Source organism: Ctenopharyngodon idella, chromosome 15, assembly GCF_019924925.1.
Source record: "Ctenopharyngodon idella isolate HZGC_01 chromosome 15, HZGC01, whole genome shotgun sequence".
NCBI classification, from domain to species: Eukaryota; Metazoa; Chordata; class Actinopteri; order Cypriniformes; family Xenocyprididae; genus Ctenopharyngodon; species Ctenopharyngodon idella.
The window spans coordinates 23,998,374-24,119,428 of record NC_067234.1 but is presented as its reverse complement, the minus strand read 5'-3'; the positions used below and the strand labels follow the sequence as shown (position 1 = coordinate 24,119,428).

Here is a 121,055-nt window from a genome sequence, read left to right as displayed (position 1 = left end):
ATAAATAGTCGCACTGAAAAAGGACATTAACTTCTCGGTAATTCGACAGTATGGCAGATAACAGTGAGAAGTCTGCTACTCTACTGCACTATCACGATCCCGGAAGTGCATTTGGTAGCGTAAAAGACCGACCTTGAAAATCTAAATTAGCCTTCTGGGTCATCCTAAAATATCCTTTCTATTTTTGTCTCATTGAATAAAACAACATCCACATACTCCGAAGCTGACGGCCAATATCCTGAATTTAAAAAAAATATATATATAATATATATATATATATATATAAAGATTTTTTAGGAAACTCTTAATAAGACCATAGTGAAAATTACGTCAGCATAAAGCTCGATTAATTTTTGTGTAACTGATAAAATCGAAAATAGATAACAGCTTCGTCTTTTATTTTGAAAGTACTGCACTACTCTACAGCTGAGCATGAGTCATTTCCTGTGGCTGTTATTGTAGCTTATTGCTGCTGTCAGGACGGAAGAGTGGTTGCAGGTATGAACGTGTCCCTTCACTTTACCTCTGTTATGACACTTTTAACTCTTTTTAGCCTAAAAGTATGTAAACATCACTATGTACTCGTTGCCGAGTCTGAAATAAAATCTAAACAGCGGTAGTGGACTCAAAGCTAACCTAGACGGCTAATTCTTGCCGGTTCATCACCCACATGTGCTTTTTGAAATGAATATAATCTGTAAATGGAGTCTGAAAATGATATTTTGTTTATTTAGGATAACTATTAATTACCAAGCAAGAGCTAAAAAATTATCTATACTATAACCCCGCAGTTGTTGAATCTTTTAATATGAAGTTCTGGCTTAGTTAGGTTAGCTTAAGTGCTAGTTAAAGGTCCTAGTACAACCTACACAGGTGATCAGAGTCCTGTGGTGGAAATAAATGAATATACTGGTACTAGAATACATTATGTCCTTCTTTATTTGTCAATACTACTGACAGTTTGTGATCTTCAGATTATTTTATACATCAGCATTTATCACATTTATTCTCTTAAGATTAACAACTAAGCCACTCAAGGTTTTTTTTTTTTTTTTTTTTTTTGGAGATGACAAACCACCGTCATCACTTTCAAAGTTTGATTTGGGATGGTTGTCTGCCCTCAGCAAACTTGCCATGACCTCACTGAGTAATATTTTCACTGGTGGCATTACAAAGTTTGTTTTATGTGTACAGGTTTGAATTGTAAACAGTAGTGGGAGATGGCTGCAAATGGAGCAGAATGTGAACAGCCACAGAAAAGACTAGGACCTAAAGACAAGCAGAATGGCAGTTCTACAGGTTTGTTAAGCTGATGTAATCAATTACCTGCTGGCAGCCACCATGTAAGCCTCAGCTGAACTGATCAAGGGTCAGGACCAGAGATAAAAACGTCCTGTGGAGATAAACGGACCTGCCATCATCACTGATGCGTTCATCGTTGATCTTAAAGTCCACATCAAACAAAATTCTGTATCTAAATTTATGTTATGTTTTTCTTCCTGTTGTAATAATCAGTAATATTTGTGAACTCACTTTTATACCTGGAAAAATGTAAAGATGCATGTTGTTTTAAAATATAATAATTAAATCATATGTTAAAGGATTGTGGATTGTACCCACAGATTCATCTCTGAGAGAGAGAAAGCAGCAGGACAGGGAAGAGCGTCTCTCTTTAGTGTTGTGGAGGAGGCCTTTTATCACGCTACAGTATTTCTTCCTAGAAACCCTCGTTACCCTGAAAGAATGGACGTGGAAGTAAGCAATCAAACTTTTTTTGTACACTCATAATTACATTTTGAGTGTCTTTTAGGTAGTTTATGGGAGGTTTAACTAAAGTATTTACATCTGTCTTTGTATGGTGAAACTGAATTCATATCAGTGCTCAACAAGTGAAAAAAGTGATATTTACAAGTATCATTCAGATTCTTTGCTTAAAAACTAACTGAATGCAGTATACACTACTGTTAAAAAGAGTTAGTAAGACTTTTTTTTAACTTTATTCAGCAATGACGCATTAAATTGATCAAAAGCGACACTAAAGACATTTATAGTATTACAAACGATTTCTATTTCAATACTTTAGATTTTTCTATTCATCAAAGAATCTGGAAAAAGTGTTTTTTGTTTCCACAAAAAAAAATTAGCAGCACAACTGTTTTCAACATTGATAATAATAAAGAATGTTTCTTGAGCATCAAAGCAGCATATTAGAATGATTTCTGAAGGATCATGTGACACGAAGGCTGGAGTAATGATGCTGAAAATTGACCTTTGCCATCATATCAAAATATACAAAAAATTGTAGATTATACAATAATAATACATTATACAATATTACTGTTTTCGACTGTATTTTGATCAAATATATGCAGCTTTGATGAGCATAAGAGACTTCTTTAAAAACATTAAAATATTTTAACTTTTGAACGATGAGGTACTTCAAAATATGATTTATTGTGATTTTTAATTAATTTACTTATTATCAGGTCCATCTTTAATAATGCATATTACATCATTAATATTAATTATTAATTTTATTTATTTATTAATTTTTTTGCAGGCTTTGGCAGAGAAGAGGTGTGGTATTTTTGACCGTAGTCCTTTTTTCACTTTTCTCAATGGCTTACTCAATAGAAGGAGCACATCAGCAGGTGAGCTCAGTATTTGCCAGAATCATGATTTTGTTGCTTTTTTATGATCATTTTTCTTTTAAAAACTTCTGCAAGGTAGTAATTTAGTGATTATGTTTTGCTCACATGCTCTAATAGAGTAGTAACTACTCTGAAGCATCTTAGTTACTCTTTAATGTGTTGCGTAATATGTTTGCCATTGTTTGTAGTATGTACAGTATCTGGAGAAGAAGTTCCTGTGGTGTGCCTACTGGGTAGGCCTGGGTATTTTGTCTTCGGTTGGTCTCGGCACTGGATTGCACACGTTCCTCCTGTACTTGGTAAGAGTTCAAACAGTGAACTGAAATGTAGACTTAAAGGGATACTTCACCCAAAAAAAAAAATTCTGTCATCATTTACTCACCCTCAAGTTGTTCCAAACCTGTATGAGTTTATTTTTTTCTGTTGAACACAAAAGAAGATATTTTGAAGACTGATGGTAACCAGACAGTTGATGGGCCACATTGACTTCCATAGTAGGAAAAAAATACTATGGAAGTCAGTGGCTACTGTCAACTGTTTGGTTACCAACAGCCTTCAAAATATCTTCTTTTGTGTTCAACAGAAGAAAGAAACTCATACAGGTTTGGAACAACTTGAGGGTGAGTAAATGATGACAGAATTTAAATTTTTGGGTTAACTATCCCTTTAATTTCTCATTCTAGAGAGCATTTTCTGGATAAAAGTTTGTTCGATTTTCTCAGAAATGAAGTATACTTTTACTGTATATATTTGCAAAAACACACAACATATAGATCAGAGCTAATAAACATTGGGTCTTTGAATACAGTAGCATTGGGTATTCCCCTAGATTAACTGTCAGGGCCCCTCTGTCAAAAGGGAAGAGAATATGTGCTCGATGTTCCACTTAAGTTTATTAATAGTGTGACAGTGAGAGCATGTGCCTCTCTCTGCTTCTTTGCAGCAAATCTTGTAAGCAGAACCTTTCACCAGTTTCCACTGACTCAGATTGAACTGCTAGACAGTGGTCAGGAGTGTCCACTTCCACTGGCTGTGGTGAAGTCACACCCCTCCCTTGTCACCGGGGAATTCTTGTACTGTGTGCTCAGTGTGTGTGTCTATGGGCGGCATTGTGAAAGAACGGGATGTGAAAGTGCAAATACGCACAATGTTTCACCAACAGACTTTTGTATAAAAATGAGCATTTTTTGTCTTTTTAAATGTTTAAAGTAGAGAATCTTGTAAAAGGGCTGTTAAAGCAAAAGTAACTATAAAACTGTTTTAAATAAATTTAAATGGATTTTTTTTTTCTTTTTTCACCTTTTATACACCTAGCATTACTTAAGTAGTGGGTAGAAAAAAAAGATTACCCTTAATATGCAGATAATATTTTCTAGATAATATTTTAATAATGTACTTTGTCTTTAGTAGAATGACAATAATAGTGCAGTATTTAATTTTTCAGGCATCAATACTCCAGTCTTCAGTGTCACACGATCCTTCAGAAACCATTCTAATATGCTGATTTGCTGCTCAAGTAGCATTTCTTCTTAACAAAGTTGAGAACAGTTGTGCTGCTTAATATTTTTTAACTAGCACTATATGCACTTATGGAAGATTTTTTGGAGTCATTTTTGACCCGGCACTTAAATTTGATAAACAAATAAACAGTTGTAAAATCAGCATTTTTTCAGCTTAGGATGATTGCCAAAATCAAATCTTTTCTTTCATTTAGGGACTTGGAAGCCATTATCCATGCATTTATTTCATCAAGACTGGACTACTGTAACATATTGTATTTAGGGATCACTCAATCTTGATTATCTTGCCTCCAGTTGGTCCAAAATGCCGCAGCCAGTCTTTTAACACGGACTAGAAAGAGGGAAAGTATTACTCCTGTTTTGGCTAGTTTGCACTGGCTTCCCACTGAGTATAGAATCCAGTTTAAGGTATTATTGGAAGTCCCTGGTAGGTTCAGCACCAAACTACTTATCTGATCTTCTCTCTTACCATCAGACCAACAGGCCACTAATGTCATTGAATCCGCTTGTAAAGTCGTGACGTAAGGAACGCCGTTTCTGGGTCCAAGCCCCGGCTCGCTTCACTTGAGAATGCCATCTCGACGGCCATTTATGAGCACTATTTATTCATATTAAACATTTAAACATTTTAAAAAGTTAAACATTTAAAATACTTAGTCTACACAACAATCTCCGTGCTCATAGCGTCACAGACATTAAAGGGGACCTATTATGCCCCCTTTTACAAGATGTAAAATAAGTCTCTGATGTCCCCAGAGTGTGTATGTAAAGTTTTAGCTCAAAATACCACACAGATAATTTTTTATAGCATGTTAAAATTGCCACTTTTTGGGGTTGAGCAAAAATGTGCCATTTCAGTGTGTGCCCTTTAAATGCAAATGAGCTGCTGCGTTCGGCCTAAGAGGGCGGAGCTTCAAGAGCTTGTTCTCCGTTGTCAGGAGTCAGTCAGGACGCACTATAATGTCAGAAACTCTGAATATATGCTGCATGGAGATAGAACAGGTATAGTTTAGTTTAATTACAGTTATAACTTATATTGTCTTCTTTTTTTTTAATCCATTATATTAGTACAAGCCTGTTCACCGATGAGTTTTATGATGTTTATTGTACTTCACACAAAAGATGAAGCGTCTGTTTTCACTCTAGAAAATCACTATAAGAGCTTAAAACACGGTGCAAGTGTGCATTAAAATATTATCCATAAACTCTCTCTCTCTCTCTTGCATTATCATAAACATACATAGCGAATTACACAGAAACACTCGTTACAACTAACAGTAAACAATTATATAAAGACCTTATGCCTTTTCGGGTGGTGCTTAATAAACTGGTAAACTTTATATCCGTAAATCAATTTCGATGAACTGTAATAAAGTGCTCTCACCTTCATTACTGCTGTATCCAGTATCATTCTGGAGACTGTAAGCTGGATCACGAACAGTTTGTACTGATCTATCCTCGAGTAACAAATTTTTAACACAACCTCTATTTTGTGTTTTGTATTGTCCCTTTGTATTGACATTCGTTCACAAAGCAGTCCGATGTGAAATGATTCGTGCAGACATAAACGAATTTCGGTAGAGTTGAGGGAGCATTTTCTTCAAAAACAAAATTAATCCACCTCGTCTTCAGCGGCTCAGATTTCGGGAGTAAATGGAGAGAGCTATGTGGATTAATCCATCCAGCTACAGAACACCTAAAACGCTTGGGCGACATTTTCGTCAGTGCAGCAATGGCGGACTGTGTACAACTCGCCGTGAACTTGCTCAGGGCGGTTCTATGTTAAAACGGCAGTGTCTGTCATCATTCGTGGGCGGGGCCTGTGGCTAACGTGACGTCACATTGCCAGGAACCTGCAAACGGCTTGTTCTGAGACACTGATTATGATTTATGGGGATTAAAAAAAAAAAGGAGTGGTTGGATTTTTATCACTATAGGGTGGTTGTGTACACACACTGCCAACACACATTTATAGCCAAACACCATGCAAAAGTGAATTTTGCATAATAGGTCTCCTTTAATATATTAACGATTTGTAAGATGAATCACTGTCTGGCCATCTGGGATTTTGGTATGAAGATAAAGGTTATGATTATAATTTTTTGGTAGTATTACACCACATCTTATGTGTATATTAGCACCGTTTGTTGTTTTCTTGTGGTATGAGAGAGAGCGTTTGGACCTGGAAGCGCTGCTGCGTGACGTCAGACTTAACAACCGAATACTTTGTTGCTGTCAGTACCTAAGATACGCTTAACTTAAGGGGGATCATGTATTTTCGGTGGCACCCGGTTGTGGAATAACTTGCCTTTGTACTTAAAGGGATAGTTCACCCAAAAATAAAAAAATCTGTCATCAGGTACTCACCCTGATGTTGTTCCAAACCTGTGTGTTTCTTTCTTCTGTTGAACACAAAAGAAGATATTTTGAAGGCTGTTGGTAACCAGACAGTTGATGGTAGCCATTGACTTCCATAGTATTTTTTTTCCTACTGGTTACCAACAGCCTTCAAAATATATACTTCTTTTGTGTTCAACAAAACATGGAAACCATTATATAGTTTTTTTTCAGAATTATTTGATCCTGAAAAGAATCCCTTAAAGTTCAAAAGAACAGCATTTATTTGAAATAGATTTTTGTTTTTCATCAAACCCCCCCCCAATGTAGCAAAAACACCTAATATAAGGGTTTTTTTTTTGTTTTGTTTTTTTTAAATCAAAACTACTTCTCATCTGATTGAGTTTGGGAAGTGGTCTGCGTCAGGTTTCAGTGCCTGGGAAATAAACTCAATTGCACTGAGTAACCCGATAAAACGGTTGCCGTATCAGGCTTTTTGCCATGACACCGTCGTGAGCTCATTCCTCTGAATGTGACTAACCAATGGTGGTCCTGATTGGCTGACATCGCCTCTGTCTGTAAAGATCCCAACAGTCAGCAAAGTAACCTAAGACCACATCAATATTTAGACTGGGTTTGGGTTTAACAGGCTTTTTAGTGCAGATCTTGGATATCTCCTTGCATTCTGTTCATTATAAAACAATGTTTGATGTGACAAAATAAAGGTTTCCATTTCATTTGTTGCATCTGTATAGTATTTCCTATTGGATTATGGTTGATTTGGATGGAGCCATCCACTAAATGGTACCACCTGAGTCATTTAGGCCTCCTTCGGTTAAGAAAGGTTAATCAGAGGTTAAAAATGCTAGACATGGCATATTGTCCAATCTCCTCTCCCACGTATATTCTCCCACAAATTGACCGACTGTGGGAAGGAATGACATCAATGCCTGTTTTCACTTAGCAAATGAATTGTCATTTTGTAAATTTTGTGGTTTTTCCATCGCACTACATTGAGGTCACAAGCTTTTTGCAGTTGCATCGACGGACACGTACATTTGTGGTAGTCTTACGTACTTGGTCAGCAAACAATTGTTTATTTTATCGTGAGATACTATTCTTAGAAACGCATTGAGCTGTGCATGTGACAGCGCTCATGGGCAAGAAATGTTCATGCTCACGTGAAGTATTATTTCAGTCTGTAAACATGTGATTGCATCACTTCCTCCAGGGTCCACACATAGCTTCTGTCACCCTGGCTGCATATGAATGTGGCTCAGTGAACTTCCCTGAGCCGCCCTACCCAGCTCAGATAGTGTGTCCGGAGGAGGAGGTCCTACAGGAGAGCATCTCATTGTGGACCATCATGTCAAAGGTTCGGCTGGAGGCCTGCATGTGGGTGAGTGCTTTCACAGTGCAGTCTTGCCCCTTTAAGTACTAAAGCTGCCCAGTCCTGCTCTTAGTTTCACCACACTTGAACCAGTTAATTGAGCTGTTTGGTTTCAGTAGAGCAGGGTTTGAACTCCTGAACCTCCTGGAATAGGACTCAGCAGACCTAAAAAATATATTCCAGACAGTACGATATCACTTCTTTAAAGAACGACAACCAAAAAAACATAGGATGTGGGTGTGTGTGTGTATATTATATATAATATAATTATTATATTATTAATATTAAATGTTACAATAACTTTTTATACATTTAAAATATATATTTATGTATTCTAGTTTATTTTAATTCTAGTTATTTTAATATTTCATATATTAATATTAAATAATAAAATGATAAAATATTTGTGTATGTGTGTGTGTGTGTATATATATATATATATATATATATATATATATATATATATATATATATATATATATATATATATATATATATATATATATATAATATATATATATACATACATACACAAACACACACATAAATACATGTAATTATTTTATTATATTAATATTATTAATATTAAATATTACAATAACTTTTTGTAAATGTAAATAACAAATGTATGTATTATAATATATATAATACATTGTAGTAGATAAGTTTATATAAGTTTTATATAAGTAATATATATAATTTTTTTGTAGTAGATTTATAATTTTTATTTATATATATATATATATATATATATATATATATATATATATATATATATATATATATATATATATATATATATATGTGTGTGTATGTATTAGAGATGCACCGATGTATCGGCCAACAATCGGTATCGGCCGATAAAAGCTATTATTATCACTATCGGCCATCGGCCGATTGTTTAAAAACGGCCGATGATCATGGCCGATTATATCCTGTCAATCAAAAGGGTGCGGAAAAACGTGTTCAGACTGCAACTCATACATACTGTGTGTGAAGAAAATCACTCTTGTGTTCAATTTCTTCTTCTTCTTCTTCTTGGCGGTTGGCAAACCAGCTTTTGTGTTGAATTTTAACGCATTAACAGTTTAAAAATAGTGACGCTAAAGCAGGCTCTTTTTGACCCTATGAATCACCCGTAGTTCAAGCCAGGGTTGCCAGGTCTGCTTTTTTATTTGTATTTTTTGCTACATCAAATATTATTTGTAGCGCCTCCCGTCTAATAATCGCAAAAGGCTTTGTGCTTTGTTACTTCTGATAAGAATAAAAGTTTCATTTTTCAAATTCTGTCCATTTTATAATAAAATTCAAACAATAATTGGCGTTTTGACGCTCTTAAATGTGTCGTGTCAGATCGCTGTAATGCCTCAGTTCAGGAGGCAGCTCGGAGCGCGAGTCTTTTCTTCTTCTTCAATACAAGTTATATCTCGAAAAACATGCATGAATATCTAAGGTATGTTGAAAGATATAGCCTAGTACAACTTACCAGAATGTATCACGTCTCATGTAATCACTTTATTTGTGCTTCAACCGCGGAAAGACGTCAATAAAACAGCTTGTGAACAATGTCACATCATGTCAAATTTACCTCTGGAATGTTTTCCGATGTTCACAGTTCTTTAGCTATCTATGTATAAAAAAAAACACTAGAGAGGAGCTTATTTACTGTTAATTATGTTTGTGTACATTTGCCATGAAGACAACAAGTGCTTATGAAAACTACATTATGTGATACTAAGTTTAATACAAAGGTTTCAGTTTTTATTTGTGTAATTGTTATATCTGAAAATAAACAGCAGCTGAATATAAAACTTCTGTTGTTAATTTTAACCTCTAATATTGTAGTGTACCAAATGAGAGGTTCCTTGTATAGTTTGCAACATTATTTGGGAGAGATTTTTTTTTCCTTAAGAAAAACCAAACTATCGGTATCGGCATTGGCCGATATCATTCTGAATAATCGGGTATCGGCAGAGAAATTTAGTATCGGTGCACCTCTAATATATATAAATTATTATTATATTATTATAAATATTAAATGTTACAATAACTTTTTATACATTTAAAATATAAATGTAAATGTATAAATAACAATATATAATAACATTTATAAACATATAATATAAATTTATAAGTGTTATTTTAATATTTACCATTATATATACACACACACACAGAAATACATGTAATTATTTTATTATATTAATATTATAAAAATGAAATGTTACAATAACTTTTTTAAAAATTTAAAATAATATAAATTTATGTATTATTTATGTTTTTATATATGTATATGAAATCAAAATGGGAAGATCCTCCATGTTTGATCTTCAGAAGTCAGTCTGTGATGCTATGACGAACATCTTTTTGGCATATAAATTCACATTCCAATTTCCAAGCCTGAACTATGATAAGAAGTGAAATTCTTCTGCATGTATGCGTGTGTTCTCAAAAAACCTAGTGTGACCATCCCAATGTAATGATGTTTTGTTTGTGAAGACTTGCAGAACTCAAAGCTGTTGTGTATGATAAATCACACTTTGTCTTCTTGAGGCTCATAATGTATGACTGTGTTTCCAGGGTGCGGGCACGGCCATTGGAGAGCTGCCGCCTTACTTCATGGCACGGGCGGCACGGCTGTCTGGAGCAGATCCTGATGATGAAGATTATGAGGAATTTGAGGAGATGCTGGAGCAGGCACAGAGTGCACAGGTCTGGATTTCATCTCGAAAGCTCATGTCATATACCGGACCCATGTGTCCAAACTAACGCTTCACCTTCATACAGACAGCAGCTCCTTTTGATCATCATCAGGAGCACCAGTAGATGTTCAAAGCTTAACTAACTATTTCCTTCCAGTGGTCATGCCTTTATGAAGCTGACAGTGATGGCCCCCCATGATGCAGCAGCATACTGTATCCTGTTGGTGGGAGGGGTCCCTGTATCCTATTCCCATGAGTCCCCACTATTGTGGTTCACTTATGCGGGTCACATGATTTCTTGGAAGGGCTCTCCCCTGACTTCCAGTAAACCCTTTGAGCGGCGGGTGACTCAGAGGCAGCGCTTCCCTTTAATCACAACCTCTTAGTGTCTGAGTGGGACCCCACATGGTCTGTGCCTTCACACAAGACTTTTAATTGGTCATCTTTAATAATGCTGTATTGGACCTCAAGGTCTGGTGATTAATGCCACCCTTTTTTGATATCAGTTTTTTGCACAGTTGTGGCAAAGTAATTATTTTATATGACTTTTTTTTTTTTTTTAGGCATAATGTTGAAAATGTTTTCGTTGTCTTTGCATTAATTTTGTAGAGTAACTGAAAGCTGATTCCAGAAATAGTTCTACTAAAATAATGTAAAATAGTTAATTTTTTTGTAAAATGCTTTTTTGAGTAAATGTATTACATTATTTTTTGTATTATAATATTTTAAATTCTTTTAAATTATTTAATATAATATTTTGTTATATATAAGCAAAAACATTTTTCTAAAAAACATTTTTCTATAAAATCCATTTTACAGTATATAACAGTATAAAAAGTTGTACAGATTGTTCATTCCTTGCAGACTAAGATCAGTTTTCCATGTCAAGCTTACATTTTTAAATTGTCTATTTTCTTACAGGATTTTGCATCAAGAGCCAAGCTTGCAGTGCAAAACATGGTGCAGAAAGTGGGATTTTTTGGAATTCTGGCTTGTGCCTCTGTAAGTTTCTTCTTTTTCAAATTTTTTTTTTTCTTTATCATTGCTTGTTTTGTAATTGCAGAATTTAAATGGTTCACAGCAGGGGGGTAACTCCTCCACCAAATAACCAAAACTAGCAAGTATACCCCCCATATATACAATGGTTAATGGAAACATAGAATTATTAATAAATTAAATAGGCTACATCGCACGTTCAGAGCTTTTATATGTGGCAAGTTCACGTCTGAACTGGACAGACCAATTATGAGCACATTATGACTGAAGCCCGGTTTATTTACATGAGTGGTGTGCGAATCACCGTATACTGTGCGCACTCCAAAAGTGTGATAAGATTTGCGTGAGTCGCTCCTATCGTGATGCCGATGATAGAAATGCGAGACCCATTTGAATTCTGTTGAGAATTTACTAATTTAAAATGCTGTGGAGAAAGTCAAACATGACCTGAAACAGCCACATAAACAAAAAGACTGATGAAAAGGGGAGAAAACATCATCCTGCACCATCATACATTAGAAAGCTTTTTAAACCACTCATGACCACCCTTACTAGAATTTTATTGTAGCTATTTATTGTTAAATTTTGACTAACTTGTAGAATTTATAATGGATAATCTAAGTGAATAGATTTTTCACTAAAGATTTATATTACAAATGTGAGCTATGAGGAGCTAACATTGGTACGTTGATAACATTACATACCTGTAATTATAGCCTTAATGTAACAAATGTGACAGTTACTAGAAATTAGGGATGCACCGATACCATTTTTTAAGGACTGAGTACGAGTACTGATACTTTTTTTTTCTGGTACTCGCCGATACCGATACGGATGCCTATACATTTATTAATTTCTCTCTTTTTTTTTTAATTTCTAGTTTTTGGTGATGTTGCAGTTTTCCAAGCACAACACAGTGGACAGCTTCTTTATTATTACTCTAATGAAAAAAGTAATAATTTTTATGTGCTTGTCACAAACTTAAAGAACAAAAATTTCACAGTGTCCAATAACCTTCAAAGGGCATAATTACCAATATATACAATTGTTGTTATATAAAAAGAAATTTACAAATTACAAACAATACAACAAATACTATAAAGATACAAATTAAATAAACTTTTTTTCAGATACAGTAGGTTTATTTATCATGTATACATTTATTTAACATCTTTTGTTGTTTTATTAACATTAATGACAAATATTTAATTAGGCTACGGTCCCTTTAAGACCGAATCCATGGATGCTGAGAGAACTGGGATCGCACGCGAGAGAGAGCGCTTCTGGTCTGTCATTCAGCGCGACTCTGCCTATCCTGCCTTCACTAATCGATAACAAATTGTGATTGAAAGCATGCAGTTCGCAATATGTGGGTTGTCATCATTGATTTTGAAGTATTTCCACACCACTGAGGCTGACGTTGTTTCTCCTGCTGCTGTCGGTGTCTCCGTGCACGGAAAATTCTGTCAGTTACGTCACGTGAGGTATCGGTCTTTGGTATTGGGGGTATTTTTACGATTACAAGTACAAGTACATGAGCTTGGTATCGGTGCATCCCTACTAGAAATGATACTTTTTTTTTTTTCTTTTTTTTTAAATATGGGCAAGTGCAACATAGAATCAAGAGCTTTAAAAACTGGACCTTCGTGAAATGTTGACCAAACAATCAGTTTTCCCCATATGTAAAATGTGTTCGGTTCTAATGATGACTGATGTTAAGAAAAACCTAGCTTTCAGAAATTCTAAGAGACGACAAACTCATTAAGAGCCTGATTACTGTTAAGTAGTAGGAAATAAAATATTTCAATATAAGAAAATGTTAAGGAACATAAAATAATATGTAAATTATTAATTATATATAAATTATAATTATTTATATTAAATAATATAAAACACATCATATATTATGTAAACAAGTAATTGTTAACTAGACTATTACTTTTTTTTTTGCAGTTTATCAACCACAAAAGACCGTTTTGCAAAAATAAATAAACAAATTAATAAATACCCGCTAACACGGGTCGCACGTCAACTCCACCAATGTTCAAACCAAAACTACGCCCTTGGTTCACAGTAGCTTATATAATAAATGTGTTATATAGTTGATGCTCAGGATAGATAAGAATAGTTCTTTGAAACAGAAAGAGTTTCAAATGTATTTGTCAGTATATTGTCTTTTGGTGCTCACCAATACTTATGCATGTCTGTTTCACAGATCCCAAATCCCTTGTTTGACCTGGCTGGAATCACCTGTGGTCATTTCCTGATTCCATTTTGGACCTTCTTTGGAGCGACTCTCATTGGAAAGGCTGTTATTAAGATGCACATTCAGGTATACCGAGAGTAAGAAAACAAATGTTAAACATTTGTTCAACACTTTTTTGAGTGTGTCATTCCTAAAGTGATGATTCCCTTTATTCAGTTGATTGGTGCCATTAGATCATCAAAGTCAGACCTTTGCATGTGCCTCTTTTGAGTTTTGAATGTTGACTCAGCAGCTTCTAGACAGCGGTGCATCTGATGTCTACAGAACTGCTCATATCATCCAAATGATCAAATCATGAGCGGGAGCGAGTCAGTGATCTCACCGAGTGTCACGTCTCTTCACTTCTCACTGTCTCCTGAAGACACTATCTGCCCCCCACAAACAAATCTGCTGCACTCGCCGCCTTGAGGAACATTCCGTTGATTCATTGTCTGATAATGTGTATCCACTTTTTTGTTTCTCTACAGAAACTATTTGTTATCATAACATTCAGCAAGCACATAGTGGAGCAGATGGTCTCCCTGATCGGGTGAGTAATGACACAACCATGAGGTGAATATAGACACCCTGTGTAAACAATGGTAAACATTATAGCGAAAAAAACAAGAACTACATTAATCAAGAACACCTGAAATTATAGTATTTGTGCATTGATAAGTGGCAATTCAAAATGCTTTTTAGACATACAAGAAATGTTTGCATGTGAATTAAGAATATGAGTGAAATTATCTATACACTGCTTGTTTTGGTGTCAGTAAGATTTTTTTTCTTAAATTAATACTTTTATTCATCAAGGATTCATTAAAGTGACAGTAAAGACATTTATAATATTACAAAAAAAATGATATTACAGTTTCCACAAAAATATTAAGCAGCATAACTATTTTCAACATTGATAATAATGAGAAATGTTTCTTGAGCAGCAAATCAGCAAATTAGAATGATTTCTTAAGGATCATGTGACTCTGAAGACTGGAGTAATGATGCTGCAAATTCAGCTTTGCCATCATAGAAATAAATTACATTTTTAAATATATTAAAATAGAAGTGTTATGCTTAATTTCAATAACATTTTTGCAATATTACTGTTTTACTGTATTACTTTGATCAAATAAATGCAGCCTTGTTGCATACGGTTAAATAAAAATCTTACCGACCCCAAACTTTTGAATGGTTGTGCAAATATAAAGCAATTGTATAGATAAATAAAGAGTAGTTTCTTTGCCAGTAAGAAACAAATGTCATTGTAACATGCAAATGCACAAGAGGAAACTAAAAAAGGATCTAGCAGAGTTTATTGAACTCTTTCATGAACTGTGGACAGCTCATTTTAATGCTTGCATGCAAATGCAAGCATAGTCAGATGCTTACTATTGTTTAGCCTGAATCATCTAAAGAATCGCATATAGTTTCTGTTCCTCTATACAGCTGTATAGGAATGGCTAAATATGTCCAAGTCACATTTCATTCCAAAATAAAGAAAGAAGATCTGTTGCTTTATCATTTAATTTATCTTATTTTAAGACCATTAAGATTTTTTTTTTTCTTCTATTGTGACATTATTTTTGACATTTAACTACATTATAGCTCAAAAGTAAATCGTTCCCTGCCATTGACAAAATTTTCCGTCATGTAGTTTTTAGGGGTTTTTTTAGTGACGTGAAGGCCAAGTATGGTAACCCATACTCGGAATTTGTCCTGTGCATTTAACCCATCTAAGTTAGTGCACACACAGTAGTGAGTCAGTACTCAGTAGTGAGTAGTGAGTAGTGAACACACGCACACACACCCAGAGCAGTGGGCAGCCATTTTGTGCCTTGCTCAAGGGCACCTCAGTCATTTCCTGCTGGTATTGACAATCGAACCTGCAACCTTCGGGTCTGACTCTCTAACCATTAGGCCACGACTGCCCATTACCCATTTATGGGTAACCATTAAGCCACGACTGACTCTCTAACCATTAGGCCACGACTGCCCATTACCCATTTATGGGTAACATTTATGCACATATATTACACAACTCTGCACCGCCATTGATGGAATTTTCCATCAATCCATGTTTTCACTGTTATACGGTAGGGGGCGCTATTACGCATCTTCTGAAAGAGTACAGAATCTCCCAATCAAAACAGAGGTGAAGAAGAAGCAGAAACGAGCGACAGAAGCATTGCTTACACACATGTAAAATAATGTGGTGATCAAACATTAAACGGCATATAAATCAAAACTGCCTAACATTGCCAATGAAATGTTGACCCAGGAGGAGGAACAACTGTGAAGATTTGGGGGGTGTTGATGTACTTGATCTAATCAATCTATGTTTTAAATGTAATTCTGAATCTGACCCGGACGTAGTCTTTGACAAAAGCATGATTATATATTATAACAGAGGCTCTGTTCCTTCTTTTGGTATATTGCATGTTCAGATATTCATACAACAAAATATTCTGGCGGGCCACGAAAGTTTTGTGAAAATGGGGGGAAAAAAACGCTGGCGGGGAAAGAGTTAATTGTCAATAAAATAATGTCAAAACCTATTATTAAGACTTTATTGCATTATAAGGAATTAAATGTCCTTATTCACTGTAATATTTTTAGTTTGATTTTAGGGTGAAATGTGATTCAATGAGATTTTTTTATACCACATACTGAGGCCACTTACTAGTAAGCCTGAGAAATCTTCACCATTTATGGTGATGTCTGCGCAGATAGAGTTTAGATGATGTAGCAGAGTGACTCAAAAGTAGAGATGCAGTCTCCATGTTGGGACTTTGAACAGCACTCAAAAGTACAAATGAAATTACTGTTCATCTTTGAATGAGGCACAACAATTGTAGCTTTATAATGAAGCCACATGGAAAGCACTTCATAATCACGATTTTAGAATGTGGTCAGCATGTTTCGTCACATGGTGTTGGCAAGATCCTTTGAATTTGATGTGCTGCTCAAACTTGAGGTTCTTAATCATCAGCCTGTTTGTGGTGAGGTCATGTGATTGAGACCAGTAACATTCAGAATTTGTATTGTGGTTCCTTTCAGTAGAATTTCTTTGCTTTTTGATGCAATAAAGACATGATAATTGCACCTTGAACTACAAAGATGTGTGGTGCAGAAATATTATAAGTGATCCTACATGATGGTTCGGTTTCACTGACATTCAAACCCACCCAAAACTGGGCGGTTCTTCCTACATTGCAGTGATGACACAATATTGAGTCACTTCCTCATTAATTGGTTTAGAAACAGTTCCTACAGAAGCCTCTCTGCTATAAGTGAGGGTTCAGAGATCTTGTGCCTCATTGTTCTGGAGGCTTCACTGAAGGAAAGCTGTTGTACGCTTTGGGAGATCTAGTGGACTTCCTCTCTTGGTAAGACTTTGCTAATCATATCTTAATTTTTTTGGACAGTATTATCCCTGGAGTTGGAGCATCTCTTCAGAAACCTTTTAGGGAGTACTTGGAAGCCCAGAGAGCCAAGCTTCATAATCCAGCTGGTGAAGGAACAGCAGCGGTAAAAAAACAACAATCTTTTTTTTATTTTTTTATTTAATAAATATAGAAATAACATTTTTACTATTCTCACTCAGTTTATTTCTGCATTTTATTTTTTTAGTTTTTTTATATTCTTTTTTATTTTAACAAGAATGCACAGAAATATTTTTTATATATATATATATATATATATATATATATATATATATATATATATATATATATATATATATATATATATATATATATATGACCCTGGACCACAACATTTTTTGAAATTGAGATTTATACATCAAATAAGCTTTCTATTGATGTATGGTTTGTTAGGATAGGACAGTTATTTGGCTGAGATACAACTATTTGAAAATCTAGAATCTGAGGGTACAAAAAAAATCAAAATATTGAGAAAATCGCCTTTGAATTTCTCCAAATGAAGTCCTTAGCAATGCATATCCACTTACAAAAATACATTTTTTATATATTTACGGTAGGAAATGTACAAAATATCTTCATGGAACATGATCTTTACTTAATATCCTAATGATTTTTGGCATAAAAGAAAAATCGATAATTTTTACCCATAAAATGTTTTGTTGGCTATTGCTACAAATACACCCTTGCGACTTATGACTGGTTTTGTGGTCCAGGGTCACACACACACACACATATATATATATATATATATATATATATATATATATATATATATATATATATATATATATATATATATATATATATATATATATATATATATATATTTTTTTTTTTTTTTAACATTAACTAGAAGCACATTTATTTAAAAAAAAAAATAAAAAAAAAATAAAAAATGTATATATTCGCCGAGAGAGAGCTGGCTCTCATTAAATTATTTAAATTGAATTTAATTTTTAATTATTTAATTTCTCATTCAATTTCTGCATATTTTTTTTTTTTTTTTTTTTTTAATCTTTATTTTATTTTTTAATACAATATAGTTTTAACATTGACTAGAGGCACAGAAATATTTTTTCCTTGATTAAGACAAATTTAATTTGGCCTCAAAATCTTCCTTAAGTAATTCACATTTTTTTGTAAATATTATTTTATTTTTATATACTTTTTTTTTTTTTCCCCCCTCTGTGCAGGGTGAAAGCTGGCTCTCGTGGGTATTTGAGAAAGTGGTGCTGGTCATGGTGTGCTATTTTATTCTGTCCATCATTAACTCCATGGCACAGAGCTACGCCAAGCGTCTCCAGCAGAAGAAGTACTCAGAGGAGAAAACAAAATGACGGACTCACAGAAAAACATCTCACGCTCCTGTTTTGGAACCTACAAAATATTTAAGCTAAAACTGCTACATGAGCACTGATTTATGTGCGCTTCTGTATGTTAATATTCATTCAGATCCCTTTAGTTACGTGAAGTCCCTCTTCATTTGTCTGTAGTGTGCTCGACTATTTAAAATCAGATTTAACATTTAGAGATTTTTGTCTTAACAGAACCAAGGCAGTCTAGCTAACAGGCTGTGTGGAGTCGTATTTGTTGCAATGCCTTATGCAACATTTGGAGGTCATGCTTCCATTGAAGTGAATACAGTTCTTAATCAATAGATTGACTTATTTAATTTCTAACATACAGGTATGGATGGGCAGGGTCTGTTTTGCGAGGTTTTGTGATTGGAATTTTCAGGGATAGTTTTTTTTAATCAATATTGATGTCATTTTGTATTTCTTTAACTGTTTAAAGAGGATAGCAATATCAACTCAGATCATTGTGGTTTCTAAATAGTTTGCACATCTTGTAAATAATGTTTTGACTATACGCACATGATGTTTATTCTCCGGAGATCTTAAACCAAAATGTCACAAAATAGTGGATGTAACTTTTAACCCAAGAAACAGAAGATGTGATATTTGCATTTGTTTGTGCATTTCAACCTTTGACATTTGAACTAAAACCATAAGGTGATCCATACTTTCCTCTTTTCTTATTTTGGGCTGAAATATTTGTGTGGCTAACTATAATTTCTCTCAGAAGTAACATTAAATTGATTAATACATCTGCTGTGTTACATGTGCGTTTTACGTCAATCTGTGAATTATTCCCCCCCCCCAAAAAAAACCTATGAAAATTTATTTCTTTGGGTTCAGACCAATGGATGACAAGTTGTAGGATGCAGCCCAAAAGAAGGTATGTGAAAGGCAATGAATCTATCTATCTATCTATCTATCTATCTGTTTGCCATTCTATCTATCATTCTGTCTGTCGTTCTATCTCTCTCTGACAGCTTATGTACTCACTTGTACAGAAGTAGCATGTTTCAGTATGTTGTCCCATTCTGTCAGGTAGCTTATCAGACTGGTGTTGGCTGTAAGTCATATGGCAACAGCAGTCTAATAGGCTGTCTGAAATTTTGGGTTTAGTCACCATCCACGTTTTCAGGGCTGAATTTTGTGCCGGGAATGTTGAACTGAAGAATATTTACTACCTGATGAATGTGTTCTCTCCAGTGTGCGATGGGTCTGGGCATTTAATGGATTATTTCCTGGTTTGTGGAGGCAGATTGATTGTATGTGAATATTTAAGTACAACAAAGATGTAGCTTTTTATTGTAAACCAACTATAAATTGATCTTACCTTTAATCACTGCTTCAGCATTCAGCTATTTATTTAAGAGAAAGAAATAATGTCAAGACCAGTTATATATTTTGCAGAAAATGTTTTCAGTTTGTCATAGTTTGCTGCTATAAAATTTACGCTGCTATAAAATTTACACTGCTATACATTTCACAATATCACAATAAAAAGCATTTTGTCCTCAAGTTTAAGTGTTTCCCCCACTGATTAAAAAGCAGTCTATATGTGTTATTATTGTTACTTTAGAGTTATTAAGAGAGATTTAGTTTAGCAACAAAGCATGACAGTTGGGTGGGGGCCATTTTTGAACACTTTTTCAAATTTAAACGTGTCAGTGTATTGATGGTTTTTCTGGGGCTCTTTTGTTGTTTGTTATGGGTCATTGTTGTAAGATGAATTGTCCATCTTTTTCCACTGCACTTGCAGATTCCTTCAGGATTTTTCTGTATTTGGGTTCATCCATCTATCCAGCCTCCAGCTAAGTTTTCCCGCTGTACAGTAGGGGAGACGATTGTAACAAATTTTGGTCATGTCGTCATTACTCAAAAACCTTTTGAAATATTTGGATACAATTTTTATGTCAGTAACTTGTATCTGTGTTCTACTTGTTAACAGTCACCAAATGTTTTTACAAGCAATGTTAGAGTCACAATATTGATTGAAACATTAGAAGTCAAAAGTTACATCTGCCCCCACATGCAGGGGCAATTGTAACAACACGTAATACCTTCATATAAATACCAATGAATAAACTCCAAAGAATATAGATATAGTTAAAACTATTCAATATCCCCTACATTCATATTATTCAGAATAATTAACTCACTCCCCTTGCTGTTTTCCTTGGTCTGAACCTAGGCATGCTGTGAACAGAGAGTTAACAGGGCCTATTCAGTAAAATGGATCCCCAGATTGAGAGGAAAAAACACTTTTCTTAAATTATTGGAAAAAAATTTATCTATTTTGATGTCCTTATTAAGCTAGACACTATTTTGATGGTGTTGGGGGCAATTGTAACGCAATGTTACAATTGCCCCCGACTATACCACCCCGTGACAAGCTACCCTTCTAACTAGAAACAACGAAGCTAATGTTTGACAATGTTAGACAACAGAATGGTCATCAAAACAAGACAGATTTAAATTCATAGACATTAATGGTTAAGACAGTATGAGGAAAATACTGTAGATGAAACCAATTACTTCTATACCTCAAAAAATGAGTCTTTGTAGAAAAACTTTACCAAGTATGATTTAGAAGCTTGTTATTTGGCATGCAGAGAGGGATCTCCACAGAGCACATGCAAAATGAGTTTAATGGTTCTGTCTCATTTCTGATTGGTGTAATTTGAGATGTTACAATTGCCCCCGGTCTCCCCTAGTATCGATAAATTGTGATGCAGATACACCATCCTTGTCTGATTATTATGTAGGTGAGGTTTAAGATTTAAAAGCTTATAATTTTTACATTTAGATTTATAATCTTCTGTCGTCTTCAAAAAGTAGCGTTTATTAAACACGGCAGGCTAGATGAGGTTTTTATAGAAGCCTTATCAGCAGAGCTGGGTAGTAACGGATTACATGTAATCTCTGGATTACGTAATCGGATTCCAAAAATCAAGTACTTGTAATTAGAGTAAACTACCTTTTAAAATACTTGTAATCAGACTACAGTTACTTTTTAATGGATTACATAATTACATATTATTTACACAATGGCAGTAAGTTGTTCATAATTCATTGATTCTCCTAGTTTTCATTTTTTTAACGTTTATTTTTTTCATAATAAACCTTCCGCTTATATACGTTTGTGATTCTTCGAGTTTTTTCCGGCGGTGAGGGGGAGGGGTGTGGAATCGTGCACAGAAATCAGCAACAACAAGAATATTTGTTTTTGTAATGTTGCTGTTTTCTAAATTTACTTAATTTTAAGTAAATATGTTTTAAGATCATAAGATGTGATTTTGTTTTATTCAGTGTTACTATCAGCAAACACTAACAGGTACATTAGTGTTAGTATTCACAAGTATTAACTGTCCATACATTGTACTTTAAAAAGAATCTGTTCAGGCTCTTGTTGGTGAATAGAATGTATTTTTTGGAATATATTTTTTTCTTTGTATCTGTCAAAATAGTACAAGATTATCATACAATTATTGTGACATCAAAAAAGGGTTAGCACAAAAGTAATCTAAATGTAATCCAAAAGTAGTCAGATTACATCACCAAAAATGTGTAATCTAAGAGATTATATTACTGATTACAAATTTTGTCATGTAATTTGTAATCAGTAACCGATTACAATTCATAAGTAATTACCCAGCTCTGCACACACACACACACACACACACACACACACACACATACATATATACTTATTTAAATAGGAGACAACAATTGTATTATACATTTTACATCTCAAGCCCAGATCAGTAGAGATAGCTGATTTTACAATTCTACACTATTTTGCATAAATGAGTAAATAAAAACACTAAAAACAACAATCAACATAAATACATATTAAAGATGGCGACGTCCAAAAAAGTATTATCACTTTCGACATGACGAGACTAATTGAACGGCGAGTTCATCCATTCAAACTTTATTTTGACCTTTAGCCTTATCATTAGAGCGTCCAGCTCCCACGCCGGAGACCCAGGTTCGAGGCCCGCGCAAAGCGGGGTGAGTAGGACCTGGGTAGATTGGTTACATCTCCAAATGTTGTTTCAGAATGTTACAAATTGTGGAGGAATTACAATGAGGAAAAGAAAACCAGGTGACACGTGAGTGGATTTTCAAACCTGTCCCGTCCCACTCCCACAAAAAAAAAAAAAATCCCGTCCCATCCCAATCCCACGGAAAAACGGGGGGAAAATCCCGTCCCAATCCCAGAAAATTGACTCCCATTCCCGTTTTGTGTGTGTGTGTTTTTTTTTTTTTTTGGCGATCTCTCTTCTGTATTTAGAAATATTTTTTGTGTGTATTTGATCGTTTGGACGTGCACCCGAAGCCCAAAGTGTAATTGATCTGTGATCCGTTTTGGAGTGCGCACACACAATTTAGCCTGGGAAACAGCGTCTCTTGAGCGGATTATTGTGCTTTCAACGTTTTAAAACATTGATAATAATTATCAGACATGTCCCGCAATTTAGCAACAGTAAAGACAGCATTTTACAACAATCACCGGTTGAGCTGATTCTGACGTTAAGTTTGGGTTTATAAAGGAACGAATGCGACTGCTGTGAGGGAAGGAAGTTGTGCTAGACGAAATGCGACTAGTTTAATAGTTTTATCACAATTATCTTCTTTCTGATGATCCTTGGAAGCCGAAATCAAAAATAAAATTAGCTTAATATCACAGGCCTAAAGTGTAAGCAGACGTTTGAATGTTTAGTTCTCTCCCCCATCGTCACAATTAAACGGGGCTCAGAGATTTACTCACTATTCAATATCCAACTTATTCAATTTCTATATACAAACAATTAAATATGTAAGAGACAGAAAAAGCAATAAACCAAAAACAATTGGGTAATACTAAAAAAAAAGGCAATTGTAATTGGTACAGTAATCAGTATTTTGTATTACATAGCCTATACAAAATAAATAAAAATTAAACAATTCAAGTGAAATACCAAAAAAAAAAAAAAAAAAAAAAAATAGAATCAGAAACACTAAAAACCACACAATCATTAATTCTATAATAGGTAATAAATATCAGAGACAAAAAAAAAAAAAAATTGGCAATACTTATAAATTGCAAGCAATCTGTAATCGTAAGCGGTAAGGTAATCAGTAAACAAAAATATCAGGGACAGAGAGACCACCTGGCAATTTATCATCATAGTAATAATAATAATAATAAAATAATAAATATTCTAAAAATTCAACACTATTTTTTCAGGTCTTCTAAATTTGTGACATTGATCATGTGACGGCCAGATGTTTGTGCTTCCATTGAAGCTCAAGATGCTCTTTGAATCATTCTCAAATCATGCTGGAGAAGAGAGAGAAAAAAAAAAAAAAAAAACACAGGGAAAACTAAGACATTTTGAAGGTCTTGTTATTTTTCCAGTTCAACTTTCTTGCAGAATGGGTATTCATAAAATGGCTCGAAAAAAGTGAATAAGCATCATAATTAAACACTGCTTTTATCTCATTAAAATTGTTTCAAATTATTTAAATACTTATAAATTATCCATTGTATAGTTAGAGCTTTAAAAGGCAGAAATAAATATTTTTACATCACAAAATGATGAATTTAACAGCCCTATTTTAACAAATATACTTCTCCAGAGGCCAGTAAATCTAATATGCAATCATATGAAATCAGTATTGTCAAATCTTTATGATGAGCCGTCTATGAGGGTTAATCAGAGGTGTGTGTAGCTGGAGATGATCTGCTCTACTGCAGTAAAACTGTCCAGAAAATCCTCCTCAGAGATTCCAAACTTTGTGTACTGATGAACATAAGCCCTACAGGAAGAAAAAAAATAGTATTTTTTAAAAAGACACTACAGAAATTTGGCCAGTATTTATGCTATTGTATTTCTCACCTTGAGGCAAACATGTTCCAAGCCTTCCTGACTATATTGTCCAGTGGTTTTAAAAGGGACTGATTGTTGCTGACCAAAGTGGCTGACTTTTCATATCCATTGAAGGCTACAGGGGAGTTCCAAGTGCTGAAACTATTTTCTGTTTTAAGCCATGGCACATATAATGCAGGATCCTTAAAACCATCTGTTGATTGAAGTATTTTTCATGTTAGTTTCCCATCTACTTTAGAAGTAAGCTGTTTTCTGTGTGAGACTTCCGATTCATTAGCTACTATGGGGAAATAATGAGAAGAATGACTGCAGTAAACAGTAAAACAGTTTGTGCTACAAACCAGTGTTTATAATTAAAGGGTTAGTTCACCCAAAAATGAAAATTATGTCATTTATTACTCACCCTCATGTCGTTCTACACCCCAAAGTCCTTCGTTCATCTTTGGAACACAAATTAAGATATTTTTGATGAAATCCGGCTCAGTGAGGCCTTCATTGCCAGCAAGATAATTAAAACTTTCAGATGTCCAAAAAGGTACTAAAAACATATTTAAAACAGTTCATGTGAGTACAGTGGTTCAACCTTAATATTATAAAGTGACGAGAATACTTTTTGTGCGCCAGAAAAACTAAACAACGACTTTTGAACAATATCTAGTAATGGCCGATTTCAAAACACTGCTTCATGAAGCTTCGAAGCTTTACGAATCCTTTGCTTCGAATCAGTGGTTCAGAGCATGAAAGTCACGTGATTTCAGTAAGCGAGGCTTGTTACGTCATAAGCGTTTCAAAATTTCAATAGTTCACGTGACTTTGACAGTTTGATACGCAATCCGAACCACTGATTCGAAACAAAAGATTCGTAAAGCTTTGAAGCAGTGTGTTGAAATCGCTCATAACTAGATATTGTTGAAAAGTTATTTTGTTTTTTTGGCACACAAAAAGTATTTTCGTTGCTTTATAATATTAAGGTAGAACCACTGTACTCACATGAACTGTTTTTAGTACCTTTTTGGACATCTGAAAGTGTTAATTATCTTGTTGGCAATAGAGGCCCTCACTGAGCCATCGTAATTCATCAAAAATATCTTAATTTGTGTTCTGAAGATGAACAAAGGTCTTATGGGTGTGGAACGACATGAGGGTGAGTAATAAATGACAGAATTTTCATTTTTGGGTGAACTAACCCTTTAAGACAATACATTAAAATAATATGATAAAAAATACCAGTTTGCAGTGTCAAGCATCATAACGAGCTGCTTTGTACAGCTTCAAATAACTGGAAGCGAATGATACTGGAAGCCAGACACATTCGATTTACAAATGGCCGTGCCCACTTTCACGTTAAAAATAATGTGAATATTTACCTTAAAGGGATATTCCACACAAAAAATGACAATCTAATACTTATGGCATATGAAGAATGTTGGTAACCAAACAGTTCCGGTTCCCATTAACTTTTATTGTATGTAGAGAAAAAAAGGATATCAATGGGAACATTGCACGTTTTTCCATTTAAATTTTTTTTTCAGTTTTTATAATTTTGAAATTTTAGAATTAGAATAAAATTATTTGGTAGTCAGAGGTGGGCGGCACTGGACGCTAGTACTGTCAAATGATTAATCGCATCCAAAAGTTTGTGTTTACGTAGCTAATATATGTGTGTGTACTGTGTATATATAAATACACACACATGCATGTATATTAGGGGTGTAAATCGGACAGTTCATCACGATTCGATACAATATCGATTGTCATAGCCAGCGATACGATATTTTCCGATACCTCACAAAGTTCTGCTATACGATTACGATACGATTCAGGGGTATATCGATCAATATTTCGATATTATGTGCCTATTTTACACTACCAGTTACATTTTTTATTAACTCACAACTGCAACCAAAATATATAACAAACAATTATTTCAAAATTTCACATCCTGCACCCTGATTCGGACATCCACAAATAATAATTTACTGTGTGTGAAGAACGATTCATAGCGCTCTATTCTCCAGCGCCGTGATCTAACAGACACTGTTAGAGATGTGTGCGCGCTGCTTTTTGCAAGGCTTTATACACGAGCAATTTATAAACTTTCATGAAGATTCAGCACTGTCTCGATCGGGACAGTGACAGTTCCATCTACTGTCCCGAGCGTCTTTCACAAGTTCTGAAAGGTAGTTTAAACCAGAATGCACACGTTGGCGATAACGCACAGACTGACATTGTGTGAAAATATGGAGAGTGTTAAAACGAAGGTGCCTTTTAAATACATAAATAGCCGCAGGTATCTATTTTATACATGTTGCATCGATGCATCGTATCGTTTGACATTAGATCGATGTATTGTTACACCCCTAATGTATATACACATACATGTAAATATTTCTTAAATATATACATGCATGTGTGTGTATTTATAATACTTAATATGTGTGTGTGTGCTGTGTATATTTATTATGTGAACACAAACTTTTATTTTGGAATGCAATTAATCGTTTGACAGCACTAGGTGGCAGATTTTCTTAAAGGTTTAAAGGGAGGGGGCGTGACCAAAATAGTTTGAGAACTAGGTAGTGAATAAAGATGGCGGTGCGCACAGACGCAGTGGCTTCCTGCTCCCCACATAAGTGCTGTTCTATGTTAATGCACTTTGGGGTTGGCACAAGATAAATTTCGTTGTGTTACACAATGACAATAAAATACTTGAACTTGAGAACCACTGTCACTGATTCACTATGGTAAGCCTATTATATATATATATATATATATATATATATATATATATATTTTTTTTTTTTTTTTGACAGGACAGTTTTCATGCAAAAGTGTTTACATTCGTCACTCGTCCGTGAATATCCTCGTCCATAAATAGAGAAAAGTTGCCACGGCTACTTTGATGTGTGTATGGTGTGGGAGTGGCATAGGTTAGCTGTCACAATAAGAGAGAAAGGTTGACATGGAGCAGCTAAATCTTGAACCTTGAATGGGAAATCACTGTTTTAAACAAACGGCGAACAGAGTAGAGTCTGCTGGCAAAAAGAGAACGTGACAGTCAAAAAACTCAAGAATCAACATTGGGTTGGGTAATAATGGGTAAAGCTACAGTAACATCTTCAGCTAGTCAGCTTGAGATCCTTTCCATCTAGACTGTTTATATCTCTTAAGGCCAGTAGTGAATGTTTTATGAGCAGTAGAATAACCATATTCATCTGCACAGTCACACAGAGCCGAAGCACAACCAAAACAATGTTCTTCTGCAACAAAATGCATACAGTTCTGTTTTTTTAACCACTAGAGGGCCAAAAGTTACATAGTGTACCTTTAAAAAATGCATGATAATGGATGGAAGTACATTTAAGGGCTACTTGCCTGTAACCGCAGTAGAGACGTCTTTCCCCCGCAGTATTAGAAGATTAGCAAGTGACGAATTGAAACTTTTATGCCTGCTGTTTGTCGCACTCTCTCCTCCTGATGTGACACTTACTGTCCAGTCAATTCCTTTAAAAACAAAAAGCATTTTAGTTCCACAAAACCATTATGTAGACAATCAATGAAGTAATATTTGCATTTCTTCTGTTATGTGTCACCTTCTTCCATCCTAGCGCTGGCGATGAGCATTTGACGTAAATGTTTGAGCAGGCCAGGCCAGTTAAACACACTATAGGCCAGAGACGTGCTGGACATGTGAGGAATGTTACACAAGCTGAGCAGTTTGTACTCGGGGTGACACACCAGAGAACTCAGTAATTCCCCTGTAGACAGCAGATAAACACTGGTAAAGGAATGTAATTTTTCCTGATGACTCTCTGAAATTGGATGTGAATTGTAAGCCATTTGTACCTATGGGATTTCTGCTGTAATGGCAGGGTGAATCAGCAGTATAAGCGGGCTGAAGCACGCTGCCCAGCTGGTGAGCGATCACCTTATTAACGTCACTGATGGAGATGTGTTTGATGTTCATCAGCTGGCTGCAGATTTTGTGCACGGTGTCATTCTCGTGAACCAGAATAGCATCAGAGAGCTGGTAGAGACGTGAAAGTGTGAGCACAGAGTTGTAGTTTTGCACAATCACCTGGAAAGGGAAAAAAATAAAATTAAAAACAATTTAAAAAAAAAAAAAAAATCACAAAAACAATTTGGAGATTAGAATAAGGATCAATGCCAAATAAGAGTGTCCAATGTAAAGAAAGGGAAAAAAATCTAGTTTAAAACACGTGCCAAGTTCTCAGAAACGTACTGTTTTAATTCATGTTGGTTTAATATGGTTTTGATGGCAAATCAAATCATGTTTTACTTATATAGCACAATAAAAACAACAGTAGTGGACCATTGCGCTGTACAGAAAAAGAAACAAAAAATATCAATGATACATTAAAATACTAAAAGCTTACTACCTCACCAGCTCCATAGGGCCATGTCACTTGATTTAGGATGAAGGACTGGGGGTATATGTCCCTCAAACGCTGAGTGACATAGGTACCCACACCAGAACCGGTGCCACCTGCAACACTCATCATGGTGAAAATCCCTGCAAGACGATCACATCGCTCGATCTCCATCCGCACCAGATCCTCCACAGCCTCTTCATGACGTGGTCCATGAACACAGAACCTTCAGAAGAACATAAACTGAACTCACACATGACAAACACATTAAAAGCTCAAACTAAGAGCTCATCTTCTTACCCATTTGCCCAGTTGTTTCCAGAGCCCTGCTTCTGGGAGAAATGTGCTTTGTCTCCGTACCTCCATCTTCCAGATTTTGAAGCCTTGGCTATTGCTTGAGAGATAACCTTGGGCTCCATATCAACAAGTACTGACCGCGCCACAAGTTCTGTGAGACATAAACATTGGGAACCTAATAAATATCAAATATTACAGAGGTATTAGCAAACATTATTGAGCTGAACCTACCTCCAGTTGAGGTTTCATAAAAGAATCTCTCATCACTGCATTGCTTGTACTTCTTTCTGTTTGGTCCATTTGAATCATCGCTTATGACACTGAAGAGCTCGTGTCCGATCTGATTCCCACACTGACCCAATTGTAAGCTTACAACCGACATATCTACGGGCTCTATCTTTCGATATTACCCATTAAACGATACGACAACCGTCTCGCGCGCTCTCGTGGCAGCATTATGTGAATACACAACTACCGAAAGTGTAGCTATAGCAACGTTTACCTTCTAAGTCAATGAGACAAATTTCTTGGACGTCAGTTTACTGTACGGAGAGTCAAAACAAAGCTATGGAATACACAATATCAAGTAGCATTAAGTCACTACTTTAAAAAAAAAGTTTACAAAGTAAAAGTAGAGTTGTGCCTACAGTCAAAGAGTATAGAAGCCAGTATAAGTTCTTTGCTACAGTTGAAGGCGGGTGCAGGTTTGCAAGTGTCGAAAGTGATGCATGATGGGACTGGGAGCTAGAGTGAAATACATCTATACAACCATTAGGTGGCGCACAATACATACTTTCTGTTGGCTCCAGTGTTCTGCTTACGTACTAGGTCATATTTCACCCCCAAAATCAAATTGAAAATTAGAGAAATAATATTTTTTGCATAAAGCGCAAGATTTATTTATATTTTTACAATATTTTCGTGCCAGTTAAGGACTTTTTTTTCTCAAATTCTTTTTACCTTTATAATTCAATATTAATTTTATATTCTAAATTTATTCGTAGCGGTGACTCCCTTAGGTTCTCATTACTGCAGTAGACTTTATTCTTTAATATAAATTAAATATAATGCAACAAATAATACCATTATGTATAAATACTTTACAATTTAATTACTTTTTTTTTTGTTTCATATTGCATTACAATAATAAAAATGAATTTATTTGTTTTAATTAATGTATTTATTTATTTGTATTATAGCGAATTTGAGGTTTTTTTTTCTTCTTTTTTGATTCAGGGTTAAAATATGATAAAGTTTGACAGTAAAAGTAACAAGATTTACACCAATAAAGCTTATTCTATTTGTTTTAATTAAATAAGTAATTATTTAGGCTAACTAAATGTGTGATTTTGTAAAGCATACAAGTAAATAATTACAACACAACAACACATTTTTTTGCTAACACTTTACAATAAGGTTCATTTGTTAACATTAGTTAATGTATTAACTAACATGAACTAACAATGAGCAATTAATTTGTTACAGTAGCCTTTATTTATTAATTAATGTTAGTTAATAAAAATACAGTTCATTGTTTGTTGATATTAGTTCACAGTGCATTACCTAATGTTAACAAATACAACTTTTGATTTTAATAATGTATTAGTAAATGTTGAAATTAACATTAACTACGATTAATAAATGATGCAGAAGTATTGTTTGTTCTTTATTCATGTTAACTAAATTTATTAACTAATCAAACTTTATTGTAAAGTGTTACCAATTTTTTGACAGCTACACACATTAAAACACTTTGAAGTCCAGCGTGAGTATTTTCCCGCATTCCTCCGCGTGGGGGTGTCAGTTCGCGTCCATGCCGGTCATGGCGACTGTGCGTTCATGTCCATGAGGCGGGAAGCGCGAGCTCCTCACGCGGTTTGAAGTGATTCCAGACGGCGAACTCAACGATGGCTGGCGTTTTCGACATCGATCTGGACCAGCCGGAGGAAAATGTCTCCGATGATGAGCTGGAGGAGGTAATGGACGGACGGTTTTGAAGTAAACGGCACGCGGGAGCGTTCCACCCTGAGCCGAGTGCAGGCCTGAGGCCCGAGGAATAAGCGTCAGGCTGCTTTATGTTATGCTAACAGGCTAACACGATACCCGTACAGTGTGTTTTATGTATTGCATAACTTTGATATTATGCCTGTCAGCACATGTGTCAGAGATATCGGAGTTTTACTACCCGAAATGTGTTTTATATATACTAGTCGAAAATAGAAGCTGGAGATAATAGGGTTGTATGTAAGCTTACTACTTGACAGTACAGTACAGTTACGGCAATTTAAAGGGCTGCACGTATGGGTTGCCTTTCACATGGGATGTTGCAGTGCAGCATTCTTTACATACATATATATGTATATGTATGCATGCATGCTTGTGCTTTAAATTATTTACTGACTTTAATAAGTATTTTTACGAGGATCAGTCAATTAGTAGTTGCAACGCCATAGATGGTGCATGTCACCTTATGGGATCTCTAGGAATAGTATTGCGAAATACGACCCCTTACGTTTTCATGTTCAGACTAGAAGTGCTGCCAACTGTTGCCTCGTAACGTTATCTCTTCGTGTACTGATCATCTCTCCACCCAGCATAACGCTGTTCGCTATTGCAGTGAATTGAGCTTTTATTGATCATGCTTTTAATACTTCTCCTCTGCAGGCTCAGATCAATGACCTTATGGATCAGTGCAGTGGCTTTGAATTGTGAGTATATCTAGTGGTTGCAGAATGTTTTTATTTTTGAATATTTGAATAAAAAGTACTAAATAAAGTTGCATAGACAGATTCTTAAAAAAGAATATACTTGAAAAAAAAGTTGATAAGTGGAATAATGCACATTATCATTTGTCATTTTTGGTTTGTTCTTATAGTAACATGGACGACTGTGAGAAGATTGAGATATCAGAAGACAACGTGAACCAAGGCACTGAGAACATCCGTCCAGAGTGCTTTGAGCTTCTCCGTGTGTTAGGGAAAGGTGGTTATGGAAAGGTAATTTTTTTTTTTTAATGTATCTTTTTTTGTAATATCAAGTACATAGTGCAACCGGGTTATTATATGCCAACTAAAACAAATTTGTCCAATCTTACAAACCAATCACAGTTTGTTGACGTAAAAAGTTGCCCTCGACGTGCATGTAAACAGTATACAGAGGATGCTTTTGCACCACATTCTGCTTTGTAACTTCGCAAAATATAAGTAAACCATAGTAAATCACACATCTTTATTTAGAGCAGGTTGTCTCGTTTCAAACAAGCCCACAAACAACATAACATGATGCGTAGATCTTGAGAAAATCCTCACGGAGTGACATGACATGCTGCTTGGCTAAAGCTATAGGATCTTGTCGCGATCATGACGCAGTGTTTTCCAACGTCATTTGAAAATTCAACAAATGGAAACTGGATCTTGGGTTATAATGGACAGGGATGATGTGTTGAGAGACCAATCGGACACTTTTTACAGCTGAAGCATGCTTCGATTGGATCGATCGCTCAGATTGACAGGTCTTAATTTACTGCGCGCCATAGAATAGAACGCTGGAAGATCATCACTTATCAACCAGTATCTTGTTACTTATTCTATGTAATTGTAAATTTTTTTTTTTTATGCTTTCTGGTGTTTACACATGTAATTAGTTTTTATGTTTAGTAAAACACTCAGATCACTTGTTTGGACAGGTTTGTGGACTTTTGATAAAAAGGCTACTGTGGTTCCAAATGCCATAACTTTTGATTGCTTTGAGATATCAACACAAAATTTGGCACAGATGCCGCTGACATGATTGTAAACGAGCTTGATTTTATGACCTGTCATGTATACTTTCTAATAGTCATCATGTCAAGCATGAATAATAACAGAATAAATCAATAAATTCCCTTTTTTTTTTTTTTTTTTTCCAGCAGTGTTGTTGTAATATAAGAACTTCCAAACACGATCAAAATCCTGTTTTCTTCAAAATCCAAAGGGTTTTCTATCAAATGAGACCATGTACTTGATGATACCTTTTTTTGTAGCGTTATAAGCCATTAATTTTAAGTATGCCACTTGAAATCATGTGAAATCATTAAAAATGACTTCAAGGCATAAGGAGTTAACATTGATGTTCAACAGAGAGCTTACATATCACTTACATATAGCGCTTAAATGATCAGGATCGGTATCGGCCGATCATGATGACAAGAAATCTAGTCTATGTCGGCTGCAAAAATTCTGATCAGAGCATCCCTAGTTTTGTTAATTAAAATAAAGCTGAAATAAAATAAAATAGAGATGAATTAACCAAATATTTGAAATGTTGCCTGAAATAAGTTTGTTGAAACACTAAAATAAAAATAAATTGAACCTAAATATTAATATTTAAAAAGAACGAAAACTAATAAAATGACAGAAGCACATTACAAAATTACTAAAAATTAATTAAAATGAATATAAAAATATATTCTTGAAAATAATATTAATTAATTGCAATATTAATAAAGATAACACAATTTTAACTTTTTCTGTGTTTTTTTTTTTAATAGGTTTTCCAGGTTCGGAAAGTATCCGGTGCAGCATCAGGAAAAATATTTGCAATGAAAGTCTTAAAAAAGGTTAAGCAAATACCTTCCATTTGAATGCAATAATTTACATTTGTTGCAATGTCTCAATGTCGCCTTATTCTGCTTCTTGTAGGCTATGATTGTACGTAATGCCAAGGACACAGCGCATACTAAAGCAGAACGGAACATCTTAGAGGAAGTCAAGCATCCTTTCATCGTTGATCTAATCTATGCCTTTCAGACGGGCGGCAAGCTTTACCTCATCCTTGAATACCTAAGTGGTTCGTGAATCAAGAACAACCTTTGTCTCTTAGAGATAGATAACTTCTCATTCTTTCCACTCCCCTCCTGTTGCTGTGGAGTTGCTAAGGAATATATTCTGCCATTAGTGGCATTCCTTCTTTGAATGTCTTGCTTTTTTTGCATAGAGGGAATTTGTTTAAATTTGTGCGCTGAAATGTTAAATATGTTAATGCAAAACAGTACTTTTGCAGTGCGATCTTGTTTTGAAATCTGATGTGGTAAAGCTTTACTATCGGTCCATCTCAGTGTTTGCTCTTAAAACTAATGTTTGTGGTAAAAACATTTTTCTTTTGCAGGTGGGGAGCTTTTTATGCAGCTTGAGCGAGAAGGGATTTTCATGGAGGACACAGCCTGGTAAGAGAGGCCGATTTGTTTAGTTTTGTGACTTTTAAAGAATATGTGTATATATATATATATATATATATGTGTGTGTGTTTGATTCAAGTGACAATTTTTTAAACAATTTTTAAGGACACATGCATATAGAAAGCTTTAAATTCAACATGATGAAATGAACAAAGATAATCAGAATGATGCTCTGGGCTTTTTACATGCAGCTTTTACTTGGCTGAAATCTCTATGGCTCTCGGACACCTGCATCAGAAAGGCATCATCTACAGAGATCTCAAACCTGAGAACATTATGCTCAATAACCAAGGTTTTTGCGGCTTCATTTTGTAATTTAGAAAGGCTTAAATTGTCAGTGGAAGAACTGAAAATTGTTATTTTAATTCTTTAATATTTTTCTGTCTTATTACAGGACATGTAAAACTGACTGATTTCGGGCTGTGTAAGGAGTCGATTCATGACGGCACAGTGACCCATACTTTTTGCGGCACTATTGAGTACATGTGAGAGACGTTTAAAGAAGTCCTTAACATCCCTGTAGTGTCCGAGTTGCTAATTTCCTGTTTTGCAAATGTCTCTGTTCATTGTCTGACATGCCTGTGTGACATGCATTTAGAAGAATTCTACAGTAGCGTGAGAAGTTCCTTTTATTTCAGGGCTCCAGAGATCCTCATGAGAAGCGGACACAATCGGGCTGTTGACTGGTGGAGTCTGGGGGCTTTGATGTATGACATGTTAACAGGAGCAGTGAGTATATGTGTCTTGTGACTGTGTCTTAGTGCGGTGCACTAGCTTGCAATAGTTGTTTTTCGTATTTACATTCTGGAATTTATGTTCCAGAAGTAATTTCAACAATCAATTAGTGAGCTTGACTAATTAAAAAAAAAATCTAATTTGAATTTTTTTTTTTTTCGTAATGCAAGCACTTTTTTTTATTTTTTTTATAGCAGTTTACTAAAAAGTGATGATAATTACATTTATTTTATTTTTATTTTTTTACAAAATGTTTTTCAGGCTGTCAAAGTTAATGTGTTGCTTTTCAGATATTAATGAAATATGTTAATTGTTTTCTGTTTACAATCACGAAATGTAATTATATTTAATTCTGCTTTCTAAAGGCTGCTCAGAAATACATTAATTGTGATTTTTTTTTTTTTTTTTTTTTTTTTTTAATTATTTTTATTTATTTAATTAATTAATTAATTTATTTTTCTCGGTTTGTTCTTTTACTAAATATTTGGATAATATTTTTGTAAAAAAAAAAAAAAAAAAAAAATCATACATTTAATATTTCCTTGCACAGTATAAATGGATTTTTACCCCCCAAAATATACAGTTGCCTTTATATTTATCAGTGGGGTTTCTTACAAGGGCATTGTCATATTAGGGGTCCTTAGCAATAAAGTTTGAAAATCCTAGATCTAGTCAATTTTTTGAACATCCCTACTTTAAATGGATGTTTCTTTTTGACATCGATGTTTTTTTTTTTTTTTTTTGCCATTCTAGCCCCCCTTTACAGGAGAGAACCGGAAGAAAACCATTGACAAAATTCTTAAATGCAAACTGAACCTCCCACCCTACCTCACACAAGAAGCCAGGGACCTTCTCAAAAGGGTAGGCTAACATTTATTTTATTTTTTTCAGTAGAAAGAAAGATGTTTTGGTCATTTTGTAATAATAATTTTGTTCCATTTGTGTTCAGCTACTGAAAAGAAGTGCCTCATCTCGGCTTGGGGCTGGACCTGGAGATGCAACAGAAGTACAGGTCTGTTTACAGCTCTCATGTCTAACAATATCAATGTTAGATTCAACATCAAATCTTTACCCTTTAAAGCCTGACATATGAAATAATGTACACCATGTCTGACAGCAACTGAACAGGTTTTAATCGAACAGATCATCAAACCATTAGACATACTATTTAAAAAATCAAAAAAAGTTTGCATATGTGTTTTTTGTTGAGTATCATATTTGATACATCAAGGGTTTTATGACTCAAATAGTATGGTATAAGAGAATATGAAGTTCACACTTGAGGAGGAAGAAAACAGCTCAATTTTATTCAGATGCCCAAACTGAGCAAACTGCCATCTGGTGCAGTTCCTGATATTTATATGGCCAAAAAGTAAGATCAAATTCTGATAGCCTATAATGTAAATCAATGAGATTTTATAGCAGACTACTTGCATAAAATGCATATAAATTTCAGTTGCCATTATATATATCTCTCAATAATATTTCTTAGTTGATATTTAAATGCTTAGTTTTATGATCAAGGCTCTGTCATTTTTATTGTGAGGGGCAAAATATATAATGCAGTGCATCACGATGATTGAGAGATGTACAAATAAATATTCCTCAAAAGCCTGATGTGTCATTTGATACTCACTTTTTAACATGATTTTTCTAAAATTTGCTTCAGTTCAGTAAGTGTTCAATTTGAAATACTAATAATATAAAAATATTCTTACACTAAAAATCAGATAATTATACTGAAAAGGACTTTTATTTGCAAAAGTATAAACTATCAGTCAGAGGACAGAAGGCATGTAGAAGATTGCGTACAATGATTTTTAACAAAGTTTTGATCGTGTTGATAATTTAGTGGCCTTAGAAATTTGCATATCAAATATGATACAGTAGAATTTATAGGGTTAGTTTAAACTGTTTAGTTTCTGCTGTTTTTAACTGTGATTTTAATTTGCTTCAATTTGTTTCCTAGACTCATCCCTTCTTCCGACATGTTAATTGGGACGACCTTCTCGCGCGTAAAGTAGAACCACCATTCAAGCCTTTCTTGGTAACTACCGCCACTTTTTGTGGTGCATTCTGGCATCTTAAGGGTTAATTGAGTATATATGAATTACATAATCTGATGTCTCATTTTGACAGCAATCTGCTGAGGATGTGAGCCAGTTTGATTCAAAGTTCACCAGCCAGACTCCCGTTGACAGTCCTGATGACTCCACACTGAGCGAAAGTGCAAATCAGGTCTTTTTGGTAAGGCAGCTAATCATGATTTTACTGTCCTCTATGGAAGCCTGTTTCTGCCACGGAATAAAAAAAATGTTAATTGTGTCTTTATAACAATTCTGACTTTTTTTTTTCACAAGTTTATTTCTTATATAAACTGTAATTGGGAGTTCACAATTCGCAATGTTTCTGCCATGGAATAAAATGGTGTTTGTGACTTTTTATCTTGCAAATATGTAGTTTGTATCTCAGATTTGAGGATATTCTTTTTTTTTTTTTTCCTCAGAATTGCAAAAACTGTGAGAGGAAAAAGTCGCAATTACCTTTAGTTTTTATTCTGTGGCGGAAATAAGCTTCCATAGTCGGTTTCGAAAAAATTCTGTGCTTTTCTTATCTGCTTTTAATTCTTACAGGGTTTTACCTATGTAGCTCCATCTGTGTTGGAAAATTTAAAGGAGAAGTTCTCATTTGAGCCAAAAATTCGTTCACCTCGTCGGTTTTTGGGAAGCCCTCGAACGCCTGTCAGGTAATCAGATTTTTTTTTTTTACTTATAAATGTAACATATTTTTAAAAATCGAATTCAATTTTAACCTCGCTGTCTTCCATCTTTCAGCCCGATTAAGTTCTCAGGAGATTGTTGGCCACGAGGTCCTACCTTACCCGAACCCTCCTCCCTCCAGTCCCCCACAGAGCTCGCTATGGAGGTCTCCACCATGGATCAGATGGATGTCCAGGCTAGTGCCGAGGCCACCGCCCCTCTTCCCATCAGGCAACCTGCTGGCTCCAACGTGGGCCAGTTTAAGCAGCAGGCCTACCCCGTCATCTCCAAAAGGCCAGAGCATCTACGTATGAACCTATGACCATTAGTCCAACTTAGGTTTCTTTTGCTTTCTCTATTTCTTTTATATGGACACTTGGGGAGAAGAAAGGTCCCCACCATCACTTCCATCTGCTATATACTGTCCTTCACATCTGATGAGCATGTGTCTTTCACTGAGTTTGAGAAACTGCTACAGTTCCTCGCATCCCAAAAACAAAGAACTCATTCTTAGATGATTCCTGCCATTACATATCAAATGGATTATCAGGTTCGGGCCTTCTTTTGGATTATCAACTTTTTTACATGATTTTACCATAAAAGGAACAAAACAAACAAAAAAAAAACTATCACAAAACAAGACACTATTTGCAAATGTGCAGATAAGTAGATGGTCCCATCAAGATGATCAAGTGATTGGAATTGCTTCCAATGGGATGCTTTGAGTATTTACAGTATTTCCGAGGAAAGTTGAATTGCTTTCCAGCTGTTAATGAATTGTACAAATCATTGTGGATTGCAAAATAAGATGCATTTGTGGGAGTTTCACCCAGTGTAGGTTCTCAACCTGACTCTGAAGTCTTACACGTTTTTAAATGAGTGTATCCCACAGTGCTGTATAGATGATGGATAAATACACGAGCCTCAATAAAAACAAATACGTTGACTTTTGAAACTTTATTACATGCTGGGGTGTCAAATTAGTTGAATTGGAGAGTTTGTAAGATCTCTGCAGCTGGCAACAGTGGAAGTGATGTGCATTACAGGATCCTGCATTCATACACCTTATTGGGTGATAAATTTTTTTTTTTTTTTAAAAGTCTCATGCTCAGCAAGGCTGAATTTATTTGATCAAATACAGTAAAAACAGTAATATTGTGAAATATTAATTTTTAAAGGGTTAGTTCACCCAAAAATGAAAGTTCTGTCGTTCCACACCCGTAAGACCTTTCGGAACACAAATTAAGATATTTTTGATAAAATCCGATGGCTCAGTAAGGCTTCCATTGCCAGCAAGACAATAAACACTTTCAGATGCCCAGAAAGCTACTAAAGACATATTTAAAACAGTTTGTGTGACTACAGTGGTTCAACCTTAATGTTATGAAGTGACGAGAATACTTTTTTTGCCCCCCCAAAAAAAACAAAATAACGACTTTATTCAACAGTATCTAGTGATGGGTGATTTCAAAACACTGCTTCATGAAGCTTCGAAGTTTTGCAAATCTTTTGTTTCGAATAAGTGGTTCGGAGCGTGTATCAAACTGCCAAAATCACGCCCCCCGGTGGTGAACCATTGAAATTCGAAACACTTATGTAACAAAGCCTCATTTACTGAAATCACCTGACTTTGGCAGTTTGACACATGCTCCAAACCACTGATTCGAAACAAAAGATTCGTAAAGCTTCGAAGCTTCATGAAGCAGTGTTTTGAAATCGCCCATCACTAGATGTTGTTGAATAGAGTTGTTTTTTTGCTTTTTGGCGCACAAAAAGTATTATCGTCGCTTCATAACATTAAGGTTGAACCACTGTAGTCACATGAGCTGTTTTAAATATGTCTTTAGCAGCTTTCTGGGCATTGAAAGTGTTAATTATCTTGCTGGCAATGGAGGCCTCACCGAGCCATCGGATTTTATGAAAAATATCTTAATTTGTGTTCCGAAGATGAACGAAGGTCTTATGGGTGTGGAACAACATGAGGGTAAGTAATAAATGACAGAATTTTCATTTTTGGGTGAACTAACCCATAACTGTTTCTGTTTTAATGATTTAATTTATTCCTGTGATGCAAGCTGAATTTTCAGCATCATTACTCCAGTCTTCATTGTCATATGATCCTTCAGGAATAATTCTAATATGCTGATTTCTGCTCAAGAAAGCATATATTACCAATGCTAAAAAATAGAAAGTAAAAAAAAAAAATTATTTGAAATGGAAATCTTTTGTAACATTACCACAAATTAGTTTACTGTCATTTTTGATCAATGTAATGCTTCCTCACTGAATCAATTTGTTTCAAAACAAACAAACATGGGGGGGATGCAAAATATGGACATTTCAGAAGTTTTTTTTTCCTAACACTTTACTATACGATTCAATCGGAAACATCAGTGCATTAGTTATCATGAACTAACAATGACAAATGCTTTAATCTAGATTAATAAATGCTTACATTTCTACATCTTAAAGTTTAATAAATTTGATATTTTAACAGTTAAATGCATTATGAACTAACATGGACAATAATATTTTTATAAATAAAAATTAACCTAGATTAATGTAAAACTGTTCATGTTTAGTTCATGATGCCTAATGAGTTTATTGTAGTGTGACAGAAGTTTATATAGAAAGGTTTTTTGTAGATCTGAGGTTCTCAACCTTTTTGACTTCAAAGCTCCCTATTGTCCACAACACTTTTCCAGTTTTTCATTATTAATTACATAAGGATTTTTAAAAGACAATTTGAACCTTATAAAATATTTTAGAGCTTGACAAAACTAGAAAAAAATGTTTAATATAAAATTGGAGATTATTAATTTACCAGACTTTTCCAGGTCTAGAAATCTCTCTTTTTTCAAAATAAGGCTTTCTCATATATTCAGATTTTCCAAGACCTTAGGAATCTTGGTTCTTTAAAGAAAAAGGGTGTGAATTACATTTTTTTTTTAGTTGTTTTGGCTTGTTTTAATGCTTGTTTAGTCTTATTTGAAATAATTTTAAGACAACTTGATTCTTCATTCTTAAAAATAAAGGATCCAAAAGGGTGTTTTTGCAGCGATGGCATAGAAGAACCATTTTTTGTTCCCCAAAGAACCTTTTATTGAACAATTCTTAAAAGAACCATTACTCTGGTTTAATGTGTAGAACATTTTAAAAAACTTAAGAACCATTTTTCTCTATGAAGAAGTTTCATGGAACCATTAATGCCAATAAAGAACCTTTTATTTTTAAGAGTCTTGAGGCCCTCTGGTTGAGAACCACTGGTGTAAATTATTCCGATCCTCCCAGCAGCACACACTTTGTGTACAACCGGGTTCTGCCTTTTTGGACACAAATGAGCAATGACTGATCATAATGACATGTAGTTGGTGTAAATCATTTGGAAATGAACACTCATGCATATGGAGTTACGCTTAAACATTTTTTTCCCTCAGGATGCAGCTCTTGCGCAATATGTCTATGAATTGTCCATAAGGGAGAACTCAAATACTGCTTTTATAGTGCAATATAATGCTCGGAAAAACTCTTTTGGATAAGTCAACAGAGAGGACACACTTCAAAATATATTTTACCTGGTGGAAACGGTCTCTAATAGCCATGTCTGTGTGTTTGGAGGGGTGTACTGAGGAATTTGCACATAGGCCTACTGTACATCACTTCTGTGCTCTTGTTAGTATGAGCAGGTTGTCTGAGCCAATCAGAATAATCTACACTATGGGTCACTGTCCAGCTGGACATGATTCAAATGGACTGGCTGGATCAATGAGTTCTGAAAGAAAAGTGGTCCAGTTTACCTGAGTTCACCCTATTTATCTGGCCATGTTCAGCGAAATGTGTGCTTTTTCAGCAACAGCTGTGTTGTTGCTTTAAACGCTTTCTTCAAGAGTCATGTGATGGCTGTAGAGGAGAATTATTGGTTCTGTACACAAAATGTGTATTTAAATCTTGTCTGTTGTTTGCACAGTCTATTAGAGGAAGTGCAATCTGGGGAGAACAATAATGGTATTTGCATATGACAAACAATATGGATATCTCATCTGCGTTTTGTTAGGGGATTCCCTAAAATTTACAGCATAACGGAAATAACTGTCTGTTTGTCAGTTGTAGAAGGACTAACAGTTTTAACAGCACTGGATGATTCATCCATGTTTAAATAAGCAGCTGGAGCTGTTTTAACTCCAGTTGCTTCCAAACTTATGATGGGGGACTTCAGCTCAAGGTTGACTTAGTTGTTTTTATTATGTTCACTGACATTTTGTTCAACTATTTAATTTATATATATGCAAAAGAGACTTCTTTCAAAAGCATTAAATCTTAAGTATTCCAAATTTTTGACTATATCACCCTAATGTCATGGAGTTTCTAGAAATGTTAGTCAGAATGACCGTGTCCTGTTCAGTGTCATTGTGTGGGGAAAAAAAATGCAGAGAAAGTGAATGGTGACTGAGGCTGTGTTGTGTAGCGGGGCGCTGCAGGGATCTGTATGACCTCTAGAGGGCGACAAAACGCTGAATGAATGGAGTACGCCATCTGAGGTGGAGATGACGAGGAAGAAGCTGTCAAAACACTGCAAGGCCGTACGAGTCGGCGTTTAAACATGAATTGGTTAGGCTCCAAATTTGCACCTTACATTTACCACCTATGGTAAGTTAATTTTGATTCAATAATGTTTCACCGTACCATATATTACATTTTTTTTATACATAAGTTCGAAACGCCAGCTTGATAGGCTACCCATCAAAACAAAGCAGCGACATTATATACAAATGAAGTCATGATGACAAGATCAGTAAAACGAATCTTTTATGTTGAGCTAGATCGTCTTTCAATAATATATCTACTATTTAAAGTTTTAAAGTATTTTTCTATCAAATCGCTGATCATTAGACGCCCCTTACAAACAATTGTCATGGTAACCATATTTAAAATCATGATAGATTATTTAATATTATATTAATATAAATATTATGTTATAAATTAACATTTAATGAGAGCCAAGTTACCTCAGTTTTATTGTAGTAACAGTAGAGACGTGTGACTCCCAATGTTAAAATTAAAAATACTGATAATTTTTTTTTTTCATCAACCGATTCTTAAAGAGACCTTTTTTTTTTTTTTTTTTTTACCTAAAAATGAAAATTCTGTCATCATTTACTCACCCTCATGTTGTTCCAAAACCCAATGACTTTCTTTCTTCTGTGGAACAAGAAAATATTTGAGAAATGCCTCCATGTTTTTTTGTTCATATAATGGAAGTCAGTGGTAGCCAAAACTGTAACAGCATTCTTCAAAATATATACTCTTTTAATGAAAGTAAGTCATACAGGTTTGGAACGACATGAGAGTAAGTAAATGATGACAGAATTTTTATTTTTGGGTGAACTATCCCTTTAAACATTTACATTTGGTCCCTCAAGTAATGAATATTTGACTACATACATAACAGTAATCATAGAATTTGTGTTATTTTGCTGGGTACTATGGTTATACTTTTGTAAAAACTTAAAAATGGTCTGTTTCTCAATTTTCCTTCACAGGAGCATGTAAATCTCTGCAATGTCTCCGCCTGAGCTTCTCCACCCGAGCCCCTGGGGCTTGTCTGAGTTTTTGGTCCAGAAGAGGCTTCTTGGTTTTGGGGCACTGCTGGCTTGGATGGTTTTGTTCCACCTGCTGGTCAACGTTTGGCTCCTCTGTGTCTTCACAAGCTTCTTAGTGGTCTTAGGTGGTTGGCTGGGTTCCAAGGCTGTCCTGGATTCGGACAGTGTTTTTCATCTGGAGCGTTTTTTTAAGCTGGAGGAGATCCCACATAGTGCCGAGAGTGAGCAACAACTGGAAGATGAAATCCAGAAGACAGTTGGCAAGATCATACGCGACTTTGTCACCTCATGGTACGTCACTGTTTCCAGAGAACAGGAGTTTGAGGATGAGGTGCACAATGCCATGATATCCATGGCAATGGAGCTCAAGGGTCGAGCGGCAAGGGTTGACAGAAAAGCTTTATCCCAGAGGGTGTTGGATCTATCTGGATGCCACCTTCAGTGCTATTTGAGTGCCAAGGTAGGACAAGAGGTGGACAAAGATAGAGATCTCTGGGAGGCGTACAGCAAACTCTGCCCACCTCATCCTGCTCTTCAGAGCTCTGCTGTTGAGGTGAATTATGTACGGGCCATTGTTGATCTCCTTCTGCATGCTCTTGTACCTCCTCCACATTTAGAAACCCGAACAGGTCGATTTGTGGTGGGCGAACTTATTACGTGCAACGTTCTTCTGCCTTTAATTACAAAACTATCTGACCCAGACTGGCTAAACATGTTAATTGTAAGCGTCTTCACTAAATCCAGCGAACCCACATCAAAACCAGAACCAGTAGAAGTTCAGGCTCCACCTCAAGTTGTATCTATTCAAGAAAACGCACCACAAGAACTTAAGGTTCCTTGCGTTCTGACCCTAAAAGTCACCCCAGAGATGCCTAAAGTAACTGAGGCCCCAACTCCAGAACTTGCAGCTTATGATGTCATTGATTCCATTGAACTTTATTCTCCACCCAACCTGGAGGAAGACGAACCAAGGCTGACAAAACCATTTCCATTGGGTTTCAGCCCTAGAGATTTTCTGCGACTCGGCAAGCCCAATCCGTTCTATCAAGAAACAGACTCTGATTTGGAATCTCCTCTGACAGACTTCAAGCGGAGCTCCCTGGAATCGCTGGTTCTGATTGGCACGGAGGAGACCCTTTCGGAAAGATTCACAGATTGCACAACTCCAGTTGACACTGTGTTAGATCTAGAGGATGAACTTCCAACTTACACCAATACAACAGAGAAGGAGCTATCGGTACATTCCGCCGGTGTGCCCGAGGAAGAGTCATCAAGCTTTTGCAATCTTCAGCCATTGGAGAAAAGTACTTCGAGTGCAGACCAGCCGGGCCTGGTGAACCCCAGTGAGCTGGCTTTGACTGCGCCCATCCAGGCCTCTTCACCAGCTGGGATGGCGTCCCTGACACCTTTCAACTTCGAGCCCCTAAACAGCCCAGAGGGTCCGGTCATTATCCAGAACCTCCGCATCACTGGCACCATCACTGCCAAGGAGCACAGAGGCACTGGCTCACATCCCTACACTCTCTACACTGTAAAGGTGAATTAGCACTTGCTTTACTCTTCCCTCACATTTCTGTTCCCTTTGCTGTCATCTAACGCTCACTCAAAGTTCATATTTTTTCGGCCATAACAGGAAAATAATTACTTGCCTATCGATATCACCTACAATTTTAATATTTTTTAATATAAAATGATAAAACTTTTACTAGTGTTGTCAATCAATTAAAAAAATACGAATTTTTAATTAAAAAAAAATGTATTAAAAAAACAAATCACAAATTTTTCTGTAATTAATTGCGATTAATTGCACCTAATATTAAAGTTCTTAATATATTTTTAGATTGTAATAATTTCACGTTTAATCTTCAAATTAAAGCTGCAGTCCATAACTTTTTTTTTTGGTTAAAAATGATCCAAAATCAGTATTTTAACAAGTACACAACCAGCCAGTGTTCAAAACTATCTCCTTACCTTAGTCCGATTCACAACGGTAAGCTTGTAATAATGTGTTCTAATCCGAGTACTGGTGGGTTTTTGCGGGAAATTTGAGCATGCCGCCATTCGTCTTTGCGCCATTGCATCACGTCATACATAAAGAACGAGTCCCAGCTAGTAGGCTATATCATGTATCATTTATAGCCTTTTCTCACAGCAGCTGGTATAATTAAACTTATCATTTTGATGGCGGATTGTATGGTATGACAAATTAACGTTAGAGATTAGACTGTACAGAAATTGAAATCTATAGGTAACACTGATACACACTGAATACATGTAGTTACACAATGCTGATGTTGTTAACATTAACAATTTGAGAACAAAGTATAACAATAATAATAAAATGCATGGTTTGATGTGATCCGAGCTAAGCGATCATTAGATTTAATCACCATTGGTAGCATGATTTATTGTAATGCTTTTTTTCTCAGTTGGTCAGAACAAAAGTGGCAGATTTGTTACTTGTTCAGATGACATTTTCTGGTGAAAATTCTTAATTTGGTCATACTTCCAAGACGTAGAATCTGTGATTCCGAAGTACAGCATCCACACCGGTGTGGTGACTGACAGCAGACATTAGATTCATCCACGCTGAGGAGCTGTGCTGATGCACAGCCCACGTAAAGATGATAATTCCGCAAATAACTGCAATTGCAGGTTTCAAACAGAGATGCTGACAAAGATGCAAAACTTACGGACTGCAGCTTTAATGTAGAAAACAATAAAGGCAGTATATTTTAAATATTTGAATAAAGTACATAAATTATACATTAAATATAGATTAATCCTTATTAAAGCTACAAAAGTCAGAGTAGTCAAGAGCAGTGAGTGATTTTCTCTTTTGTCTTTTGGTCTTTGATTAACATTAATGACAGACTTTGCAACAGGTTTATTAGGCTGCTGTCACTTTACGTTCTGACGCACATGACACGGATCTGACACACATCCGATGTCCTCACCACTCTTTATGGTCATTTTTTTTTAACTTGTTTAAGACTGTGCTTATGAGGATACTTGACAAAGCGGCATTTTGGCATACTTTTGTGTGGGTTTTGTCCGTTTAACGCTATTGTGAAGCAGCTTTCTGTGCGCATGAGCCATGTGTGTCTGTCACACAGACAGGAGATTCACAAACAGCGCACCAGTACAGATTTAAGTTATTTTTTGTGTCTTATCACACTTGAATGGTTTAATAGCACTTGAATGAATGATAGCATGATCATATTATGTAACGCTTGCTAAAGGTCGATGATGGGGAAAAAACAGATGCTTCGTTAATTGCATTAAATATTTTTAACACGTTAAACGGAAAAATGAATCGCATGCGTTAATGCGTTAATTTTGACACCATTAATTTTTACTTATTTTTACTTTTAATTTTTATATATTTTTTACAAAATAGTACAAAACATTTGTTTCTCGTGACATAAATATTTATCATATATCTGACAGAATTTTAATATCGGTCCATCTCTGGAGTGCCTTGATTTAATTTCAGTCTCTGCAGAAAGATAAGACAAGATATCCAATACATTTTTAGCACTTTTATGAGCACATTTTAGGGAAAATCACACTATTCATGAAAATCTCCAGTTCTATAAAGCAGTAGCCTACGGAACAGAGCTTAGCAAAAAGTCAATATAATATTTACTTGATAATGATGATGTGTTTGTCTTGCAGTATGAGACAGCCGTGGATTCAGAGAATCCAGAAAATTTGCAGCCTTTGGCCTATCACACTGTCAATCGACGATACAGTGAATTCCTCAACCTTCAGACCCGTTTGGAGGAGAAACCAGAATTGCGCAAAATTATTAAAAGTGAGCAGAGCACATTAGTCTTGTCGGTGGCAAAGTTTTCCAAAACAGTGTTTTGATTAGTTTTCTTGTTCTGCTAAATGTAGATGTGAAAGGACCAAAGAAAATCTTTCCTGAGCTTCCATTTGGAAACATGGACAGTGACAAAGTCGAGGCCAGGAAAAGTCTTTTGGAGACATTCCTTAGAGTATGTTCTTTGAATTTCTTTATTTTAATATAAATTACGTAATCCTGACAATGTTTACCTAGTATTCCATTCCACACAACTTCTTTTAAATGGCCATTCCTGTCTTCTTTTATTACAGCAACTTTGTGCCATTCCTGAAACGGCCAACAGTGAAGAAATGCAAGAATTTCTCGCTCTAAACACTGATGCAAGAATTGCCTTTGTGAAGAAACCTTTCATTGTTTCACGCATAGACAAGGTACTTTTCAAAATGCACATTGTATGCTTTGACTAAAACACTTCACAAAAATACCCTTTACGATTTGTATTCAATACATCACTTGGCAGTTTGTGGTGAATGCTATAGTGGACACCCTGAAGACGGCCTTCCCTCGCTCAGAACCACAGAGCCCTACTGATGACATGGATGCAGAGCCTGATGGGAAATTATCCACTGACAAGAAATCCAAGTATGGCAAAAGAGCTGTTTTTCTGAATGTTTATAGCTGTAAATAAGTTCCTTTATGACTAAAACACAATTCTCTCTTCATTTCTAGGTCTAGAATAAGGTTCTCTAGTAAAATTTCCCCTGCTCTCAACGTATCTGACATGAAACCCAAAGTGCTTTACTGCTGTGATGAAAGCAGCACTGTAAGTAGCAGTCATCATTAATTGTTCTTTTCCAATGCCCTTAAGAGCAGGAAGCGAACAAGAAATGGAAATACACAAAAACAACAGGAAATATGCATTGATTTGTCTTTGTTTTTGAAGATTTTCAATGGTTTCTCGTTGAATGGACTGGAGAGCTTCATCTCAGAGAAGGAGCGATTTGAGGTTAATGCTCCAGGGTTTGATGCTGATGCAGAAAGAAGCGGAGGCTCGGGACCCAGATGGGATATGAAACCCTGCACATGTGTCAGAGCACAGCTACAGAGTGAACCTGCCTTCTGTGACTCTGGTAATGACTCTTGTATAAGAGAAATAATTATAATTATTATAATAATACTCGAGGTCAACTCGATGTAATGATGCAATCACAGCTGTTCCTGTGTTAACAGCTTACTTGAGGGGAAGGTTTCTCAAACAAGTGCTTTAAAAATATAGTGTACATATCATATGGACCACTTATATGGTGTTTTTGCTTCTTTTTTTTGAATTCTTCTTTTCTGTTTGAAATAATAACGTCTTTAGGGTTATTAAATGGTTGACTTTTCCTTTAAGCCAGTGGATCTTAACGTTTAAGGACCCATGTTTTCCAACACAGTATTCAACTGTATTCCATTCACAGTATTCATCCCCCCCAAGCCCTCAATACTCCCAGAAATAATTATTTTGTGACTCCAGAAGTTTCAAGAACTGTATGTTTTCAATAAAAATGATTGAGACAAGAAAAATTTTATTTTAAATTTATTTTATATTTTGATTGCTTTTTTAGCATTTGAAATTAGATTAGGGTTAGATTGTTTTAATATACTACTAATAATTTATTAATTTAAATTAGTGTTGTCAAAAGTACTGACCACGATACCAAGTCGGTACTGAAATTTTAAAAATATGAGCGCTGTTGAGCACATTCGTAAACATCTCTGATTGGCCATTGTTTATGTGCTAATCAGATATGTCTGTGATTGGCTACAATGATCAACGCACGGGAGCATTTGAAGCACACGGAAGTGTTTGAATTTGAAAGCGTTTTGAAAGCAGGAGCGGGAACATTTGAAAGCAGGCGTCTATCAGCGGACGGTCCTCTGATAGATGCCTGCTTTCAAACGCTCCCGTGTGTATCTGTGTAAACGCTTGGTGAAGAGCATCATTGATGTCTATTTACAACGTGGTTTGGAAGCGTTGATCATTGTAGCCAATCACAGACATATCTGATGAACGTGTCAACAAAAAGGCCAATCAGAGGTCTTTACAAATCTGCTCAACAGCACGCAAAGCGTCATATTTTTAGAATTTCAGTACCAACTTGGTATTGCTGTCAATACTTTTGACAACACTAATTTAAATACTGCTCCCCCCCTTGGAAGTTTGTGAAGGGCCCCGGGCTCCTGGTGGAGAATCACTGCTTTAAGGACATTGGATAAGTAAAACCGATCTGTGATATTATCTATGGCAACTCTAGAGGGCAGCATTGTACTTTCATAATGTTGCTGAGTGTCCCTTGCATTGACAAAAACCTGACAAAAAGCTTTCATACTTCTGTTCAGGAAGTCATTTCATGTTTCATTTTATAAAAACATGTTAGTGATTGGATCTGTATGTGTTTATATTTTGCATTTCAGTTGTACTTGTGGACATGGAACATGCTGTGCTCGTATTCATTCATTCATTCTGGAAAAAAATTTAGAAACATATTTTTTTAAGATTTTGATTCTCTCATAGTCATTTCCAGCTGTAACTCATTCATTTTTATCATGTGTACTTGTGTGTTTGTGTACAGCTAGTGAGATGGCTCTATCTGACCAGGCCCTAAATATCCTGTGCGTGCTCTTGAAGGATCAATGGAGCTGGCTCTGCACAGAGAACATCCAGAGGACCATCAGACTGCTATTTGGGACCCTCATAGAAAGGTGGGTCCACCCCAATGATAGGAGCAGTTCCCTTTGTAATTAATCTTTGGTAGCTTTTTGAATTTAAACCAGATTCACAGATTTATTTTGCAGTCTTTAGATTAGACTTCAAAGCTGAACCAACTGCTTGGCTTTTCTTCAGTGCATTTTAAAGTACATGGTTGTCAGTTTCCTTCATTATGCAGAATAGATCAAACATGTTTTAACAACACCATTAGCACACAGAAATTTCATCACTGCTGAGAAAATTCAGCGCATTCATTTTTTTCTCCCCCTCTTTAATCAGTTGCTGAGAGATTTTGGAGACGTTGTCCTGTCCAACACATCTCTCATCTCAATGTGGAAAGAAGTGTTTTTTTAACTTAGTACATGTCATAAATCTGGACCACATCTATAATTTTAAGATGCATAATTGCATGAAGTGAAAACTTGCACATTTCCTGGACTTTTATTTGCCAGCTAGTCCATATAATGGCTGAAAGCTTGTCTATTTTATAGATCTTGTCCTACTGCAACATTTGTATCAAAACTGGGACATAATTTGCGACACTTTAGGCCATGATTGGCTCGAGGTGGGCCTTTCATTAAACCTTTAACTCCATAGACTGGAAACACAGGCATTTTGCTTTCTGCTGCGTTCAAAGGTAGTAGAAGTTTGACCTCTTGAGTTCAAAGAACACAAACTTCAAAGTTGCAGGTGTGCAGTGTTGCAGGAAAGTGGAGTAGATTGTACATTTTTAGTTTCGGATTTATTGATATATGTTTATGTTTTTAAAAAAGACATACAGAAGGCATTATTCTGTAGTAATTGTTTGGCAGTCCGATCAAATAATTAGTCAAGAAATAGATTTCATGTAGTATTCCATGCAGCGTTGTTTGTTATGTACTGCTCACTTTGATACATATAGTAGGTCATCCTTATATTTTATGCACATTTAATGTATACATACTGTGCATACTATACACTGCAGCAATAGTATGATAATTTGTTTTTCTAAAGATAGCCATCGAGGCTCAACAGGGCCTAAAGACAGACACGACCGACAGATGGATTGACTTAATGAGGTGTCACCTGAAGGCATCACTCATTCCGTCCCCAAACTGCTGTACAATTGTGTGATCATTCTTATTTTTAAACATGAATATAAATACTTTATTAAACAAGTTGTGTTGTGGGGACCGATGACAACTTGATGTAGGAAGTGAGAACTGTGTGTTTTAAAGCTGTCAACAGGTGGCTTTTCCCCATCCTTTGCTCCACTTCTCTTGGAGTTAATAACAGTCACGAGACATCCCACCGAGCCGCCTTCGGTTTCAGCTCGCTGTTGTAGCTTTCTTTCTTTGCTTTAATTAAAGTACTTGGTGTTTTTGCTACTCTGTTTAGCGATGACCGCATGTCTGTGGTGTGCAGATTTATCCTGTGGCATAGTAATGCCTTTCGAATGCAGAGAGGTTACTGAAACCTTGTGCTATAAAGGAGACATTTGTTTCTTAGTTTCTTTGAAACCATCCTGTCCATCCTCGAGGATTTAAGCTGAAAGGTCAGGCCTCACATTAAATCCCGCACGCAAGCCCTCAGGTCCGTACGCATCTGTTTTGCAGATCCTCATGGTGTGATGTCTAGCCATTTCAAATGACTCGTTTGTGCGGCGGTGTATTAAACACCTGCTAGCAGACCGGCTTCCTGCCATGTTTAGCTGATGGTGGAAAGCTGGAGTGAGACCTGTGCCTTTCCTAAACAGTTGGATAGAGCCAGTGTCTCAAAGGTGTGTCTTTTGTGGGCTCAAGCTGATCATTACAGTGGTTATTTGTTCTCTGTTTGAAATAAACTTATTTTTAACATAGAGCAGGCCATTTGTAACTTGAATATGCGAGGCTTCCACGTGTAAACAACCAGCCCAAAATGGCAAAAATCCACCCACTCTTTTTTTTTTTTTTTTATCATCTCCATAAATCATAAACTGTTTGTCCAAATGCGCAGTTCCAAATTTATCCTTCTGACTGGTGACGATCTGCCCTATTAGCAAAGATACTGCCCTGAGAAAGCCGCAGCAGTCCGCCATTTCTGTTTCGTCGCTGTAGCAGTATGTACGCTTGTACATAGTAGTATGTACAATGTCTAATGTATTATTTAATGTAATTGGATGTACCAATAAATGTAAGAGTCTCCATAGACTCCTGGTGTTCTGACGATTTGTGCTACCCACTTAGATTGGGCTTCCTCTTATTAAAACAGATAGGTTGCACAATTTGATAGCGAAAAATGCTACCTATCAGATTGTGCTACCAGCATCATATTCTTGTGGTTTGAGGATTTATTAACATCCATACCTACCCCTACTCTAAACCTACTTCTACAGTTGGTAGCACAATCTGATAGGTAGCATGTGCCAAAGAAAGTCGGTAAAGTGATATATATTTGCGAAAAATCATTTTATAGCAGTGTAACGATTTGTGCTACCCGCTCAGATTTTGCTACCTCCCATTAAAACAATCTGATAGGTAGCATTATTCATCAGAACACATGTTTGCTTCATAAATGAGGGTCAGTTCAACACTGGATTTACACAAAAGATTAGCACTGAGTTGAATCAACTTAACTCCACAACAACTACATAAATGTATCCACTAACTATTCAGAAATGTCCAGTTGCATTCTAAAAGTTGTAACTTCTTCCTGCGTGTCTCCAACCCCCGGTTTGAACATGTAAGGCTGACAATTTCTGACATTTTGGCTGTGTGAGATTCTCCAGTTTTGTTGTTATTCAATGTCTAAAGTGCGAGATGTTAAAAGCCCCGCCCTTTTCTGGAAAGGGGTCTGGGAGCAGCAGCTCATTTGCATTTAAAGGGACATACACAAAAACGGTGTGTTTTTGCTCACACTCAGAGAGGGGCAAATTTGACAAGCTATAACAAATGATCTGTGGGGTATTTTAAGCTGAAACTTTCTGCGGGACATTCTGGGGACACCAGAGACTTATATTGCATCTTGTGAAAAGGGCATAATAGGTCGCATTTAAGTTCTTGACAGGTGACTCTGTGATTGAGTTGACCAATTAAATCGGCTGCGGGGCGGGATTTGTACTTAACTGAACACACACAGCTCCAGTTCCAGATTGAATAACTTTTGATTTAATATTATATTTTTGTCAAAAGATTTTATTTTATTCACAAAAAAAGTTTTAGATCAAATAATAATTTGTGGACCCCCGGCAATGCCAGCACAGAACCACCTAGGAGTTACCACATGATATTGGTTTCTTCATTTTTTTTTGTTTACTTGCTATGGCTTTTGATTGACAGTGTAGTTATTTAGCTCAAAATGAACCACTTAGAAGACTGAGTGGGGCATTTTGATTGAACAGATGTTTTACTTTGTATTGCATTATTGAGTAATCATGGTGTCTTTGGAGGAGAGCCTCCCAGAATGTCTCCCACAATGTTTCAAACCACACAGTGGTGGTGTCTGGCCATGGTGTTTGTCTCTGCTACATAATCTTATTCTTCTTGCTGTCCTGCCTTCTGTAACCATTATTTCTACTGTTTGGATTGTGCCAATATCGAAACTGTTGTCATGTTAAGTTTTGTGGAGAGGTTCTTTGGATGAAATAGAGCTCTGTCTTGTTACAATCAGTTAAGTGTATAGTGGAAGTTTAGACAATGGCAATGCATATGCCAAAGATGAGCTTTTCTAGTTGGACGTTTCACTTTGCAGAGCTCTTTTTTTTTTTTTTTTATTATTATATCTAAACAAAGTAATTCTCAATTGTTACATTTATCAGATGAGAGCAGGTTTTGGACAGAGTACCATTTTTTTTTCTTTTTGAGGTGTGACTTGGTTTAGATATTGACCTTTTGAGTTAGATTTTGTTTTTAATAATTCGAAACTGTTCAGATCAGTTTAGAAAATCAATACTAATTCATCGTATGGCATCTGAAAAGGTTTGGTCCTGCAAGAATGTGTAGTTACTAACAAACTAGAGATGTAATTCTGTTGACCTTTAGTATGGAAACACAGTCCTCTTGTTGAGCTTATGAAGCCACATTTATGTAAAGATTTTGTTTTGTATTTGCTAAGATTAACACAGCTGCCAATTTGTGTCATCAAAATTCTGCACATCTGCATTGTGTTTACAGTCATTACTTGTTACACACATTACTTTCAAAAAGTAGAAAATTCTTGAGGAGTTCCCATTATTGTTTTTCCCAGAAGAATGTAAAAACATGTTTTTATTCTGTTGTTTGTATAGGAAAGAATTCATGGCACATGTCAGTGTATCCTTTATAGAGGAGCAATTTGAAATGTAGTAACACTGTGTCACATATAAATGTTTTTAATAATCCAGGAGAAATACATTGGAGAAAAACAAACAGGGCAACTACATTTTACCATAAACAATACTGGACGAAGAACTGAGGAAACACGGGCTTATAAACATGAGGAAACGTAATCAGGATGAAGCAGAACAGGTGTATGGGACTAATTAACAAACGAGGAAACTAAATAGGAAATCAGGCAAACAGGAACACACCAAACAGAGTGAAAATGGAGCTATAATAGGACATAACAGAACATTACTGTTACACACATAACATTGTTTTTTGTTAATAACCTGCAGAATTAATGGCCCAATTAAGCATAATTAATAGCGCTGTCGATTTAACACGTTAATTAGATTAATTAATCACAGTGAAAATTAACGTGATTAAATCATTAACGCATTTGATGCACTTGCCCCGCCCCCAGACCCACGTAGGTCATCTGACATTGCATACAGTTGATTGATGAAGAATATGGTGCAGGGCAACAACTCACAGCGTGATGGAGCCTATAGAATGTAATAAGAATTTATTCACAATAGAACATATATAACATAACAAATGTTTAAACTGAGAAATGTTACAATTTTATGCACAAAATGAGCTCATTTCAAATTTGATGCCTGCTACAGGTCTCAAAATAGTTGGGATGGGGGCATGTTTACCATGGTGTAGCATCTCCTCTTCTTTTCAAAACAGTTTGAAGATGTCTGGGCATTGAGGTTATGAGTTTCTGGAGTTTTGGTGTTGGAATTTGGTCCCATTCTTGCCTGATATAGGTTTCCAGCTGCTGAAGAGTTTGTGGTTGTCTTTGACGTATTTTTCATTTAATGTTGCTCTAAAACCTTTATATACCTTTCAGCATTCATAGTGCCTTCCAAAACATGCAAGCTGCCCATACCGTATGCACTTATGCACCCCCATACCATCAGAGATGCTGGCTTTTGAACTGAACACTGATGACACGCTGAAAGGCCTCCCTCCTCTTTAGCCCGGGGAACACGGCGTCTGTGATTTCCAACAAGAATGTCAAATTTGGACTCGTCTGACCATAGAACACTTTTCCACTTTGAAACAGTCCATTTTAAATGAGCCTTGGCCCACAGGACACAATGGCGCTTCTGGACCATGTTCACATATAGCTTCCTTTTTGCATGATAGAGCTTTAGTTGGCATCTGCAGATGGCACGGCGGATTGTGTTTACCGACAGTGGTTTCTGGAAGTATTCCTGGGCCCATTTAGTAATGTCATTGACACAATCATGCCGATGAGTGATGCAGTGTCGTCTGAGGGCCCGAAGACCACGGGCATTCAATAAAGTTCTTCGGCCTTGTCCCTTACGCACAGAGATTTTTCTAGTTTCTCTGATTCTTTTGATGATGTTATGCACTGTAGATGATGAGATTTGCAAAGCCTTTGCAATTTTATGTTGAGGAACATTGTTTTTAAAGTATTCCACAATCTTTTTACGCACTCTTTCACAGCTTTGCCCATCTTTACTTCTGAGAGACTCTGCCTCTCTAAGACATCCCTTTTATAGCTAATCATGTTACAGACCTGATATCAAGTAACTTAATTAGTTAGTAGATGTTCTCCCAGCTAAATCTTTTCAAAATTTCTTGCTTTTTCAGCCATTTGTTGCCCCCGTGCCAACTTTTTTGAGATCTGTAGCAGGCATTAAATTTGAAATGAGCTCATTTTGTGCATAAAATTGTAAAATTTCTCAGTTTAAACATTTGTTATGTTATCTATTTTCTATTGTGAATAAAATATTGGCTCATGTGATTTTGAAGTCTTTTAGTTTTCATTTTATTCAAATTTAAAAAACGTCCCAACTTTTCCGGAATTCGGATTGTACATGTAGTTAAGCTATATCACACGAGTAACAAGTGCAGTATCACACAAGTGCTGTTTTTCTGTCCAGAATAGCATGAGTGCAAATGTGATAGGCTACTGATTTTATACAACAGTTCAATAAATAAGAAGTTAATATTGTGTTATTTTAGACACAAAATTGTCTGTTTTTGTAAATTTTGCAAACGAAAATATAAAGACAAAGCAAAACTGTGCATCTCCGAGCAACACACAGCAGCATTTCATTTCTGAATCCGTGTTTTGAACAAATCGGGTGAACCTTGTTGGACTTGAAGCGGCGCTGCACAGACCAATCAAAGTACCGCGACAGCGATTCAGAAGCATACGGAGCCGTCTGCTCTCTAATCGCTCTTGTAGTACTTTGATGTCATACACCACAAATGCAAATCTCGTTTAAAATATATTAAAATAAAAGTAGAAACAAAGAAAATAGCTCATATCATCTTTAGTTTGACTTCATTAGATAGACAAGCATCGTTTTCTAAAGGTTAAGCACCTCCTTGTGACATTTGCTGGGAAAAAAATGACTTCATTTAAGTCAGGGTTGTCCAACTCTTCTCTTGGAGGGCCAATGTCCTGCAGTTTAGCTCCAACCTGTTCCAACACACTTGCCTGGAAGTTTCTAGTAATCCCGAAGACCGTGATTAGCTGCTTCAGCTGTGTTTAACTGGGATTGAAGCTAAACTCTGCTGGGCCCTCTAGCAGCAGGATTGGACAGTTTTGCTTAAAATCAGTCGATTAAGATATCACACCTGCCACGTGAATTAGCCCACACATTAGATGACAGATTGTGTGCAGTGGCGCTCTAAATAAAAACATGCCAGACAGGTCCTGTTGAAATGGCAGCGTGTGATTGTGTGGATACAAGTGAGACACGAGGGGGCCAGCTGCTGCTCGTGCCTCGGTGCAAATAGACACATCGGACATCATCTGAGGGAAAGAATTAGTTTACTTATCCGGCGTCTGCGGCTCTTCTAGCACTGAACCGGATGCCTTTGTCTGCCTAATTATCCAGAGGCGAGCAGTTTCCAAATGGAATTCTTCTACACAAACCTTAGGTGATGAAGGCAGCTGATATGCATTTTTACAAAGTGACCCAGAATGAAAGCAAAAGGACATAGATGAAATATTGTTGCTTTTATTAGCAATAGATCGATGATAATTTCTGGACAGTCAGACTTATTCTTATCGTGCAGCCACAATATGGTTGTGGTTATTATTTTTAAACATACGCCTGTGCCCTTGATAACAGCAGTGGAATGCTAACTATGATCAGAAATGACTGCGAAACCTGCAGTAACTTAAAGTAACTCCTGAGACAAACATGCAAACTGTCTATTCTTATATAACGGACTCCTGCTCCAGCACTAACACACCTGTCTGTAATTTTCGAGCGGACTTTTAAGACCTTGATTATCCGGCTAAGGTGTGTTTGATTAGAGTTAGATCTAAACTCTGCATGAAGGTAGATCTTCACAAGGGGAATTAAGCACCGTCTGCTTTACATCAGTGATTGTGTGTAAAACCACTTGGTGGCAGTATCTACTGTCAAATGCTGATTGAAGATGTTAATAAGTTGTACAAATGATGTTTCATGTTTTGATTGGCTGTTCTCAAATGTTCTTTTCTTGTTCATGTCTTCATATGGAGTCATATGTTGTGATATCATTTTTACAGGACATGTTCATGATAAATGAGATCAGTTGCTATTATTGATAATGGTATTACATGGAGGTTTTCCATAGTTAAAGGAATAGTTCACCCAAAAATGAAAATGCTTTCATTATATACACTGCTGTTCAAAAGTTTGGGGTTGGTAAGATTTTTTTAAATTAATACTTTTATTCAGCAACGACACATTCAGTTTATCACAAAAGTGACAGTAAAGACATTTATAATGTTACAAAATATTTATGTTACAAATAAATTTAGTTCTTGAAATACGTTGGGGTAATGTATTACAAGTAACGCGAGTTATGTAATCAGAGTACTAGTTACTACGCATTACTTTTATTCATTTCACTTTTGGTGTGAAAGGGCCTTTACATTTACCAAAAATAGAACAAACAAACATCCCGTCCTAGATGAGAAAACATAATGCAAAAGTAGCATAACTCACTTTCCATAAAATGTAACTAAGTAACACAATAAGTTACTTTTTTAGGGAGTAACACAATATTGTAATGCATTACTTTTAAAAGTAACTTTCCCCAACACTGTTGTTTTGTCATTATATGGACAAAAACATTCTTCAAAATATCTTTATTAGTGTTCTGCAAAAGAAACCATTTCATTTTTGAACGAATTATCCCTTTAAATCTTTCTTTCATAGTGTTCCCTTAAATAAATAGTTCACTCAAAAATAAAATTATTTACTTCAAATTTTTTCACATACTTCAAACCTATTTGACTTACCTTCTTCTGTTGTATAAACTACTTTTATGGGGCTTTTTCGTGCTGTGAAAAAGTGTGCGAAAAGTCTTGCTCATGATGGTGCTGAAGATGCTATGATAGATTGTTCTGCTGTGCTTGCCAATATTTCTTTCATAAACAGGATGTTTGGAAAAGGTTTGAGGTAAGAAAGGCCTGCCAACCATGGTTTTATTGCACCGCGAAACATTTGTCTTATGCTGTTTCTTTCTCTTCCTCTGATCCATCATTCTGGAGACTAATTTTGGCTTGTAGTACTACACACTACTGTACTGTAAACTACCCGCAGTCCATCCTTGGGTTATGCTTGGTTATATCCATATTAAACAGGCAAGACACAAAAATACAGTCTGTCAATCATACCTGTTTTTTGACAACAACCACTCAAGCTACCAAAAGATCTTTTGATCTGATTTATTTCCTACAACACACTACAGAATGTCCCTTATTAGATATAAACTTTGAACAAATTTTATTAGTCATGGTTTCTCATTTCAAATCAATTTGTTATTTATCCCAAACGTGGTGGCAAGAGCTTTATAACTTTCTGATTTGTGATGTATTATTTTAGATTGAGTATTCTTTCTAAAATCATCTATAGTAGGCTGTGACTGTTCTGAAGAAAACAGTGTTGGTATTGTACTCTTTGTGTACATGCAGCCACATAATCAGACACTCAAAAATATCTGATTGGAGATATGCGAGTTTAGTCAGTGCTGAAAGAACCTGAACATCTTCCCTGCATTCTTGCAGGATGAGGTGTATTGATTAGAAAGCCAGCATTCATCATGCTCCATCATAACAAGATGCACACTGCACAGTATAGAGGGATCTGCAGATCACTTAGAGTATGAAAGATTATAAATATTGTTATGACAGCAGTTGAAGATTCTTGCTGAAGACATAACGCCTACATTTTCAGTACGCCCATGTGGAAAAAATACCACACAGCCTTGTTATCATGACCCTATGGAAAATCTCACATCTCATCTCATCTCAGTTTGTGTTTGTCATTTTTTTTTTTCTTTGGTAAATTGCATCAGAAATTATTCCTTACAAACATATGTAGTCGTACAAGATGCTATCCGTGCCAAGAAACTATTTCAAACTTAGGATGTGGCCTCTGAGGTGAAAGTATGTGCTTGTTTTGCAATAGTTGTGCATGGAGATGGATTAGTCTGAGATAAACCAGTTAATTTGGACTTGGGAAAGACAATTTGTTTTGGTCCAACATTCCTCTGGGTTTTGAAACAGACTGCTAACTTGTAATGGCTTGTTTAAAAACCTGGCATAGAACCCAGAGCGTTTGATTATTTCACAGCGCAAATTGATGCAATTCAGCTCTTGGCTGCCCATAAAGGTCATTATGTTCCATTTGGTAAGAAAGCAGGAGCTGAATTGGTCTTCTTGTTACCTTTATTTGGACAAGACTCTGAATAATCAGTCTGCACAGACACCTGTTACAGACACCTGCACTAGAATCAGTTTCTGTCTCTGTCATTTCATGGTCTTTTTAGAGTATAGATTTTTCTTTTTTTTTCTTTCTTTTTTTTTTAAATCAAATTCTAATATTTCATATTTACATATGTATATCCATCCATCCATCCATCCAACTAACCAACCAAACACCAAACCAACCAACCAGCAAACCAACCAACCAACCAAACACCAAACCAACCAAGCAAACACCAAACCAACCAACCAACCAACCATCCATCCATCCATCCATCCATCCAAGCAAACAACAAACCAACCAACCAGCAAACCAACCACCAAACCAACCAACCAACCATCCATCCATCCATCCATCCATCCATCCATCCATCCATCCAACCAACCAACCAACCACCAAACCAACCAACCATCCATCCATCCATCCATCCATCCATCCATCCATCCATCCAACCAACCAACCAACCAACCAACCAACCAACCAACCAACCATCCATCCATCCATCCAACCAACCAACCAACCAACCATCCAACTTTTAGCTATAAAACGTTCAATGAGCTACTGACTGATTTTTTTTTTTTTTTTTTTTTTTCTCAAGGTGATGTAAATCACCTGAATATAAAACATTTTCAACCCTTTTGATATAATACTCCTAATTTTGGACTAGCATAACCAACTGGTTTTAGAATACACACATATAGATATAGTTAAATGGAGATCGCATGTAGTGCAGGGGTTTCTGTTGATGGTAATGTAAATACACCTCTATACCTTGAGAAGTCAGTATTATGGCAGAACTTACACTGTGAAAAGTTTTTTTTTTTTTTTTTTTACAAATCAGTGAATAAAATGGAAAAGCACAGGTCATGGATGCAAGATAATTTCCAAATCACTGATTGAATATCCATTGGAGTCAACTAAATAAGTAATTAAGAAATGGAAAGTGACTGTGTAAAGCCCAAAGTATACTTCAGCCATCCGCGTCCGCTTACCATCAGCATGACGTAATTTTCGCCATCAGGAGGGTCCACGGACCCCGTCCGCGTGCAGCCCAATTTTTGAGACTGCGCGAATGGTCCACGTACAACAGTGCATGTGCGAGTAACTTGAACATTTGAAAACAGCAGTCCACTAGATAGACACTCCGAACGCGTCTTTCCGCACTCATGGGTAAAGGAGTATACTTTGAAAGGCTTGCGTGCTCAACTGTGCGTGAGACGGAGTGGAACGTGAAAAATGAAGTAAGTAAAATGAAGTCCTTAAGAAGGAGACTGCTGAGGGAGGCCACCAATGACAACTCTAAAGAGTTACTGGCTTTATATATAGAAACTACTTACAACTACTGCTTCACCAGTCACAGCTTAATAAGTGTGTGGTGAAGAGAAAGCCACTGTTGAAAAATGTCATATGTCATCTCGGCTACAGTTTGCAAGAAGGCATGTGGGTGACTGAAGCCAGCTGGATAAAGTTTCTATGGTCTGATGAGACCAAAATGTAGCTTTTTGGCCGTTTGACTAAATGGCATGTCTGGTGCTGAACATCATCAAAAACACACCATCATCACTGTGAAGCATGATGGTGGCAGCCTCATGCTGTGTGGATGCTACTTTTCAGCAGGCACTAGAAGGAGTGTGAGAGTAAAATAAACAGGTAAATCATGGAGGAAAATGGGATGGGTGATGGAGTCTGCTTGACACCTGTGATTTGGGAGATTTGTTTTCCATCAAGATAGTGCCCGCAAACATAAAGCCATGGCTTCAAAACAATGTTAATGTCTTGGAGTGGCCAAGACCGAATCCAGTTCTCAATCCAATTAGAAATTTATGGCTGTCTGCTTACAATCTTCATGCAGTCTGACTGAGACAGTTGCCAGATGTGCAAAGCAGAGACATGTCTACACAGACTCTCTGTCTATCTGTCTGTCAATCAGTCATTCTATATATCATTCTCAGTCGTTCTATCTATCGTTCTATCAGCCATTCTATCATTCTATCTATTGTTTTGTCAGTCTTTTTTGTAACTGTTAGGCTACGTCATAGACTGTAAAAAAAGATGGACGACGCGACGCCGCTTCCTTCCATTGTAATGAACTGAACGTAAAACGTACAACGATGGGCGCTGACACGTTACGCAAAAACGTCAGTTTGGAGCCTGGACCTGCGCAGAAGGAATCGTCAGTGGAGCCCGGAGGCGGAGCCGCGGTATAAAACTTATCACAAAAACGAACAATTGAACATATATCAGCGTGATAACAACTACCTTAAATGACCAAAACCATCTTTCGGAAAATTTTATGTTAAGTGTAATTTATTTTTTTATTTTGACTCAAGTTCCATTCGTTTACATGGAGAGAGCAGGGTTTATGACCTGTACTGCATCCAGCCACCAGGGGGGCGATCAAAGATCCCGCAGCTTCACTTTTCAGGATGTATGAGGCACACCCGGGCTACTTTTAGACTGTCAGTCTAAATACGATTTTTGTGCACATTTGATTGAAATCCTATCAGATTTAGCAAGTGTGAACGACAAATTGTGAACGATTTTTACAAATCTGTTTCGAGCTACATTCATATGTGGTTTGAAATCCTGTTCAAATGGCATTTCTGGAAATCTGTTTCAGTTTGACTGCTCTGATCGGATTTTGTGTGGTTTATCTGACTTTCTCATGCCATGTAAAATATAAACATCAGACGTTGTTATAGGAAACATGCTGAAAGTCACTGCAGAAACAAGGTTGCGTTGTTGCAAGGTGCCGGACGAGCAGAAAATGACAATATAATGGAGACATGTTTTGAAACCGGCGGAGACGAAAGCACGGAATAAAGCCACTTATATCAGCCTCCTACATTTCTGGCATTGCCGCAGAAGACGCAGTAGTCCAATGTGGCGGCTGCGCATTGTCATGTTGTAAATAAGACAACATCTGTATTGCAGACCCCTCCATGTTGCAGTTGTTGTTGATTTTGACGTATACCTACCAACTCAACATCATTGCCATAGAAACTAATGCAGATATTCTGGAAAACGAAAGATCAGCATGACACACAAATCGGATCTGAACAGTTGCAATACACAATGTGGACAGTCAATAATTTTAGATCAGATTCCAATCGGATACCCAAATAATCGGATTTGGACTGACAGTGTGAACGTAGCCTTAGAAAAGACTTTGCCAAGCCAATGTTAGTTTATTATTAACATTTTTGTGGTATCCTCAAGGTTATAATACGGTCTCTCTTGATCTGCTGACAAATGTCTTGTATTATGTAGAATGAAAGTGCTGTCAAACTGCAATTAGACCTTTTTGTTCATTGTCTCTGTAGGACCGCAATTCGATTTTTACAATTTGCGGTTGTTGCTTTTTTTTTCTCTTTTTTTTTTTAAACGTCTGTCTCAGATAACAGACAGTCAGTTTATTGGATCACAATTAATGCTCCATGTAAATTCAGTTCCTACGAGTCTTCCAGCACATCAGTTTTTCCAAGTTTATTTGAGATGCAGATCAGGCAAGGCTGTGAATGGAATATACTTATCATGTTTATATTTTTGGAGTGTCAGAAGAAATGAAAGCTCGCAATAAAATCTGAAAAGGGTAGTTTAAACTTAATTGGCTCCAGTGAGCTCTAGGCACCCTTGTTTTCCACTCCTGTTGGCTTAAGAAATGTCTTCCTCCCCTAATGCTGCACGTCTCCGTCAAAGGCCGTGCCAGTCAACATTAACTGCCCTTTATAATGGCAGAAATGCCATTAATGGAATAAAATGCTCTACTTGTTGTTTTGGAACAGCTGGTTTTTGTTCCATCACCTTACATCAGAGCTTCTAGAGAATTACGTATGTTCTCAGTCAGACCGGTGCAAGTCCTTTCAGAAGCTCTATTAGACCCGCAGGCTCACTAAGTACTCTTGTTTTGGGCAGAAAGCTAGAATTTTGACTGACACATTTATAGAAGTGAGCTTTAAATGTCATTCCAGGAAATAAAACCTGTTCGACTTATTATAAAGTGTACTTAGCTGATGTAAAAACTACTATTTAAACCTACTGCAGGCTCTAAAAATAAAATTTTGTCATGGAACATGTGTGCAAACACTGCATATTGATGCGTTTGTACTATCGAGACTTTCATCAATGTGTACAGACATGTAGTCCATAGAAAATCTCTGCGGTAGTTAAATTTCCCTATATATATATTCCTCAGACAGGCAATGCAAATGAAATTTGTCATGTTGTTACTGGGTCATTGAAATTTGACCATAATTGTAGTTTAATGGCGTCTGGGAAATACATCATGCTAGACACGTACTGTAGTAGCCATGAAGTAGAGCAGAATTTGGCGTCAATATGCACAGATTGTGCATGCACTTTGGACTCAAACCCCCATTGGGGGCAACTCTATGTCCAGATTCTCAGAATTTAGTAGAAAATGAAATTGCTGAACTTATTTGTTTTTGGCACTGAGTAAGCATGACCATAAGAGGTTCTCTGGATCTCAGGCTCTGTCACCATGTAGCATCTGTGGCATTTCAAAGAGCTAGGACCAAAATAAACCAGCTATGTAATCGAAGAGCAGGACAGATTTAAATCAATGACACATGAAATTCCTGGGTCTACTTCATATAGTATTCATGAGAGGAGAAAACACTCAGGTGAGGACACGTGTTTTCCCAGTTATGTGATTTGAGCCCTGATTGGGTTATATAGCTATAGCATTATAGATTTTCTGACTTTTTGCCACTTGTTTCCAACATAGCTTTTGACTAAAGTTGCTCAGTTGTTGTTTTTATATTAATAATATTTTTCTGCTGCATTAAATCACCTGATTAAAAGACAGAACACTTCATTTATTCTTTGGAAATAATTGTAAAACAAAATATGCACTTGTTAGTCATGTTTGATGGTTTGCACATCACACAGTAAAAGTAGATCAAGTAAAACTTTAGACCTTAAACTTTAGCCTCTCGCCTTTACTCATCTGCCACAATCATGTCTTTAAATTGTTAATTTTCTCTGCAAATGTTGATATACAAATAATTGCAATTAATTGAATTGGTCCAGGGTTATCATTAACTAGAACTGAAACTAAAACCACAATGAATCAATCAATCAATCAATCAATAAAAATCACTTCTTAAAATAAAACATTAACTGAACTGAAATATGTATTATATTTTGTTAAAAAACTTAATTTTCAAATTTCAGCTTGTTGCCAAGGCAGCATTTCTAATTTTCATTTAGGATAATTTGAAGTACTAAAACTAAAACTATATAGACATTAAAATAAAATAAAAAAACACAAAATAATAAAACTTTAACTAAAATTAAAAAGAAAAACTATAATAGAATATCATAATAAAATAACACAGGATTGATTGTCATATCATGTAATTATTTATTTTTATTTAAAATTAATCAATTTGCAATCCTAGTAAAATACACATTATCCTTTTCCAGCCTATTGGTTTTCTATTTATTTTTTATCCTATCAGCCTCTCTCATAAAAATGTGATGTCTTATAATACTTTTTTCCACCTGTTTTGTTCAGTTCTTTTTGTTATACTGACTGTCTGCCAAAACGGTAGTGATTATTAAAAGATTAAACCGTCTCATCCACAGTAATGTTATGCAATCCCTCAGTTATCCGCAATTTCTTCAGCGTAAAGTGGCCAAAAGTAATTTTGCAGAATTGATTCTGTGAAATGAGATTCTATTTTTTTTAAGGATAAACTGTATCCATATGCGGCCCGTCACAGATTTTAATCGGAATAGACAAAGAACATTGCAGTGGCACATGTGAACTGCGACTTGCTGAAGGACATTCATGAAAGATGGAGTCCAAACACATGATGTTCTTTTTGACTTCTCCTTTTCATTTGGTAGAATGGTTTTGTAGCATGTTTTGTGCAGCACATCATCAATTTACAAAGGGCCATTTACCCTATACCATTTTCAACTGAAAACAGAAAACTTTTTATGGCCTGAAAATGCAAACTTTTGAAAATGTTTTTTTTTTTGAAAATGATTCCGTTATTGTTTCTGTGTAAACTACAAAAACATGAATTTGTGAAAACGGTGACGTCATGGTCATGCATATCGCGTGTTCAATCTATAGGCAACCAAAACAACAATGGCAGATGATAGTACTGTGTTTGTGGTGCTCAAGATACTGAATTTATTAAGGCTTCTCTAGCAAAGTGTAGATTTACTGCACCACTACTGCGACCAAAGGTAGAAGAATGTCGTGTTTCTTTACACAGTGACATTGCCAACTACTGGCCTGGCATGCATGATACAGTGTTTTAGTCGTTTTCGTGGATCTGTGTGTGAATGGGGATAGTTTTGACAACGTTGTTGTCTTTGTTTTGTACTTGTAGCATCATATTAAATTCTTTGTGTTGTTTTGATTGGCCTGTAGGTGGCTAGAAGTGGGTGTGGTTAACCTGACCTGTACGCAGTATTGGGTGATTTATCTGCGGGTGCTGCAGGAGGCCATCTGGCCTGGAGGAAGTCTGCCGGCTCAACCCCGACCCCAACGCAGCCAGCAGCAGAAAGATGAGAGCAGAAAGCAGGCTCTGCAGTGCCTTATGAAACTACTGCCAGGTGAGATACCACATAGTATTCACACATACACTACCATTTTTATACTTTATATTCATCAAAGAATCCTGAAAAATGATTTCCACTAAAATATTAATGAGCACAACTGTTTTCACCATTGATATTAATAAAAAAATGCTTCATGAGCAGCAAATCAGCATATTGGAATGATTTTTGAATTATCACTGAAGACTGGAGTAATGGTGCTGAAAACACAGAAAACACCTCCATGTGTTTACTTTTTTATGTACTTCAGGTTTTGACAGATCTGGGGAAAATTGCTTTTTCCTATTATGCACCTTGGACATGGAATAAATTGCAAAAAGATTTAAATCTGAATACACATATCTATTGATGAATTTAAGGCAGTCATAAAGAATGTGGAGAAGGAGACGTGTAATTGTTTGTTTTACATTTTGTGTTTTTTTTTTTTTTTTTTTGTGAGGTTTCATGGCTGATACCTTCTGGCCAGTTCTCTCTTGTAAAAGAGATCATTTGATCTCAATGGGATTTCCTGGAAAAATAAAGGTTAAAAAAATTGTAATTGGCACAATCTAAGGTTTTTTTTTTTTTCACCTCTTTGCTAAGTGACTGACATCAGTAATTGATTCTCTATTGGTATTTCAATAAAAAAGGAACTGGGTGTGCATTAATGTGTTAAATATGAAGAAAATTAAGAGATTATTCACGCCCTATATAGTGCTGTCAAAACGATTAATCATGATAAATCGCATCTGTGTTTAAAAAAAGGACCGCAACTGGTAACAACCCGAGCTAAAATAAAGAAGAAATAAAATCAAAAATGTTCATTCAAAAATTACAAATGAATTGATTAAAATTAGAGCTGTCAAAGTGATTAATTGCGAGTAATCACACATTCTGTTTTAGCTAGGGTTGTTACCAGTTGCGCTCCTCCAAACGTGTTTTTTTTTTTTATCTAAACAAACTTTTATGTTAGATGCGATTAATCGTGATTAATCGATTGATTTGTAACTTTTGAGTGAACATTTTTGATTTTATATCTTTTTAGCATTTAATAATGTGTTTTGGATGGAACAGGTAAAATATGAGGTTTGAAAATATGCTGTTTAGTGATTCAGACAAAAAGCTGTTCAGTAACACAACGCTATTGCTCAGAAGCTGAATCAAAACATAAATAAAGGAAGGTCAGAGGAAACCACCTCAACAGAAAATGATTGTTCTTCATCAATAGTGTGGTGTAATCCATCAGATCTTCATCTCTATGTTCCTTGACTGAGTTTATTGTGTGTTTCTGTGTTTTTACAGATCTGATCTCTGATATTCTAGGCTCTGAGAAGTACAAGATATCTTGGCAGATGGTTGTGGATTCTTTTCAGAACCCCACCATAAACAGGTGTGTTTGAGCACTAAACACAGATGAAGATAAAAATCAGCACCATAGCCACTTACGCAACACGTTACTATATGCATAATTATGAGATTAATAACATTGATGGGAAATTCCAGATTTCTTTGGAAATGTCAGAACTAATATTGTCAGAAATATATTGTAACATCTTGTCATCACTGTTCAAAATTTTGTACTGTTTGTAGCTGTAAAAAGCGCATATATATATTTCATGAGGCAAGCAGATATGGCCTAGTGAACATGTGGCTTTAATGGTTAAAATGGTCAGGTTGTAATTTACTTACATCATTCTTGTTATGGCACTGTAAGTAAGCAATGCCGATAAAAGAATGCAAAAATGTGCTTTCAATTGATACATTGCTGTGCTGTGTTATCAGGACACCTCGTGACATCTTTGTAGACTGTTACCACAGTGGGGATACATGATTTATTCTCACCAGCTTGGGTTTTGAGAGAGCTGCTCTTTGATTTACTAGAACATGCTGTAGTCTGCTGTAGATGTCCAGATGAAGCAGATGCTGTTACAATCAGTTATACATTGACTCAGTATCCTTTGCTTTATGAGCTCTGTCCTTAGCAGACAGTATAAAAAGGGGGGAAGGCAACAAGGCACGTCCGAATCCAGTGTCTGCATGATATCCTGTCTAGGATCTTGAGGTTCTTGATAATACAGTGTTGTGGGATCTGTGTGCAGGATGTAGCTGTGCTTGTGATTTCATGTGACTGTTTTTTTGCAGGCATCTTGTGTACTGCATCTGGGATCTGCTAATCGAGTTTCTTGTCCCTGAGGTGTCTGACGAGGACTTTCAGAAAACACTTCTGCACAGCCTGTCCAAAAATGCTGAGAAGCTGCCACCATAGGTGTGCTGGGGGGAATGGAGACATAAAAACACTTGCATACATACATACGTATCACATACAAACGTGTGGTCAGTTGCAGTGTTAGAAATATGCGATCAAGAAAGTGTGGATTTTATTCACTATAGCCTGTGTCTGGCACCAATTTAGGTCTCCCTGTTTCTGGGACACACTACGCACGTCCGGGCGAGCTTTGATTAATGGACACCTGTTTTGTGTTTTATCAAACCACAAGTCCAATCTCAAAAGCCCGACATACCGGATCTGAATTAGTCGCAAGTTCTCCAACTTTTATCCACCTAGTTCTCACTTCAGCTTTGGGCAAAGCTCTTACAGATGGACTTCACAGATCATTTCCGCACTGTCCTATTGTGTGCTTATGGTCTTTCAGTCTTGTTATACCTTGAGTTTACACAAATTCACGCTGTCCCAGTTTTATCTCTTCAGCCTTCTGCATGAGGAAAGCCTATTTTTCCTTGAGATTCCTTTTTAAGTATGAAATTTCGTCACATCTGCTTCTGGTGTCACGGTAGAGTTGTACGTGCTTTGTGTGCTTTCAGCCAACTTAAGAAGCCTTTAGACATAATGTCTCTCTTCACCACTTCTAATTAAGTGGTTAGATGCTGACATAAAGCCTCTGAAGAAAAGATCATGTTGATTTTTCAAAAACGGCCAGTTTTCAGAACATTTGTCTTATAATTATCTATTTACGGTCTTTTTGAAGTATGTAAGTTATCTTAAATGGTTAGTTCACCCAAAAATGAAAATTATGTCATTTATTACTCACCCTCATGTCGTTCTACACCCGTAAGACCTTCGTTCATCTTCGGAACACAAATTAAGATATTTTTGATAAAATCCGATGGCTCAGTGAGGCCTCCATTGCAAGTTAATTAACACTTTCAGATGCCCAAAAAGCTACTAAAAACATATTTAAAACAGTTCATGTGACTACAGTGGTTCAACCTTAAAGTTATAAAGTGATGAGAATACTTTTTGTGCGCCAAAATAACGACTTTTCAACAATATCTAGTGATGGCCGATTTCAAAACACTGCTTCATGAAGCTTCGAAGCTTTACGAATCTTGTTTCGAATCAGTGATTCGGATCACGTATCAAACTGCCAAAGTTACGTGAACTATTGAAATTTCAAAACACTTACGATGTAACAAAGCCTTGTTTACTGAAATCACGTGAATTTGGTGCTCCGAACCACTGATTTGAAACAAAAGATTCGTAAACCTTCGAAGCAGTGTTCTGAAATCCGCCATCATTAGATATTGTTGAAAGTCGTTATTTTGTTTTTTTTGGCGCACAAAAATTATTCTCGTCGCTTCATAACATTGAGGTTAAACCACTGTAGTCACATGAATTGTTTTAAATATGTTTTTAGTACCTTCTAGGCACTGAAAGTGTTAATTGTCTTGCTGGCAACAGAGGCCTCACTAAGCCGTCGGATTTTATCAAAAATATCTTAATTTGTGTTCCGAAGATGAACGAAGGTCTTACAGGTTTGGAACGACATGAGGGTGAGTGATAAATGACAGAATTTTCATTTTTGGGTGAACTAACCCTTTAAAGTGTTAGTTTACCCAAAACTTGAAAATTCTGTCATTTACTCACCCTCATGTCGTTCCAAACCTGTATTACTTGCTTCTTTCTTCTGTGGAACATATAAGATTTTTTTTGTCCATAAAATGGAAGTCAATGAGCACCAAAACTATTTGGTTACCACATTTTATCAAAATGCCTTTGTTTTGCGCAGAAAAGAAAACGTCATACAGGTTTGGAACAACATGAGGGTAAATAATGACAATGTTCATTTTTGGGTGAACTATCCCTTATTCCCTTTTAAATGTTTAATTTATTTAAATGTTAATTTCTTTAGATGTAAATTATAAATAGGCGAATTAAGTTTAACAACAAATAATAGAGAATTACATGGTTCTGTTTTGTGATTTATATATTTTCTTATTATTTTAGCACAAAGAGATGTCTTGGTTGCCTTAATGTATATAAATAATTTAATTCAACTAAAAAACAGTAACAAATGGATGCACATGTGATTCTTAAAAAGTCTGAAAAAACAGCCTTGTTCATTTGTCAAGATAGTGTGCAATCAACTCCCAAATCTTAAAAGTATTACTGTTAGTTTTCATGTTTTATTAGCATCCTTGTGTCATCTAATCACAATTCTGTTTGCACAAACTACCCAGTAGATGCGTAAAATGATCCTGTCCTTTCCGTACGTGATCGTGTGAGCCTTGTCTCAATGCATGCAGATTTAGATTCAGGTTTTGCACTGTAAGCCCTGCTGTCCAAGTATGCATTACAGTGGCTTGATGGCTTTGTTACACTGTACTTGTGCTTAATGCGCTGAATGTTGCACTATTTGTAATTTTGTAAGTGATCCGGTGTGTATATATTGTAGGCCTTATGTTGTTTTGATGTATATTGAAAAAAGATTATAAAGCAGTTGATATTGTCATTGAATTCAGTGGAAATGCATTTTACAGGAAAATTGCCACTTATTTACAAAGTGCTTTCAATTTCAGTTAGCATGTTACATATTTTTTAACAGCTTATTCAAGCTTAATTGTGATTCAGTGAACATTTAAAACAGGAAAACAGCTGGTACCAAAAAACATACTAAGATTAAATGATGCAAACAAATCTACCAAAAAAAAAAAGGTGAACGGAAACCGTTTCTGCTGCTTTTGGTCACACGGACTCACAGGTCACGTTTAGTTCAGATAGAATGGAACCTAACAGAAAATTATGTGTTAAAAGAATGATTAAATGACATCAACCACAATGTAATATAAAACTGCTGACTTGTTTTATCAAATATTCTGACAATATGATCCATGGTTGTCAATAATACATGAGCCTTACGTGATAAAAATGTACATGTTGTCTTGTGAATAGCTGAAGTTGAGTGAACTATGATTTAAAACAGCACTTCTCAACTAAAATGATGTAATAAAAACAAAAATTATGTAATTATATTGGCTATTAGCACTTGGCTATTAGGGAACCGTACTGGTATTAATACCCCAATCCTACTGTTTCTTTATTGTCACACTGTCACTTTAATGTACCTCTCAGTGTTTTTATTCCATCTACTTAATATATTTTTTCCATTATTGAATTGTCACATTGTGTCATCATGCTAATACACGTGGTCAGTCAAAAAGAACAAGGGGAAGCGTTTGCCAAAACACATCACTTGCTACAGTAAATCCTCCTCATGCTAAATAATACTGCACTGCTGTTCCATGATATGAGATTACAAGCACAGACATCTTGGAGCTAAACATCCAGATTTCCTAGAATTTGGTGGAAAACATCTCTAAACCTTTGTTCAAAGTTTTTGCCCTTGGAAAAATAGGTCTATCTCCAAAATCAACAGAAATGGATTAACAAAGAGACGTTGGATTATTGAAATCAGATCTAGTATCTGGGACTAATTCAGGGGTCGACAAAATGAGTCTGGCAAGTTGGCGAGTCTTCAGAGTGTGTAGTCATGACCCCTTTACCTTAGAGATCTGTCGTTCTTTCTTTCTATCTATCTATCTATCTATCTATCTATCTATCTGTCTGTCTGTCTGTCTGTCTGTCTGTCATTTGTCTGTTTGCCTGCCATCCTATCTGTCTATTGTCCTATTTGTCTATCATTCTGTCTATTGTATCTGTCTGTCTGTCTCTGTGTCTAGCCGTCTATCTATCTGTCGTTCTAGCTGTCTATCTATCTATCTATCTATCTATCTATCTATCTATCTATCTATCTATCTATCTATCTATCTATCTATCTATCTATCTATCTATCATTTGTCTGTCTGCCTGCCATCCTATCTGTCTATTGTCCTATTTGTCTATCATTCTGTCTGTCTTTCTGTCTGTCTGTCTAGCTGTCTTTATATCTAACTATCTGTCTGTCCTCTCTATCTATCTATCTGTCTGTCTGTCTGTTTAATATCTATCTGTCTGTCTATCTATCTATCTATCTATCTATCTATCTGTCATTTGTCTGTCTGCCTGTCTATTGTCCTATTTGTCTATCATTCTGTCTGTCGTATATGTCTCTGTGTCTAGCCTTCTATATATCTATCTAACTATCTGTCGTTCTGGCTATCTATCTATCTATCTATCTATCTATCTATCTATCTATCTATCTATCTATCTATCTATCTATCTATCTATCTATCTATCTATCTATCTATCTATCATTTGTCTGTCTGCCTGCCATCCTATCTGTCTATTGTCCTATTTGTCTATCATTCTGTCTGTCTTTCTGTCTGTCTGTCTAGCTGTCTTTATATCTAACTATCTGTCTGTCCTCTCTATCTATCTGTCTGTCTGTCTGTCTGTCTGTTTATCTATCTATCTATCTATCTGTCTGTCTGTCTGTCTGTCTGTCTGTCTGTCTGTCTGTCTGTCTGTCTATCTATCTATCTGTCTATCTGTCTGTCTGTCTGTCTGTCTGTTTAATATCTATCTGTCTGTCTATCTATCTATCTATCTATCTATCTATCTATCTATCTATCTGTCATTTGTCTGTCTGCCTGTCTATTGTCCTATTTGTCTATCATTCTGTCTATCGTATGTCTCTGTGTCTAGCCTTCTAAATATCTATCTATCTATCTGTCTGTCTGTCTGTCTGTTTAATATCTATCTGTCTGTCTATCTATCTATCTATCTATCTGTCTATCTATCTATCTATCTATCTGTCATTTGTCTGTCTGCCTGTCTATTGTCCTATTTGTCTATCATTCTGTCTATCGTATGTCTCTGTGTCTAGCCTTCTAAATATCTATCTATCTATCTGTCTGTCTGTCTGTCTGTTTAATATCTATCTGTCTGTCTATCTATCTATCTATCTGTCTATCTATCTATCTATCTATCTATCTATCTATCTATCTATCTATCTATCTATCTATCTATCTATCTGTCATTTGTCTGTCTGCCTGTCTATTGTCCTATTTGTCTATCATTCTGTCTATCGTATATGTCTCTGTGTCTAGCCTTCTAAATATCTATCTAACTATCTGTCGTTCTGGCTATCTATCTATCTATCTATCTATCTATCTATCTATCTATCTATCTATCTATCATTATGTCTGTCTGCCTGCCTATCTATCTATCTGTCTGCTGTCCTATTTGTCTGTCATTCTGTCTATCGTATCGTATATTACATCTTTTTTGAATGCAGACTTCTATTTTATTGCATGATATCAAAAGGAAACCCTTTAAGCTGTCAACAAGTACAGAATGACATCATTTGGTGTACAAGCACCAAATATCATTATGCATTAAATAGCCATTTCTTATACTTGTATGAGTATCCAAAATGTTGTTAACTGTCTAATAACGCTGAGTGCCACTGGCTCACGTAAAGGCAAGCTGGCATACAAACAGGTCAAGTGCTCTTTAAAGGACATTGGCACTAAACTGAAAATAACTTAGCTGGAAATAACAGAAATAAAACCTGATCTCAGACAAAGTGGAATTTTAAAAGATTAATGATCCTTAAATCCGTCTTTGTTTTATTCAGGAACTAGTGATGTTGCGCTCATGGAAAATAGAAAAAAAAAAAAAAAAAAAAAAACATTAAGACACCTTATGATCAAATACGACCAAATTGAATGGGCAACCCCACAGGTCAATGGCTTATTATTATATTAGTTTTGAATGCGTCTATTTAAAGTAAACACATATGACATGTAAACAATTGAATTAGTATCTTAATTGCTTTGCTTACAAAAACCTTAAACCATGCTCTTTTGACCTGTGCAGTATGTGAAATGTGTTTATATGTCAGTACATCCCCACAAGCAGTACATCCCCACAAATATTGGGAAACACTCGACAGAATAGTAATACCGTGATGTTAGACCACAGAGCAGAGGAAAGTTTCCTGAGGTTCTACAGACCTGGAACTGCTCACAACTGCTTACAACTGCTTACAGACTTAGTCATCAATGACGTCTATCTCAGTGAAAGAAGCAGACCTGTCATAAGGACCCTGTCAATAACCAACGTCCTCAGCACATTTGACAAATAAAACAGATGCACATGTTTCATTTTTAATGTTCTGCACTAGTTTCTTAGGAATTTATAGTGGAGTAATATGGCCCAGTGGTTAAAGATTTGGGCTGGTAACTGAATGATTGTTGGTTCAAACCCAGCAAGGTGTAAAACACGAACTATCACAAGTAAGCTGTTTTTTTCCATACAGTGAAAGTCAATGTTGACCAAAGCTACCAAACAGGATTTGTGGTCTTAAAGGGGCTATATGTAAGAATTTTTTAAGTGTTACTCACTTTTTTATTGCCAATGTGTGAACAGCTTGTAACAAAATTTAAAAAAAACGAGACCTTCCCTGACTTCCTAGATTGTTTATGAAAGCTTGTAGACTGATTTTTATGTGAAGGACTTGGGATGTTTTTGCCGGGAAAATCAAAAGGATGTGACATTTAGGTGCGCTCCCGAGAGCCTCTCTCCCATTCTCTGACAAATGAAACGAATGCTTGTGTTCAGGATAATGTCGCAAGAACAATAATTTGCAGGCTGCAATTCACTTAACAGCCACCGGTATCGCTAATAACAAGGGGGTCTAAATTCCACATATTGCTCCTTTAAAGGGACAAAGAATATTTTGAAAAACATCTTTCTTTTTCTTTTTTCATACAAAAAAGTTGTTGTTTTGGATCCCATTAACTTTGACTTCATTAAAACACTTTAAAAACATTTTTCAAAATACACTACCGTTAAAAAGTTTGGGTCCGTAAGATTTTTTTAAATGTTTTTGAAAGAAGTCTCTTATGCTCACCAAGGCTGCATTTATTTGATTAAAAAATACAGTAAAAACGGCAATATTGAGAAATTATTTTAAAAAAAATTTTACTGACCCCAAAATTATGAACGGTGTATCTTGTTTTGTGCTCCACAGAGGAAAGAAAATCGTTACATAATTTTCATTTTTGGGCAAACTATCCCTTTAAATTTGCAAAACTATCATATGACTTTATAATACTTAGTGCAAAAGTTGCATGGACTACTTTTATGATACTTTTTAAGGTCCATTTTGGAGCTTGACAGCTATTAGTCACATATGGAAAAGAGCAACTTGGACATTCTGCTAAATATCTCCTTTTGTTTTCCATAGAAGAAAGAAAGTCATACGGTTTTGGCACAACATAAGGGTGAGTAAAAGATGACAGAACTTAAATTTCTGAGTGAACAGTCCTTTTAAGACTCAGACCTTAAGGCTTGCTCAATTTCCATGCATGGGAATAGACTGGATGAGAATGTCAACACCTTAGAGCAACAGGTAAAGATTATTTGATTATTTCTGGCTCAGGATTTAGATTTTTTGAGTCATTTAAAAATATTTTAGTTTGACTACTTATTAAGTTACATCCTGCTCAAGCTGGCTAGCGGTAGCATTCACTTCATCCATGTGGCGTGTGAACACTTCAGTAATTTAAACCAATAAATCATCAGCTCTACTGCAGGACAAAAGGACACTGATAAATGGATCCTGCCCTTTTGTATCTTTGGCCATGTTAAACATTTTGGCCTTACACATATTTATTCAGTGATAACTGATTTCACAAGGCCTCAGTTTTTTTCCTCTTTGTAAGCTTGTTGAATAATTGAAGATTAGCATGAAGTTCAAACCCATCCTCATCTATGTGGAAAACACATGGCTTCACTGAAGTTATGCAATCACTTGCTGAACGTTTATTCTCTAGGACCGTTTGACATGCTTTAGTTTAGGCAAAAATGAGATATATTTTTTAGATTTCTTTTTTCCCCCCTCCCCTATCTTATGCAACAACATACAAGCATGCATGTGTTCAATTAAGACACTAGTGTTCAGCCAACGAAAGTTTTATTTGGTGTCTGGTTTGTGTTATCCTGCGGCTTTAGTCCTGGCCAACTAGACGTGTTTAACACATCAATGGATCTGTCATGTCCTTTTAAATAGTGTCTTTATATACTTGTAATTATGCAGGACAGTGTATTGTACCTGTCTTGTATTATGGAAGAATTTTTGTGATGTAGTTCTCCCTCGCAGTGCCTCCTGGTGATCATCCAGTTCTTATATTCAGCATTTGCTCTTCACACTTTCTGACATGTTTATATAGTCAGCAGTGTGAAAACACGACATAATGAATCTTTCAACTTGCAGTTGTTTATTATTCAGAGTATAATTAGTGTTTACTTGCATTTACAGAGTTCATAAAGTATCTGAGTGGAGCTTTTGTTCTTCTGCCAAAAGCAGGAGCCCTAGCTGTTGGGATTTTTAGGACAATTTTGTTTTCAACCACAAGGTGGCAGTATAAGCAAAGACTAAAATGTTTAGTTGTTCACTGAGGTAAAAGAGACCCCAAAAACATTTTTGGACACGTATATCACACTTAAATGTCTGAATGTCATTCCTAAATAGCAAAAGAAATATTACCTTTTTTTGAGCAATTTTGCATTTTACTTTTAAAATTTTACACTGACATCAAGGTGATTCTTTCTTCTTCTTTTTTTTTCTTTTTTTTTGAGCAATGTTTGACAACCACAGTGTCCAAATACTAATAAATGCACTACCATTCACAAATTTGTGATTAGTATAATTTTTTAAAATGCGTTTGGAAAAAAGTCTCTTATCCCCACCAAGATTACATTTATTTGATCAAACATTACAGTCAAAACAGTAATATTGTGAAATATTATTACAATTAAAAATAACTTTTTAATTGTAAAAACTTTTTAACTATTTTAATGTATTTTAAAATATAATTTATTCTTGTGATGCAAAGCTGAATTTTCAGCATGATTACTCCAGTCTTCAGTGTCACATGATGCTTCAGAAATCATTCTAATATTCTGATTTGCAGCTTAAAAAAATATTTCTTCTAATTATCAATTTTGAAAACAGTTGTGCTTCTTAATATTGTTGTGGAAAGTGTGACAATTTTTTTTCAGGATTGTTTAGTGAATAGAAAGTTCAAAATAACAGCATTTATTTATTGATAAATGCCTTTCATGCCCCTTTTATCAATTTAATGCATCCTTGCTGAATAAAAATATTATTTTCTTAAAAAAAAAAATAATAATAATAATTCTCACACCAAACTTTTGGACGGGAGTGTGTGTGTTAGGGCTGGGTATTGACACAATTTTCACGATTCGATTCGATTTCTATTCACATGCTTGCGATTCGATTCGTTTCCGATTTCGATTGGATGTAGTAGGCTGTATCAGATACAGTACATGGCAAATTTTCTAGAGGAAAAAAATAACTTACACATGGGAGTCAGTTGGTACTACATTATATGTTGAAGGTTAAAATTAACTTATTTATATACAGACACTTAAAATACACTCAATTATGTTTTTTAAAATAAATAAAGTTTAGAATTACATAATCATATTTCTACTCCAATTCGTTTAAAAAAAAAAAGGTCTATAAACATTTAAATCGTTGCTATAACTGATTTATTAAAACATTCATTAAATATTGAAGAACATTAAAAATTATAATGAATATGTAACGGTGCATATATTTATCAGAATGCTGCTTTCTAGAGTTAATTTTTCTAGCTGACTAATGAGTTTATGGTCACTGAATCTGTTTTTCTGAGGTTAATGTGACGTTACGTGACATTGTTTACAAGCTGTTTTATTGACGTCTTTCCAAGGTTGAAACACTGATTGAGCTATTACAAGAGACATGATACGGATTTCGGTAAGTTGTACTGTATCTTTTAACATACCTTCAGATGTTTAGTCATGTTTATTTCGCGCTGTAACTGGTAGCCTATTAAAGCGGAGGAGAGGATGTTCGTATGCGCTCCGTGCTGCCGCTTCTCTTTAACGGCGCTAAAGCGATCTGTCACGTCACATTAAACAGCATCAAAACGGTATTTATTTTTTTAATCTCATAATAAGATGGACGTCATTTGAAATCTGAGACTTTGCTTCATATTAACAGTAACAAAGCACAAAGATTATTGCGATTTATTGGATGGGAGGCGCGCTACATTTTCTGTTCATTCATCAACTGAAAACAGACTAGACTAATCGATTCTTGGGATTTAAGAATCTATATCGGTTCGTAAAAATCGATAAAAATCGAGAAATCAATATTTTTTACACAGCCCTAGTGTGTGTCTGTGTGTGTTGTCATTAAAACGTAAAAAAAAATGTGTGTGCTATCTCTTTTCAAAATGTGATATTTTGTTATATAATACTAAGACACTGATACTTTTTAAGCGTGGCTAAATTTTCCAAATACTTTTTGTGGTCACTGCTTCTATATTTCATATTATCACCAGCTGTATTTTCACTGACCTAACCTTTCCTTCAGAATCTCTCTTTATCTCGAAACATTCAGCTGTAGTTATGTGCACAAGGTGTCATTGATTTATTTAATTAGCATCAGTTAACTCTCCCACTCTCCCACATGATGTAAACAACATTCAGAGCTTTGAATCCCAACTGATTGCGTTACTTTTAGATGAATGACTTGTTTTGAGTGGTGCTGTGCAGGAAACGCATCTAAATCCTCACAAGGGTCCCCAAACACCGACTTGTATGTGCTTGCTTGAAGTCTGCTTTTGGGAACACAGAAAAGCACCATTAGATCATAATCACTGCTATTCTTGCAGTTAATATAAATCTTTGTTGTTTTTCTCCTTTTTGCTGTCCTGAGGTCAATTTGCCCTTTCTTTCTTCAACATCTGCACACCTAAATGAAAGCTCAACTTTCATGATGATGCATTCATTTTTAACCAGAACCACACTGAACTCACGCTGGCTAAAAAATATTAAGGCGTCTAATAGTAGAGGAGTGTTATGAGAGTAGGGAGGTACTCAAGTACCTCATGACATGTCTTGGACAGCGTGTCCCTAAATGACTGCGCTCTTCAGGTCAACATGTCTCCGTTTAACACAGTTTAAAGGGGCCGTGATCATGCTCGGATAGATTTTTTGGACGGCTGCTGTCTGTACTGTGCTTTACATTGGCGCGTGATCAAAGGCTGAACCTGTTTTGACCTTCCATGTTTCAGGGGACATTTACATAGCAGCATTTACAAGCAGATTGAGAGCAGAATTAGCCATTATCTGCTGAGGGGCTTGTAGGGGCCGTTCCAGGATACAGACACTGTGTTCTGTGCTGATCTTCCTGCTTTGAATTCCAGCAGAGCCTTTGGTGGTCTTTGTGCAATAACAAAAGAACCTTTTTCCATTACATTAAACCGTACAGATGTTATCAGGGTAAACACAGACAATAACACCTCAGTTTGATGGAGAAATTGTGGATGATTTATTACCACATCATGAAAATTATATGTTGTGGTGATTTATTTATTACCCAACCTCAATTCATGTGCTCTAATTTTGCACTGTAAGAGATGCATGTTTGAGTCATTTTCAAAAACAAGATCACATTGACATGCTAAGCAAAACTAATTCAAGACAAATTGATGTTAATCTAAAAGCTGAATGTCATCTAAAGCAGTGCTTCTCAGCCGGTGGGTCGTGGAGTGTGTCTTCAAACGTGACTTTTATTTTGAAAGACATGCGTGATACGATGTTGACTCTTCTGTCTGTATATGTGAATAAAAGCCTATTCAGTCTGTTCATCACATAAAGCGTTCGTATCTCTTCAGAACATTTAGGCTAAACCCAAGGGCGTAGATTTGATTTCAACATTGGGGGGTTGAACGTTGGTATGCTGCCTGTTATTAAAAAATAATAATAATTATCTGTAATAATAATATGTTTTACGTTATTGGATAATTTATTTCTTCTTTATCTATCTATCTATACTTAATAACTTTATGAAATTTATGTATAATCATTCATCAAATTCTGAGTGATTCTAAAAAGAAAGAAATTATGTTAAAAATTGAAACCGCCAGTAGGCGGCAGCGATTCGCTGTTTTAATGAGTGAGCCACTTAAATCGTTCGTTCAGCCAATTCGTTCAAAAGTCAGATTAATTTAAGAAGAAAACAAACACCGATGTGAATACATTTGTCATTGATAATTACAGACACTACTGAAAAATGAACTAACAAAACAGACGGCTGTTTTGGTAACTGGTTACAGTTACACTGATAGTTATGGCTAAATTGCAATGGATTAGCTAGCTAAAATATATGTGGAGTGAACTTAGCTATTACTAAAGACTGTAGAATAACACAAGACGTCACTCGTATTGTTTTGAATGGGAGAAAGTGTAACGCTCAATATGGCGGAATAAGTCCCGCCTTCAAAATAAGAGCCAATCGCCGACCTGTAAAGTCATCGCGTCACTGCAGCGGCCGTTAGAAGCACCGGTTTCTATAGAAACAGTCAGACGCGCGCCTCCGAAATGAGGCACAAGAGACGAGCATTTAGGTCTGCGCATGCGCATTAGCTTGATCCAGCCTAAATACTGTTTTTTTTTTTGTTACTGTTAATTTTTTAATAAAAAAAAATTATGAGACAGTTGTTGTCAGATTTCATTGGTGATTTCAAATATGAAATTTAATCGAAAGCTTGGCAAACAGCTTTGGAGAATTTGATGTTTCCCCATTCAAAGAAATAGGAGCTGCATGATGCCCAGGATGCCCGAGAGGCGTTTCAAAGATGGCCGCCGAGTGAAATGACTTGTCTTAAAGGGACTTTGCTATTACACAATATTCTCATACCTCCTTCTCAGAACATGCTTTATTCTTTTTAACGTCCCTCTTTGACCAGCAGTTTAATATAGTCGACTGGGCACCGGTTTTCTTCATTTTTGGTGCTGTCCGTGCTCTCCCGTTCAAACAGTACAGCACCACTCGCGTTGTTTTGGTGAAAGTGCGACGCATGGTTGGGCGCTACCAATCGGTTCAATGGAGGGGGAGTATATTTGAATAGAAACAAAATTATTTTTTACAAAATAAATGAATTCAACATGTTTTTCATTTGATCTACTGTGATTTTCATGTTGAAATATTGGAGGGGTTGTAACTGATGGATTTTTATATGGGGGGGGGGGAGAGAATACATCCCCCCCCCATCCCCCCCACAAACTACGCTCCTGGTTAAACCGCTTAATTAGCTTTACGATCTTAGTTGCGTAGCTGTCAGTGAAAGGACAAGAATCTCTCAGATTTCATTAAAACTATCTTCATTTGTGTTCCGAAGATGAGCGAAAGCCTTATGGGTCTGGAACGACGTGAGGGTGAGTAAACGATGGCAGAATTTTCATTTTTGGGTGAACTAACGTTAACCCTTTAGGTAAAGCGCTTAAGGGAAAAAACGTGTTGTTCTGATTTAGTATCTGCTGTCAGATGAGATGTTGCAGGCAGTGTCATTATTCTAACGTTATTTTCATAACTTCTTATGAAATAAATAGTCTCTCACTTCAGAAAAACGAAATTTCCTGTCCTGTCCTGTCAGACGTTATACCGTGCTCTTCAATTGCGCGCGCGAATGCGGAGGCGCGAGCTGTATAAAATTACAAACATACAAAGTCGTGTCATGAAATTACCAAAAAGTAGGCTACCAGTCAATTACGTTACTGGTACGTCGTGTGTTAGCTGGGAAGAGTTACATGTAGGTATGAAATTCATTCCATCAGTGTCCATACGTTTTATTAACAGTTTGTGTTAGTAGACTATTTACCATAGTAACTATATTTTCCGTAAACTTACCCCAAAATACCACTCTGTTTTCACTTTGTGCTATCTATCTATCTATCTATCTATCTATCTATCTATCTATCTAACTATCTAATTTGGTGGCTGTGGTGGCTCATGCCAACTAACTTTATTGTATTATGGAATACTACTATGAATGGGGGTAGTAGGATATGAATTGTTTAATTTTTGTTAGTGAAATAAATTTGCTTGGTTAAAAATCCCTAAAAACTTGGGTTGCGACTTAATGACCATGGGAAAATGTGGGTCCCATGGCCAAACCAGTTGAGAACCACTGATCTAATCAACATTATGATAGATTTGAGGGTTTTGCACATTTAAGCAGCTTATGAAAATCAGCATGACTGCAGATGTGATATTGCTTTTATAAAACAACTCTGTATATTTCTAACAAGAATTTAATAGTGAGTAATTGACAATTCAGATGAATTGTTGCCAGTTTGTTTTTTCCACTCTGCCAACCAAAAAACAACAACAAAAAAACAACCAAAAAAGCCAGACCTTGTTCATACAACCTTGTTCATATCCAACTCAGATCAGTTTTCAGCATTTACAGTCCATAAACATTTTTAATAGCTTTTTTTTTCATTGACTCGTACGATTAATCGTTAACATGCCCCGATAAAGCTAACCCTCAGTGAGCAGATCATAAAAAAAAGTATAAATAACACTGTAAGAATTCATAAAAAATCGCAACCAATTCACAAAATCATAAAATACATATGAATTGTTATGAGACTGTGTTGGCATGATAACATAAGCATGCTTATAGGCCTACAGTCTGCTTTAAAAGACATAGAATATCTAGTCTATGTACCATTCAGGAGATGACTTTCCTTTCCGGAAGACAGCTGATCAGTTGCAGAAAAAAACAATTGACAATACCATCTGCTAGAGAGGAAAGTTTCTCAGGAATCTGGTGGAATGTGTTTATTAAATTCCCAATTAATAGCACACTTTCAGCTGCAGCTGCTGTTTGGTTCAATCATTCTTTTTTCAGTTATTCTCTCTTTGTTGCTCATGCATACACAAACAAAAAAAACAATCCAAGAACAGTCTGCACTTTTATTTATTTATTTATTTTTTTATAAAAATGCATGTGTGCATTGTTTGCCATAAATGAATCATTTACAGCTAGTGTATTTCGTAACAGCTCTAGGAATTTGAAATAGTGTCCTAGAACATCTTAATTCAGCAATAAAACTTTTGTAGCCACACAAAACCACCGAGCCTTGTTTCTTTCCTTCCTCACTAGAGCGTGAAACAGGATTTGTAGGGTTTGCCGTCTGATTAAAAACAAGTGTACTTCTTCCATTAGTACTTCTCAGTTAAAAGCCCCCCTAAGTAATCCGAGGCATATTTAATAGTTTGAACCAGTCAAATGCTTATATTTATTCAGGAATATTCTCAAGAGTTCAGTTGCTACAACAAAACCATATTTATAATCATTTCCTGTAATTTTACTGTAATAGTTTCATACAGTCACACTGAATAATGGATGTCAGATTTCGCTGAATGTAGTGTTATGGCACTTTGCTATTACAAGGAACATGAGAACACTTAATAACGGTCCACGGAAGAAAGTTCTAACTCTACAGTATGTTACAACATTTGCAGTGACATCATGCTCTTTTCGGGAAGGAAACAAAGGCTGTCAGATGTTTCAGTGATTAGCGATCCATCCCTCATCTGGTCTGGCACGTGTGCAGGGGAAGTTTGGTGATTTTGCTTCACTTTTGCATGGATGTGCTGGTTTTTAGATGCGTGAGAGCGTAATGGAGATGTTGTTTCTCTGATTACTGGAGAGCGAGAAGCAGAGCTCCTGAGAGAGAGCACACACACACACACACAGATGCAGCGCTCCAGCACGTTACATTGCTGTGCAGTGAGGCAATGAAAGACAAGATCCCTCACAGCCAGGTTTCAGAGTGTCAATTCACTCATCAGTTTAAAGGCAGGGGGATTTGAGATGCCCTAAGAGAACAAGAAAAGAAGTAATTACGTATTTCTTGTGCAATTTTTTTTTTCCCTTTTCCTGTTTCTTTTAGTCTTATATTACACTAATCAGCTCACCTGCATATTTACAGTACACTGTTGTTGTATTATTGTTGTGGTAATTATTGGAGCTTTAAAAGACTTAAAGGAGATTTACAATTTTTACACAGAACAAACAACATTGGACACCATTGCATTTTATGGACAAAAAAAATGGACTTTTTTTTTGTAGTAAATATCTTAATCTCATTTACTATTTAAAATTTTCAAAGAAGAAATTCATACAGGTTTTGAACAACATACATACAGTAAATGTGAGTAAATGATGACAGAAATGTAATTTTTTTGGTTGAACTACCTAAACTTTTTTTGTTAAAGTATTTACTTGAAGTTAATATTTCAATAATTTAACAACACCTAAAATGTAAATAGATAAAATATAACAGATAAAATATGTTTTTTAGTGTTCATATATATATAAGCCTGCATGATTTGACAAAAAAATATATTGTGATTATTTTGACTCTACTGCTAATGGAAATACTTTTAAGGGTGTTGACACTTCAGTTCAATCTTTACAACAACCAACTAACACTACAAGTTACAAAACAAATATTATTGTCTTAAATTCTTTACTTTCAAACGTTCAAACCCTTGAGCCTTTATTTTGACTAAATATTAGTGAAATGCTGTAAACTTCTGTCCATGAAAATGTTAAAAAAATTCCAATGTGAATAAACAAAGTGAAGGAGTTGGAGAGACAGAGTTTGTGAGAAGCAGCATCTCCAAACTGCTCTGAAAACGTGTAAATGAACATTGCCATGCTACACTAAGAAACAGTGCAACAGACTATATACTTTTTTAAAAAAAATTATATTTATGGGCTTTTTGTGCCATTATTCAGAGAGGACAGTAGAGAGCAGATAGGAAAGCATTGGGCAGGGAGAGGGGGGCTGGATCGTCAAAGGACCTCGAGACAGGAATCGAACTCAGGTCACCATGAACGCATTTGCGCTAACCACTAGGCTATCGGCACCAACAACAGACTATATACTTAAAGTGCCCCTATTATGTTATTTGAAAGCTTCCTAATTCTGTTTAGGCTGTCTCCTACAACAGGTTTACATGTATCAAAGGTCAAAAAACACTTTCAATTTCTCAAAATATACATTGCACATCACCACATTTTTCAATGATTCTCAAACGACTCGTCAGATGAATCAGTCTCTATAAATCCCTCCTTTCTGTGAGCCTGCTCTGCTCTGATTGGCCAGATGGCCCAGTCTGTTGCGATTGATCTGCCGCTTACAGCTCCAGAGCTTCCTAAAGCTCAGCGATTGTACACACTGTAAAGACAGTAACGATGGCACCAATTTTACCATATCAATCCGACTGTGAGTCCAATGATGAAATATTGGAAGAACTAGTTATTCAACCCAAACCTCCATTGCAAGGACGACTTGAGCAGGACGTGATACGCTACTCAGTTTGTCGTTCATCATGAGATGTTGCAACTGTAATTCCTCACTATCAGCATTAACAAGTGTATGTCCATCAACAAACCGGTGTGTATATTTCTTATTTATTACTGTTTTATAGGGATGCACCGATTCCATTTTTTAAGGACCGAGTACGAGTACCGATATTTTTTTTCTGGTACTGGCCGATACTGATACCGATGCCTATGCTTTTTTTTTTTTTTTTTTTGGTGATGTGGCAGTTTTCCAAGCACAACACAGTGAGACTAATGAATGTAGGACAGCTTCTTTATTATTACTCTAATAAAAAAAGTAATAATTTTTATGTACTTGTCACAAACTTAAAGAACAAAAATTTCACAGTGTCCAATAACCTTCAAAGGGCATAATTACTATTAAGTCATAATAAAAAACAAACATCGTCTTTTTTAACATGCCTTTCAAAAAGTACTAAAGAGATATTACAGAACACTGTGAACCAATGTAAACAACCTAGGGTGACCAGATTTGTCATGGTGGAATACGGGACGAGTGTAGGTCAAAAAAGAAGCCATATCTAAACATGATCCAGAAGCGCAGGCGTTTTCTCTGGGCCAAGGCTCATTTAAAATGGACTGTGGCAAAGTGGAAAACTGTTCTGTGGTCAGACGAATCAAAATTTGAAGCGCTTTTTGGAAAACTGGGACGCCATGTCATCCGGACTAAAGAGGACAAGGACAACCCAAGTTGTTATCAGCGCTCAGTTCAGAAGCCTGCACCTCTGATGGTATGGGGGTGCATGAGTGCGTGTGGCATGGGCAGCTTACACATCTGGAAAGGCACCATCAATGCTGAAAGGTATATCCAAGTTCTAGAGCAACATATGCTCCTATCCAGACGTCGTCTCTTTCAGGGAAGACCTTGCATTTTCCAACATGACAATGCCAGACCACATACTGCATCAATTACAACATCATGGCTGCGTAGAAGAAGGATCCGGGTACTGAAATGGCCAGCCTGCAGTCCAGATCTTTCACCCATAGAAAACATTTGGCGCATCATAAAGAGGAAGATGCGACAAAGAAGACCTAAGACAGTTGAGCAACTAGAAGCCTGTATTAGACAAGAATGGGACAACATTCCTATTCCTAAACTTGAGCAACTTGTCTCCTCAGTCCCCAGACGTTTGCAGACTGTTATAAAAAGAAGAGGGGATGCCACACAGTGGTAAACATGGCTTTTTTTTAGATGTGTTGATGCCATGAAATTTAAAATCAACTTATTTTTCCCTTAAAATGATACATTTTCTCAGTTTAAACATTTGATATGTCATCTATGTTGTATTCTGAATAAAATATTGAAATTTGAAACTTCCACATCATTGCATTCCTTTTTTATTCAAAATTTGTACAGTGTCCCAACTTTTTTGGAATCGGGTTTGTATATAATATATATAAATACATTCATTTAACATCTTTTGTTGTTTTATGAACATGAATGACAGACAAATATTTAATTAGGTTACTGTCATTTTAAGACTGAATCCATGGATATATAATATAGGCCTACTGACATATACCCTTTTTTCATCCACCTGTTTACGTCCACTAAAGCCATAAACTGACTGTATTTACTTGAAATACTCCACACTATGGACATTTTGACAACTATTTTTGCATTTGACCATTCAGGTGCAAGGAGGACTGATCGCGCGCTGTCTGAGGGCCTGTTTACACCTGGTCACTTCATGCGTTTTCTCTGATCGGATAGCTATCTGATTTATAAAAACGATTGCATTTACACTTGGCCACATAAATGTGTCTTCGCAAAACGGATATAAATCCGATCTTCAATTCCTACGCTATATGCAGATTTAATGGAGTTCACATCACCGAAAGCAACAAATATGAGCTGCATTTTATTGTCATATCTGTCTATAACATGTTATTTAGCTTATAACACGCTCTCATGAGTTTATTTTTTAGTATTTTTGGGAGGAGTTCAATTTAAATATGTGGTTTCAACAACGATATGCATTTAGACCTGTTCAGTTTTGACTGGAATGCGTCCCAGACCACCTCCTGAAGTGGTTTGTGCGATCAGATTTATATCCGTCTCGAATGCGTTTCGGAAGGCATTTAGACCAGGGCCTGTATTCACAAAACATTTACATTTTTCACATCTGTGTTAGGCGTGTATGTGGCTAATCATTTTATGTTTGTTTGTAAAGTTACTATGCAAAAATAAAATTTTTAGAAGAGTTAATATAGTTTTGAACGAAGTGTTTGCTTTTGAAAGATTTGTGTAATGCTTTTGAAAGATTTGTGTAATGATTTGCATGTTGTGTGCATGTTGTGTGGTTTTGTGTGTAGAGTTTTGAGAAATTGAGCCGTAGTTTCAAAAACTGTATGTAGCAATTTGAAAAAATGTAGAAGTATACGGCAATCATGCCTCATCTGTAAAAAAAAAAATAAATAAAAAAAAAAATAAAGAAAATACAGTTCATAATTTCCATATAAAAAATAACAATACACAAATTCCAATATATATTTTGATATAAAGCATGCAGTGCGCAATGTGTGGGTTGTCATCATTAATTTTGAAGTATTTCCACATCCCTGAGGCTGACATTGTTTCTGCTGCTGCCGCCGGTGTCTCTGTGCACGAAAAATTCTGTCAGTTACGTAACGTGAGGTATCGGTCTTTGGTATCGGGGGTATTTTTAAGAGTACGAGTACAAGTACATGAGCTTGGTATCGGCCGATACCGATATTGGTATTATCATCGGTATCGGTGCATCCCTACTATTTTAGTTTTATTTTCGATTAATTGTTCAGCCCCATTTGTTTATATTAATGTTACATTCAATTTATTTAGCTTTTCATCAACTCTTGAACCCCTTGCAGATCCCAGACTGTCCCTTTAAGACTGCAGGTATTGGATCAGTTTGGTCTCTGTGTGCCCGGCGACTGCTTCCTATTCATAACCTGTTGTACGTTTAAAACACCTCACTCGTTTTCTTATCCTTGTTATATGTTATTTTAATCATGCAGTCATCATGTAACTGTATTGTTCCCATGCCTGCTGACTGTGTTTTTCCTGGAGAGCGTCTTTTGCGTTCCTGGAGTCTGTGTCGATTGAGTAGGCAGCAGTGGGCACCCTGGATCATCTGGCGCTGTGACCAGATGAGGTGATGAGGAAAATTCTGCACCAAACTCACTTTATCCAACAGGCAGAACAGGGAATGACAAACTGCTGACCAAAGCCAAAGGTGTATAATTAGCTGATGCTGTCATTTAGTGTTAAAGGGATACTTCGGCAAAAAATGAAAATTCTGTCATCATTTACTCACTCTCATGTCATTACAAACCTGTATATGACTCTTTCTTCTGTGGAACACAAAAAATGTGTGTGTGTGTGTGTGTGTGAATGTTAAAGAGTAAATGATGACAGAATTTTGTTGGAATGAAGTTGGAATGAAGTTATTTGCAGCATGTTTTTGATGTCTGTTGTAGATTATTGTTTTATTGTGTGATTCGTGTGCTGGATTTGTCAACCATTTACAGAAGTCATCTCCCCTTTCGGGAGATTTTGTTTTAGCATATCTTGGTGGGGCTTATTAACCTTCAAAACAAAAACCCAGATTACATTATCTGAACTGATGTCTGAAAATAAACATCAAATTTGCTTTTAATTATTTAATTAATTGTTTTAGGTGCGATATTGTTTGGTTGTGAGCAGAGTATGTTGTAATTGGGTTCATTTTCGATCGTATTTAAAGGTGCAATAGGTGATTCTCTACAGAAACAATTTTTGTTATACTGGTTGAAAGTCTCCTCATATCCTGATAGCAATCACTATGTTAAACGGTCTAAATGTATTTTTATAAACATCGTCTGTGGAAGGCGCAGGACCATAAAATGTTCAATCCAATCATTATATTCGGTCCGAATGAAATAATACGATGTCCTACCTGCCTGTCAGCGTATGTTTTTACCCTCGTGCACACTGTTCGCGCAGACATCATATGTCATCAGCGCGTTTCATGCTATAGAGTTTATACAGACAGACCTCAGTCACAGAGCACTGCAAACAAACAGCAGCCACTTTTTACAGTTCCTACTGAATCAAAACAACGAGCTTATGCTGCGTTGATGGCATAACTACCATAAATAAAAGATGGCAACCCGTGACGTTCTAACCGGAGCTGTTCAGTCAGACTCGGAATTATGTGTTTCCATGTCAGCAGTATCAACAGGTACAAGCTCTTGAAGTTGTTTATGTTCAATATTATTGTAATGTTGTGTGTTTTGAGACATGAGGTGGTTTAACGCCGTCTCTTGTGTCGCTTTGCTGTGTGTGTGCGCGTTCATGTGTTTTGGAAGAGGTGTGGTTTTGGACTGCGATTTGCAGGGAGGATGGGATCAATGCTAGCAGGCTAACGTTAGCATTTCCCAGATCACCTACTGCACCTTTAATTAGATGGGCAGTCATATTACCAGTTTAGGTTTTAAAACATCTAGACCGCAGTCTGTAGGCCATGTGGTCCACCTGCTACACTTACTAATGAAATGTACAAGTTGAGTTTCATTCATCATAAAACTTCGTTAATCTGCAAAACACAAATATAGATATTTTTAATTAAAATTGAGAGATGTCTGTCCCTCCATTGAAGTTAATTCACGAATTCATGTGAATAAAAGCCTAAATTAAATATGTTCATCATAAAAAGCGACTTAGAGTCTCTTCAGACGACTTAGATTAAACCGCTCAATTCATAAGGATTTCTTTACGATCCATTTATGAACATTTTGAATTGTTAAAGTTTTGGTGGAATAGACTTTCAACGGAGGGATGGAAATCTCTCAGGTTTCATTAAAAATATCTTCATTTGTGTTTCGAAGATTAATACGGAGCCCCTAAATTTTGCGTTCTCTCGCAAATGTTTTGAGTTTCCCCGAGAAACTTTGCGTTCACTCACAAAATGCTTGTGTTCCCCTGAGAAACTTTGGATTCGCTCGCAAACCTTTTGTGAGAGAACGCAAAAGCATTGAAAGATTTTTTCCCGTCTATCTCATTTTTTTCCCCATCACCATGTCACCTAAAGGGATTTAGATTAATGAAACTCCATAGATTAATGAAAGTCTAATTGGTTTCGAACAACATGAGGGTGAATAAATAATGACAGAATTTTAATTTTTAGGTGAACTATCCCTTTAAGTAGCGCTTGAGCATGCATATTCTGATAAGGTGTGATTCATTGGTATTGAGGATGTAAAAAAGCTGTTAAAATATGTCTTGATTATTGAAGTGTGCGTCTGTCAGGAATGACTACATGTAATGTGAGAAGAAAGAGTGAGTACTTCAGTGTTTCTATAGTTCTGTCAACACTGAATTTATTACTAAATATTCAATTCAGTTTTAATTTTCAAGAAGTTAATTAGACAGACTAATTGAAGTTAATTAAACACACATTAATATGAAAATGTTATAACAATGTAGCATGTAGTATGTTACATGTTTAAATTAAATAACACCCTACTGTTTTATTTACTTTTTCTAAATCACAGTCTAATATGTACATTGTGTGTTATTCAATAAATAGTAGGCTTGTTTTTCATTTGTTTTCCATTTCCATTTGCGACATACTCCTTTGAACTATTACTAAAGAATCTTCCACTTTGGTGAGGAATGATTAACGATACTCATCTGACAATTGCCCAAGTCATTAGCAAACACCATTAGGACAATATAAAACCTGTTAGTCGAGTTTTTCCTTCAATCAATTTATTTGTCAACCGCACCTGCTTCTTCTTCTCAGCGCTTTGGTGGGAAAATGCTTTTATATTTTGTCATCCTCCTCTGGGAGAGTCTCTGGTAACTGCTGTAGACTTTCATGAGAGCCACTTTCTAGCCAAATTTTGCTTGGTTGTTGTAATCACAGAAGGCTGCTAGGAGATATTTTCATGATAAATTGTTACCTTAGCGTTTTAAAAGTCAGCGTGATAACACTGAACATTTTGTCTGAGTGAGAACAGGTTTTGTGGCAAAGACCTAAGAAGCATTTATATACGATTAAGTGACAGTATTTCCTAATGTTGATATGTATCGCTCTTTATTATTTGAAATGTTCTTGCCATCAAGTCACAGGTCAGCTTGTGAAACAGAAATACAGTGTCTGTCGTCGGCTCACATGCACGGTTAATGAGGTAATGCGGTCTTGCACAAGAACAGTGCCCTTCTGACCTCACTTTATAGACTGAGGGATGCTGGGTGTTGATGTGACTCATAGGCACGTATCCTCCGGTGTGTCTCAGGTTTCAGCTGAATGGTACGTCTATACCGGGCTCAATCAAACTTCCCACCATGTGCTTTGAATCTTGACAGCAGCTATGCGTGATTTGCCGTGGGAGACTAGCTGGAAATGAAGTGTCCTGTACTGCCAGTTTAATGATAAGTTAGTTGAATCCTGAATGAAATAGGATGGGAGCCGTCTCTCCTCCTCAGTCAGCAGGAAACATGCAAGATATAATTATCATACATGAAAAATGATTGCTTTTGTATGACTTACCTTTCATGGAATTTGCCATAAATTATTCCCATATCAGTGGATCACAGATACAAGCACCATATAACAATAACACTGGGTAGAATGGAGCATTTTTGTGTAACTTTTTGCTCATACTTTTTCATCTAACTCGTATGTGCTACACACTTGAACGATACATCAAATCATGCTATTAGTTCTCTAAGAAACCCGACTTGGCTAACAATTTTTACTTTGTGAACAATTTTAACAAAAGATTTGGGCATCATGGTGGGGAGTTTTCGCATGGGCAAATGGCAATTACATTTAAAAAAAAAAAAATTCTTTGTATTAAAATATTTATATAATAATAATGTTTAACACGTTTATTTTAAAATGGTTAAATATATTTAAAATATAATTTTTTATTTCTTATACAGTATATTTGTATTTGAATGCACTTTAAATACTGCATGCATACAATGCATTATATAATATGTTGATGATTTAAAGTATAATATATATATATAAATATATATATAAACATGTATATATTATATACTATAATTACAATAATATTTAAATGAAAAATAATAATAAAATAAATACATTTATACTTACTGTTAATGACTTAATATATTTTGATTATGTATATACTTTATATTAATTAATGACTTAAAGCATAATATAAAATAAAGTGTTTGTTTATATATATATATATATATATATAAATAAATAAAACATTCGCACATTAAAAACTGTGCAAACAATGCATTCTATAATATGTTGATGATTTAAAGTATATTATATATATATATAAATGTGTGTGTGTGTGTGTGTGTATATATATATATATATATATATATAAATAATGAATTGTATGCATGCAGTATTGTGCAAATATATATATATCATTATATATACACACACACACACTTTATTTTATTATTTTATGCTTTAAGTCATTCATTAATATAATTAAAGTATATATATAATTAAAATATATTAAGTCATTAACATTAAATATAAATGTATTTATTTTTATTTTTTATTTAAAATTTTTCTTATGATTATAGTATATATTGCATGCAGTATATATATATATATATATATATATATATATATATACTGTATATATATATATATATGTATATATACATAAACTATAATTATAATAAAATAAATAAATTTATGCTTAATGTTAATGACTTGATGTATTTTAATTATAACACATTTATTTTACACACACACACACACACACACGTTACTTAATGTTACTTAAAGTTAAATTAAAATATACAGTACATAGAAATTTGTAACAGTTTACAATAAGTTTCGGATAGTTTACATCAGTTTACGTCAATAAATGCTATTAGTGTATTGAACCTAAGTGTATATGTAATTCATGTCCTTTTTTATGCATGTATATATGTAAAAATATGTCTTTAATTTTAGAAAAAAGGTCGGGGTGTTTATACTTGTATGTGCTATAATACGATAATATGCATATTCTTTCCATGCTCTGTGGTGTGAGCGGAGCAGGCCGCTGTTCTGCAGGACCGAGAGTAGTTTAGTCCTGCCAGACCCCTGCACCTGTGCTCGTACAGAGAGACAGGCAGGATCCCTGCTCCTTCTGGACACATAATGACAACAGTGACCTCATCTCTCATGACATCATGGGAGAGGCTGGAGGGAGATGTGCTTTGCACAACCTCCACACCATAAGGAAACGGCAAAAGAAAGAAAAGAGCAGTAGTTCTAAACTTTTACATTTGGACATCAATTGGTCACATTAACACGGTACCAAAAAATATTAAAGGAATAATTTAAACAAAAATGTAAGAATAAAAATTACAATCCAGCAGTTGAGAACCACTGGACTCTAGAGCTCCAGCCCACCCTAACCACTAGACCACCTCTACTTGTGAAATTACCATAAGACCACCAAATCCTCAAAGCACTTGGTGAACTAAGCATTATATGTAATCTCTGCACATGCTTTCAATTTTCATGCGTAAATGAATGCATTAAAAATCCATTCCTAGGGAAAATCTCATGAGATAAGGTCAATTTTATCCAGCCGAGCAAAATTAAATGAGATATTGTTTTCATTGCTAATCTCCATAACCGTATGATGAAAGCATTAGCATACTCATATTCCCAAATATGAGCTTAAAGGACAGGCGATAAAGGACTCTCAGATTTCATTATCATCCACCACACCTTCTCCCTAGATGGTTGTTTTGTTCTTCGGAACTGCAAATGACCATAATAAGCATTTCTGCTAGCGAGGCAGAGAATCCACAGCTGAGATTGATAATGCATATCAGAGGAAAGGTTATTGTGATCTTAGCTCACATTATGATCTAAAGGCCATTACGGCTGCATCAAGAAGGTTACTTTTTTCAGTCTTTGCCTGTAGAGCTGATATTGGTCCATCTTATTTACGCACTGAATTAGTCTATCCTGAAGCCTGAGTGTCTATGATTGTGAGAGCAAGTGGTTTAAGAGAACTGAAATTGAAATTGATTTATTTTGTGAAAAATTAGACACTTTTCTTCTTTATCACTAATAGTCCAGCAAAATACTTTTGAAGGATAGTGATCCAACCCTCTACAGACACACTGAAGCTCGAGTCGCCATTAGCTAGTAAATTTTTTATAATAAAACGGGTAGTTTCGGCCTTTGATTCTGATTGGTTGAGCCGCTTTCTAAGCCGTTGTAAAACTCCCGAAAACATACAGCTGACGGCACTACATAAGTATCGATGTGCCACTGAGAGTGTATGTTGCTGCATCTGTCTTAGCAATGTAAACATATGTTTGTTCTCAGCTGATTTTGTTCATTGAAGCTTACTGCATTATGTAGAAGAGTATTGTGAGAGAGATATCGAGTGACCGAGTGTATTACACAGCAAAATCCCCAGAGTTAAATCAACTCTGCTCAGATTACATATGATCTCTATATAGTGTTAAAGTAACACTGAAGTAGAGTTAAAGTTTGAGATTAATTAAGTTATGATTGTGGATTAGTGATGAATACCTGCTTCACTGAAGAGAAACACAATAACTACAAATGACTTCCAGCCACAGCCTTAGATGAAATCAACTGAAGATAAAAGACATTAAATCTCTCAAGATCTGATTAAACAACTCCACAAACAGCATATTATCTCATTAACTTTAACTCTGCTTCAGTGTTATTTTATCTCTATGCAGGGAGGGACCATATGTTCTCTGAGCAGAGTTGATTTAACTCCAGGGATTTTGCTGTGTACCTGCATTCAGATTTGGCATTTTTCTTCAGGTCAGTCCTATGTTCATAAAAAAAATCTGTTTAAATATCCGCTGCGATCTTGTCCTTTTAACATTTCATTGGTTTTCCCGTGCCTTGCTGACACTGACAGCGCTACTCAAAGCATTTGCCATTTGCGTCTTGTTCCGTGTTCACAACAAGTTTCAATATAAAAGTCTTTGCGACTTAATGACTCGCTCATAAAGACAGTCTTTGCCATCATCTAATAAATGTAACTTCTATTGCTGTTCATGGTCAGCAGAAGGAAGCCTTTTAATGATTTTACTTCATGAAAGTTGCATTGATACATATTCTTTGGCTTTAATATTTGCATTGTGTGGTAACCGTTTTATAAAAGCAATAAGCCGCTCCACGTCGTGCCTAACAACGCCCCTTAGCTGTTATAAATTCACTGTAAACCACGGCTTCTTGGGGCTTATTGCAAAGCAAATTAAATATAGAATCTGAATGTCGTTCAGTGTGATGTTGGTTTGGTTGTGCAGAATATGTGCACAATATCTGTGACGTTTCTTCATGAGAGTGTTGCCAGAGCACACAGAGTACCTAAACTCTGAAAACCTGCTGGAAAGACTTTAATGATCAAACTGCACTGGCATGTCATATGTGGCAGCTTGTCCCTTTTCGTTTCCATAGAATCACAGGCAGGAACCTGGACATTCCGTGTGAATGACGTAATGTAGATCACGTTAGGTGGGCCTTCATTTGACATAATTAAAAACATACATGTGAAATACGAGCGCTAGATGTTTAATCGCTGTATTTGTTTAATAACGACTGTAAATGATGGTGCAGTATTACATATGAAATCATCTGTCTGTTTAAACTTCGCAATGACATAATTGGGACCATAACCGGTGGAGAACTAAAACAACACTTGATATACCTTTTTTTGTAAACACACGTAACTGATGTGGTGAGTAATGAGTGAGAAGTTTGGCTGCGTTGTGAGAGAGCTGGAGACAGGTGTTCAGCTGACCTCCAGCATACATCTGCCAGACATTGGCTGCTTCTCTCGCTCTTTTCTGCTATATAAACTCCCTCTCCACCCTGTCTGAGTACTGAAACACTGGGTTGCCATGGTGTTTTCCCGCAGCAATGGGGAAACAGGCCAGCCCTGTTCAGGCACGAGTCCACCTTCCAGCTCAGAGATTACTGGCCTTTTTCTCCCTGCATTCCTCATGTGCTCTTGCTTTTTATTACATGGTCAAAGAAGAGCCAGTGAGTTAGATCATCTAATGGAGGAGAGCTGGTGGAGCTCTGCTGTGCATTGTGGGTGAATGATATTAGGGGTGAGTCATGTCTCAGAAATGGTCAGAGAATCCAAATGTATTAGTCATCTGCAAATCAGTCAAATCTGTCACACGAGTGCTGATTTCAATACATCATAAGAAGATAGTATTGAAAACAATCATATTTTTAATACCCAATATTAAATAGATAACCACTGCTCATGTTATTATAGAGAAGATTTGATTGCACAAATATCTGTTTAGTGCAGGATGAGTCGTCTATTTTTTTTATGGTCTATTTTCCTGCCCGACAGGAAAGTCACTGTTTGGATTTAAAGGGGGGGGGGTCTAAGGCTATTTTATGGATTCTGACTTATTTACACTGTTAAATAGTTGGATTCTCCTGCTAAACGAGTTTACGATGGCGTATTTCTGTGCCAAATACACACCTTTAGGGTTCGTACAAGTTTCGGAAAGTTTTTTTTTTTTTTTCTCGAGTATGGCCCTGTATAATGTAATAAAGGGTGGAATTCCTTGTATGGGCACTTCTCCGGGAAGAGCACGTGCACACATCAACCAGAACGAGAGCAAGAGCACGCCCATCAACGTGCTTTGTTCGGGTTACGGAAGTTGTCAGAAGTGCTGTACAGGACTGGCTCGAGAAAGATTTGTCACTTTGTTTTTAGACCACGAAGTCAATTATGTCACTAAAGAAGTGTGTTTTTTGTTGTGAGGGAAAGATAACCTTACTTCCCAAAGAACCCAGCATTAAGTGAATTGAGATTTGTGCTAACGTATTACATTGATGCGCTCTCGACATTTGTCATTAAAATAACCATAGAAACCGCCTTATCAAATTAAGGATAAAGTCGTGTTTGAAAGTTGCAATCAATTTTATATTGGTTAAAATGAACAGAGAATATCTCATGTTTTTACGTGGCTGCTCGAGCCCTCAGGATCAGCGCTTATGGTTTCATAAACAAGGCCCAGTTTGATGCTGAAAGATGGAGCGGTCACAGCGATGAAAGATCCCGGTCATGAATCAGAACTGCAGGCGGTAAGTAAAACTGCATCAAATGTCTGCATATAATGTAAACAAAACAAATGTATAGTGAATCAAAAGTTATTCAGAGATAATGCAATGGTGTATTGTGTGTGTTTAAATACAGTTGTTTAGCTGACCATCTATAGCTTGCAGATGATCGCTACGCAAAAGCTGCACGTGCTTGTGACTCTTTAGCTTCGCCCACGGTACGCCTCCAGGAGCTCGGCTGTTTTCAGAAAGAATCGGTACAGCGTACTGTCTTATAAATATGATAAAACTAAAGACTCTTCGGAGATATGAAGGATGCAATACTACTCTATAGGTACTCAAGATTAACATGAGATTGGTGGAAACTGTGTGTGTTATGTACCCTTTAAAATCTTTGATTCAATTGGATTGAAAGTCTTTGGGATGTGCTGGAGTAGACTTTACAGAGTGCTTGACTCTTGCATTGTCAGTACAAGATCTTGACCAAAAATTGATGCACCTCTTGATAGAAATAACATCACAATATTTATTTCCATCAAGATCTTGTATTGACAATGCACATCCCAAAGACTTTCATTGAATTTAAGGTCTGGCACCAATATATGTGTGAAAATTCTTCATGCTCCCTCTCAACCATTCTTTCACAGTTTGAGCCCGATGAATCTTGGCTTTGTCATCCTGGAAAACGGCCATGATGTGTCTTCCTACATGGTTGTTTAAGAAATGAAAAGCTACACACTCCATCAATTAGGGCAAAAGAATTTTTCCGAAATTTTAACATGCTAGAAACATAATAATCACAGCAATAATGATCCAGTCATAGGCTCTTATTAGTATTTGCCTATTTAAATCCAAACAGCGACTTTTTTGGGGGGCAGTTTATATAATAATTAAAAAATAATAATAATTTTGATTTCATTATGTCTTTAGAAGATGACATTCATTGATGTAACCTAATGTAGTCAGGATTACTGGAAAGGCGCTATATAAATAAAACTTATTATTATTATTATTATTAAATAATTATTTTTGACTTTAATAAATTTGTTAATTTATATGTTACCACATAACGTGCATGTTAGGGTTTTGACAGTAAATGAGATGGAAAGTCAAGTGGTCTGATCCAATTTGCAGTCATCATTGTACATGATGTAGAAATATAAATACTGATGCATGTTGATTAAGAAAAATATATTGTTAGATTTATCTGTGCTTTTTAAATGTCTACAACAAACACTCATTTGTTACGCCATTAGCAGCGATGTTTGTTTTTACTCAAGGGTTCTTAGCATAATTGAGTGACACTAATGGCCCATATGACCTCTCATTCCCAAAGGCCTCTGATGTTTAACAATTGCTTTTAAATGGTCTTATCAGCTTACATGATCAAAACAAGAACTGAGTGCTCAATGTATGTTCCCTTAAAGTGAAGTGGATTGAGCAGAGGAAAAAAAGACAGATTGTTACTTTTAAGCAAGTGTTTGGAACCAAAAACAAATAGTTGAAGCACATTGTCATAGATTTTTTAAAGTCAATTATACTTGAATTGTTCACAAGAGGCATGTAAGTCACAAGAGGGCCTATTGTAGGATCCACAGCAGCAGACGTTAACCAGTGCACATGATGATAAACCAAGTTTTTTGTGTTTACTCACTGGACATACTTCATGACTGTTGCATGACTGTTACAGGCAATTTCTTACCAAAGTGAAATTCACAAATCACTGAGTAAAATAATTTTAAAGGTGCGATAGCTGATTCTCTACAGAAACATTTTTTGTTATTCTGGTTGAAAATCTCCACATATCCACTATGTTAAATGGTCTAAAAGTATTTTTATTAATATATATCGTCTGTGGAAGGTTTAGGACCATAAAATGTTCATCCAATGATTATATTCGGTCCGAATGAAATAATGCAATGTCCTACCTACTTGTCGATGTATGTTTTTACATACCCTCGTGCACCCTGTTCGCGCAGACATCATACGTCATTAGCGCGTTTCATGCTATGCAGTGTTTATGTAGACAGACATCAGTTACAGAGCACTGCTAACAAACAGCAGCCACCTTTTACAGTTCCTACTGAATCAAAACAATGAGCTTATGCTGCGTTCATGCCATAACTACCGTAATTAAAGGGATAGTTCACAAAAAAATGAAAATTCTGTCACCATTTACTCACCCTCAGGTTGTTCCAAACCTGTATAAATTTCTTTGTTCTGTTGAACACAAAAGAAGATATTTTGAAGAATGTGGGTAACTGAACAGTTCTGGGGCACCTTTGACTGCCATAGTATTTCTTTTTCTGCTATGGATGTCAATGGTGCCCCAAAGCAGCCTGGATACAAACTTTCATCAAAATATCTTCCTTTTTGTGTTCAGCAGAACAAAGAAATTTATACAGGTTTGGAACAACTTGAGGGTGAGTAAATGATGACAGAATTTTTATTTTTGGGTGAATTATCCCTTTAAGAGATGGAAACCTGTGACGTTCTAACTGGAGCTGTTTGATTTGCAGGGAGGGTGGCATTGTACGCTTTCAATGCTAGCAGGCTAGCGTTAGCTTTTCCTAGATCACTTACTGCACCTTTAATTGCATAATTAACAAATCTGTGTTGGCTGTGATTTTGTTTACATTGATAAGGTGGTCTGAAACCTCAAAATAATGTTTGGCTCTAAAACATCATTCCTGCGAGAGGCCGTCAGTCTCCATTTACTCACTTTGCTGTACGCTGAAAAAAATTTCACTCAGAAATTGCTAGTAAATTTGACAATTATTTACAAAGAAACAACTAAAACAATGAATTAAATGTGACATTTTGAAGTTGAAAGACTGAAATAGAACGTTCTTGTAAAACATACTCCAAAAATCTCTTTTATTTACAACTTCAAAAACATTTTTTACAGTTCCATCTCGCACTCTATCATAAACATTTCTGTCTCCAATCCCTCGTTTATGGTTCACTAAGCAAAGCAATTCCCCTTGGCTGTTCCTTTTTTATGGTGTAACTGTCAAATACACTATAGTGTTTGGTTAGATACCCCCCTTTTTGTATGCAATCTGTCACTTTCAAAAGGCTCGATATACACAAACAGATTTGATACTGTTTATTTTGACAGAACATTTATTAATATATCCAGAAGTATGCCCTCAAAGGCTGATATGATGCATATTCTTCATCAGAAGACAATTCAGTTTCAATAAATATGAAGTACTAAGCCTTTATGAGTTTAAGCTGTGCCCTTTATTGTATAGAACAATGTATTGCAGGTATTCAGCCGTTACACATGTCTGCATTTATGTGAATCTGTTTTAAATTTTTTCCAAGGACAGAATATGTATTTTCCCTAAACATATGTTCTCATGCAAATGAAGCTAATGTTCTGTATGAATGATCCAGAACAGTGGCTCTCTACTATGAACGACCTTACATTCTGTATAAAATGCTGCTTCCACTCTAGCCATTGAAATTTTAAAGGCTGTAATGCATGCGTTTTCACACTTTTCAGTGAATTAGCCTGTCTAAATCGAGGTGTTGACATTTAAATGAGAAAACGCTGTTGACATGTAAGAGAAAGGTCAAGGGAAAATTGCGAGTGGACCTGCATGTTGTCACCTTTGAGAATGTTGCTGTTCCACCATCTAAAGGCTTTATATAATTAGTGACCTCGGGGAGGCACATGGCTGTATTAGCATAGTTGTTTTGACAGCTTTTAAAACATCTGTGGCCACAGCTTTTTTTTTTCATGTGTGAGCCATGCTTACATTTCAGAAAAGGAAATTCTCTTTGTACCTGTGCTAAACCTCTTACAGATGTTGAGGAGATAGGATCATCTTTGAGTCACTTGTGTACTAAAACAATTACTATTTATGAGAACTTTACAATTGAAAAGGCAAATTATGTTAGCCTTTGAAGTTAAGCACTAAAACTGGTTGAACAACATCAAAGACTAAAACGTAATTTACTTGTCAAAGACAACAACATGTGCATAAGCACTTGTTTCTGCTTCTTCTTCACCTCTGTTTTGATCCGGATATTCTGTACTCTTTTAGAAGGTGAGTAATAGCGCCCTCTACTGTATAACAGTAAAAACATGGATTGCCGAAAAATTCAAGAAGGGTATAACTGCAGCCTGGAGATCTTTAAATGGGGGTGGGAACGGCAAAACGAGGTGGGAGCTCCAAGGGCTTGACTTCCTCCCATTGGCAGATAGGCACATGACACGCATGCACAATTTTCCCCTCAATCCAGTTCAGCACAAACTCCGCCCCAAAGTTGCAGTTCACGAGATAAGCAGATAAACAGGGGATTTCCGCTTTTATCACTGAACGGAGGTTCAAACTCCAGTCCAAGCACCACTGGCCACAAGCTCTGTGACAACTGGCTAAAGCCAGAGCCAAAGGTGAAAGTGTGTGTGTGGATACCCCACCCCATTTTGGAGGTTCTGCCCACTTTTGGAGTCCACGCCCCATTTTGGAGATCTCCAGTCTGCAGTTATACCTACTTAGAGAATTCCGTCAATGGCTGGGAGGCGTTGTGTCATAAATGACGAAAAATTCGGTCTATGGTGGGGAAAGTGTTAATAACAGCGATCATAGGCTACAATGCTTCCATGGATGGACTACCCTAGGATATCATACACTTAAACAACTAATTATAATAAAATAACTATATTAACTCTTAACTAAATAGCAAAAAAAAAAAAAAAAAGCCTGCCGTGTTTGTTCTTTTTCTTTAGCTCATGTTTTCAATCAAAAAAAATCATTGCATTATGTAGCCTAATATAATTATTTATACCGGATAATTTATAATAAACCTCTACATGACGAACAGTTCTAGGTAGTAACTAATTACCCGCTTGTAATCTGAATTATGTAATCAGATTCCAAAAAATTAAAGGAATAGTTCACTTTTAAATGAAAATTAGCCCAAGTTTTCTCACCCTCAAGCCATCCTAGGTGTATATGACTTTCTTCTTTCTTATGAACATAATCGGAGAAATATTAATAAACATCCTGATGCATCCAAGCTTTATAATAGAGCTTTATAAAGCTTTATCCATCCACATCCATCCATCATAAGCGTGTACTCCACACGGCTCCGTGGGGTTAATAAAGTCCTTCTGAAGCGAATCGATGCATTTGTGTAAACATTTTTTTTTTTTACACAAACAAGTTACAAAGTAAAATATCTAGCTTCTGCCAGGCCACCTTCCGTATTCAAGTTACGAAGAAAGTGTAAACTGGCGACGCATCTGTAAGTTGAAGAGGGAAGGCGTAGGACGTAGCATAAACGTTTTGAACTGCAAGAGTTTTACACTTTCTTTGTACGTTGAATACGGAAGGCAGTCCAGCGGAAGGTAGATATTTTACTTCATAACTTGTTAAATATGGATATTTGTTTTTTACACAAATGCTTTAGAAGGACTTTATTAACCCCCCGGAGTCGTGTGGAGTACACGTTTATGATGGATGGATGTGGATGGATGCAGTTTCTTCAGCTCATACTCGTGAACCCTGTTCACTGCCATTATAAAGTTCGGATGCGTCAGGATATTTATTAATATTTGTCCAATTATTAAGAAAGTCATATACACCTAGAATGGCTTGAGGGTGAGTAAAGCTTGGACTAATTTTCATTTAAAAGTGAACTAATCCTTTAAGTACTTTTATTTTAAAATACTCATAATCAGAGTTACTTTTTTATTGATTACATGATTACATATTATTCTCACAATGGTAGTAAATTATTCATAATTCATTGATTCTCCCTACTACTTCTGTTTGATCTTTTATATTTTTCTTTCTAAAAAAAGCCTTCTGCTTAAATGCTTTCAGAAGGTTTGTGGAATTGCACACACAGACAATCCACTAGTCATGTGCCTATCACTGAAATCTGAGAACTACACAGCATTTGATCATTTCACTTTTAAGAAGTGTTTTCCATTTCAGAGGCGGCCAAAATTACAGATTAATTTTGTAATAGTTCCCCCCACATATAGTTTTGATCAAAAATCAAGCCTTTTTTAGTAATTTTTTAAGAAACCTGAGCTGCAAGCAATGATCCTATAAAAGTCTGAAAATGCATTCACAAGAGATGTTATTCTATGGGAAAATTAAAAGATAACCACATACAGAGTGGCTTTTGAAAAAATTGTCTTCAAAGAAGACCTTTTCTCAGGCAGTTCCTAAAAAGCTACATGTTAAATACTGCTGAATGCAGCAAAGAAGTGTAGCACCGAAATGCCATGAATGCCCTAACAACACTTCATTATGTCAAGTCTGAAAGGACATTGTGAGCAGTGAATGAATAAGTGCTCTAGCTCCAAGAGAGTCCAAAACACAGTTTAAGGATCTTGCAGAATCACTCCCTTGAGCGGCCAATTAGAATATGATGGATGAAAGAGTTAAATGAAAACAGCTAGCCTATTATTTTCAGCATAGCACAGATTGGAATGTCAGTGGTCTTAAAGGCTCTTATAGAAAACTTCGGTGTAGTTCAGCTCTTGATTAATGACTCAGTCCTGTCATGTAGCGAAAGGTTTTGAAATACCACTTCAATATACGTGTATGTGAAAAACAGTGATCCGAGCTCTCCCAGGAATCAGTGGGAAACACCTGAGTACATTTCCAACTGCAGCCAGCTGCTGCGGAAGTGCTACAATAGTAATTGTTTATTAGTTATTCTAATAAAACGTAATGTGTGTGTGTGGGTTGGGGGTTGGGGGAGCGGGGGGTTAAACTTTGGTTGTTATTGGAAGACTTTGCTCATAAAACAAATACAGACACTTGCATATATCCATGCATGCATTAAATGTGAAGGAACTGTTTAATGCATTAGTTAGGAAAATATTGGGAATCCTTCCATGGAAGAGGATGATAACTTTAGTTTCTAGTAGTGTTTATTGTGTTAATGCTCAAACGTGCCTGAACAGGTCCAAGGTAGAAAACCGATGTCAGTGATATGTTGCTCTGCGTGGAGTCGACAGACTTTGAAGTTTTGTTCCACTTCACTAATGTTGTGCAATTTGACATTATATAGAAGGCAATGATGACAGTCTAATGCATGATTATTCTTCATGATGGGCGTCAACGCTGTCATGACTTCAAGGGACAGTTCATTAAAAATGAAAATCCTGCCATCATGTCATTCCAAAACTTTAAAAGAAAAATGTTTTCATATAATGAAAGTCAGTGGGGTATAGTGTAGTTTTGGACACCATTGGCTTTCATTGTATGAAAAAACATTTTTCAAAATATGCTACACAAGTAAAGCCCTGGGTATGCTAGGTCTATATATTTTTTGCACAGTCGAACGCACAGCCTTGCAAAGTATACTTCACTTGACTCGTATGCATGCATAGGTATCATAGGTATCTGTCGTCTATATAGAACTCCATTGTTGCTGTAGCTTGCTTGTATTCTGGGCTGTTCTGTTTATGCAGGTTTTTTTCGACTACATTGTGAATCGATGCCCCCAGGGCACGGTTGCCACCTTTTGGATAAACTAATTACTGCAAAAAAATTTAAATGCGCATGTGCGACCTGCGCGCGGTTACAACAATGCGCGTACAGTATGCGCGCACTCTTCTGATGACGAAATTAGAGTCACACGCACTACACGAACCCTCGTGTACATGTAAAAAGTGAAGCATACTTTGGGCTTAAGAAATTATCTCAGGGTTGGAGTAAATGTCTGTCACCGAGGGTGAGAAAATGATGACAGAATTTTGGGGAATTTTTCAACTGTCCCTTTAAGTTGATGATTATGTATTACTGTAAATGAGACACACATTTGTTTGAACACTAAGACCACAAATTATTAGAATTTAATCTTCCTTAGTTTTTTAATTCACTGCAGTGGTGTTATATATTTATATATAATTTTTTAAAAAGAAATTAATCATTTTATTCAGCAAAGATGCATAAAATTAATTAAAAGTTACTTTAAAGGGGACCTATTATGCAAAATTCACTTTTGCATGGTGTTTGGACATAAATGTGTGTTGGCAGGGTGTGTACACAACCAACCAACCAATCCTTTTTTTTTTAATCCCCATAAATAATAATCAAAAACTCTTGCTTGTATATACTCTTGTGTACTGTATGTTCATTTTTGTTCTTCCTTGTCGTTCACCATCTTTGCTTTATTTTTTTGCGAAGCATTATTTTGCTTTGCTTCAACTATGATAAAGAGACATCCACTCTTGCATTGAGTGTTCGTGCATTTTGGGGGCGGAGCAAAATTCTGTTCTGAACCTGAAAAATATATTATGTGTTATGTAACCACAAAAATACTGTTTTCAACATTGATAATAATTTGAAATTATTATCCAAAATCAGCATATTAGAATGATTTCTGAAATATCATGTGACACTGAAGACTGGAGTAATGATGCTGAAAAATTGCTTTGCCATTGCAGGAATAAATTTCATTTTAAAATAGAAAACAGTTCTTTTAAATTGTAATAATATCTCATAATATTACTATTATTAATATTGTTTTGATCAAATAAATGCACCCTTGATGGGCATAAGAGACTTATTTCAAAAACAATAACAATCTTACCAAATGATAGTGTATAATAAAAAAATTGTGGTTGACACTTCTCAAAACTGCAGCCTGATGATGCAGAAGATCTCATTTATATGCACACAGGGAGGAATGACAGCATGACTGTGATTTAATTCACATACAGCATGATATGTGATTCACTTTCACAGGCTGATTATGCAATGGATGTTCCATTGACTCATTCTGTTGGCAGTCCAATGCATTTGTGATTTCTGGAATGGAAATCCCCATTTCAGCCCAGTAGAAAATATATGAATTTCTTTATTCTGCTCACCCATATAGTCACAATTACAGGTCTATAATTCTATAACACACTGCTTTTCGTGGCTGTAAGTAAACATTTTGTACTCCTACTTAACTCTGTAACCTTTAAATTTCATTTTGTTACTACAAATTATCTACTGCAATTAAAAACAAAGGAGTAAGAGGTCATTTCAGGAACCTTGTTTTAGATTCATAATTAATGTGCATATGTGCGGTTCATTTTACAATGTCAAAGCTTGAAAAAGCATCCAGCTACAATCTAGACTTAAAAAGACCACTTTACCTGAACAAACCGTAAGTGGAAAACACATTTGTGATAACATCATTGCTGGAGCGCTTGAAAATTGGCTTGATCTCTGTTAAAAATGAATCTCGTATAGAGCGCCTGAACCACTGCTATAAAATCTAACCGCACGTCCCCTACTACCTTCACTGTGAGCCAACACAAGATGATTACATGTGCAAAAGTAGTACTATGTCCTTCCTTATATACCAAGGAAAAGAGAAGGAATGGGCATATGGCCTTGCAAATCAGCTTATAAGACAGCTGAGTAGCAGAAGTAGTGTAAAAGAGAACTTGTCTTATGTAATGCTATATGATTTTGTTTCTGCTTAACAACCCAATTTGCGTTGTCTCACATCATGCTGCTACAATCTTCAGGAATGTATTTCACCAAGATGGATTACAAGCAGTCATGCGTGAATATGTCATGTATGGCGTTTCATTCCAGGATTTGTGAAAATCATACCATCAGAGAACTGGATTTCCATAAACCAGTGAAAATCAGATCAAACAGAAATCAAAGGAACCTTTTGGCAATGCAGCTTAAATGGCAATCAAGCCTAACAAGTAACATTCATTTGCTGGTTCAGAACTGAATCAGTTAATTTCATTACATTTTGTACATGAACATCCCTGTATATGTAAGAAGATATTAATATAATATTAATTTTACATATTTAATACCTTCAAGAGAATGGATTATACATTTTCACAAATATCAGCAGATATGAATAATTGATTATTTTTAAATCCAGTTTTAATAGTGAACATGTAAGCAATAAGGTACGAGAGGCTGTGCTGTATCTTGAATAAGTCACGGCTGAAGGGGTTGCAGGCACTCCGCTTCGCGTCCTTATTGTACCTTATTGCTTTTATAAAACGATTACCACGCAATACAAATATTAAAACCAAAAATATGTAACAATGCAAATTTCATGAAGTAAACTCTTACTAAAAGCCTTCCTTCCGCCGGAAAAAATTGTCCCTGACCGTGAACAGCAACAGAAGTTACATTAGATGGCGGCAAAGATTTTCTTTATGAGTGTGTCAGTCAGTAGCGAAGACTTTTACATTGAAAAGACTGAATTTTTGTGAACACGGAACAAGACACAACTGACAAATGCTTTGACTAGCGCTGTCAGTCACGGGAAAACCCCTTAACTATTTAAAGGACAAGATAATACATCGGACATTTAAACAGATTTTTTATTATGAACATAGGACTGACCTGAAGGAAAATGCTAAATCTGAATGCAGTTAATAAACTCGCTCACTCGATCTCTTTCTCACAACACTCTTCTACAAAATACAGTAGCTTCAATATACAATATCAATTAAGAACATACAGTTTACGTTGCTAAGAGTTATTGCTAAGGGTGTTGTGTAGTGATACACAGAACCGCTGTGTGTACAGCTGTGCCCAGTAGAAAATGATGTGATTGCAAGCAGATTGAGTTATTTAATGAGCATGTGCCATCTAGAGTTTCATGACAGAACTTTGTATGTATCAGGGATCCCATAAAAATATTAAGCAGCACAACTGTTTTCAACATTGATAATAATAAGAAATTATTCTTGAGCACCAGATCAGCATATTAGAATGATTTCTGAAGAATCATGTCAAAATTCTGCTTTGCCATTACGGGAATAATTTATTTTTAAAATACATTCAAATAGAAAACCATTGAGACCGAAGCAGAATTAGATTGAACATACACTTTAAAAAAGTGCTTTTTTGATGTAAAAAAACCAAAGATCATTGGAGTATGTTTAAAAGAAAATTTTATTTCAGTCTTCTTCATCAAAATTATACATTATTTTGCTAGCAAATTCTACACCAAATTTGTTTCAGTATATGTATGGTCTAGTAGCAAAGATTTTCATTACCTTACAGAGTTGCACAAAATTATGATTTTTGATTGCCGGAATACAATTATTACAGGATAAATATATTTTATTTAGTGGATGTAAAAGGAGTTTCTTTGAATGAGACAACATCATTTAATATTTTTATGTCAGTTTATTCACATCTGCCCAACTCTAACATGAGATGTAATTTTACTATAGTTTACATTAATTAATATTAATTGTAATTGAGTTTAAATGATAGTTCAGCCAAAAATGAAAATTCTGTCATCATTTACTCACCCTCAATTTGTTCTAAACCTGTATGAGTTTCTTTCTTCTGTTGAAGACAAAAGAAGATATTTTTAAGAATGTTGGTAACAAGACAGTTGATGGTCGCCATTGACTTCCATAGTAAGAAAAAAAAAATACTATAAAAGTCAATGGGGCCCATCAAATGTTTGGTTACCAAAGTTCTTCAAAATATCTTCTTTTGCGTTCAACAGAACAAAGAAACTCATACAGGTTTAATAAAATACCACAAGGGTGAATAAATTATGACAAAATTTCATTTTTGGGTGAACTATCCCTTTAATAATAATTAGAAAATAACACAAAGTTTGGAGTAAATGGAGTAAATGTTGACTTACAAAGAAACCATACAAAGATGCATACTGTACCTGAGGGCAGTCAGATAATACCTTAGTAAATATTGCCTGAGTCTAAAAGGATTATGGTCTGAAAGGGATGTCAGTCATAGAGACAAGCCATCCTCAGGTCTCGTGGTGGACAGATCAGAACACTTTCACTCTCTCAGGCTTTCAGAGTTCAGCTGTTTTTCAAAGTTTGGCCTTCTCAGCCTGTTGGGCCTTGTTTGAGTTGAGTTTAGGGGCCTTTGTGTTTACTGAACACAGAGGTATTCTGAGCATGAGCTGGCAGAAGAATCCATCTCTCATTCCTGGAGTCTGCAGCTCAATGACTGTTTAGAATTATTTGAGCGTTGAAAAAATGCTTTCTCCCTTTCCTTATCTATAAATATCATTAGAAAGTGGCAGATTCAGCGTAAGAGCTGACAAATAGATGGGTTAATTATATAAATGCAGGTCTCAAGAGACATTTTGTATCATTAAAAATACACTCATCCTAGTAAACATTTTTTCATTCTCAGAGTCAGAACGTTGAGAGAATGTTAGTTTATGGTTATACTGTACCTAACCTAGAAAGAATGTTCCTAGAATTCCTAGAAGAAAAAAATAACCAAAGAGGAACCATACAATAATGTTAAAGGGAAAATTCTGTTTGCTGGGATGGTGGACACACACCAAAAACCTATGCCAGATGTTAAAAATGTACAGCAGATACAACTCTTCAGATAAGGTTACAGATAAAGAAAACCAACTGCATTATTACTATAAAAATGTTGAAGCTGCTATTGAAGCTGCTGAAATTCCACATTTCGAGACTAGAACTCTGTCTCATTTCAAAATAAACAAAACACAGGTACAGCTTCTCCCATTAGATACTAAGATGAGGTCATGATGATATTATTTCCACAATGAGCGCTTTGTTTTTGGTCTCTTTTGTTTAGGAGTTGATGTGCACTGAGGGTCTCTGGCGTGTCACTCTTCACACTGAAGCGTAACCAAACCACTGAAGTCGACACACATAGTGATTGAAAAGAGAAGACATCCCAGAATCAGTATTTACAATAACTGTGTGCAAGCACTATGGTTACAGACTAGGAGAAAGGACTTATTGTTTTGGCTCTGAGCAGGTGTGTTTCGCAGCTCAGCACTAAATGGTTTGTACGACGTGTCTTGCATTTTATACAGGTGGGTTGCAGATTATCCATGTTATCGACATCCACATCTATAAAAGTCTGATGGACAGGCAAAATGGCTTTTTGTTCATTGCTTTGGAAAAACTTTTAGGGTTCAGTTGAGGGAGTAAATTTACAAGATGTTATGATGCTTTAGAATTAAAGTAAATTTAGAATTGAAGTAAAAGGGGTTCATATTGTTAGTTCTTTAACTGCATGTAAAAATTGCCTGCCTGTCTATCTATCTATCTATTAGGGCTGGGTATTGACACAATTTTCACGATTCGATTTGATTTCTATTCGCATGCTTGCGATTCATTCGATTACGATTCGATTCGATATCGATTATTTTGGATGTAGTATATCAGTATATCTCTCAACTAATGCTGTAAACTACACATGGGAGTTAGCTGGTACTACTTTACTATAATATTGAAGGTTAAAATTAACTTACTAGGTACAAATATGCCTAAAGATACACTGTATATACGGCATCTAAACAGAAACACTTTGGTTTCCAGAACAAGGGAGCCAAATCTAAGAACTAAAACCATTGAGTTAATCCATCCTGGTGTCTGTGAGCTCCACTCAGATAAATATACAAACACTTAAATTACACTCAATTATGTTTTTTTTTTTTATAATAAATAAAGTTTAGAATTACATAATCATATTTCTACTCCAATTCGTTTTTTTATATAAACATTTAAATTGTGGCTGTCATAACTTATTTATTCAAACATGCATTAAATGTTGAAGAACATTATAATGAATATGTAACGGTGCATAGCTATATCAGAATGCTGCTTTCTAAAGTTCACTTTTCTAGCTGACTAATGAGTTTATGGTCACTGAATATGTTTTTCTGAGGTAAATGTGACGTTATGTAACATTATTTACAAGCTGTTTTATTGACGTCTTTCCAAGGTTGAAACACTGATTGAGCTATTACACAAGACATGATACGGATTTCGGTAAGTTGTACTTTATCTTTTAACATACCTTCAGATGTTTATTCATGTTTATTTTGCGCTGTAACTGGTATTAAACTGGATTTTCACATGCTCTCCGTGCTGCTGCTTCTCTTTAACTGAGGCACTACAGTGATCTGTCACGCCACATTAAACAGCGCCAAAACACAAAGATTATTGCGATTTATTGGATGGGAGGTGCGCTACATGTTCTGTTCATTCATCAACTGAAAACAGACTAGACTAATCAATTCTTGGGATTTAAGAATCGATATCGTAAAAATGAGAATCAATTAAAATCGAGAAATCGATATTTTTTACCCAGCCCTACTATTTATCTATACTCTCAGAAAAAAGGTACAAAAGATGTCACTGGGGTGGTACCCTTTCAAAAGGTACACATTTGTAACTAAAGAGTGCATATTAGTAACTTAAAGGTACATATTGGTATCAAACGTGTACATATTAGCACCTATACTACCTAAATGGTATATATTAGGATATCTATCTATCCATCCATCGTTCTAATATATCTATGGTTCTTATAGTTCTATTTATAGTTCTATCCATAGTTCTATCCATAAGCAGTGTTGGGGAAAGTTACTTTTAAAAGTAATGCTTTACAATCCCTAAAAAAGTAACTGCATTACTTAGTTACTTTTTATAGAAAGTAATGAGTTACATTACTTTTGCTTTACTTTTTCTCACCTGTGCTGGGCTTGCTTGTTTTTTTTTTTTAATAACAACAAAAAAGTTATATTTTTGGCAAATGTAAAGGCCCTTTCACACCAAAAGTGAAATTAATAATCTTCAGGCTGATCACAAATATGATGTTTTTCTAAAGTCATTTTTGCTTATTAATATGGTTGAATTGGATCATGGAAGGTCAGCAGCAAAGACATTGGTTAATAAAGTGAAATTAAATACATAAAGTGTTTAATATATTTAATTAGGTTTGTGCAATATTCTGAGATTGCATTTCACTGTTTCTATTCAATTTGAGGAATACTGACTTTGTTTTGTGCGAGATGAGTAAATGCGCACATTTAGTCTAGAACTACAATAACCGTCATGTTTACACACAACGCCTCTGTACTTACTCTTGATTTCTCTCAACATGGAGACAGGAGAGCTGTCAGTCAATACATGGGAAAACAAAGTAACTTACATTACTTATTTGAAAAAGTAACTTGTTAATAGATAGATATTTTGTTGTTAATTTAAAAGTAATGCGTTACTTTACTAGTTACTTGAAAAAAAGTCATCTGATTACATAACTCAAGTTACTTGTAATGCGTTACCCTCAACACTGTGCATAAGGCCTATAAAACGTATGGATACAGCAAGTCTACATACAGAATCAGGCACAGGCAACATTTTTATGACTTGTTCCAAGCAATTTATCAAGTGCTGGTGCATGATTGATTACAAAGGCTGTCTGTTGGAAATAGCTACAGTTCTAAATAGACTTTAGCAAGTAGAAACAGTTTCTTGAGTGGTTGAAATGAGTGATTCCAGTTCATCTTAGGCATGTAGTGGCCAGATAAGACCCAGCAGTGCTAACAGATAGATGACAAACTTAATGACCACTTTACATCCAGCATCTGTCAGGTTTTATGTCTTACATACAATATTCATATTCTTGGATATTATTACCAAGTTTTGAACTAGAAACCCCTGCATGTTGCGTATATTATGTATAGGCCTACTGTGTATTCCCATTGGCATCTCCACACTGCACATGCACTGTATATATTTAGCACAAATAAGAATCAGAATAACCAAAAACAGACAGTGATTTTGGATGTAATACCCTGAAAAACAGTTTGAATACATGCCAAAGTTTGCAGCGAGTATAAACACTGTGTGTATAGAGGAATGAGAAACAGGTGATTGTAATTAACTGCTGGGTTTGGAGGTCCAGTGAGAAGGTCCTTTGGTGGGGAACTGAGTGAGTAGTAGGTCAGAATGTGAGTGGTTCCTGGCGCTGAAATCCTGTATCTCCTGGGTCTTCCTCTGGGTTTAGTAGTTGTAGTAGATTGTTGAATGGCTCAGGAACAAATAGGATTACCATCAACAGCTGTGACATGAGCAGGCTGAAGCAAAGAAGTTGTTGAAATGTGTAGCTGTTGAAACCTGGTCAGTGTCAATGGAATTTCTGGCTGCTCTTGAGTTTCTTAGTGCTGCAGTGGTACACTTTTGTGATCTTACCTGCTGCAGATAGTTTTGTTGGTTGATGTAGGAAAAAGTCCTCATCAAAGTTTTTTCTTTGGAATAGAATCGGGACACATACTGCAGTTTCCACGTAAATTGCTTGAAGGATGATGTTTAAATGTAAATGATGACCAGTCTGACAAACTTTTTTGGGTAATTTTAGATCATTTTGATCAAGTTGAGTACTTGTCCGGAAAAATTGGACAACCATTGTCTCATATTGTATTATTTACTTGTTGTCTGTCAAATTGGGAGAAATAAAAGATCTGAGAGCTTTTTATCGTTGCCCATGTTTATAGTTCCAGATATTAGTCCAACTATAAAAGATAACATTTAAATTAATGCCTCCAGTTAGTTTAAAAACATAGCTGAGAATGATTGATTGCTGTTTTGTTGACAGTGTTTCTAGAAGACATTGCTTTGAGACAGTTGCTTGATCCATTTTTGGGAAAAGTCTTCAATCTCACTCAGATGAAAACTGAGGATCCACAACCAGAGATTTATTTACAATTAAGCTAAACAAAATATGGAATCCAGCACACATTAGTAGAATAAACCACGCAAGAATCAGAATAAACAAACAGACAGTGACCAGGAAATTACATGCTCAGAATTACAGTTAGAGTGCTTAGACACAATTTAGGTATTCCTGAAATGCTATTTTTAATAGTAGATAGTAGATTAATGCACATTATAATCATTTAATGAGCCAGTCTTTGGAAGTACACAAATGCATCAGTAACAAAACATCCATTGAGATTGTATCTAATTGTTTCTCAGGTTTCCAGAAGTCTTTCTGGCCTTCAGAAATTAGTGCGAGTTCTCGGAAAATCTGATTCTCAAATTATCTTACCATCTCAAAAAACTGAGCCAAGTTTCCACATACAGTCCATGCGACAATTCCTGGTATCTTAGTTCAAACGAAAAAGTTTTGATAATGCTATTGTCCTACTGAGTTATTTTTATGGGATAATATTTAAACTATTATTGACTCATAATTGTATAAAAATGCACTTGCATTAGTTTTTTTTTTTTGTGAACTCCTTTATGGTGTTGGCTGTGTTTACATTAAACTGTTTACTTCAAAACATACATCAGGCCAAATCCAGAGGAATGCCATCATGGAGGTCTGTGTGTTTCCTCCGAGCACCTGACTGAAAATGAAAAGTGCGGTAAGGAGCACAGATGGATATCCCACAGACATATTTGTGTTTCTCTTGAAGCGATTAGCCTTTTATCACTGTTGATGCATTGGGAGCAGCTGAACTTTGTAGTTTCATAATAGTAATGTAAGCTGAAGGGTTTCAGGCTGCAGTCAAATCGCAACAGTGAGATGGACAGTGAGCCATTTACCTCAATCTGTCTCAAAAAATGTTTATACTGAGGTTGAATAACTGTTATTTCAATGCTTAAAGTGAAACACATACATTTAGTTTTAACTATGTGAGATTGTTTGTCTTGTCATAGATACTGCGGTATGAAAAGCAGTATTAAACGGAGGGTCAGAAGGACATGGGGGTCCTTGCAGTGGAAAACCTTAAAGGGACAGTTCACCCAAAAATAAAAATTCAAATTCATGTCCTTCCAAGTCTGTATGACTTTAAAAAAGAGAAACTTTAAAGAATGTGTTGGCTGCTCTTCTCCATGCAGTTATAATCAATGTGAACTGGGGCCGGATTAACTTCCGGCAGACGGCCGTACACATCATTTTACGCTAAAAGAGTAACCTCTGACACAACGTGATGTAGGTGTAGCATAAGCTTTGACGACTCTTGCGGTTCAAACAAATAGGGCTGTGCAACAAACTCAAGCTCCTCTTCTTTTATATTGAAATCCGCCAACATTTCTCTTTAAAAATTCTCGTTTTAGACTTCTACTTTATGACTGGTGATTTTTTTGCTCTATCCTCAGCGCTTCCACGTTCGTCAATACGTCATGCATCAGGTCAGGGGTTACTCTTTCGCTGTAAATCGATGCGTATGGCCGACTGCCGGAATATAGTTATTATAGTATATGGAAGAGCCAGGATATATTTTAATATAACTCAGATTGTGTTTGTCTAAAAGAAGATAGTCATATACACCTAGGATGGCTTGAGGGTGAGTAAATCATGTGATAATTTTCATTTTTGGGTGAACTATCCCTTTAAGGATGTTTCGTGAATCCAACCCTGAAGCTTTCAAGCTTCAAAAAGGACACAAAAGCACCATAAAAGTTTCATAAAAGTCATCCATATATGACTCACTCATGCACTATATATATATAAATTTAACAGTCTGATAAGAGAAACTCCTATGAATACATATGCACTAAGGTCAGCTGGAAAAATAACTGGCCTTTTCATCGCTAATTTCTCACTGCATATCTTTAGTAAATCCTGACAGAAGTTTTTATTGCCAAAAGAGGGTTTGCACTGGCGCAAACTGTTAGTCTTCTGAAGCAACACAATAGTTTAGTGTGATGAAAAGGCTGAAATGAAGTCTTTATCTTCCGAAAATCTTTGGGTAATAAAACTTAAATATTGTTTTGCACTCAAGAAGGCCATCAAAATAGAAATTTACTGCATCTGTTTTTCACAAACATAAATATGACAATAGAAGTTTATCCCGTGTTTGTCTATTCAAACAGATACTGTTTGTTAGATGTTCCCTCAAATACTTGGTCCATGAGTGCTTTGGACTGATGAGTTGAGACAGCTGAGATATGTGTGGTGTTAGATGCTGATTTCCCTTGGCTGTAATCCATAAAGGAGAATATGGGATTTCAGACAGTGCAAATGCTGAAAAACAAGAATCCATCATTTAGACATCAAAAATCCTCTTGGCTTCAAAAGAGACGAGAACATATTGGCTTAGCCTGGTGGTGTTGAAAACACATCCATACAGCTGAAAATAAAGGGTAAAGCTGTGGCTTTTAAGTTTAGTGTTAAAGTGGCTCATGAATGATATGGACCACTGGGGTGACTAATTATCCTATTACAAAGCACAACCATCCAGGTCTCAAGAGTGCTCTTTACTCTTCTGTATTACCAATACATGCAGGAAATTAAAGAACTGATGTAGTGACTTCTCTGAACTATAGCATGTTTTGATCTAAATGCCTTTTAAATTTGTTTAGCACTGCATAATCCTTTAACCGCCATTATAATGACAAAATATAAAGTGTTTACGTTATATTCTCAGTGAGAACACACAGCTGTAAGCCAATGAGGGGGAGAAGTTATGACCTAAGTTATGATCTGGAAATGTCAGCCCTTGTGAAAAATTAAGTGTGCTAAATTCTATTGAACGTGCACTTGTAGTGTGCTTCAAACCTTAGAAGTATATTTTTTTTAAAAAACTGTTCTTGAAGCTTTTTTATTTGCAACATTTGAATAGCTTGTTACGAAACTAAAAACACAAGACTTTCCCCGACTTCCTAGGTTGTCCATAAAAGCCTGTATTTTTTTATATGAAGGACTCTGGACTTTTTTGCCAGGAAAATCGAAAGGATGTGACGTTTTCTGTGCACACGCTCCCAAGAGCATCTCTTCCGTTCTATGACACATGAAACGAATGCTTATGTTCAAGATAATGCCAAAAGAGCTATTCTGTACTGTAATGTCAGTGTGTCATGCAAAGAGGAGGGATGCATTCAAACTATTGTCTCAAATATACTTTATATTCAAACTATCATAACAGTGTAATTTTAATTACCTTATCTCCCGACAAGATGTCGGTGAATTGCAGAGTTTGTGCAAAGATATCCACATCCCTATGATCAGATGCTTTCTTAACTGCTGTTTTCTCACCGCTGTCATTTTTGTTTTGTGTTTATTTTATTATCGAGAGGAAAGTGCGCAGCACATATTTACATATTCACCTAAACATCACTCTCAGCAGCATGGATGGCGTCTGGATGTTCGTTAACAATATATCACTGTAAAGGTATTTCTAGCTTCTTTTTACTTCTAAGCAAAGAACGAAAAATAACTTTTTTTCTCGCAGGGTTGCCAGGTTTTCACAACAAAACCCGCCTAATTGCTACTCAAAATTAGCCCAAAACTAGCCCAATCGCATTTCAGGGGGTCCCACGGTAAAAATCACCTTCCGGGGGGTTAAAATCCGCATTTTTAGCGGGGTTCCTCTGGTAAAATTTGCATTCCAGGGACTAAATATCATGTTATTTGGGGTCGCTTCAACCCGCGGACATGAAAAACAACCCGCAGCAACAGTGTAAAAGTAGCCCAATTCCACAGGATAACCACGGACTTGGCAACACTGCTTTGCCTTGAGTATATCGGGGCCTTGAATCAAGTTAAGTCTCTTGTATGTTACGTACAAGTGCGAGCATTTGTAATAAGTTGCTGGGTGCAGTTCACTTAACAGCCACCAGTGTCGCTAATAACAAGGGTTTCTGAATTCTACATTTAGCCTTTTTAAGTGTCCTTAAAAGTGTACACGTTAATGACTGTTAAGTACACTTTTTAAGTCCACTTTGTAATAATGTCAAATTAAAAGTTTTACTTTAAAGTACATTTCAGTACATCAGTGTTTAAAAAATCGTTTGTCAAGCTTTAAAGAAGTGCACTTATTTTGATGTGTTGACTAATATACTAAAGTGCAAGCAAAGTTCTTGATTATTATTTTAAATGTAGTGTGGTTTTTGATATAACATTTTAAAGTTTATATATTTTAGATATACTAAACTGCAACTTCATCATTTCAAATGTGTATTTATGACACAAATTTCAATAGAAATTACATTTTTTAGTTTGCTATAAATGCTTATCAGTACATTTGGCAGTAGCCATGTTTCAAAGACAATAGAAGTAATTATGAATATAACAATGTACTTAAGTCCTTTTTAAGTGTGTCAAGAAAAACACTCTTAAGTTCAACTAATTGCATTTAATATAAATTTAAACAATAATGTGTTTTCATTTAATTGTAAATAACATGCAATTAATTGTCCAAAAACATTACATTCAGTTCACACTCAATTATATTCTTTTAGAGTATATTATTTCCACAATAAGTCCTCTTTTTTAAGTATGTAGTCTACTTATTTTTCACAAGGGAGAAGAATGAATTTTAACGATAGATAAAAGAACTTCATTGTAGTTTGTAAATGGAAACCACAGCGTTTACACGTTTTGAAGGTCGGCATGGGAAAAGATTGCTGGGAAGTGTTCTGGGAATGTTATAGGTGCATACTGGATCCGTGCCGGTACTCATCTCACAGGGATTGTAATAATGTACTTGGGCATATGTGAACTGTACCATGAATGTGCTGGGAATGTGGTGGGAGTACAATGTATAAGTCAATAAAAACAAATTGAAACAAATGTTCATTTCTACCAAACTAAAAGCGTTGAAGTTACAACTAAATATTACTGTATATTAGGGCGTTGCCTAATAGTTTTTATTATTAGAAATGCTTTGAAAAGCTATATAAAGGTTAAGCAAGTGAAATGTTGTCATGCTAGCATAACAATCTGGTTTTTGTCTGACATGTAACTAACTGCTAGTAGTTTTTGTGCTAACATTGATGCATAGCCCAAAACATTGCCTTGATTAAGTCTTCCCTGAAACCACACACACCTACTTCAACACATGCAACATTGGTTTCTTTGGTGTGGATGGCCTCTTAAATTGTACTACTCCCACGGGGTACTGAATAATACAGGTCACCTCCATCAGAGAAACCTGCTGCAGCGAAGACAAATACAACTCTGTGGAGCTGATGAAGTTAAGCTGTTGTGCAAGAGCTATATGATTTGAGCAGGAAACCGTCTCAAGGCCTCAGGACATGCATTACCTCATGCACTGACAAACCATTGATTGAGAACACTGACAAAACACTGAGAGCTTTGACAAGGCGTACCTGACGCAGGTGTATGATTTGTACCCTTCAGAAATTGCAGATAAACCCACTGAAAGATGTCAATGAGTAATGTGAAAGTTTCTTTTCTTTCTTTGTTAAATATTTGTTTCAGAATACTGTTTATAATAAACTCTGTTGTGAATATGTATCTTTATTTATAAGTAACCATTCCCAAATAATTTAGACATAACCAAAAATTGATTTGTGGTTCGGTGAAGGAGTCTGTTGCAAACTCAGTAATGGTTCTGAATAATTCACTGAGTGATTCAAACCACTAACTCACAAGCAAGTTTCATAAATCTATGTGATTGTCATTTGTTTGTGAAACAGACATATTGTGCTGTGTTCATTGCTGCATACAGGAAACTTGGCTGTGCATTCTAAAGATGTAATCAATCAACGTGATCTCATTAGTGTTCGTATGTATTTTTACATAAAGTGTGGTTCATTTACTTGCGTTTCCATCGACACTTTATCTCCATCCTCAGCAGCGACCGTAAACGTAAAATCCTGCACTTGTCAAAAATGAAAAAAATTGCCACCTCAAGAAGTCTTCTGTCCAAACGTACAAAAATGTACATTTTGTACCTGTAAATATTACATATTAACAATGAGAGCAGGCTAAATTAATTGATGCCACCTAGAGATGATATGCGGAAACTGCATATGGACATGATTTGAGTTGAAAGTGAAATCCATGGTGCAATTTTTTTTGTTGCGTTGACATTTAGCAAATTTTGTGGAATATGAGACCTTACTCTTGTTATCTGCTTTGGGAAACATTACACCAGACAGATATGAAAGGACTTCAAGGAATCTAGCTACATTTTATAAATGTAATGAGTGGTATGTTATATGGTATGGTATATTATTATTAGGGGTTCAAGTCGTAGAGTGGTAGTCTAAGTTGTAGAGACTTGAATTTTTGAGGGCTGGTAGTACTCACACCATCTACAACATCAGCAAGGCTCACACCGATTGGC

At 35.8% G+C, this 121,055-nt stretch overlaps 4 protein-coding genes across 6 annotated transcripts; 3 read left to right on the top strand and 1 right to left on the bottom strand.

Moving 5' to 3' along the window:
- Positions 1-338: 338 nt before the first annotated feature.
- On the top strand, positions 339-19,394 carry vmp1 (vacuole membrane protein 1). The gene is made up of 12 exons (XM_051863748.1): positions 339-498; positions 1,195-1,299; positions 1,623-1,755; positions 2,561-2,651; positions 2,840-2,950; positions 7,740-7,907; positions 10,479-10,610; positions 11,522-11,602; positions 13,812-13,928; positions 14,330-14,391; positions 17,270-17,372; positions 18,481-19,394. The coding sequence occupies exons 2-12, from the start codon at positions 1,221-1,223 to the stop codon at positions 18,622-18,624; spliced, it is 1,221 nt and encodes a 406-aa protein (XP_051719708.1). The 5' UTR covers positions 339-498; positions 1,195-1,220; the 3' UTR covers positions 18,625-19,394.
- A 4,210-nt stretch (positions 19,395-23,604) lies between these two features.
- tubd1 (tubulin, delta 1) lies at positions 23,605-29,962 on the bottom strand. 2 transcript variants are annotated; one of them, XM_051863746.1, is made up of 8 exons: positions 29,435-29,962; positions 29,207-29,354; positions 28,916-29,132; positions 28,362-28,593; positions 28,109-28,273; positions 27,891-28,019; positions 24,525-24,708; positions 23,605-24,444 (listed from the first exon to the last, which is right to left on the bottom strand). In XM_051863746.1, exons 1-8 carry the CDS (start codon positions 29,583-29,585, stop codon positions 24,342-24,344), a joined length of 1,329 nt encoding a protein of 442 aa, XP_051719706.1. In that variant the 5' UTR covers positions 29,586-29,962; the 3' UTR covers positions 23,605-24,341. The 2 variants fall into 2 exon arrangements, with proteins under 2 accessions (XP_051719706.1, XP_051719707.1); XM_051863747.1 differs by lacking the exons at positions 29,207-29,354; positions 29,435-29,962 and having other exon boundaries at positions 28,921-29,132.
- A 1,029-nt stretch (positions 29,963-30,991) lies between these two features.
- On the top strand, positions 30,992-38,872 carry rps6kb1b (ribosomal protein S6 kinase b, polypeptide 1b). Its single transcript, XM_051863745.1, has 15 exons — positions 30,992-31,179; positions 31,868-31,911; positions 32,079-32,199; positions 33,732-33,800; positions 33,883-34,030; positions 34,349-34,406; positions 34,610-34,710; positions 34,813-34,903; positions 35,057-35,147; positions 35,907-36,014; positions 36,103-36,165; positions 37,123-37,200; positions 37,293-37,400; positions 37,787-37,899; positions 37,988-38,872. The coding sequence occupies exons 1-15, from the start codon at positions 31,111-31,113 to the stop codon at positions 38,232-38,234; spliced, it is 1,509 nt and encodes a 502-aa protein (XP_051719705.1). The 5' UTR covers positions 30,992-31,110; the 3' UTR covers positions 38,235-38,872.
- A 963-nt stretch (positions 38,873-39,835) lies between these two features.
- On the top strand, positions 39,836-69,845 carry snx19b (sorting nexin 19b). Of its 2 annotated transcripts, none has more exons than XM_051862603.1 (12): positions 39,836-42,559; positions 43,453-45,049; positions 47,191-47,329; positions 47,413-47,513; positions 47,632-47,751; positions 47,841-47,962; positions 48,050-48,143; positions 48,264-48,450; positions 49,936-50,065; positions 66,554-66,738; positions 68,044-68,110; positions 68,863-69,845. In XM_051862603.1, exons 2-12 carry the CDS (start codon positions 43,472-43,474, stop codon positions 68,984-68,986), a joined length of 2,847 nt encoding a protein of 948 aa, XP_051718563.1. In that variant the 5' UTR covers positions 39,836-42,559; positions 43,453-43,471; the 3' UTR covers positions 68,987-69,845. The 2 variants fall into 2 exon arrangements, with proteins under 2 accessions (XP_051718563.1, XP_051718562.1); XM_051862602.1 differs by having other exon boundaries at positions 39,838-42,559; positions 68,023-68,110; positions 68,863-69,844.
- Positions 69,846-121,055: the final 51,210 nt, after the last annotated feature.

Excerpts from the sequence above, each read along its gene's own strand:
- vmp1 (XM_051863748.1), top strand. The coding sequence starts at position 1,221 with ATGGCTGCAAATGGAGCAGAATGTGAACAGCCACAGAAAAGACTAGGA. Across the intron at positions 7,908-10,478 it reads GGCTGGAGGCCTGCATGTGG|GGTGCGGGCACGGCCATTGG; the intron begins GTGAGTGCTTTC and ends CTGTGTTTCCAG. Across the intron at positions 11,603-13,811 it reads GAATTCTGGCTTGTGCCTCT|ATCCCAAATCCCTTGTTTGA; the intron begins GTAAGTTTCTTC and ends TCTGTTTCACAG.
- tubd1 (XM_051863746.1), bottom strand. The coding sequence starts at position 29,585 with ATGTCGGTTGTAAGCTTACAATTGGGTCAGTGTGGGAATCAGATCGGA. Across the intron at positions 28,274-28,361 it reads TTACAGCAGAAATCCCATAG|GGGAATTACTGAGTTCTCTG; the intron begins GTACAAATGGCT and ends TGCTGTCTACAG. Across the intron at positions 24,445-24,524 it reads TGGAACATGTTTGCCTCAAG|GGCTTATGTTCATCAGTACA; the intron begins GTGAGAAATACA and ends TTCTTCCTGTAG.
- rps6kb1b (XM_051863745.1), top strand. The coding sequence starts at position 31,111 with ATGGCTGGCGTTTTCGACATCGATCTGGACCAGCCGGAGGAAAATGTC. Across the intron at positions 34,407-34,609 it reads TTCATGGAGGACACAGCCTG|CTTTTACTTGGCTGAAATCT; the intron begins GTAAGAGAGGCC and ends TTTTACATGCAG. Across the intron at positions 37,401-37,786 it reads GTGCAAATCAGGTCTTTTTG|GGTTTTACCTATGTAGCTCC; the intron begins GTAAGGCAGCTA and ends TAATTCTTACAG.
- snx19b (XM_051862602.1), top strand. The coding sequence starts at position 43,472 with ATGTCTCCGCCTGAGCTTCTCCACCCGAGCCCCTGGGGCTTGTCTGAG. Across the intron at positions 47,330-47,412 it reads ATTGCGCAAAATTATTAAAA|ATGTGAAAGGACCAAAGAAA; the intron begins GTGAGCAGAGCA and ends TGCTAAATGTAG. Across the intron at positions 48,451-49,935 it reads ACCTGCCTTCTGTGACTCTG|CTAGTGAGATGGCTCTATCT; the intron begins GTAATGACTCTT and ends GTTTGTGTACAG.